The sequence below is a fragment of the Oncorhynchus gorbuscha genome, linkage group LG07 (genome assembly GCF_021184085.1).
Source record: "Oncorhynchus gorbuscha isolate QuinsamMale2020 ecotype Even-year linkage group LG07, OgorEven_v1.0, whole genome shotgun sequence".
Taxonomy (NCBI): Eukaryota; Metazoa; Chordata; class Actinopteri; order Salmoniformes; family Salmonidae; genus Oncorhynchus; species Oncorhynchus gorbuscha.
The window spans coordinates 60031952-60176130 of NC_060179.1; the positions used below are offsets into that span (position 1 = coordinate 60031952).

The 144179-nt window shown below is 42.9% G+C and overlaps 2 protein-coding genes and 1 long non-coding RNA gene across 9 annotated transcripts; all 3 read left to right on the forward strand.

Moving 5' to 3' along the window:
• The first annotated feature begins 848 nt into the window (after positions 1-848).
• On the forward strand, positions 849-3071 carry LOC124039296. Its single transcript, XR_006839541.1, has 2 exons — positions 849-950; positions 2046-3071. It is a non-coding gene; the product is annotated as an uncharacterized LOC124039296 (long non-coding RNA).
• A 7324-nt stretch (positions 3072-10395) lies between these two features.
• On the forward strand, positions 10396-55804 carry LOC124040131 (ras-associating and dilute domain-containing protein-like). The gene is given in 18 exon segments (XM_046357007.1): positions 10396-11143; positions 22280-22485; positions 22691-22865; positions 25670-25902; positions 26560-27152; positions 32862-33176; positions 34864-34985; positions 35645-35894; positions 36058-36095; positions 41689-41900; positions 42027-42139; positions 49782-49813; positions 49816-50045; positions 50156-50328; positions 50444-50588; positions 50798-50985; positions 51131-53851; positions 55444-55804. Coding segments are annotated over 17 exon segments (3651 nt in total). The 5' UTR covers positions 10396-11003; the 3' UTR covers positions 51617-53851; positions 55444-55804.
• Positions 55805-76014: 20210 nt separating this feature from the next.
• On the forward strand, positions 76015-138451 carry abcc3 (ATP-binding cassette, sub-family C (CFTR/MRP), member 3). 7 transcript variants are annotated; one of them, XM_046357009.1, is made up of 31 exons: positions 76018-76274; positions 101959-102135; positions 102458-102583; positions 104181-104318; positions 104944-105069; positions 105160-105221; positions 105481-105612; positions 109927-110166; positions 112703-112880; positions 112988-113149; positions 115173-115265; positions 116302-116505; positions 116722-116868; positions 117073-117160; positions 117668-117734; positions 117823-117949; positions 118753-118929; positions 119283-119450; positions 122281-122464; positions 123133-123241; positions 124388-124544; positions 126728-126935; positions 127326-127636; positions 130942-131141; positions 132607-132733; positions 133028-133129; positions 133742-133888; positions 136811-136969; positions 137037-137203; positions 137460-137654; positions 137923-138451. In XM_046357009.1, the coding sequence occupies exons 1-31, from the start codon at positions 76239-76241 to the stop codon at positions 138032-138034; spliced, it is 4626 nt and encodes a 1541-aa protein (XP_046212965.1). In that variant the 5' UTR covers positions 76018-76238; the 3' UTR covers positions 138035-138451. The 7 variants fall into 7 exon arrangements, 6 of the variants coding, with proteins under 6 accessions (XP_046212968.1, XP_046212967.1, XP_046212965.1 ...); XM_046357008.1 differs by lacking the exon at positions 127326-127636 and adding an exon at positions 128583-128896; XR_006839687.1 differs by lacking the exons at positions 132607-132733; positions 133028-133129; positions 133742-133888; ... (2 more) ...; positions 137460-137654; positions 137923-138451 and adding an exon at positions 128583-128802 and having other exon boundaries at positions 76015-76274; positions 130942-131079.
• The last annotated feature ends 5728 nt before the right edge of the window (positions 138452-144179 follow it).

Below are 144179 nucleotides of genomic sequence, written 5' to 3' on the forward strand. Positions count from 1 at the left end.
TACATTGCTACATCAAACCAAACACAGGTATTAACAATGCTCAAACATACAAAAAATATAAATAAAATACAAAAAAGAAACAATTTAAGTACAATTATATTCACTCTGAAAATATCTTATTATAATGAGTCATGAAGATGTTATTCTTTTTGTTATTCACTAGGGTTAGTGTTTTAATAAGATAATTAAATTCAATCAGAAAAATAGGTAATTTTGCTATAGAATTTTGGAATTTTTGTTTGTGTATAAAGTATTTGGCAACAAGAATTTTAAAAAATTCAAAATAATTTCAGAGGTTTTGTGATCATTGCAATAGTAACATATTATATATTTTATGTTAAAATTATAGGTAGTGTTCATAATGGTAAATAAGTACTTTGCAAGGTTTTCTCAAAATTCGGACACAAATTTACATTCAAAGAACAAGTGAGACAGATTCTCACCTTTTTCACAGAAAACGCAGATATCATCAATAGCCACACATTTGGACATCATAGAATTACATGGATATATCTTGTGTAAAATGTTGAAGTGCACTTCCATAACTTTGTTTGTTATACAGTATCTGTAAGACAATGTCAGGAATAAGCATGTTCCAGAAAAACTTTCCTCTCGGTGTAAGTTGGTTTTGTGAATGAAGAATTGGAAACGTTATAAATTGTTCATATGTGAGAATATTACCCTTGTTGTCGAAAATATCAAGGACAAAGTCAATATTCCTCTCATGCCAGCTGGGGTAGAACAATGACTTATTCCTTAAAGTTATGTCTGAATTATTCCACAAAAGAGCTTTATGAGGGGGAAAATTGTGCAGGAAACATATTTTCCAGGCCAGTAAAGCTTTTTATATTGGCTACATATCCAGATGGTCTGACGTCACCACCACGCTAAATCTTTCCCAGTGTTATAAATATGGCGAAGCAGTTAACAAAACCTGCACCAAACTTTGGGTAAGTAGTTAGATTTTGCGTCATTAAATGTATTAGATAGACACGTTACTAATATCCGTACATTACCTGTGACTAACATTTGTGAATTACGTTAATGTAGTTGGCTGGCTTTGGTGTCGGATTAGCTAGCCAAATCGACATGGAATTAAAGACAAGACCTCATTGCATGCTTGTAACGTTACAGCAGGCCAATGTCAGCAATATATATGTGGATGTGTGAGAAACCCTAAATCGCTTTTCTTATAACAATACGTGAAGCCTAGACTTAATCTTGCCTAAAATGTATTTTAAAGATACGCTTAATATAGTGTAACGACCCTAGGTTTATAAGCGCGGAAATCGACACTGCCGCACGAGCATGCGGCAGCGGCACATTCGATAGCGCGCCGGACCTCGGGTTCGAGATCTACTCCCTGCTGTTTCTTTACAATTTCGAAGTACGATACTTAACTAAATTAGTCGACTGTCTTAAAGTTGTCTGACTAGCTAGACAACTTGAATGAATCGCAAGACACTGCATGCCTGTAGCTAGCCACTGCCAGCCGTAAGGTTGTCCATATATTTTTATTAAACCAAATCCGGTCGAAATAAGCCATTGATTTTAGACCCATCACGAATGGATCCAGTTATTCTAGCTAGGTAACGTTATATGTGTCCACCATGACGACTCTCTTACGTCATGAGATTTAAATCACATTTCGCCCTTTATGGACAACTACTTGGATTACAGAAAGCATACTTTCAAACTAGTCATCTGATTTGTATCTGAATTAGCCTTAACAAAATGTTCTGGACTAGCTGGCTATTTAAACTAGAGACATTCAAATGTGATCAAGTCGGTTAATGCATTTCCCCATATATCCAGCTGATGTTCACTTTGTGTTCAGCAGAGAGTATTCAGAGGTGGTTTTGGCTGCACACACATTAATAGACATGCTCTCTTATGCATAGTGAAACACTTAAATCTATTTCTGATAGTTGTCACTATCTTGTATACCTCTTCCACTTCCCTACACTGTTTCTCATTACAATTTTGAGAGTAAATATAATCAAACGTAGACTTATCAATGTGAATTTTCTCCATTTTACTTGCAGGTCCTTTCTGAACCTCTTCCCGGAGGCAGGCTGCGTCTGGAAAAAAGAGCAATGAACCCTTCTTCCAGAACACCAGGCAATAATACAAAGGCCTGGAGACCTTTTATTCAGTGTACACCTAAATAAGTTGTAGGGCTTCCTGGACATCCTTCAGAAGCAGCCAAATCTCTACAAGAGTCTCTCAGTGCACAGTGCACAGTGAACTTGGAGGAGAGGAAGAAGATGGACAAGTGGAGCTATCCAGTCGAACAGTTTTCACTGTCCCTAAAGTTATGCTATGGGTCAGGGACAAGTATTTATACAAATCATTTTTAAATGTTGGCCTTAGACACTCACTGTAAATAAGACAAATAAAACCCAATAGTTTACCCTTTTGACCTCCATACAGCAAAGCGGCACATCCCAAATTATGCTGAGCTGCAGGTCACCAGTCTATGGTCCATGAAGTGTCAGTCATGATGCAGCATGGTGCATTGTCCAGAAAATGTTCGAATTTTCAAACTAGTTTTCATTGGGACGGCAGATAAAGCAATCGCTTACATGTGAACAAAGAATCCTACTCATTACTCCACCTGCTTAATTGCATCACTTGTTTTTGTTACATATTGTATCACATGACATTCTGTTGATTTGTATCTATTTGAATGTTTATTTTCTGTCAAAAGGATTACCTTTTCCCATAGTTAAAGAATTGGCTTAATGACTGCAGCTCTTTGTATTCAAACACTTCCATTTTAGTCATTTAAATAAATGTTGTCCATAGTGTGGTGGTAGAATGTGGTGAGCTGGTCTGTAGCCTATTCTGTGTTGGACTGTGATTTGCCTCTCAGACTCCTGGTATGTCTGCACCCTAACACAATGCAATTGTGTTCTGGAACTGTTGCTTGTATAAATAACTTGTGTAGCAATAGGATTGTATCATCTCATTATATAAGGGACATGTAACCATTTACTCTTTGAGTTTTTCCCAGTGAAATCAGAGATATACCCTGCAGCTCATTGATTAAAGATTTTTCTATTATACAATTAAATTGTCTGCATGAATCTTTGGTTATTAATGTTGTGGAAAATTTGATTCAGACAATTGGTCTCATTTTGCTGTGACCACATTTCATAACACTGCAGCAATTTAGAATGACTAGAGAGTTATTCCTTGCAACAGTATCAAGCAGAGGTATAAGGATAATTCAGCCATAAGTAGCAACACTTAGTTCAAAACATAAATATTGTGAGGTTGGGTCGATGGCTGCTCTGAGCAGTGGGCATTCCACTGGTGGGACAACAATTCCCTGGACATGCTCTGCGGGGGAGGCATCGACCCTGTCCAAGTTGTTTAAATCACGTAAATGTAATAACTTTTTGTTGATAATACTTAATTACATTACCAGGGAAGGTGACAGGATTATGTGCTTGTTCCATAGCTGGTTGGGAGTCTGATTTTGTCTAGGTGTCTAGGTCTGCTTGGAGGCACAGGAGGAATACAGTGCACACAGAATAGGCGAAGGCTTTTTGATGGGTCGAGTGAGCCCTCATCTTCCAAACTGTGTAGGACACTGTAAAATATGTTTGACATGGCGACCCACACATCCCGTCATAACTGTTCAAACCTGAAAGCATATGAGAGATCATTTAATGAAACATTCAACTTCATACCCAGTCCTCTGTCCTACACAACTCACTATTATTTGAACCTTTCTGAGCTGTGCCGTGGCGGAGATCTTTGTGGGCTATACTCGGCCTTGTCTCAGGATGGTAAGTTGGTGGTTGAAGATATCCCTCTAGTGGTGTGGGGGCTGTGCTTTGGCAAAGTGGGTGGGGTTATATCCTTCCTGTTTGGCCCTGTCCGGGGGTGTCATCGGATGGGGCCACAGTGTCTCCTGACCCCTCCTGTCTCAGCCTCCAGTATTTATGCTGCAGTAGTTTGTGTCTGGGGGCTAGGGTCAGTTTGTTATATCTGGAGTACTTCTCCTGTCCTATCCGGTGTCCTGTGTGAATTTAAGTATGCTCTCTCTATTTCTCTCTTTCTTTCTCTCTCTCGGAGGACCAGAGCCCTAGGACCATGCCTCAGGACTACCTGACATGATGACTCCTTGCTGTCCCCAGTCCACCTGGCCGTGCTGCTACTCCAGTTTCAACTGTTCTGCCTATTCTAAAACATTTTGCATTTCTACTTCACCATCTCCAGTTGAATTTACCTGTTTCAACCCCATCACTGCACTTCCACCACAATTTATTTAGTCTAATAAACTGCATGGTTTCCAGTGGCATAGTGGGAGGACCACACAGCACTGTATCATCACGTGACTCAAAGTTTACTTCGATATGGTTATTATATAAATATTTACCCATAAAGGCGTTTCCATCGCCAGTTCTCGCACAATACATTTTACCGGCAAGAAGATCGCACCATGTCCAACAAACAAATGATCGGTCAGCATTTATCAGCATTTATCACATTTCTATCACAGCTGTCATAATTTTATACGGTACTTGCCTAAGGCAATTAAGGTCACAGTTATGAAAACTTAGGACACTAAAGAGACCTTTCTACTGACTCTGAAAAACAACAAAAGAAAGATGCCCAGGGTTCCTGCTCATCTACGTGAATGTGCCGTTGGCATGCTGCAAGGAGGCATGAGGACTGCAGATGTGGCCAGGGCAATAAATTCCATTGTCCGTACTGTGAGACGCCTAGGACAGCGCTACAGGGAGATAGGACGGACAGCTGATCGTCCTCGCAGTGGCAGACCACGTGTAACAACACCTGCACAGGATCGGTACCTCCGAACATCACACCTGCGGGACAGGTACAGGATGGCAACATCAACTGCCCGAGTTACACCAGGAAAGCACAATCCCTCCATCAGTGCTCAGACTGTCCGCAATAGGCTGAGAGAGGCTGGACTGAGGGCTTGTAGGCCTGTTGTAAGGCTGGTCCTCACCAGACATCCCGGCAACAACGTCGCCTGTGTCACGAATCCCTTTTCCTGAGTCTGTTTTTTTGCCTGTGTTCTGTCCTGGAGTGTTTTTTCCGGCGTCCTGGAACGCACCCTGTCTGGTTGCCGGGCAATGTAGCCAGTTGGGAGTTCTGATTACCCGCACCTGTATCCCATCAGCTATCTGCACACCTGGTCCTGATCATCATCTCTCCTCTTCATAAGCCCGGGCCTGACATCCATTCCCTGCCGGATCGTTAGCCATGAACAGTATGTTGTGCCATAGTATCAGCTTCAAGTTGGATATAATTTGTTTTGTTGTTTTTTTACGTATTGCTTGCCTTAAACTTACCTTTGTTCTGTCTTCAGTTACTCACCCGGATCATTTACCCCATTTACCCCAGTCATGGTCTGGGGCGGTGTATCACAGCATCATCGGACTGAGCTTGTCATTGCTGATAATCTCAACGCTGTGCGTTAAAGGAAGACATCCTCCTCCCTCATGTGGTACCCTTCCTGCAGGCTCATCCTGACATGACCCTCCAGCATGACAATACCATCACACTGTATAGGACCGTGTTGAACAAGCTACTCTGAAAATATATGTTACCAAGCTACCAATTACTTCACACTGAAAGACGTTAAGGTACACTAAAGTTAAAATATAGTTTTCCTAACTAAAGTTACTTTGAAAAAGGAGTTCACTACATCCAAACTACTTTGTGAAAATGATCATATGTAAATCTGAAATGTCCCTAATGGAAAAATCACATTTCACGTGGTCATGTGTTTCAGGTGAACATGTGATCTCATGTAATCAAATTTGATCTCATGTGATCACTTGATTCTATGTGAAGTTAATGTAATAACATGTGCAACATGTGATAACATGAAACCACACATGACAACATGATCTCATGTGAAATAAATGTGACAACATGGGGATGCAACATTTTTACATGTGATACCATGAAACTGTCTTGTTCTCAGTTTGTTCCAGAGACTTCCCCAATAAAGTTATGACATCTTAGAACCTTGTCATGGTACCGTAGAGGTTGTCTAGTTGTGGAAAAATACAGTAAATCTACAAGTCACTGTATTTTTACAGGTAAATTAAGGTGTTAATGTCAGTATTAATTTTTTAACAGCCAATCAGTGTTTCCGTAAACTGAATGAGTCTAGCTGTGAATAGTCCTGGCACACCATTTGCTCTCACCACTGGTGTCCCCCAGGGCTCTGTTCTAGGCCCTCTCCTATTCTCGCTATACACCAAGTCACTTGGCTCTGTCATAACCTCACATGGTCTCTCCTATCATTGCTATGCAGACGACACACAATTAATCTTCTCCTTTCCCCCTTCTGATGACCAGGTGGCGAATCGCATCTCTGCATGTCTGGCAGACATATCAGTGTGGATGACGGATCACCACCTCAAGCTGAACCTCGGCAAGACGGAGCTGCTCTTCCTCCCGGGGAAGGACTGCCCGTTCCATGATCTCGCCATCACGGTTGACAACTCCATTGTGTCCTCCTCCCAGAGCGCTAAGAACCTTGGCGTGATCCTGGACAACACCCTGTCGTTCTCAACCAACATCAAGGCGGTGGCCCGTTCCTGTAGGTTCATGCTCTACAACATCCGCAGAGTACGACCCTGCCTCACACAGGAAGCGGCGCAGGTCCTAATCCAGGCACTTGTCATCTCCCGTCTGGATTACTGCAACTCGCTGTTGGCTGGGCTCCCTGCCTGTGCCATTAAACCCCTTCAACTCATCCAGAACACCGCAGCCCGTCTGGTGTTCAACCTTCCCAAGTTCTCTCACGTCACCCCGCTCCTCCGTTCTCTCCACTGGCTTCCAGTTGAAGCTCGCATCCGCTACAAGACCATGGTGCTTGCCTACGGAGCTGTGAGGGGAACGGCACCTCAGTACCTCAGGCTCTGATCAGGCCCTACACCCAAACAAGGGCACTGCGTTCATCCACCTCTGGCCTGCTCGCCTCCCTACCACTGAGGAAGTACAGCTCCCGCTCAGCCCAGTCAAAACTGTTCGCTGCTCTGGCCCCCAATGGTGGAACAAACTCCCTCACGACACCAGGACAGCGGAGTCAATCACCACCTTCCGGAGACACCTGAAACCCCACCTCTTTAAGGAATACCTAGGATAGGATAAGTAATCCCTCTCACCCCCCCCCTTTAAGATTTAGATGCACTATTGTAAAGTGACTGTTCCACTGGATGTCATAAGGTGAATGCACCAATTTGTAAGTCGCTCTGGATAAGAGCGTCTGCTAAATGACTTAAATGTTAAATGTAAATGTAAAAAAAGGTGTCAAGGGAAGCCAGTTTGGATTTGGCTTTAGACCAATCACATCAGAAGCCAAATGTCATCCTTGTCCAGGATGCTGGCCTTCTAGGCAGTTCCTCTTTCCAGTATCGGTGTTCTTATTCCTATCTTAATCTTTTCTTTTTATTTGCCAGTCTGAGAAATGGCTTTTTCTTTGCAACTCTGCCTAGAAGGCCAGCATCCCAGAGTCGCCTCTTCACTGTTGACGTTGAGACTGGTGTTTTGTGGGTACTATTTAATGAAGCTGCCAGTTGAGGACTTGTGAGGCGTCTGCTTCTCAAACTAGACACACTAATGTACTTGTCCTCTTGCTCAGTTGTGCACCGGGGCCTCTCACTCTTTCTATTCTGGTTGAAGCCTTTTGAGCTGTTCTGTGAAGGGTGTAGTACACAGCGTTGTACGAGATCTTCAGTTTCTTGGCAATTTCTTGCATGGAATAGCTTTCATTACTCAGAACAAGAATAGACTGACGAGTTTCAGAAGAAATGATTTCTGGCCATTTTGAGCCTGTAATCAAACCCACAAATGCTGATGCTCCAGTTACTCAACAAGTCTAAAGAAGGCCAGTTTTATTGCTTCTTTAGTCAGGACAACAGTTTTCAGCTGTGATAACATAATTGCAAAAGGGTTTTCTTGTCATGGTTGTAGTAAGAACTGGACCAAGGGGCAGCGTACGTAGAGTTCCACATCTTTATTATAAAGTGAATCTTAAGCAAAGCAAAACAAAACAATATCCTAACAATATACTAACAACAAAAACGTGACTAAGTGGTACATCCACATACACACAAATAATATCCCACAAACACAGGTGGGAAAATTAGCTACTTAAATATGATCCCAAATTAGAGACAACGATTACCAGCTGCCTCTAATTGGGAATCATACAAAACACCAACATAAAAAATAAACTAGAACACAACATAGAAATAATAAACTAGAATACCCCCTAGTCACGCAGTGACCTACTACACCATAGAGAAACATTGGCTCTCTATGGTTAGGGCATGACATTTCTAATGATCAATTAGCCTTTTAAAATGATTAACTTGGATTAGCTAACCCAACGTGCAATTGGAACACAGGAGTGTGTCACGTTCGTCATACGAAGGAGACCAAGGTGCAGCGTGGTGTGCGTACATTCTTCTTTTAATAAAGAAAGAACACAGAACAAACTAACAAAACAAACTAACCGTGAAGCTAATACGAATAGTGCAGACAGGCAACTAAACATAGAATAAGAACCCACAAACACAAAAGGGAAAATGGCTACCTAAATATGATCCCCAATCAGAGACAATGATAAACAGCTGCCTCTGATTGGGAACCATATCAGGCCACTATAGACATACATACTACCTAGACCTACACAACACCTAGACATACAAAACCCATTGACAATACAAAAACTAGCATACCCACCCTAGTCACACCCTGACCTAACCAAAATAATAAAGAAAACAAAGATAACTAAGGTCAGGGTGTGACAGAGTGATGGCTGCTGATAATGGGCCTCCATTCGTCTATGTAGATATTCCATTAAAAAATCTGCCATTTCCAGCTACAATAGTCATTTACAACATTAACAATGTCAACACTGTATTTTTGATCAATTTGATGTTATTTTAATGGACAACAAAAAACCTGCTTTTCTTTAAAAAAACATGGACATTTTTAAGTGACCCGAAACTTTTGAACGGTAGTATATGGTACTGTGTATATATGTAGTTGCTACATCCATTTTTGGACTTATAAATTATATATACAGTACCAGTCAGTTCCAGTCAGTACCAGTTTGGACACACCTACTAATTCAAGAGTTTCTTTATTTTTACTATTTTGATTGTAGAATAATAGTGAAGAAATCGAAACTATGAAATAACACATATGGAATCATGTAGTAACAAAAGAAATGTTAAACAAATCTAAATATTTTTTATTTGAGATTCTTCAAAGTAGCCACCCTTTGCCTTGATAAAAGCTTTGCACACTCTTGGCATTCTCTCAACCAGCTTCACAAGGAATGCTTTTCCAACTGTCTTGAAGGAGTTCCCACATATGCTGAGCACTTTCCCACATATGCTGAGCATTTTTTTAAAATTCAGCATAAATTACATTGAACAATAAAAGACAGAGTTGTATTCTTTTGGCTGGGATCCGCACAATGCAGCTGTTGCAAGAGCGCATATTTCACTGGCTGTCCACTGGTTTCAAAAACAATTATTTATAGGCAGCTTAAACTTCTTGAATTCAACCATTATTGGTTTCAAATACACATTTAGATTTATGAACAGCCATCCACAACAACCACAATCCCTAAGGCAGAAATAGCTAAATGAGAGAGCAGCAGTGTGATTCACATCATTGCGCTATGTAGATATCAATAATACGTGATATCCGTATCGCTGTAGACTACACCCCCTGCAGTCATCCTTACCTCCAAGCGTTAATTCAGTGCTGATTTAAATGTCATTGCTAAACCAGAGAAGTGTCAAATATTTTTTTTCGCAAAAATCCATTCTGAATTGAAAAGTAATCCTCGAAGTAATCATCTAGTTTTTCAAAAGTATCTAATCTGATTACAATACTTTTTCTGGTAATGTAACAGATTACAGTTACAGTTTTTTGTAATTATTTACATGGAACAGATTACATGAAATCTGTTACTTCCCAACCCTGGCTAAGAGCGAATGATGATGTCCATTGTCCACAGTGCTCAAACATTGTCATCTAGAATATCTTACACTACTTCACAACTGAAGTGTATCCATTGTCCAAGTGCTCAAACATTGTCATCTAGAATATCTTACACTACTTCACAACTGAAGTGTATCTAAATTACTATGATCTCACCTAACAAAACGACACTATACAGATGAAATACTATGTGATAAGTGATGAGAAAGAGGCAGGCATTTGGATCTGAAGTTATCTATGATGTGAAGCGTGTTCGCCACCAGGTGGAGTTCTCAGCGCAAAAAAAATGAAAACAAATTGGAAGAGTATCTTAAATTCCACAACACCCAAAGTGCCATGACGAACTGGGGAATACCTATTAAATTTCACTGTCAAATTCAACCCATTTTCTGAAGATGGTTAGCCTATAGGGCTGTAGGGGAGCGTGTAAAGAGAACAAAAGAGAAGAACTGAACTACTACGATACTTAACTTTAGTTGGCAGTTGTGGGCTGACGACCACTTAGCACGTGCGCTCCCACGCAGTTGCACTCTGAAGTTCATTCTATCAGCGCGCACCATCCAACGTCGCCTTCCCGCTTGTCGCTTTCTTGGCACTGAGACCTCAAATTGAATGGCGACAGAGATGTAGCGATCTCGTACATTTGGAGCAGCTCTTGCGTTGCGTGCGGTAAAATGCGTAAATGACTTAACTGTAAAATACAGATGTTCCGTTTTTTTGGACTGTGATGATTCTGAATTTCCACTTTCTGATTAATGTTACAAGTCATTCGGTGTTCTCCTGAAACGGGTGTTGGCAATTGCTCGATCATTTCTACCAAGAGCAATTCCTCAACTCTGCACATTTGTTTGATTTCAAAAGTGTTTGTTACTTATTTATTATATTATTATATATATATATATATTTTTTTTTTTAAAGAATACGAATATTATTTTTTAGACCAACGCGTTTAACGCTCTTGGAGCCTTGATCTGGAGCTTGGAATGGACTCCACAAAGATGACTTTGGACCGGAACCCTCTGCCTCCCAAGACAAACTCACTCCATTCCGTGGGTTTACCTGCCTGCTCACCCAAACGGCGCTTCATTAAGCTGGGGAGAAAACCAAGTGATGGCTCTTCACAGTAAGTAATGCATGTAGGCCCACTGTACTACAATGCTTTAATTTTTTTTAAAGCATTGTATTTGGGACAAATCATTAACTAAACCCTAAACCTCAACTAAATATTGAAATTAATCATGTGGAAATTGAGCACGAAACTGCTTAGAGTAACTCTGAATTGTAAACTGCCATGGTCAAAACATATTGATACAACAGTAGCTAGGATAGGGAGAAGTCTGTCCATAATAAAGCGCTACTCTTCCTTCTTAACAGCACTATCAACAAGGCAGGTCCTGCAGGCCCTAGTTTTGTCGCACCTGGACTACTGTTCAGTCATGTAGTCAACTGCCACAAAGAGGGACTTAGGGAATTTGCAGTTGACTCAGAACAGGGCAGCACGGCTGGCCATTAGATTTTCACAAAGAGCTAACATTAATAACATGCTTGTTTATCTCTCCTGGCTCAAAGTGGAGGAGAGATTGACTTCATCACTACTTGTATTTGTGAGCTGTATTGACATGATGAAAGCACTGAGCTGTCTGTCTAAACTACTGGCACACAGCTCAGACACCCATGCATACCCCACAAGACATGCCACCAGAGGTCTCGTCACAGTCCCCAAGTACAGAACAGACTATGGGAGGCACACAGTACTACATAGAGCCATGACTACACGGAACTCTATTCCACATCAAGTAACTGGTGCAAGCAGTAAAATACGATTTAAAAACAGATCAAAATACACCTTAAGGAACAGTGGGGACTGTGAAGAACACAAATATAGTCACAGACACATGCATACCAGACACATACATCCAAACACACGATAACATACGCACTATACAAACATAGATGGATTTTGTGTTGTAGGTATGTGGTAGTAGAGTAGGGGCCTGATGACACACACTTAATGTGTTGTGAAATCTGTTGTGAATGAATTGTAAAGTTTTAGAAATTGTAGAAATTGATTTTGCTGGACCCCAGGAAGAGTAGCTGCTGCCTTTGCATTAGGCGGATCCATAATAAATACAAAATACTTGGACGTACATTTTCAAGGTTGTAGGTGCATGTCGCTCATGGTACCCTGGAGTTTGCTATATCATCCACTGGGTTAAAGGTTATGGAAGTTTTAGAACTTTTCCAATAGAGCACCACAGTATGAGTTATAATACCAGGGCTGTCAACTTTTGAAAAAAGCTTGGGAGTTAGATTTGCTATTTGAATTTCCATTACCCCCGGCACAACCGACTATAATGAAATGAAATGGGTAGACAGGCAAATGGGAGACACAGTAGGAAGGTTGGAAGTTCTATGTTCTCAGGTGGAAAGTTGTATGTGACACGTGTCAGGAGTGTCACCACTACACCAAGGCTTTACCGAGGAAATACTCATATTAATGGTTGATGGCAGTGGGGAACCAAATCATAGATTGCAGTCTCCTTGTCCATAGACAGCTTTCAAGGTAAGAACACAAACATTTTGTATTTTGTCATTTGGGTGAATGATCTCTCTAAAATAGGACTGGAATAAAATCCTGCTTTCTGTCCAGAAGGGCTGGCCACCCCTGATCTATGTTCCCAAGTGCTGGGTGTTGTTATAACAATTCATTTCTCAAAATCACCCAACCTTTAAGAAAAATCGAATGAATATCAATATTCAGGTGATTTACACATACTAGTTTAAGATCCTTGCCATTATCTTACTCTACACAGACAGAAGTTGTGAGTCCCCTTAACATCTCTGCCTAGCATGTGCACAATTCTAAAATGTCCAAAATTATATTTGATTCCTGGAGCATTTAATATCCAATGCGTATTTGTATGACTTATTCAAAACTGCCCATGAATGGCTGCAAAAATACATAGCCTCATGTAATTAATTTTCAAAGACACAAGTAGGCATATCAAATTTCAAATATGTGAATACCGTAGACTGGCAAAATTGTGAAGAAGTGGAATAATAAAATAAGTGTGGGGATTAATAAAGGTTTAAAAAAATATTTTAGGCCTTTGTTAACAATGAGAATTGTTCCACTGATCAGACTAAATTAGGTAAATATATAATAACATCTTCTGAAGACAAGGTTACATAAATCTGACTGTACATTTTATTTTACCTTTATTTAACTAGGCAAGTCAGTTAAGAACAAATTCTTATTTTCAATGACAGCCTAGGAACAGTGGGTTAACTGCCTGTTCAGGCGCAGAACGACAGATTGGTACCTTGTCAGCTCAGGGGTTTGAACTTGCAACCTTCCAGTTACAAGTCCACCGCTCTAACCACAAGGCTACCCTGCTGCCCCAAACCATGTATTGTTCCCGCTATAGATTCAAACTTGAACTTTTGGGTTCACAATCTATTTGACAAAATTATTTTCATAGTTACAAAATCATGTCACCCAGTGGCGATTTTAGCATGTAAGTCTTGGTGGGGCAAAAAAAAAAAATGGGGAATGCATGCCAGCAAAGCCACTACACAACACTAAACAATACATTAACTGCAATATAATGGTGGCAAACGGTGCCCACAAACTGTTAGGACTTACATAAAGCTGTCCCAACAGCAGAGTCCTAACAGAAGTCCCCAACGCCTTACCACTGCTACACCTGGCTACACCTGGCTATCAGTGGAGCCTTGTCTGGCAGCGAAACAGTTCATTCAGCCTCATGTACTGCCTTTAAAAAAAACATATCTGATATGGCTGACTTGCTTAAACAACTGTGGTTTCTACTGACAATTGAGATGTACAAACTATGCAATAAGGGAACGACAAGCGGATAAGAGGCAATCCTTAATTTTGATTAAGACATTCATGAGCGAGCTAGGATGGACGTAGTCAATATAACTATTTGTTCAGCACTTTTGAAATGTACAGCAACAGAATTCAGAACATGGGCCATTCTTACAGTGTTCTCCCTGTACACCAAGTCAGAACCATAGGATAAATTAAAGGTGCATATAAGCAGACAATGAAAGCTCTTACAATATTTGATGATTATATTTCTCAAAAACAGGTTATAGGCTAGATGTGCACCACCAAGTCAGAACAGTAAGTGCAATAAATAGGTGAAAATGTACCAAATTAAAGTAGAATCATGATGAAGTCAGTGATCTTCAGGTCGTAGCTCTAGAAAGTTGCCTGAGTTCCGAATTTATAATTCCGAGAAAGTTGGATGAAAGTTCAAATCACATTTTCCCAGTCGTAGCTAGTTTTCCCGAGTTCCCAGTTGCTTGAACTCACTAAAGTCAGATTTTGCAAAGTTCCAAGTTAACAGTTGTTTTGAGCGAGGCACCAATCATGCTTCATTGACAGCATGGCCAATGTTGAATGTTTATCATTTTAAACTAGGAAAAGAGACCCTTAATTTTTATTGACTTGGCCAAAGCTTTTGATACGGTAGACCATTCCAGGAGTATTGGTGTCTCTGAGTGGTCTTTGTCCTGGTTTGCTAACTACCTCTCTCAAAGAGTACAGTGTATAAAGTCAGAACATCTGCTTCTTCCTACAGCTCAGGCAGTAGGAAGCTCTCTCATCCACTTATATGCAGGTGATACAGTCTTATACTCAGCTGGCCCCTCCCCGGATTTTGTGTTAAACGCTCTACAACAAAGCTTTCTTAGTGTCCAACAAGCTTTCTCTACCCTTAACCTTGTTCTGAACACCTCCAAAACAAAGGTCATGTGATTTGGTAAGAATAATACCCCTCTTCCCACAGGTGTTATTACTACCTCTGAGGGTTTAGAGCTTATGGTACACACCTCTACACGTACTTGGGAGTATGGCTAGACAGTGCACTGTCCTTCTCTCAGCACATATCAAAGTTGGAGGCTAAAGTTAAATCTAGACTTGGTTTCCTCTATCGTAATCGCTCCTCTTTCACCCCAGCTGCCAAACTAACCCTGATTCAGATGACCATCCTACCCATGCTAGATTACGGAGACATAATTTATAGATTGGCAGGTAAGGGTGCTCTCGAGCAGCTAGATGTTCTTTACCATTCGACCATCAGATTTGCCACCAATGCTCCTTATAGGACACATCACTGCACTCTATACTCCTCTGTAAACTGGTCATCTCTGTGTACCCGTAGCAAGACCCACTGGTTGATGCTTATTTATAAAACCCTCTTTGGCCTCACTCCCACCTATCGGAGATATCTACTGCAGCCCTCATCCTCCATATACAACACCCGTTCTGCCAGTCACATTCTGTTAAAGGTCCCCAAAGCACACACATCCCTGGGTCGCTGCTCTTTTCAGTTCACTGCAACTGGCGACTGGAACGAGCTGCAGCAAACACTCAAACTGGACAGTTTTATCTCAATCTCTTCATTCAAATCCTCAATCATGGACACTTACTGACAGTTGCTTTGTGTGATGTATTATTGTCTTGACCTTTGTGCTGTGCCCAATAAGGTTTGTACCATTTTTTTTTTGTGCTGCTACCATGTTGTGTTGCTACCATGTTGTTGTTATGTTGTGTTACTACCATGCTGTGTTGTCATGTGTTGCTGCCTTGCTGTGTTGTTGTCTAAGGTCTCTCTTTATGTAGTGTTGTGATGTGTGTTTTGTCCTATATTTATATTGTATTTATTTATTTTAATCCCAGGTCCCCTTCCCCGCAGGAGGCCTTTTGGTAGGCCGTCATTGTTAATAAAAATTTGTTCTTAACTGAATTGTTTAGTGAAATAAAGGTTAAATATAATAATAAAACAAATGTTTAAAAAATCTTAGATTTGGGACCACACTGCCACTACACTGAATAGCAGGCTAATGATTGCTTTGAGATGCTTGCAGTCAGCCACTGATTCCTTCCTAACCACTCATTGTTGAATTTGTTATTTCCAACTTGTTGTGTAATGTTTGTCTAATGGCCGATGAACACCGGTAAGTTTTATCTATAATTTCTCTTCACGTGACAAGGATTAAAAAGGATTTGCCAGTAGATTGTCGACTTGATTCATGATTATGACTGCTAGCTAAGATTTTGAAGGTATGTTGACATGATCAGTCCAATCAAAGCATTTTACATTACATTTAAGTCATTTAGCAGACGCTCTTATCCAGAGCGACTTACAAATTGGTGCATTCACCTTATGACATCCAGTAGAACAGTCACTTTACAATAGTGCATCTAAATCTTAAAGGGGGTGGGGGGTGGGGGGGGGTGAGAAGGATTACTTATCCTATCCTAGGTATTCCTTACAGAGGTGGGGTTTCAGGTGTCTCCGGAAGGTGGTGATTGACTCCGCTGTCCTGGCGTCGTGAGGGAGTTTGTTCCACCATTGGGGGGCCAGAGCAGCGAACAGTTTTGACTAGGCTGAGCGGGAACTGTACTTCTCAGTGGTAGGGAGGCGAGCAGGCCAGAGGTGGATGAACGCAGTGCCCTTGTTTGGGTGTAGGGCCTGATCAGAGCCTGGAGGTACTGAGGTGCCGTTCCCCTCACAGCTCCGTAGGCAAGCACCATGGTCTTGTAGCGGATGCGAGCTTCAACTGGAAGCCAGAGAGAGCGGAGGAGTGGGGTGACGTGAGAGAACTTGGGAAGGTTGAACACCAGATGGGCTGCGGCGTTCTGGATGAGTTGTAGGGGTTTAATGGCACAGGCAGGGAGCCCAGCCAACAGCGAGTTGCAGTAATCCAGACGGGAGCCACTGTAGATACTGTATAATGTGATTTTGACGTCATGTTATCTGTGGCCAATGACCTTGAGCCTTCTTGTACGGGCACTCTTTAATATTACTCTATGGCAACACCCAAGGGGCTTGAATTTTCTAGCTCTACCCAGTGACCGAACACTGAGCCAATCACGGTGCAATGCTCCGTATTTTCTGCTGGCTTGCCCCACCATCACAGAAAGCACTAAGCTTGGCTGAAACACCTGCATTTTGGAACTGCCTTCACAAAAAAAAGAGATCATGTTTGTATACTGCTTTATTAACTCAATTTTATATATATATACAATTTTGACATTGTTTACAAACTGATATGTGACACGTATTAATACCAAAATAACGTGCAAAACAGGAAAGCCCCACCTGCCCTGAATGAGAGGTCGTCTCTGATGTCACCCTACCAAACGTCCCCGCTAAAACATACTTTAGGTCTCTGCTGCCCTTTCGTTGTGACAGCGTACATTCCAATCACCAAACGAGCCTGCCATAGACTAATGCAGGCGTGGATTCATTTGACTTTAGTACATGCTCTCAAATGGCTGCATTCTGCAATAGGGACGGGATTAACAGAAACCTAATTTAGTTGGCAACATTGTACATACAATATAGTGCTACTGTGCTGCTAATTTTACAGTTTTACAATCTCAGTGGAGATTGCTCTAATCTTGAGGGGCGTTTCTAAAAATAAATAAAAATATCCAATCCCCTTGACCCTTTCATAAGTACACAAATCAAATGTTTTAATGTGCTGCGGCTCATTGTGCTGTGGCAAGACAGTACAATGTTAGAGGTTCCGCTCGTAATACACGTAATGCTCGTAATACACATAATACCTAGCAGTCAAACATGGAAATGATTCCAATGGTTTTCCACCTTTCATTTTTCCCATAGGGGATTTCTTAAACACTTCAAATAAGGACTGTGTTTCATGTAGACATTTTGACCATAACCATGTAAATCTCTCTCGGACAAGGTGACTTTTATCAACATATTCGCCAGTATTTACCCCCTTAAAAAATGAAATGCTAATTTGCTGCTGATGTGGCAATCATACAGAACTACAAATGCCTGTCTCTATCAAGTTTAGGTAAGACCCAGATGCAGACAGTGTAGAAGTAACAAGAGTTTATTACAACCACAGGGGCAGGCAAATGACAGGTGAAGGCACTCAGGGGTCAGTCATCCAGAAAGGGTGGAAACGGTCCAGAACGGCAGGCAGTCTCAGGGTCAGGGCAGGTAGGGGCCAATAATCCAAAACGGTGGGGGTAAGGTACAAACGGCAGGCAGTCTCAGGGTCAGGACATGCAGAACGGTCAAAACCGGGAAGGACTAGAAAACAGGAGCAGGAAAACAGGCAGGAGCAGGGAAACAAACGCTGGTAGGTTTTCTGAACAAAAAAACCCCCCAAAAACAGGCAATAGACAAACAGAGAACACAGGTATAAATACACAGGGGATAATGGGGAAGATGGGCAACACCTGGAGGAGGGGTGGAGACAATCACAAAGACAGGTGAAACAGATCAGGGTGTGACAGTCTCAAGCTTTACATCACTCACCAGGGCCATGATAATCTGGATGAGATTGCCGAATCAAGGCAAAGTTAAGAATCTCTGGATTAACTATCTAATGTTTGCAACATTTAATAATGAATACATTGGCTACATTTTATAAATTGACAAATATGTAAGCTATCTTGAGCAAGTTTTAAATTGACACAATACATGTTATCTAGCATGGTTAGCTAGTTAGTGAGACTAGCCTGACTAGATGGCTACATTAGCCATCAATTTGTCTATCCATTTACATGCATGAGAAATGTATAGTTTTCTTTGGCCTTTATAAACCAACAGTCTCGCTTGCTAGTTAACTAGCTAGTTAGCGTAGATGGTGAAGCTAGGCATTCTTGATAATGTTTGTTTGTGTCTGTGGGTGAGGGGTAGGTATCTCTCTCTCCACTGGCTTCCAGTTGAAGCTCGCATCCGCTACAAGACCATGGTGCTTGCCTACGGAGCTGTGAGGGGAACGGCACCTCAGTACCTCCAGGCTCTGATCAGGCCCTACACCCAAACAAGGGCACTGCGTTCATCCACCTCTGGCCTGCTCGCCTCCCTACCACTGAGGAAGTACAGTTCCCGCTCAGCCCAGTCAAAACTGTTCGCTGCTCTGGCCCCCCAATGGTGGAACAAACTCCCTCACGACGCCAGGACAGCGGAGTCAATCACCACCTTCCGGAGACACCTGAAACCCCACCTCTGTAAGGAATACCTAGGATAGGATAAGTAATCCTTCTCACCCCCCCCTTTAAGATTTAGATGCACTATTGTAAAGTGACTGTTCCACTGGATGTCATAAGGTGAATGCAACAATTTGTAAGTCGCTCTGGATAAGAGCGTCTGCTAAATGACTTAAATGTAAATGTATCCTACTTCAAGTACTACTTGATTTGAAGCTACCCTAGCAAACTGGAACTATATTTGGAAATCTCTATTTTATTTTCTCTCCATTTTACCTATGCTCCTTCCTTCACTTGTTCTTCTCCTGATTTGATAACATTTAGACTCAGTAACACATTTAATGGCACTTACACACTGGCCGTGATAAATGCCAATTGAACCTCTAAAATATGGGTACCGTGGGTAGAGCCCAGTGGTCCCAGTTGTTGTCAGCTTGGATGTTGTCATTAAAACATTGTTTGATTGGTTGACAAGATGAACTCTGCTCCTTGGACAATATGCTGTTTTACATTTTGTGTTATTTATGCTGGTCTAATTCCTAAAATGGAAAAGCAGAAGGGATGTCCCCAATTAGTCGACTGGTTGATTGTTTGGGCGGTAGGCTGTTGGTCGACCAAGTAATTTTTTGTAGAGTCATAGCAAATCTATATATTTTTCATAGCACACGAGACATCTGTCTTATTCGTGCTCAGTGAATTAACCCATTGCGGAGGCCAAGACTAAAAGCCCATTTATACTTGATCCATTAATGTGGTCGGAGGCTTCGTATGGTGGGTGTGACGCAATTGCAGAGCCTCCGGACGCAAGATGAGGCCAAATCTAGCTCCTTACCGCATCACCGTCCGACTCCGGAAACCGGAGAGCAACATCTGTCCGGTGGAGTCCACAAAGCATAATACAGGTAACAAACAGTTACATGACCTACAGCATTTTCAAGCAAGTTAATGTTTCCACCATTTTCGGACCACTAAACCATGGAGAGTTACCGCAAGTCACAAAGGAAGCAGGAACTGTCTCAACTGGGCTCCCGAGCGCAGCGGTCCAAGGCACTGCATCTCAGTGCTAGAGGCATCACTGCAGACCCAGGTTCAATTTCAGGCCGTGATTGGGAGTCCCATAGGGCAGCGAACAATTGGCCCAGTGTCGTCTGGGTTAGGGTTTGGCCGGGATAGGCCGTCATTGTAGATAAGAATTTGTTCTTAACTGACTTGCCTAGTTAAAAAATGTCAAATTAAAACTATTCCAGCACCATTTCAACTTCAACATTTCAACATCATAAAATCACATGTGCTTGGTCTAATACAGTGACAACTAAAAGACACCAAAAACAATTTAGTCCAATCAACGTAAGCTAAATATGATGTGGCTGTCCATGGTTCTGATTTCTCTGTGTGTGTGTGTGTGTGTGTGTGTGTGTGTGTCATGTTGATGAAACAGTCTATCACTTTGTCATACTGTACACGCTTTTATTTTTTGTTGTCCTCTGCTACCTGGCTAAAATGCTTGCTCGCTAGACTAACTTCCACTTATGGGTAACGTTCGGTAGTTAACATGATCCTTTTACATCTCGCTACATATTGAACTTCCATCCTCTCAGAACAGGGGCACAATAATGCGGGGCGGCAATAATGTCAGGGGCGGCAATAATGTCATACTCGTTTGGTCCAGACAGAAACAGATAGATGGCCTACAAATGTAAATTCATAAATGTATGGAACGCAGAGTCATAACATCAATTATTTTATAGATTTTTTTTTTTTCTTGCTGATTTTTTTGGGGGAAGCCTGGCTTCCCTTGGCATCCATGAATACACGCCACCAGTTGTTTGCAGAGCTCACAACCTATGCTAGACTTGTGAGAAACAAGTTCTGGTTTAAATTGGCATTCCACATGAGAACGGTTGCCGACTTCTCATGTAGCCTATTACCGCCAACTTCAGGAGAGTAATGGCAGAATCTGCGAAAGCCAGGTAGGTGTGGGAGGAGGATGGTTGATCTCTGCGTCTTATTTCATCAAACAGTGCGCTTAAAGCATCAGACCAGCTCAATGCATATATATATAGTTGATTTTATTAAAACACAGTCTATATATATGGAAAATATACGTTTTAAAATGTTTACCAATCAATTGGTCGAAAAAACAGACAACTTTCGTCTATTTTGCTTTAATACACCAGTGCATTCTGACACAGTGAATTGTAATTGTTCATATTGAACGATTCTGACACAGTGAATTGACCTCGTTCATATTGTTGGCAGACATAAGGGATTAAATATGGATCTTCACTGGCTAAAGGAGAAGAGGATCTGGTAAAATAAGGGTATGTTGCTATTGTCATCTCGGTTGCTTGCAAGCTAGCTTTTTGGCAAGAAACTAGCCTAGTATTCATGGCACATTGTAAATATCTGACTTCTACTAGGATAGTATTCTGTACAAGATACAAGACCAAATGCATAAATAAGCCAACAAATATGAGTTAAATCAAATGTGGAAGAGTAAATGAAAATGTAAAATATATATTTAGTTTTTGATCAAGGTAGGTAGTAGCTGGCAGCAAAGGTGCCGGAGCTTGCAGGGATTTGTAGTTTTGCATGATGTCTATTTTGATGCTAATTAGCTTTTTTCGAATCTGAGAGTAAATAGAGACGAATATATTGATAAAAGTCACCTTGTCCGAGAGAGATTTACACGGTTATTAAAATGTCAAGCCAGGAAATACCTACATGAAACAGAGACCTTGTTTGAAGTGGTTCTAAATTCCCCTATGGGAGAAATGAATGGTTAGAAAATGGTTGGAACCATTTCTGGTTTTAATCACTAGGTTTTATGGGTATTATGACCCATACACTGTGGGGCTCTATAAACGTTAATCTGAAAGAAACAACTCCACTTCCCTTAACAATGAAGCATTGAGCAATTACAATAAGAAGCTTACATGGATTGTTGCAGAAATAGGTCTAACAACACCATTTTATCTCATTAACAGACTGAGCACAGCACAGTAAAGTAAGATTGGGGACTGTTGATGGATGGATGGTATTGTCTAGTTGAGACTCAATGTTGATACCTTTCTCAAAGAGGGTAGAGATATGAGGAAGTGACACAGTGGATTTAGATTACTATTCTATTAGAGTTCTACAGTATGGTGGGACAACATTGCTTACTGACAGAGCGACTTCTCTCTATATTTCTCTCTCCCTTTATCTCTCTTTCTCATTATCTCGATCTGTGTCCCCCACCCTCCCCCTCAGGTCAGGCTCCTCTGGTTCCAGTACCAGGTCAGCTGACAGTGTGGGCGTGGACGTCATCCGACAGCCATCCAGGAGTCGTATCCGCCGTCATACCAACCGCTTGTCTGCTGTGTTCCAGCGAGGCTCCGCCCATAACGCCACCGCTATGGCCTTACCCGGGTTACCTGGCTTCCCTAGCCATGCTTGGAAGGAGTCGAATGACAGAAGTATGCCGTTTTCTAATCAAAATTGTATTTTTATAAACATTAACCCTAACCTTGACAATGACAAACGAGTTGGCTTAAGCAGAAAGCATCTGACTGGCAAGCAGTCTAAACCTTAACCCCGACCCCAGCCTAAAATAAATTAAGACACTTGCTTACCAGTTCTGATGATGTAGTCACTACTTTTCTTCGTGACGTTTCCATCTAGTTTCTCCCGGGGATGCATCAATGACAGACGACCCTGCTGAACTGTCCAATCAGATAACGGCACCAGGCATTCTGAAGATCTTTGGCAGTGAGATCTGCCAGGGGGCAAACTACAAGAGCGTCCTGGCAACAACACACTCCAGTGCTAAGGAGCTGGTCAAAGAGGCACTGGAGAGGTACAGGAGTGTGTGTGTGCGCATGTGTGTATGCATGTTGTCTTAGATTTCTTAGAATTTGGGTAGATTTAAAGATTTATTCGGGCTGCAATTTCTGAGGCTGTTAAAACCTGTTAAGCCTACCCCTGTTTACTGCCCCTTCTGGAGGAATTGGGTACCCATATAAAACAGGATAAATTTTTGTCAAAAGTTGCTAATATATGCATATAAAAAACATTATCGAATAGAAAACACTCTAAAGCTTCTAAAACCGTTTAAATTTTGTCTCTATGTAAAGCAGAAGTCTCAGGGCATGCATTCTCCCAAAGTCTCTCTTGTCATGGAAAAAGTTGGCCCAACTTTGACGTCATCGTATACGCCTTCCCAAACAACTACCGCTCTGGGAACAGTCTGTACGTGTTCAGCGCGAAGCCTGCTTTCAATGGGGCTTCTCATTGTGAGAATCGCGTGCTCACGAGACGTTGAGCGTGCCGAAAGGTCTCGATCACGCAAAAAAAAGTGTACGATTATGCGCGCTCTGCTCCGGTGAAGTCTTTTCTTCAGGATCGATTAAAAGACGTGTGTGTTTCGCTTCGTCCTCACAATTGCTGTACACCTTTATAACATGTTAAAGCTTAATTATGAACATAGTTTGACAAGTTTACTCGACATATAATATATATTTTCGACGTTTTGGTGCGCATCCACTTGAATTTTGCCTACATTTCGACCGAAATGTGGCTATTTTGAGAACCGAAAGACGCAGACTTGAAAACTAAACGCTGTTTTGGTAAGTATAATCCCTTCCAGGTCTTTTGATGGAAGAACAGCAAAGGTAAGGGAATATTTATGTGTTAATTTTGGGTTTCTGTCGACTCCAAGATAGAGGATGCATAATGATACATTTGGAGCGCCGACTCCTAGTATAGCCTAGTGAACTCAACCTGTAACGTTAAAAATAAATGTAACACAGCGATTGCATTTAGAAGAAGTGTATCTTCCTATACATATGTAAAACATGCATATTTAGTCAAAGTTTATGATGTGTATTCCTTGTTAGCTGACGTTATCTGCCGGAGCTATTTCATTTCTCCTGACATTTTAGTAGCATTTTTTGAACGATGCGTCATTGTAAACAGAGATTTATGGATATATATTGCAGATTATTGAAAAAAAAATGAATGTACTGTGTAACATGTTATATTACTGTCATCTGATGAAGATTTCAAAAGGTTAGTGAAATGATCTTTTTTTAAATCCTGCGTTTGTTGATTGCATATTTTTTCCTACTTGGCTATGCTAATGAGCTATGTCTGCGGTGGTGGTTTGACATAAATATGTGCTATGTTTTTGCCGTAAAACATTTTAGAAATCTGACTTGTTGCCTGGATTCACAACGAGTGTAGCTTTAATTCAATACCCTGCATGTGTATTTTAATGAACGTTTGAGTTTTAACTAATACTATTAGCATTTAGCGTAGCGCATTTGCATTTCCAGAGCTCTAGACGCCTGCGTGCCAGGTAGGAGCAAGAGGTTAACTCGAATGAACTTATCCTCTGCAGTAGAGGTAACTCTGGGTCTTCCTTTCCTGTTGCAATCCTCATGAGAGCCAGTTTCCTCATAGCGCTTGATGGTTTTTGCAACTGCACTTGAAGTTTTACGCATTGACTGATCTTCATGTCTTCAAGTAATGATGGACTGTCATTTCTCTTTGCTTATTTGAGTTGTTCTTGCCGTAATATGGACTTGCTCTTTTACCAAATAGGGCTAATGTCTGTATACCACCCCTACCTTGTCACTACAACACTGATTGGTTCAAATGCATTAAGGAGGAAAGAAATTCCACAAATTAACTTTTAACAAGGCACACCTGTTAATTTAAATGCATTCCAAGTGACTAACTCATGAAGTTGGTTGAGAGAATGCCAAGTGTGAGCAAAGCTGTCATCAAGACAAAGGGTGGCTACTTTGAAGAGTCTCAAATGTACAATGTATTTGATTTATTTAAGACTTTTTTGTTTTCTGAATGAGTCCATATGTGTTATTTCACTGTTTGGATGTCTTCACTATTATTCTACAATGTAGAAAATAGTCAAAATAAAGAAAAACCCTTGAACAAGTAGGTGTGTCCAAACTTTTGACTAGTACTGTACTTGGAGAATCATAAATATACTGTATAATGACATACGGAGTCTTTGATCATATATGAAACTTGTTTGGCAATTGTTTTAGCGATGTGACATGTGCAGCTTGTTATCCAGTGTCAGGGGCCTGTGAGCTGTAAGTACTATGCCAGAGCGCACACTGTGAAGTAGATGACTACTGCACATCCTTCACGCTGGTGTTGAGCCTATGCTATGCAAGGAATAGAATTTAGACAAATGTATATATTGTTCTCAAGGGTAGTTGTTTAGTATAACTGCAGTATAGTGCATTGATTGTACATGTCCGGTGTGTGTGGTGTGTCATGTTTTGTTTTGGCTATATTTTCAGTATAATGCATTGAGTGTGTGTGTGCCAGATCTAGCGTTTACATGGGCGTTTTGGAACATTCTAGAGAGAACCACAAACCGTGAAGGCTGACCAATTTAACCATGCTGTTGAGAGCCTCTCTCACTCTCACTCTCTCACCTTACTTAATATACTGTATTATAACTAGAAACAGAATGGAGATACTCAGGGTGTGTTTCTGAGCTTGGCGTGCAGAGACGGTTTACCAGACATACACTAAGCCTACTGAAGTCCGTTCCCATTGTCCTCCAAGAGTTGTTAGTTGTAAATACTATCCTTGTTATAAACAGCTTCACTTCCCTTAATTTCCCAGGTACGGTCTGAACAAGGAAGAGGCGGAGTCGTATGTTCTCTGCGACTCCATTGGCTACGTGGGTGACCACCAGTGGAAGACGGAATGCTTCCGGGTCGTCGGTGACAATGAGAAGCCCCTCCTCCTGCAGTCACTATGGAAACCCAGGGAGGGTTTGGCGAGGCGGTTTGAGATCCAGAGGAGAGCCAGTGTGGAGGAAAAGAGATCAAGAGACAAGGACACGGTCACTGCTGGTAGGACTGATAGGGAGACTGCAAGGTCCGCAGTACTCAAATCAAATCAAATGTATTTATATAGCCCTTCGTACATCAGCTGATATCTCAAAGTGCTGTACAGAAACCCAGCCTAAAACCCCAAACAGCAAGCAATGCAGGTGTAGTACTAGTGTAGTACTAGTGGTTTTCTTTATTCCCTGGTAGTTAATTGATTGATTAATGTGGGATATGATACCAGGGTAGTGTCTTTGCTAGGGGGAAGGGACAGCAAAATGACATAGAGGTGCATCCTGTTATGTGTTTGTCTTATGAATGGTTAAACCAACTCTTATGATAGCCCCCTGCCTGTGTTTTACTGTTTTACCATTTTAATGTTGAACGTTTCTCTCTCCCAACCATCATATCCACCACTGCAGTCTGTTTCCTGCACGTTAGCTTCTGCATGTTGATTTTGGCAGCCACACACACACACACACACACACACACACACACACACACACACACACACACACACACACACACACACACACACACACACACACACACACACACACACACACACACACACACACACACACACACACACACACACACACACACACACACACACACACACACACACACACACACACACACACACACACACACATAACCAAACTCTCTCCTGTCTCTCAGGCATCAACGCCCAGGCTCGTAAACTCCAGAAGAGCCGCTCTCGAGTCTCCTCTGCCCTGATCGAGAGGAGGAGTGTGTATGTGACCTCTACCCTAGAGAGGGGTGTGTGTGGGGCTTGGAACCAAAAGGACAGGGGCGGGAGGGTATGTGGGGGCCAGAATAAGTCTGAACGGGGGCCGGGTCTGTGGAGGAGCCAGAGTGAAGCAGACCTCTCACCCCAGTCCACAGAAACACAACAGAGACACCAACAGAACCCCACTGAGCCCCTTAGTCAGAACCCCAATGGGTTCCACACTCCCAGTCAAGACGAGAACCACAATCAGTGTCACAGTCAGGACCATGAACAGAATCACAAATTGAACCCCGATAAGAACCTCAAACAGAGAGATGAAGAGAGCTATGTTGACGCCAATGTTCCCCCTCTGGAGGACCCTGGATCAGAGACTTACACAGAGCCCCTCTGTCCTTCCCCTGAGATGGAGAGAGAGAGGGAGGAGACGGAGAGCAGTGACGATAACGTAACACTTTACTCCATTCACCCTCCCCAAGACTGCCCCTACCTACTGCTGCTACAGGGCTACAGCAACAGACAGGTAGGACACACAGTACTCCATTCACTCACCCCACGAGTACCCCACACAGATTGAGTCTCATCAATCCCCCTCTTTAACACCTCTCTCCCCTGTCTCTCTCCCCTTTCTTTCCTCTCCTCTCTCCCTCACCCTTCTCTCCCTCCCTCTCTTTCTGAGGTTGCTGTTCCTTATGGAAACAGATAACTATGTTCTCATTCTCTCAAGGTGTCTGTAGACAATGGACAGAGAATCTATCACAGTATTCTCTCCCTCGTGGCTCCACTTTGTCCTCAAACTCTCTGCCTGCTCTTACTCACCGCATTGGGCACACACACACACACACACACACACACACACACACACACACACACACACACACACACACACACACACACACACACACACACACACACACACACACACACACACACACACACACACACACACACACACACACACACACACACACACACACACACATTGGTGATGCTCCATCACATGCTGCAGTGGCGGACAGGCCATCTGGAATTTCAGGCAAATGCCAGATGGGCTGGTCAATTTTTTTTAGCCCAGTTGGCCTTTTTATCATTATTTGGCTAATAATGGGGGCATCAAGGAAAAAAATGGACTGGTGTGTTAGAAATTCCAAGGCCAAGTTCTGGTCCCAGTCCGCCCCTGACATGCTATCTCTGGCTCACAGTAAACATTACAGTTGGAACATCTGAGATTCCAGGCAAGCGATCCCATTTTCCCACTGGAAAAATTCACAGAGACAGTTAGGGACAAACAGCGGAGAGAATCCTTTGTGGAAATGCCAGCGTGAGCAGAAACGTGTGTAAAAACACAGATCCGGATACAGAGTAGTGCAACAGTGGCACTGCTTCCTGACTGATTACAGTGGGCTATAACGGATTCAGGGTGGTGATACATACACACACACGCAACACAAGTAATCTTACGTCAGCACCTAGGATTTTGAATGTATTTGTTTATTGTTCCCATAGTAATCCATTTGTTATCTCACCATTTCTTATCTCGTTCAAATATAATAGTTTCAAACTCACTCATGTGTAACACACATTTAATATTGATAGAGGCTGAATAAAGAGTTGAATGCGAGGTGTTTTGGTATTGACCTCATCTCATACTGTATGCTCTGCCAGGTATTCTAAAACTAATTTCTCTCTCTTCCTCTCTCTCTCTCTGGTCATTTCTATGTAATAGGACCCATGAGCACCAACATGTGAACTTCATAGGAGCATGTCAAATTGGGTGTCAAATAAAAGCTAAGAGTCAATATTTCTGAGAAATTAAGGCATATATACATTTTCAACCATTTTCCCTCCTAAAAATGTGCAATAAGCAAAGGCTTTGATTTCTGGTCAAACAGATGGAAAAGGGGTCTTAAATTGTTTTTATATATTCTAGATTTTTTTCTAAGTATTAGAAATACATCAAAACACAACCTTGTTGAAGTAAAGAACCCTGCCAACTAATACAAACATTTATATTTTGTTTTGGAGAAATAATGTGACTTCTGTGAGTTAAGAAACATTGCCTTATGCCTTGTAATTACATGACCAAAAACCCACCTATCTTTAAGATATTTCTCTGCAATTAAATTGGCTACAATGGGAAACCATAGTAGTCACATACAACTGTTGGATCACTTGCTACTGTTCTCCCTTCCACTGGCATACTGTTATGTTCAGCTCATACAGTGCCTTCAGAAAATATTCATACCCCTTGACTTATTCCACATTTTGTTGTTACAGCCTGAATTTGAAATGGATTAATAAATTATTTATTTTTCTCTCTCACCAATTTACACACAATAACCTAAAATGATCAAGGGAAACCCTGTTTTTAGAACTTATTTCAAATGTATTGTAAATGAAATACAGATATATTCAATTTACATAAGTAGTCACACCCCTGAGTCAATGCTTTGTAGAAGCACCTTTGGTGGTGATTACAGCTTTGAGTCGTCTTGTGTATGTCTGGATCAGCTTTGCACATCTGGATTTGGGGATTTTCTACCATTCTTCCTTGTAGATTTTCTAAAGCTCTGTTAAGTTAGATGGGGAGTGGCGGTGAACAGAAATCTTCAAGTCTTTCCACAGATTTTCAATTGGATTCAAGTCTGGGCTTTGGCTGGGCCACTCAAGGACTTTCACATTCTTGTTCTGAAGCCATTCCAGCATTGCTTTGGCTTGGCTATATGCTTGAGGTCATTATCCTGTTGGACTGTAAATCTTCCAACAGGACAATGATGTTTGTGCAGTCTGGACAAGGGTTGTTTGCACTCTGAAGCAGGTTCTCATCAACGATTTGCCTGTAGTTGGCTCCATTCATTGTTCCCTCTTATCCTTAAAATTCTCCCAGTCCTTACCGCTGAAAAGCATCCCCAGAGCATGATGCTGCCACCACCATGCTTCACGGTAGGGATGGTGTTAGACAGGTGATGAGCTGTGCCTGGTTTCTCCATGCATTCAGGCCAAAGAGTTAAATTTATCTCATCAGACCACAGATTATTTTGCTTTATGCTCTGAGTCTTTCATGTGCCTTTTTGACAACTCCAGGTGTGATGTCATGTTCCTTTTTCTCAGAAGTGGCTTTCATCGGGCCACTCTCCCATAAAGCCCAGATTGGTAGAGTGCTGTAGAAACTGTTGTTCTTCTGTCAGGTTCTCCCATCTCAGCCAAGGAACTCTGTACTTCTGTCAGAGTGGTCATTGGGGTTCTTGGTCACATCCTTGACCATGGTCTTCATGCCCGGTTGCTCAGTTTGGTCGGATGGCCAGCTATAGGCAGAGTCAAAAATGTCAAACATGTTTTAACACTGTCATTGTCGGGTATTGTACCAGTCAAAAGATGAACACACATACTAATTCAAGGGTTTTTCTTTATTTTTACTATTTTCTACATCGTAGAATAATAGTGAAGACATCAACTATGTAGTCTGGCTCTAACCAGAATAGAGAGGAGTGGGAGGCCCCGGTGCACAACTGAGCAAGAGGACAATTACATTAGTGTCTAGTTTGAGAAACAGACACCTCACACGTCCTCAACTGGCAGCTTCATTAAATAATACCCACAAAACACCAGTCTCAACGTCAACAGTGAAGAGGCGACTCCGGTATGCTGGCCTTCTAGGCAGAGTTCCTCTGTCCAGTGTCTGTGTTCTTTTGCCCATCTTAATTTACATTTACATTTAAGTCATTTAGCAGACGCTCTTATCCAGAGCGACTTACAAATTGGTGCATTCACCTTATGACATCCAGTGGAACAGTCACTTTACAATAGTGCATCTAAATCTTAAAGGGGGGGGGGGGGTGAGAAGGATTACTTATCCTATCCTAGGTATTCCTTAAAGAGGTGGGGTTTCAGGTGTCTCCGGAAGGTGGTGATTGACTCCGCTGTCTTTTTTTTTATTGGCCAGTCTGAGATATGGATTTTTCTTTGCAACTCTGCCAGCTCAATAAGTTTAAACAGGAAAATGGCAAGATGACAAGAACTGTTTGTTGGAGCTTCATGAAATGAGTTTCCATGGCCGAGCAGCCGCACACAAACCTAAGACCATGCGCAATGCCAAGCATCAGCTGGAGTGGTGTAAAGCTTGCCACAATTGGACTCTTGAAATGCACATTGTATTTGGTACAAATCATTCCCTAAAGCTCTAGACTTGAGCTGAATCTGGTAATGAATGGTGTGGCTGTTGAATAAGTTGGGGAGACTAAATTACTTGGTGTTACCTTAGACTGTAAACAGTCATGTCAAAACATATAGATTCAATGGTTGTAAAGATGGGGGAAAATTCTGTCACCACACTCAACACAGCAAGTCCTGCACAGGGCTCTGGTTTTGTGTTATCTTGATTACTGTCCAGCCATGTGGTCAAGTGACACTAAGACCTAGTTAAGCTGCAGCGGGCCCAGAACAGAGCGGCGCATCTTGCTCTTTATTGTAGTCAAAGGGCTAATATAAATACTATGCTGCCAGTCTCTCTTGGCTGAGGAGAGTTGAGGAGAGACTGACTGCATCACTTCTTTTTTAACATTAATGTGCTGAAAAATCCAAATAGTTTGCATAGTCAACTTACGCGCAGCTCTGCCGTTTCCAGCTACAATAGTCAGTTACAACATTAACAATGTCCACACTGTATTTCTGATCAATTTGATGTTGTTTTAATGGGAGAAAAAAATGCTTTTCTTTAAAAAACAAGGACATGTCTCAGTGACCCCAACATTTTGAACGGTAGTGTAGGTCACCAGACTTTTCCAATAGAACACTTTTTTCAGACACTTTCAAAACTTTCCAAACCAACAAACCGTTTGCTCATTAGGCATTCAACAGGAAGTAAAGAAAGTAAAGAAAAGTACTGTACAGTAGTGTCGATTTCAGTACTGTACAGTAGAGCACATTAGATTAGAGTACCGTATGTGCTGAATTATACTGTACTTTATTGTACTGTGCTGAACATATCTACTTTCCTGGAGCTCTACTGTATGGTACTGAACTCTACTCTGCTGTGCTGAGCTCTACTGTATGGTACTGAACTCTACTCTGCTGTGCTGAGCTCTACTGTATGGTACTGAACTCTACTCTGCTGTGCTGAGCTCTACTGTATGGTACTGAACTCTACTCTGCTGTGCTGAGCTCTACTGTATGGTACTGAACTCTACTCTGCTGTGCTGAGCTCTACTGTATGGTACTGAACTCTACTCTGCTGTGCTGAGCTCTACTGTATGGTACTGAACTCTACTCTGCTGTGCTGAGCTCTACTGTATGGTACTGAACTCTACTCTGCTGTGCTGAGCTGTGATGTCCAAACTTGTGAAGCAAAGACGTGTATGATTGGTTCAGACATGGTCTGTTCCGGACCAAATGTGGTCTTGTTTGGGGATGGTGCTCACTAGAATAATAGCCAGTGTGTAGAATAGATCCGAAATGTGCTAAATAAGGATATCGCATATTTCTACCTTTGTGTACCTATTCAGGATACATCACCATGAAGAGAATCATATTCATAATTACGAATTTCTGTATTGTACAGATCAGGGCCCCATGATGTAATCCATTATCATAATTCTGTTACCAGATGTAAATCCATTTCACCTACTGTAGTTCAATAACCCCCAAAAAAATGTTTAACTCAAGATGTCATGTCAAAGCCGACACCCCATTCTTTCTGCAGACATCTTTGAATCTTAATTTGGATTAGATGTTTCAGAGATTTGAAAAATGTGAAATACTGAGGGAGATTTTACCCAAATTCTATTACCAAAATTTGCATCTGCACAGTTCTTTCAGTAAGTGTTGTTTTGTGAAATCTGCTGTGTAAATTGTTCAAAGTAGACATTGTGCATAGAGTTGTATGGTTAGCAAAATGTTGATAAATGGTTTTTGTTTGGCATACATTTTAAAGTGAAAATTCTGAGTCAAAGTGTAATTCCGTTACTGTGGAATTGCCATTCTACAGATTGGTGGGGAACATTAGGCTCTTCATCCATACATGGGTTCTTCAAGGGGTGTTGGGCTCCGTTGATGATCAGGGGGATCTGGAGTTCTTTTAAACCCTTTTTAAACTTCTATTTTTCTTACAGGCTGGAACACACAAGGGCCGTGTTGCATGATGTCTGATGGTTGACTGTTGATATACTGTAGGGTCTTGACCCAATAAAGTAAATGGGATTTTACAATTCAAATTATCTCTCTTTTTTCTCCTCAGGACTTCGTCATCTACCTGCTGAACAGTTCAAGCACTTTGATTGGTCGATGTGGTGGCGGAGACAAGGAGAGGTCAAAGGTTGACTTCCCGCTCTCTGCCCCCGACATCCTGCCTCTTCACTGCTGCCTATGTCGCCATGAGCACAACGATAAAGGTTCCACCATCCGCCTCCGTCCCTTCCACGGTGCTATGGTAACACGGAACGGGGAGACGTTGTCCAAAGAGGCAGAGCTTAGTCCAGGTGATGTCATCGGGATGGGACGTCACTACCTATTCTTGTTCAAGGACCCCACTGCCTGGGTTGTTATGCAGAAGGTGAATATGTTTAGTCACTATAACCATGTTTCCATCCACAGTTTTCATGCGAGTAAAGTCATACCGTATAAGAAAAATCACTACTGCTGTGACGGAAACAGGGAGTTTTGGTACAATTTTATAAATGGCAACAAATCATTTGTTTGTTTGACATCGTGGGTTCTAAAATTAATTATGCGAGAAATGGCAGTGGAAAGTATTTATGCGCAAATATTGATATAATAACCATAATATCGAAGTAAACTTAGTCACGGATGATATGTTGTGTGGTCCTCCCTCTACGATTAAGTTAGGAACTTCACAGGGTGATGAGAGTGCACTGTGATCTTGATGCTCCTTTCCAATAAATACCGAGGGTCTTAATGTGGTGACATGATGATCGATGCTTGACTTCCGTTTGACAAATACAAATATTTGAGCTCTTATCCATAATATTTCATCATGTAGACGAGCCTACCTGCACTGTATTTGTGAACTGTTGGCTAGAGTACACATGCTAATACCACAGTTTTGCTATAACACAGTTTTTGTGATAAAAAAAAATTGGTAGAGTTGAAAATGTGGCCTCGTAAGAGTGGCGACCCTCGCCGCCGACTTCTGACTGGGGACCCTCCCCACGGGTCCCGGGTGGACGGGAGATTCCGGCAGCGCCGGACAGGCGGGAGACTCCGGCAGCGCTGGAGAGGAGGAAGGCTCTGGCAGCGCTGGACAGGCGGGAGCACCTGTAAGGAGATAGAGAGACAGCCTGGTGTGGGCGGCTGCCACCGAAGGGCTGGTACGTAGAGATGGCACCGGATAGACCGGACCGTGAAGGCGCACTGTAGCTCTTGAGCACCGAGCCTGCCCAACCTTACCTGGTTGAATGCTCCCCGTAGCCAGGCCAGTGCGGCGAGGTGGAATAGCCCGCACTGGGCTGTGCTGGCGAACCGGGGACACCATGCGTAAGGCTGGTGCCATGTACACCGGCCCGAGGAGACGCACTGGAGACCAGATGCGCTGAGCCTGCTTCATGGCACCTGGCTCGATGCCCACTCTAGCCCGGCCGATACGAGGCGCTGCAATGTACCGCACCGGGCTATGCACATGCACCGAGGACACCGTGCGCTCCACCGCATAACACGGTGCCTGCCCGTTCCCTCTCGCTCTCCGGTCAGCACGGGAAGTTGGCACAGGTCCTGCGATTCCGGCCGCTGCTGCCCGTTACCACGCTGCTTGGTCCTTTGGTGGTGGGTGTTTCTGTAATGGATCTCGTCCTCCTCTTCCGTAGAGGAGTAGCGAAAAGGATCAGAGGACCAATTTTGTGGGACAACGATTGACAGCTGCCTCTGATTGAGGACCATACTAGGCCGAACACAGAAATCCCAAATATTAGAAAAAGGAACATAGACAACCCACCCAACTCACGCCCTGACCATACTAAAACAAAGATATAATAACAGAACTGAGGTCAGAATGTGACAGATCTGCAACAAGTCCATTTGTTGGAAACACACCACTGGTTAGAAAATTACATTTTATTTATGCCGATTCGAGAATATTTGCATAAATCAGTCTCTAATTGTATGGAAACCTAGCTTATGAAAACATTTAGAACTAACAATTTTGTTCTAGCTCTGTGTTTACAAAACAGATATTTACTGCGCAGGTTTTAAGGTTAAACTTGACTTCTGACGCATTTTGTTTTTAGGTGAAGGACCCCACTTCTTCTCCCGATCCTACAGAGGTTCTGCCCCAGGCCACTACACTCGCTACTAGTGAACCAGCACTCTGCAACACCTGTATCTCAGCTAGTGGGACCAGAGAAATAAGGTAACATCTGCTCACTGGATGACATTTTTTTTTTTAACTATTCACAAGTTTAAGGACCAGACATTGAAATGGGTTTAGAATATTTATTGAGGAAATGAGAATGAGGATTCAGGAGGGGAATGAGAATGAGGATTCAGGAGGGGAATGAGAATGAGGATTCAGGAGGGGAATGAGAATGGACTGGATGATGCCGGGAGCTACAGATGAAGGATCCAGGGGGGTAAAGTTTGGCTTGGAGTCTCAGGTAGACATCATCATCAGGCAGTGGTAGTAGGCTGCTATGGTGATGGAAATCTCCCCATGAGATCCTTAGAAGAACATAAGAGACACTAGATAGAAGGCGGGATGCTAAACTTGATAAAGCTCGTAAACACACAGCATCATGCCACGTGATACGCTGCAGAACAAACAAGAAGAACGTTAGTTTGGTCAGTTTTAAGTAGGGTGGTAGTGGTGACTAAGGAGAGTGAGGACAGGTCGGGAGGCTGATTAGGAATGAGTTGCAGCTAATGCTTGTTGAGTTGTTAGGGAGCTGCGCTCAATGCAACTCATTAAAGTGTTGCATTCAAGTCTGGTCCTCTCCTGAATTTTTGTTCATTCTTAACACCATTAAAACATTTTTTAACTAGACACGTTTCCACTGACATGGTCTTCGTCAGGTCTAGAAGGGCCACAGCTTGCCTAAACAACCCTGAGGGTCGCGGCCTGAACCTACTCTACGTTGTGGAGCACGAGGATGCCGTCGTCAAGGAAATCGTTGCCATGGGGAGTGTCCATAGAGACAAGCCGCCGTTGACTGTAGCATTCCTGCTGAGTGTGTGTGTCGAACATTCCGCCACACACCTCCAAACCTCAGACCTCCGCAGACTACTGCTGCTCATAGCCAGCCAGGTCCAGAATGCCATGTGGGTAAGTGACGTTACTGTATGTTACTTTATAGTCAATATGGCTGTATGAATGATCATCTCTTATTTTCTCTTAAAGTGTATGTAATAAATTATATAACTACGTTTGGATCAGAAAAGTTTGTAGGCCTAATATTTGTTCATTTTGTCCCCATGCTTTGTAACAGGAACACACCAAGGAGCTTGCTGCTAATCAACCAGAAGTGTGAGTGCCTGCACAAAGCCAAATATTTCCATCTCTGCAGGAGTTATTCAGTACCAATCAAATGTTTGGACACACCTACTCATTCCAGGGTTTTTCTTTATTTTTACTGTTTCCTACGTTGTAGAATAATAGTGAAGACATCAAAACTATGAAATAACACACATGGAATCATGTAGTAACCAAAAAAGTGTTAAACAAATCAAAATATATTTTATATTTGAGATTCTTATTTTGGTAAAAGACCAAGTCAATATTATGTGAAGTACAGCAAAAATAAGTAAAGAGAAATGACAGTCCATGAATTTCATGACATGAATTTCAGTCTTTGCTGAAAATGTCAAGAACTTTGAACGTTTCTTCAAGTGCAGTCGCAAAAAACATAAAGCGCTATGATGAAACTGGCTCTCATGAGGAACGCCACAGGAAAGGAAGACCCAAAGTTACCTCTGCTGCAGAGGATAAGTTAGAGTTAACTGCACCTCAGATTGCAGCCCAAATAAATGCTTCACTGAGTTCAAGTAACAGACACATCTCACAATCAGCTGTTCAGAGGAGACTGCGTGAATCAGGACTTCATGGTTGAATTTCCACAGAGAAACCACTACTAAAGGACACCAATAAGAATAAGAGACTTTCTTGGGCCAAGAAACACAAGCAATGGACATTAGACCGGTGGAAATCTGTCCTTTGATCTGATGAGTCCAAATTTGACATTTAGGGTTCCAACCGCTGTGTCTTTGTGAGACGCAGAGTAGGTGAACGGATAATCTCAGCATGCGTGGTTTCCACCATTTACATTTAAGTCATTTAGCAGACGCTCTTATCCAGAGCGACTTACAAATTGGTGCATTCACCTTATGACATCCAGTGGAACAGTCACTTTACAATAGTGCATCTAAATCTTAAAGGGGGGGGGGGTGAGAAGGATTATCCGTTATCCGTTATCCTATCCTAGGTATTCCTTAAAGAGGTGGGGTTTCAGGTTTCTCCGGAAGGTGGTGATTGACTCCGCTGTCCTGGCGTCGTGAGGGAGTTTGTTCCACCATTGGGGGGCCAGAGCAGCGAACAGTTTTGACTGGGCTGAGCGGGAACTGTACATAATATATGCCATTTAGCAGACGCTTTTATCCAAAGCGACTTACAGTCATGTGTGCATACATTCTACGTATGGTTGGTCCCGGGGATCGAACCCACTACCCTGGCGTTACAAGCGCCATGCTCTACCAACTGAGCTACAGGACATCCTCAGTGGTAGGGAGGCGAGCAGGCCAGAGGTGGATGAACGCAGTGCCCTTGTTTGGGTGTAGGGCCTGATCAGAGCCTGGAGGTACTGAGGTGCCGTTCCCCTCACAGCTCCGTAGGCAAGCACCATGGTCTTGTAGCGGATGCGAGCTTCAACTGGAAGCCAGTGGAGAGAGCGGAGGAGCGGGGTGACGTGAGAGAACTTGGGAAGGTTGAACACCAGACGGGCTGCGGCGTTCTGGATGAGTTGTAGGGGTTTAATGGCACAGGCAGGGAGCCCAGCCAACAGCGAGTTGCAGTAATCCAGACGGGAGATGACAAGTGCCTGGATTAGGACCTGCGCCGCTTCCTGTGTGAGGCAGGGTCGTACTCTGCGGATGTTGTAGAGCATGAACCTACAGGAACGGGCCACCGCCTTGATGTTAGTTGAGAACGACAGGGTGTTGTCCAGGATCACGCCAAGGTTCTTAGCGCTCTGGGAGGAGGACACAATGGAGTTGTCAACCGTGATGGCGAGATCATGGAACGGGCAGTCCTTCCCCGGGAGGAAGAGCAGCTCCGTCTTGCCGAGGTTCAGCTTGAGGTGGTGATCAGTCATCCACACTGATATGTCTGCCAGACATGCAGAGATGCGATTCACCACCTGGTCATCAGAAGGGGGAAAGGAGAAGATGAATTGTGTGTCGTCTGCATAGCAATGATAGGCGAGACCATGTGAGGTTATGACAGAGCCAAGTGACTTGGTGTATAGCGAGAATAGGAGAGGGCCTAGAACAGAGCCCTGGGGGACACCAGTGGTGAGAGCGCGTGGTGAGGAGACAGATTCTCGACACGCCACCTGGTAGGAGCGACCTGTCAGGTAGGACACAATCCAAGCCTGGGCCGCGCCGGAGATGCCCAACTCTGAGAGGGTGGAGAGGAGGATCTGATGGTTCACAGTATCGAAGGCAGCCGATAGGTCTAGAAGGAGGAGAGCAGAGGAGAGAGAGTTAGCTTTAGCAGTGCGGAGCGCCTCCGTGATACAGAGAAGAGCAGTCTCAGTTGAATGACTAGTCTTGAAACCTGACTGATTTGGATCAAGAAGGTCATTCAGAGAGAGATAGCGGGAGAGCTGGCCAAGGACGGCACGTTCAAGAGTTTTGGAGAGAAAAGAAGGAAGGGATACTGGTCTGTAGTTGTTGACATCGGAGGGATCGAGTGTAGGTTTTTTCAGAAGGGGTGCAACTCTCGCTCTCTTGAAGACGGAAGGGACGTAGCCAGCGGTCAGGGATGAGTTGATGAGCGAGGTGAGGTAAGGGAGAAGGTCTCCGGAAATGGTCTGGAGAATAGAGGAGGGGATAGGGTCAAGCGGGCAGGTTGTTGGGCGGCCGGCCGTCACAAGACGCGAGATTTCATCTGGAGAGAGAGGGGAGAAAGAGGTCAGAGCACAGGGTAGGGCAGTGTGAGCACAACCAGCGGTGTCGTTTGACTTAGCAAACGAGGATCGGATGTCGTCGACCTTCTTTTCAAAATGGTTGACGAAGTCATCTGCAGAGAGGGAGGAGGGGGGGATTCAGGAGGGAGGAGAAGGTGGCAAAGAGCTTCCTAGGGTTAGAGGCAGATGCTTGGAATTTAGAGTGGTAGAAAGTGGCTTTAGCAGAGACAGAGGAGGAAAATGTAGAGAGGAGGGAGTGAAAGGATGCCAGGTCCGCAGGGAGGCGAGTTTTCCTCCATTTCCGCTCGGCTGCCCGGAGCCCTGTTCTGTGAGCTCGCAATGAGTCGTCGAGCCACGGAGCGGGAGGGGAGGACCGAGCCGGCCTGGAGGATAGGGGACATAGAGAGTCAAAGGATGCAGAAAGGGAGGAGAGGAGGGTTGAGGAGGCAGAATCAGGAGATAGGTTGGAGAAGGTTTGAGCGGAGGGAAGAGATGATAGGATGGAAGAGGAGAGGGTAGCGGGGGAGAGAGAGCGAAGGTTGGGACGGCGCGATACCATCCGAGTAGGGGCAGTGTGGGAGGTGTTGGATGAGAGCGAGAGGGAAAAGGATACAAGGTAGTGGTCGGAGACTTGGAGGGGAGTTGCAATGAGGTTAGTGGTAGAACAGCATCTAGTAAAGATGAGGTCGAGCGTATTGCTTGCCTTGTGAGTAGGGGGGGAAGGTGAGAGGGTGAGGTCAAAAGAGGAGAGGAGTGGAAAGAAGGAGGCAGAGAGGAATGAGTCAAAGGTAGACGTGGGGAGGTTAAAGTCGCCCAGAACTGTGAGAGGTGAGCCGTCCTCAGGAAAGGAGCTTATCAAGGCATCAAGCTCATTGATGAACTCTCAGAGGGAACCTGGAGGGCGATAAATGATAAGGATGTTAAGTTTGAAAGGGCTGGTAACTGTGACAGCATGGAATTCAAAGGAGGCGATAGACAGATGGGTAAGGGGAGAAAGAGAGAATGACCACTTGGGAGAGATGAGGATCCCGGTGCCACCACCCCGCTGACCAGAAGCTCTCGGGGTGTGCGAGAACACGTGGGCAGATGAAGAGAGAGCAGTAGGAGTAGCAGTGTTGTCTGTGGTGATCCATGTTTCCGTCAGTGCCAAGAAGTCGAGGGACTGGAGGGAGGCATAGGCTGAGATGAACTCTGCCTTGTTGGCCGCAGATCGGCAGTTCCAGAGGCTACCGGAGACCTGGAACTCCACGTGGGTCGTGCGCGCTGGGACCACCAGATTAGGGTGGCCGCGGCCACGCGGTGTGGAGCGTTTGTATGGTCTGTGCAGAGAGGAGAGAACAGGGATAGACAGACACATAGTTGACAGGCTACAGAAGAGGCTACGCTAATGCAAAGGAGATTGGAATGACAAGTGGACTACATGTCTCGAATGTTCAGAAAGTTAAGCTTACGTAGCAAGAATCTTATTGACTAAAATGATTAAAATGATACAGTACTGCTGAAGTAGGCTAGCTGGCAGTGGCTGCGTTGTTGACTTTGTAGGCTAGCTGGCAGTGGCTGCGTTGTTGACACTACACTAATCAAGTCGTTCCATTGAGTGTAATAGTTTCTACAGTGCTGCTATTCGGGGGCTAGCTGGCTAGCTAGCAGTGTTGATTACATTACGTTGCGTTAAAAGAACGACAATAGCTGGCTAGCTAACCTAGAAAATCGCTCTAGACTACACAATTATCTTTGATACAAAGACGGCTATGTAGCTAGCTATGTAGCTAGCTACGATCAAACAAATCAAACCGTTGTACTGTAATGAACTGAAATGAAAATGTGATACTACCTGTGAATGCGACCGGGTAAATGTATTCGGAAGACGTTGGCTAGCTGTTGGCTAGCTAGCAGAGTCTCCTACGTTAAGGACGACAAATAGCTGGCTAGCTAACCTCGGTAAATTAAGATAATCACTCTAAGACTACACACTCTAAACTACACAATTATCTTGGATACGAAGACAGCAAAGACAGCTATGTAGCTAGCTAACACTACACTAATCAAGTCGTTCAGTTGAGTGTAATAGTTTCTACAGTGCTGCTAATCGGTGGACGTTAGCTAGCTGGCTAGCTGGCTAGCTGCTGGGCAGAGCAGTGAAGACTACGTTAGGACGACGAAATACGATAATTACGCAATTATCTTTGATACAAAGACAGCTATGTAGCTAGCTAAGAAGAAATTGCTAAGATTAGACAAATCAAACCGTTGTACTATAATGAAATGTAATGACAAAGTTATACTACCTGCGGAGCGAAGTGCCGATGCGACCGCTCGCTCCAACCGGAAGGTAATGACCCAAAACACTTGTGAACTGGCCTCCACAATCACCTGACCTCAAACCAATTGAGATGGTTTGGGGTGAGTTGGACCGCAGAGTGAAGGAAAAGCAGCCAACAAGTGGTCATGTGGGAACTCCTTCAAGACTGTTGGAAAAGCATTCCACATGAAGCTGGTTGAGGGAATACCAAGTGTGTAAAGCGCTCATCAAGGTAACGGGTGGCTACTTTGAAGAATCTCAAATATAAAATATATTTTGATTTGCTTAACAGTTTTAATGATTCCATATGTGTTATTTCATAATAATATATGCTATTTAGCAGACGCTTTTATCCAAAGCGACTTAGAGTCATGTGTGCATACATTCTACGTATGGGTGGTCCCGGGAATCGAACCCACTACCCTGGCGTTACAAGCGCCATGCTCTACCAACTGAGCTACAGAAGGACCATAGTTTTAATGCCTTCACTATTATTCTACAATGTAGAAAATAGTACAAATAAAGAAAACCCCTTGAATGAGTAGGTGTGTCCAGCCTTTTGACTGGTACTGTACTTGCCACTGTATGGTTATAGGCATAGGATCTGATTCTAGATCTTTTCCTTGGTATCCCAGTCTCTGTAGTGACCCAGAGGAGCAGCAGCCTCTCAACCTGGCAGAACTGGTCTCAGGCCTGCGTACCCTGGTGGTCTGGATGTCCAACGCCCTGGAGCTGCTGTATTACATCCAACAACAGATGCCCCAAACACTGGCCTGGAGGTCACACAGAGAACAAGGGGTGGAGGCAGAGGGAGAGGAACACAATGACAAGGAGGAGGAGAGCATGGGTTAGTTTTGGGCTTTTCTAGCCTAGCCAGGGGACTAAAATAGTCTAAAGAAAGCCTACTAAGAACTTTACGTAGGATCCATAACATCTATTAAGACATTTACCTATATTTTCTGTTTGTTGCCAGCCCTGTTGGAGATGAGGCTGTCGTGTGTGAGGTTGGCCAGTGAAGAAGCCATGACGGTTCTGGAGGAAGTTATCATGTTGACCTTTCAGCAGTGTGTCTACTACCTCACCAAGGTCAGTATCCCACACACCTGAACTTTAAACTCCATCAGTTGCATTTTAGTGAGTTCAGCACCAGAGACTAGACCAGGGGTACACAACTCTGGCCTACAACTGCAGAACTTTAAAGGACTAAGCTCCTCAGCAACACTCTACATATTCCCCGATGTACTAGTTAGCTCACCTTGCTTTAGCTTTTCCCTTCAGGGCCTGATGGGTTTGTTGTGTCTTAGTCTGAGAAAGAGTCCAGTTAGTTAACCTCTCTCATGGCTCTACTCTAGAGAGGACTTTCTGGTAGAGCAGCCTTATTGGACTACTACACTGGGGGCTTTATTGCTGGCCACAGACAGACAGCAGGGGTAGTGTGTGTGTGTGTGTGTGTGTGTGTGTGTGTGTGTGTGTGTGTGTGTGTGTGTGTGTGTGTGTGTGTGTGTGTGTGTGTGTGTGTGTGTGTGTGTGTGTGTGTGTGTGTGTGTGTGTGTGTGTGTGTGTGTGTGTGTGTGTGTGTGTGTGTGTGTGTGTGTACATCAGGCCTCTTGTCATTAAGGAGTTTAGAAGTGTTGCCAGGTGTGTGTGTATACTGTTTGAGAGGACCTATTGGCAGCTGGGGTACAGCTGGTTGCCCTATATCAGTCAGCACACCATCAGTCAGTGTGTAGTCTGACAAAGAATTCCACAATGGAAGTTAGCTTTGTCATCTTTTGATCACTCCTTGGAGAGGGTCAGGGATAGTTGTTATCATAAACAGACGTCATAGATACAGTCCTCACCCCCCCTCGACCACCCTCTGCCTAACCCTGCCTGTGACTTGTGACTGCACACTACAGTACCACCCAAACCAAGAGAACATGACTTAGTCATGTACAGGTTGCCACGTCAAGCGTTAGCCATGTTAGCATTAGCCAAGGTAAATTAACTCAAGCCAAGCGTTAGGTGCAGCCTATGATAAATGCTACACTAACTGGAAGTCAGTTGTATGCTTACTGAGGCAGACGAGGCCATGGCACCGTTCCGTATCTGTTTCCTGTCCAGGAAGGAAGTGGGAGGGAAAGAGCATCATCACCATGATTTATCCAAAGAGGAAACAGAATAGATTCCTGGAGAGGGTTTGGGGATAGGCAGGCTAGCAGGTTAGCAGCGGTGGTTTATTGAACTGTACAGGTCTTCAACTGAAACTCCCAACCGCATGACAGTATTGGTGCATTGGCATTTCAACTGACTCAGTCTACAGATAATGACAAGTGATTCATCCAACAGACAGAACCTTCTCTGTTATGTCCTCTCTGTTTCATAACCACGTCTTTTTAACAATTCAATTATGATGAGACAGGAGACTGGAAACACTTCAACCATTTATCTGGGACATGGTCATCTTAACACACATAACTCCCATGGTGCTCTGCAGAACAACCCCAATACACAACATCTCCCCACCTAGTTAAATTGTCCCCATTGTGAACAACACTAATTGTTCTACAAGTCCAAGCATCTAGTTTCCAGCCTAACACTTGAGTTGAGTAGCCTCACAGTCTCCTCACACACTTGTGTTGTTGCGGCTGAGTCAGTGTCGTGAGAACATGACTGAGCCCCTAGGTGATGACGGGTGGGTCAGGGTGTCACCCAGTAACAGTTCTGGACCCATCATGACTGGTGGTTCTGTCAGTGTTGCTTTACTCAACCCGTAACTGCCCACTGGGCACACTTCGTAATTTTAACTTAATTGGGTAACATTTGGTTGAGACGTTGGTCAACAAGATTACAACTTAAAGAGACGGCCAACAGTTATTTTAAAATTTTGGTAAGATCGAGTTTGAAAACTATACTCGACTAATAATTACCTCAGTGCATTACCTCAGTGCATTCATAAAGTATTCAGACCCCTTGAATTTTTGCACATTTTATTACGTTACAGCCTTATTCTAAAATGTATTACCTAATGTTTTCCCCCTCATCAATCTACACACAATATCCCATAATGACCAAGCGAAAACAGGCTTTTAGAAATGTTTGCAAAAAAACAACAACTGATACCTTATTTACATAAGTATTCAGACCTTTTGCTATGAGACTCGAAATTGAGCTCAGGTGCATACAGTTTCCACTGATCATCATTGAGATGTTTCTACAGCTTGATTGGAGTCCACCTGTGGTAAATTCAATTGATAGGACATGATTTGAAAAGGCACACACCAGTCTATATAAGGTCCCACAGTTGACAGTGCATGTCAGAGCAAAAACCAATCCATGAGGTCGAAGGAATTGTCCAGAGAGCTCTGAGACAGGATTGTGTTGAGGCACAGATCTGAGGAAGGGTACCAAAACATTTCTGCAGCTTTGAAGGTCCCCAAGAACACAGTGGCCTACTCATTCTTAAATGGAAGAAGTTTGGAACCACCAAGACTCTTCCTAGAGCTGTCCGCCTGGCCAAACTTAGCAATTGGGTTAGAAGGGCCTTGGTCAGAGAGGTGACCAAGACGCCGATGGGCACTCTGACAGAACTCTAGAATTCCTCTGTGGAGATGGGAAAACCTTCCAGAAGGACAACCATCTGCAGCACTCCACCAAACAGGCCTTTAGGGTAGAGTGGCCAAAAGGCACATGACAGCCCACTTGGAGTTTGCCAAAAGGCACCTAAAGACTCTCAGAGTGTGAGAAACAAGATTCTCTGGTCTGATGAAACCAAGATTGAACTCTTTGGCCTGAATGCCAAGCGTCACATCTGGAGGAAACCTGGCACCATCCCTACGGTGAAGCATTGTGGTGGCAGCATCATGCTGTGGAGATGTTTTTCAGCGGCAGGGACTGGGAGACTAGTCAGGATCGAAGGAAAGATGAATGGCGTAAAGTACAGAGATCCTTGCTGTAAAACTGATCCTTAGCACTCAAGACCTCAGACTGGGGCAAATATTCAGCTTCCAACAGGACAATGACCCTAAGCGAACAGCCAAGACAATGCAGGAGTGGCTTCGGGACAAGTCTCTGAATGTCCTTGAGTGGCCCAGCCAGAGGCCGGACTTGAACCAGAGCAGTGCATCAACACTCCCCATCCAACCTGACAGAGCTTGAGAGGATCTGCAGAGAAGAATGGGAGAAACTCACCAAATATAAGTCTGCCAAGCTTGTAGCGTCATACTCAAGAAGAATCAAGGCTGTAATCGCTGCCAAAGGTGCTTCAAAGTACTATAAGTAAAGGGTCTGAATACCTACGTAAATGTGATTCGTCAGTTTTTTACATTTTTAATACATTTGTAGATTGATGAGAAAAAAATATATATATATATATAAAATATTCAGTATTCTTTTTCCAAATTTTGTTACATTACAACCTTATTCTAAAATTAATTAAATATATATTTAGGGGTGTCAAACATACTGCCCGTGGTGAGGTTTGAGTAAAAAAAAAAATATATATATATATATATATATATATAAAGAAAGTATTCAGTATTCTTATATATTTTTTTTATTTTTTTATTTTACTCAAACCTCACCACGGGCAGTATGTTTGACACCCCTGCTGTAATGTATTTTATGCTACCCAGCTCTCCATTAAAGATTTTTACATGTTTATTTAAGATGGACGGTAGGCTTGGGTCTCCATGTGTCATTGCAATCCAGTGTGATTCATGAACTGCCCAGCAGTGGTGAAAAGTCCCCTTTCACGACGTAGTGTGGGAACTTTTCAGTTTGTCCGTTTAACTAAACAGTGACCTCAGTGATGCCTCTCACGGCGACAGATTCACCCGTGTAAGTCTTTTACGCGATGTGTACTGGCTGAAGTGGAAAGTGTTTCCGTGTCTTTTGGTAGACTATCTGACACGTGATACATCTAGCCTTGTGTCAATCTCCATACACACTGGTTGCCTCTCTAGCAACTGAGAGACATAGTAGCCGTGCCACAGTCAGTATATTCAGTTCAACTTCGTTGGATGAGTCATTCATCTCAGTGGTTTCTTGCTCAAATGCCTGAACATCTCTTTTTCCTTTTGTTGGAATGATTCCTTCTTCTTTTCAGTCTTTGACATTTTCTCTTTTTATTTCTGCACGCTCGCTCAGTGTGGCCCTTTTTAACACAGGCTCGGTAATCCATGTCCTTACACCAGCATACAGGCGCCTGATGTCCCCCCGTGCCACAGTGGAAGCATGTGCCTTCATTTCTCTATCTGTGATTTTCAGTTCCAACTCTGTGCACTTTTAATGATGAACTAAACTGCTGAGCCTCTTTAGCAGCTAGTTCCATGAACACTTCAATGGCTCTTGACAAGGTCAGATTACTTTCAGTCAATAGTCTCTTTTTGTGTAGCTTCACTCTGTAGCCCACATACTAGTCTGTCTCTAATGTTGTCATCATTCAACTCTGATAGTTTATTTAACACAGCAGCAAAGCATTGTCACTGATTCTCCATCTTCCGGATTTCTTCTGTGGTAGAAACCTTTAAGCAACTAGTAGTTTTGGTGAAAAGTGTCCTTTCAGTATTTCCACAATATACCCATACGTCTTATTACCTGGCCTGACTGGCTGTAGGGGCAGCAGGTAACCTAGTGGTTAGAGCTGACAAGGTAAGAATCTGTTGTTCTGCCCCTGAGCAAGGCAGTTAACCCACTGTTCCCCGGGCGCCGAAGACGTGGATGTCGATTAAATGTGGAAGACACATTTCAGTTGAAGGCATTCAGAGAAATGAAAGCACGTGCTTCCCCTTTCCCCTGTAGCAGGCTGCATAGTAAACTAATGTCTTTGGCCCCGTAACACAAAAAAAATTAGGCACAATTCTGTCCTCATCAATGTCATTTGCGATAACAAAATATTCAAACCATTTGTTATGAGCTCCACTGCTCAGCACTTTCATCAAGCTGTCAAACAATTCCAGACATTTTTCATTTCTCAATAGGCTCCTGATTATCACTCACTTAAATATTGTCCTCAGCCACATTTTCCTCAGTCACGTGATCTTCATTCACTTCACTCACTGACTTTCCATCCTCTAGTTAGCTCATTTAGCAGTTTTTAATTCCCAGAGTTTGTCTTCACAGTTGAAGAAATGTTCTTTCCTTTACTGTATAGCCCTCCCATTTTAATCTTTCTTTTCCTTCTACGACGTCCATCTTGAATCCTTTTCTGCTGTTCATGACGACACTAACTCTCTCTCTTAGCTAGCTCGACTATTCCCTCGCCTCTGCTAGCAATACACTGTGGTAACGTAGAGCCAGTACCACAGAAAATACGTTTTCAACTTGTAAACACCAACATCTTCTGGACAGAATAGTTGCTGTATGTTCAGACTTACTCGTCGTCAATCTTTTGTTATGTCACCTGGGTTTCATAACCATATCTTTATAACAATTCAATAATGATGAGACGGGAGACAGGAATACAGGTCAACCATTTATCTGAAACGTGGTCGTCTCAACACACACACAACTTCCATGATGCTCTGCAACCCAATCCCAACAGCCTAGATAAGTTTGTGGTTTACATATTTCTGCACAATGCAGAAGGAAATGTCTGTCCAGTCTGTGAACTACCTGGCCTCAGTATCCATTTCTGCTGTGCTGGGATGCATTTGAGTCACACGACCCTGAGGGTCTCCAGATGTTTAGGTCATGTATGTTCATTCATGGATGACAATGTAATACTTATTGCTATATCTAAATTCATGTAACTCTAGTGGTTTATTGGTGTGTCTGATGATTCCTTTTTCCAAATATATCCTTGAAATTTCTGTTTTGAGCTCATGATCCTACTCAAGCTGTATAGTCCTAGTGATTGTGTGGTTCTAAGCTTGTGTTGCTCCTAGAGCTGTGCAGAGCTCTGTAGTCCTGGTGATTGTGTGGTTCTAAGCTTGTTGCTCCTAGAGCTGTGCAGAGCTCTGTTGTCCTGGTGATTGTGTGGTTCTAAGCTTGTGTTGATCCTAGAGTTGTGCAGGGCTCTGTAGTCCTGGTGATTGTGTTGCTCCTAGAGCTGTGCAGAGCTCTGTAGTCCTGGTGATTGTGTTGCTCCTAGAGCTGTGCAGAGCTCTGTAGTCCTGGTGATTGTGTTGCTCCTAGAGCTGTGCAGAGCCCTGTAGTCCTGGTGATTGTGTTGCTCCTAGAGCTGTGCAGAGCCCTGTAGTCCTGGTGATTGTGTTGCTCCTAGAGCTGTGCAGAGCTCTGTAGTCCTGGTGATTGTGTGGTTGGTGGGTTTCTCTGGATGTAGATCTCCTCATCGATCATATATGTCAGGACTATAGCTCCAGTTAGTTCTGACAGCTAGACTGGACCAAACAATGCTAGGAATGTGTTAGCAGCAGGGGCGAGCTGTGTGTGTGTTTGTGTGTGCCAGGCTAACATTCATGGGGAAAGCTTCTCAAAGCCCCACTTCTTCACAGATCTCTATTCATCCTTGTATGGCAGCCAGGGTTATTTTTGATAGGAAAAGGGTGTTTATCGAGGGCTGCCTATATGTGTGACTGTGTGTGTGGGGGGGGGGGGGCAGGAGCTCAGGAGCTCAAGAGACAGGAGCTCAGAATGTATATTCTCCCTCTCAATACTTTCCTTTGTCACACCGCTCTCAGACTACTGGTCTGGGTGGGTGGGTAGGTGTGTGGGTGTGTTGCATGTGGGCTTGTACTGTGCATGTGCTACCGTTTTCTGAGCAAATTCAAATGTAAACCAAACAGAGCTGAATGGTCTATCTAAAGCTATAATAACAAATGAAAGTGTGTGTGCTTATGTTGGGATCATGTCGTGCCATTCCATCTGGTGTAGGGGAAACAGATGCTGGTGTGGGCTGGAAAACAAAAGACTCTTCTGGTGATCGGCCGGTCCCAGAGGAGGACCTGGCATGAACGAATACACACACACACACACACTTTCAACCTTCAGGGCACGATAAGTGCCATGGCTACATGTGGCATTACAGTGAAACATTGGAACATGTTGAGGGTGGGGTCAATGTTTTGTTGGGCATCTGGTGATGAGCTACATTTTCCAACTGAAAACATGGACACATAGTTTGGGTCTATTTCTCCTAATTTCCTGTGTCTCCTGTTTAGATGTCATGGGAAATGTTACGCTGAAATGTGCAATGGCTTAGGACTCATGAATGTACAGTATATAGGCTAATAAACCAGAGCAATAAGCATGGAGATATATAGTCACTATACTGCTGTACTATACTGTAAAGGGATGTGAAGGAGAGGAAGTCACTCAGAGATTCTGTACTGTACCACTCAGCAGTTTATCATGCCATGCCCACACAAGCCAGATTCACAGGCTTTTTTCACAATGCATATTCAGCTCTGTAGGAATGTCAATCCACGGAGCTCACTGGCTGGTGCCCCAGTGCCAAGTGAGATTGGGAAGAGGGGTGGGGTAGAGGAGAGTCCTGAGGGACAGGGGGGGGGGCTTGTTCTGTCTGACTACAATTAGCCAGAACAAAGCCATCATTGTCATAGCTAGCCTGCCCTGTTGAGCAGAAGAAAGAGGGCTTTTGGCTGAGAAGAAATAAGAGAGAGAGTGGCTGCAGACATTAACTGTAGTTTAGTCTCCCACTACTCTCTCTGTCAGACCTCATCTCTGGTCAAACACCGACATTCACAGCGAAATCATTCTGCTGCAGGGGGAGAGGTATAATTTGTTATATTGTATATACAGTATCTTATATTTGTATCCCCTCTAGACTCTGTACCCAATCTGCCTAGTTTGCTGGACAGTGACCCATTCAGGGGGAGCAGTGGGCTGCTTCTCCGCGAGCAAAATGAGCCGTTCCTGGATTGCGGTGGTGTGCAGGTCCCTGGAGAGACAGACCAGGTCCTGGAGGTCCTGACAGAGACCAGCAGACTGCTACAGGACTGTCAGCTCCACCATGAGATCTCCTCTCAGCTCCTGGCCTATCTCTTCTACTTCATCAATGCTTCACTGTTCAACACACTCATGGAGAGAGGTGAGGACACACACACACACACACACACACACACACACACACACACACACACACACACACACACACGTTCTCTTTCTACGTCATTAACACGGATCATTTTGTGAGTGAAGGTTCAGAGGATGAATTCTACCAGTGGTCCAGAGGGGTCCATATCAGCGCTAACCTAGACCTGCTACTGGACTGGGCCCAAGGGTCTGGACTGGGTGACTTGGTTGTGGAACATCTCCACACACTCTCCTCTGCTGTCAACCTACTGGCCACTCCAAGGGAACAACTAATGCAGGTCAGAGACTCTCATACACACCTGCATGTGCACACACACACACACACACACTCACGGGAGAGGGAAGAGGTGACACACACAAGCTCAGCCCTCCACACACACATTTTCCCTGTAGTCCTCCTGGGAGTCCCTGCGGTGTGCGTTCCCCAGTCTGAGTCCAGCCCAGCTCCACCACCTGCTGAGAGGCTACAGCCCAGCCACACCCTGGCCCCCACACTGGGCCCCTTCTGATGAGGATCAACTAGCTACACAGAACACTGGTCAGTTGGTTGATTGTCTGCTGTTAATCCACTATAGTAAACATCTGGCTTGTTTTGTGGCTTTGTTTTTTCACTGTTGCCATTTCAAACTGAGACAAGCAAACCAGCAACATAGACACAGTATTAAACCTATGATGACGACATGATATTTGCGCTACACTATCGTTTGATTTACTTTCTCCTAACCCCTCTTGCCCTCCTCTCACTAGCTGATATCCTGGAGAGTTTTGACAGCCACCCTCCCCTGGTGCTGCCCAGCTCTGGTTTCAGCCTGAGGCTTGGGGGAGAGGTGACAGACTCAGGCCTGGCTGGACAGCTCAGGAGTTTGCAGAAGTTTATCAGCAACCTGTCTGTCAAAGAGTCACCAGAGAACTTTAGTCATATGCACACGCAACAGGTAACACATTTGATTCACAACTGTTGCTTGAATTAATTAGACATGGGTTTATATCTGTATGATACTGGTTTACTACTTTTTCGTGGAACTATTTTGTTCTAGAACTCTTTTAGAACTCATATGCTTAGTTCTGGAACTCCCACAGGATTATGCTGTTCCCACGGAAGCCAAGCTGACAAAAATGGCAACTCTCCCAAAGGCCTCCCTGGAGTCTCTTGAATCCCCCCCCTTAGAGAAGGTCCTAACTCTAGACTCTCCCCCATCACCCCCCTCTCAATTATCTATGCCCTCTCCCCTTCACCGTCCCCCCTTTCCCCCCCAGCAAAGCCCTTCTCCCCCAAGTGATTTGAACTCTTGTGGGGCCCTACTGACCCAAAAGCTGAAGAGCCTGGAGCTCCAGTTCAGAGAGACAGACCTAAGCCCCCTCACCCAGAGGAGGTCTGCCCTGGACCCCTCCTGTCTCCTCACCCCTCCTAACACCCCCCACAGCCTGGATATGGTTGAACCAGAGACTGAGCATCAGGAGGATGAAGAGGTGTTTACTCTAGAGCTACAGAGAAGAGATAGAGGACTGGGATTGGCTCTGGTGGATGCAAGGGTGAGTGACAGAGACAAGGATATGCATTTTTAAAAAAGTACTATTTGGATCAACCCCCCCCAAACATAGTCCAACTGATTACAAGTAAATTAGTTAGGTTCTCATTTGAAAAAAAAAATACATTTGTTGAAACCAAATATATAATTCGATGCCAACAGTTATATTTGATTATTACCAAACTTATACTTCAAGTTGCGAACTATTTCTTTCAACACTGAACCTACTTTTCCCCTTTCGTTAAACGTAATAAATAACAAATAGAACCTAATGTCAACCTACTGGCCATGCCAAGGGAACAACTAATGGGTTAAGTGCCTTGCACAAGGGAACATAAAGAGATTTTTCTGACCTAGTTGGCTCGGGGATTCAAATCAGCACTCAGTTTCTGTCCCAACAATTTTAACCACTAGGCTACATTTACTTTATCATGTGCTCTTATGGCAGTATCTTTACAGAAGATGGCAGTATTCAGGTTTAAATTGGAAAAACAAATACAATAGACCAGATTAACTGGAATGACAACAAACAAAAAAACACTGAAAGCCACGACCCCAATAAACCACACCCCCAACTCTTCTGATTGGCTGCTGCCGCTACATTCCCCCCATCGCTTTTAAATGCACATGAGGTGTTGAAAGCAATTAAGAAGCTTTCATTCAATTCCAAAAATCACATTGATCTGACAAATTCTTTATTTGATTTCAGACAAACTGAATAGAATAGGTTGAACAAAACAAAGCGTAATTCTAGATCATTCCAAAAGTGTACTCTATTCTGACCCATCTGAAACATCCTGCAGCTTTCCAGGACCAGTGGTGTTTGTGCTGTCTGAGTGACTGGTCTTAACCTTGGTAAGGTTCATCTTTAGGTAATAACTCATTCTGAAAACATTCAATTTAGACCTCCCTGGTAGCCCTGATGGCCCTGATGGCTATCTGAGATAACTCACTCAGAGAAAAAACAACACGGTCCAAGGTCAAATCCAAGGTCAAATCAATGAAGCTCAGGAGTAGCATACAAGAGTAGCCATTTTTAAAATATCTATCTGCCCTAAAAAACAGGTTTTGACATAAAAATGGTATGATGATTTATACTGTCTCCTCCACACCTGAGTCCAATAGTCCAGCATGGTGGTATGAGAACTGTTTGTTTTCTTGCTTTTCAGGACTGGGTTTGCATTTTTTTAGGTAATTAGTAGACATGAGAGGATGCAAATGAACTGCTTTTGGTATGCATTATTTGGTCACTCTGTCTCCGGAAGTGTATTTTGTGTCAGACATTGCCTCCTGGTGGTCTGGGAGTGCAATTTCCGTGTTCATGAAACTCATGAACATGAGTAAATAACCTCATGTCACAGTGAGTCATGTTTACGTGCATCTGGGCCGTAATTATAATATATATGGGGTGGCCCCCAATATATATTAGAATTGCACGTAAACCTTACTCACTGTGACATGAGGTTATTTACTCATTAAAATATGCTCAAAATGCCCCCCCCCCACATATTGATATAAAAATATATAAACTTTTTTTTTTGCCATGCTACGACAGGCAACCACGCATTGCATTCTGAAATAATCATTAGCAAATGTAATCATAATTATAACTTAACAAATTGCCATTATTATTACTACCGGTTCTAGTAATACGGTGTACTGCAATTCTGCGTGTGGCTTGTCCAAGTGGTTTTGCCGTACTCCAGCAGAAGCCGTTGCTCGACTGCCGTGGGTAGATATAATCAATGTTAAACACTGTACTGTCTTTATATTTCATCACTTTCAAATGTATTTACAAGTGGAAAACTATAATGTAATATGAGTGTTACGTAGGCTATTTCACTGTCGATTCTGAGTGTTGACGTCAACACGTCATTTTGAGCGGGACTGTAATTGTGGAAATAAATATTTGCAAAAAAGTGTCAGTAATTGCATGGAGTGGAAACAAACGTTTTTGGTAAAAACGGGCGATTTTCGAGTGCTAATCAATCAACCATCACTAACGTTAGCTATCATACTAACTCACCTGGAAAGTTCATTAGCCAAACATTCACCCAGCGATCAACAATGGTACTCACGCGGGCTTATTGGTTAGTAATCCATTCCTGAACATCATGGCAAGAGTGAACATGAAATAAATATTATCAGTAAACAAGTGGTGTACTTGTTTACTGATAATATTTATTTCATGTTCACGCTGGTGCGTTCTGAATAGGGAGAGAGAGAGACCAATGAGGATGCCAACAGGGCAGGGAGAGCAGGTGACATGGAGGTGAGTGAGAAAAGGAGCAAATACTGATGACTGAACTGATATCGCCATGTTGGTGTTCTTACCACATCATAATTAATGTTGGCACAGCTGGGTTTAGGTTTAGGCACAGGCCTCCGGCAGGGGAATATTCTGTCTTTGGACTGGGGTAACTAACTAACTACAGGTCAGTTGCAATGATGGTCCTGGAGAAACTTTAATTATGATGTTTTAGGAACAACACCAACACGGAGATATCAGATTGTACAAAAATATTGGTGGTTAAAGAGTAAACCACCAATATTTGCACGATCTGATATCGCAGAGTTGGTGTTGTTCCTAAAACATCATAATTAATGTTGCTCCAGGACCATCATTGCAACTGACCTGTAGTTAATTGGTTACGAATAATGACATCACAACAGTCTAATCCTAATGTACAGATGACTCCTGTTGGCCTCCATATGTGTATCAACATTCTTTCTAATCATTAGTTTACAGATAATATTTCTTTCATGTTCACTCTGGTGCCTTTAGTGTAGAGAGAGAGAGAGAGAGAGAGAGAGAGAGAGGGGGAGGAGGGAGATAGGAAGGAGGGAAGGAGAGAGGGAGCACGAGGATGCCGACAGGGCAGGGAGAGCAGGTGACATGGAGGCGAGTGTCAGCACTTAGTACACTAACCATCACTAAATGCTAAGTGGGCTTCATCAAGTTCACTTCCAGGACAAGCGATGAAGTGTACTTTGAGGACCAGTGTACTTTAGAGATGAGCAATGAAGTGCACTTTCAGGACAGGCTGTGCTTTTAACACAAGCAAAGGACAGGCTGTGCTTTTGACACAAGCAATGAAGTGCACTTTCAGGACAGGCTGTGCTTTTGACACAATAGGTTTTTTTAAATAAGCAAGTGCACTATGGTCATATTTTGCACATTGTGATTTCATGGCATGCATCCAGCTCTTCAATCTCTAATATGGAGATACTTATCCAGCTCTTCAATACAGAGAAAATGAATCATTAAACATTTTATGAATCATTAATTGATGTGGTTATAATATTCCCAGAGGGCACAGGAGTATTCTGCCCTACCAAACAAAAAGGCAATAACTGCTCAGTGTATAACTGAGAAAAAGGGCTTTTATTTACCTTTGTTTCACAGTAACTTCATGCAGAGGCTGTGGTATGCTCTCAAGCTTTTTATCTCTTACTAATTACCTTAATCCGTCATTGAAACTCAACCTGTATTTTATTACATTTCATAGAACTGTAACTGTATTTGTGACAATGGCTATGCAACAATGAAGTGTTGGAATAGACTGTGTGTATATATATATTTTTTTTTTTAGGAGGTAGATCAGCTGTAATATTGCAGATTGTGGATTCCATCAATGTAATTACATAATTTCTAATCCCCTATATATATATACCCAGTGCATTCGCAAAGTATTCAGACCTCTTGACTATTCCACATGTTATGTTACAACCTTATTCTAAAATTGATTTTTTTTTTATTCCCCCTTATTAATCTACATACAATACCCCATAATGACAAAACAAAAACCCACCACAGTAAACACTATGCATATGAGCCAGCAATGAATGAATCTTGTCTTGCAGGACCAATGGAAGGCAAACAACAATATGAGCAAGTAACCATCCCATCTGTCATGCAGGGTTAAGTGGCCAAGCCCATGTGCCCTTATGACCAAGAGAAAGGGATTTTATCATCAACGTCCTCTTTGGTCATGAGTGTCTTGTTTGGTCATGACTGTCTTGTGTGCAACCCTAGTAACAGTTTTTTTTTTCTACAGTAAGTGTTTCCTTCAAAAACTGACATGTTACCATCTGCACACATGAGAACCTATGAGGAATGTAAGCATGTTTTCACACAGGCAATTTGCTATGGTGGCCCAGGGTTTCCACAATGTTTCAAATGGCAAATTGAATCCAGTAGGTTACTGTGAAATTGTTTGAGGCATTAAAATGTTTCATTTGTTATTTGCTGCCATCTTATCTGTCCACCGTTTATCATTCATTGTTCCTATGCTAGGTAACTTTAGCATAGTACGTTTTACTATCAGTAAAATAAGCCCTCATGCGGTTTGTTAGTACAGACTGCAAATCTTACCCTTACGCCGGCTGTTGTTTTTTGAAATTGCAGTTCCATTCTATCTGAAACGTGTACCTTGAATGGGCAAGTCAAGGAAAGTTAAGTTGGGGTATGGCTGGATTTAGAATTCAAAGGGAATGCTATCTATACATAAGCATAAAAAAAATACATTTTTCTAATTAATAGTCTGTATGGGCTATCAGACCCTAGATGCTATGTATTAGTACATTTAATGCTGACTTGAGTTTAACATTTTAAACGAGTGCATCCTGTGAGAATCCAGCGCTCTGCATATTTAGCCCAGAAATGTGTATGTTTAATACAAGATCTCATTTCACCTCTAGACTGCTGATGTCTATACAATGGATTGGGGCCAGACTACAGAAAAGGGCCACTATCTTTATGCAATAATATTCAACAAACTGGACAAGTTATGCAAGTTTGGGCTGCTACGTAAAGGGAAAGGGGGATACTAGTCAGTTGTGGTCCTTCTGTAGCTCAGTTGGTAGAGCATGGCGCTTGTAACGCCAGGGTAGTGGGTTCGATCCCCGGGACCACCCATATGTAGAATGTATGCACACATGACTGTAAGTCGCTCTGGATAAAAGCGTCTGCTAAATGGCATATATTATTATATTATATTATTATATAGTTGTAGAACTGAATGCAATTCAACCGAAATGTGTCTTCCGCATTTAACCTAAACCCTCTGAATCAGAGAGGTGCGGAGGGATGCCTTAATTGACATCCACCTCTTCGAGAACAGTGTACAAGTACATATAAAGTTTACTCAAGTTTAAAATGTTAAAGCATCGTATGTGGGAATTCAGTGCACTGCATATTAAGCCTCAGAAGTACTTATGTTAAATACAATATATCATTACACTTGTCTACTGATGATCTGAGCCAATGTAGACTTGTATAATGTGTCATTATTACTATTAGAAATCAATTTGGAAAGGAAAGAAACAAATCCATACTAAAGGGCCACTACCTTGATGCAATAACACTTTCAACAAACTGGGCAGATGCTACGTAAATATCAGCTGCTAAGTATAAGCACATTGACTTGACTCATTTAAAATGTTAAACAACAAAGCATGAGAGAATTCAGTATACTGCATATTCAGCTTCAGAATTTCACGTGTTTAGGTACAAGATATGACACTTGTCTACTGGTGACTTGTATTTTTCATGCCAAATCAATCTTCAATAGTAAGGACTTCTAAAAGTCTACATTGGATTGGGTCTAATAAAACGTCTGAATCTTTAAATGAAGGACTTTTATGCACCAACACAATATCCCTTAATTCTAAAAACATTTGGTTCATTTAAAACAAAGACACACATTCATGTGTTAGATTTGTTTGTAAAACATGCCTAATCAGTTTGTGGTTGGTGTCTATATGCATAACTTCCTGGGGCCCAGCCACCGAATATGTTAGTCGGACAACACAACCCATCCTGGTCATCCAAAGGATAACCCATGCTGTGACGATTCGATGCATTGATGCCTTTACCCTTGCCCACTGTGCACATTGGCCCTGGGCGAGCAAGCTCCCTTCACAACTCTCTAGCCTGCATGGGGCATGTTGGATTTGATAGCCGACACTACAGTCCATTGTCTAGCTCCTCGTCGGCCATTGAGAGGATGATCCCTGGACTGATCGATCGTTCTTTCTCATACATCTGGCAACAGTGCGTTCTGACACACCAAGGACTTGTGCAATGCTTTCTACTGGCAAAAACTGAGCAAACAGTTCCTGGAGCTGGCTCTAAGGTAGTGTGTCTGGGCCTACCGGTTCGTCCTTGCACCAGGTATAGTGGTACATCAACTACTCAACCTCTGACACGGTTCAGCAGTTCCATCAAAGGTCCTAAAACATATTCAGGGATGTGACTGACGTTAGCCACAACACTGATGAAAGTGAGCTCTTGATTGCAGGTGAATTCCAAAAAGTCTAAATCAATTGGTGGGTAATTGACCACCCGCAAGTGGCTGGTCTGAAGCCTCCATTATGTCATTTATTTGTAGAACCCGAATACAGTGTGACAAGGTTATTATTGATGTCAGTTAAACTTGTGTTAGGCTACTTAGCTAGCTAACGTAGTTACTTTTTGACAACTCATTAGAAAAACTAATAACGGCAATCAATAACTTATATACCTAGGTACTGCATGGGGGTCCTTGACTAGGGCGACCTTGTGGACAGTAAACTTTCTCCTTTGCGATATTTAATCCTCCTTGCTAGCTAACCTTTACCATGACTGTAATTGGTACTTCAAACAGTGGCTAGCTAGACAAGCTTACTCCTTACACAACAATGTGTCATTTTGTCAGTGACGTGAGCTAACTAACTAGGTAACACTAGCTAGCTATCATATGCCACGAGCCGAGATCGACTGTCTGTAAGCTAGTTAGTTAGCTAGCTACATGTCATTTGCTGATGAAATTTCACATTTACCTTTCACACATGGCTTTTCTTACGATCCTAATAATTTACGTATGGATTTTCTTTACATATGGATCCTAATGAAATGTACGTTCAACCTTTTGGCACCTATTTGGCTCCATTACAACCCTCCAGTGCTCCAATGTGCATGCTTGGAACAAGGTAATACTGTGTGTATTTTTATAAACTGGGATGTTGGAGCCCTGAATGCTGTTTGGCTGAAAGCCTTGGTATATAATTTCAGTTGAATGCATTCAGTATAACAACTGACTAGGTATCCCCTTCCCCTTCCCTCGTGCCTTATTTGTGGGGTCAATTTCACGAGATATGTATTGAATTCAAAATAAAAAATAAATTGTGAACATGAAAAATGAAGTTGAGAATGTAAACATTATAGTTTTGAGGACGGTTGAAATAATGGATGTTGAAAGCAAAATGTATAGAATTGTAAACAAAAATAATAAATCAAAATCCCAAAACTTGTAAGCAAATAATTTTAAAGCGAGAGCAAAACTCTTATGACAAATGATTAAAACAAATATTTGAAAATGAATGCAAAAAATCGTTTTCGGTGTAACTTCTTAATCCTATTGAATACATTTAGCCTACGCTCTTGCCTGCATGGGCTACCTTTTGGTTACGCTACTCGGATCTTCGCTTTCGATGTCTGTTTCTTTGCTTTCACTGACAGTCTTTTCGATTGCGAGTTTTGGCATTATTTTTTCCTTGAAGGGCGGGGTTTAGAGGGAGGCGTAGACAATGAGTCGCCATTGGTCCACTATTTTTGGAGTGACGATTCGTCTTAACCCAATCAATGAACATGATAGACAGGTTTAGGAGGGGACTTTAACATAACTATAGATAATTCATCAGCTAGACGGTCCCCAGGTAGGCCATCCAATCAGAATTAGGGTTTAATACCTTTTATGGAAAAGTTTGATCTTTCTGATTGATATATGGAGAGAGAGAGGTTTCCGGCCGACAGATTGTTCACTTGGAGTAACAAAACAGGCTCCAGACAGTCCAGAATAGATTTTTGGTTTATATTCAAATGTATTGATAGTGAGTTTGTTACTACAAATATTTGTACTACTCCCCTCACAGACCATAGGGCCATTTACATTGATATCTAAATATTTACCCCTGATACTAACCTTGGTAGAGCATCCTACTGGAAGCTAAATAGCTCATTATTAAATAATGATATACTTACATTTGAAGTTCAGATCTGCTCTTTAAATTTGAGGTGTCCAAATACCTTTGAAAGTATGGTAGTAATCCTGCTAAAACTAGAAGAGCTGAGGAGGAAATTGTGATCATTAAGATAACTTCCCTTTCACGTTACAAAATAAAGTGGATAATATGTAGAGATGAAATAAAATGGATAATATATAGAGATGAAATAAACTGGATATTACATATGTATAGAGATTAAATAAACTGGATAATATATAGAGATTAAATCAACTGGATATTACATATGTATAGAGATTAAATAAACTGGATAATATATAGAGATTAAATCAACTGGATAATATATAGAGATTAAATCAACTGGATAATATATAGAGTTGAAATAAACTGGATAATGTACAAAGATTAAATAAACTGGATAATATATATAGATTAAAAGCAGAAGGAGCCTTTATTAGATCTAGGAAAAAATGGATTGAGGGAGAACAGAATTCATCCTTTCTCTTTAGACTAGAGAAAATTCCCACCACAAATAACACTATCCATACGTTAAAATTTGATGGTGTTATTACGGATAACCAAAAATGAATTGCTAAATACTGTAGCAATTTTTACAGGAAATTGTATAGCTCTACGTAATGTCAGGAATACACAGATGTTTTTTGACTCACTGAATAATGTTCATTCTATCAGTGTTACAGAATCTAAACAGTGTGATGAACCCATCAAAGGTGAAGAGATTATAGAGTCTATCAAACATCTAAAGAACAATAAATACCAGGTGTTGATGGAATTACTTCAGAATTTTACAAATTATTTTCTGACCAATTAGCTCCCTTGCTATTTGAAGTCTTTTTTAGAGAGTATTAAAAACAATGTTCCCCCTCCTACAATGAGTCAGGGGCTAATAACACTGATACCTAAGCCTAAAAAAAAACGTGCTGCTCATTGATAACTGGTCTCCAATTTGTCTTCTTAATTATGACTATATGAAATTTGCCTTACTACTTGCAAAAATAATTGAATGCAATAATTGATGAAACACAGTCTGGCTTTATGAGGAACATACAGTTGAAGTCGGAAGTTTGCATACACCTTAGCCAGATGCATTTAAATTCAGTTTTTCACAATTCCTGACATGTAATCCTAGCAACAATTCCCTGTCTTAGGTCAGTTAGGATCACCACTTTATTTTAAGAATGTGAAATGTCATAATAATAGAAGAGTGATTTATTTCAGCTTTTATTTCTTTCACATTCCCAGTGGGTCAGAAGTTTACATACACTCAATTAGTATTTGGTAGCATTGCCTTTAAATGGTTTAACTTGTGTTAAACATTTCGGGTAGCCTTCCACAAGCTTCCCACAATAAGTTGGGTGAATTTTGGCCCATTCCTCCTGACAGAGCTGGTGTAACTGAGTCAGGTTTGTTGGCCTCCTTGCTCACACACACTCTTTTTCAGTTCTGCCCACAAATGCTCTATAGGATTGAGGTCCAGGCTTTGTGATGGCCACTCCAATACCTTGACTTTGTTGTCCTTAAGCCATTTTGCCACAACTTTGGAAGTATGCTTGGGGTCAATGAAAGACCCATTTGCGACCAAGCTTTAATCTTGAGATATTACTTCAATATATCCACATAATTTCCCTTCCTCATGATGCCTTCTATTTTGTGAAGTGCACCAGTCGGTCCTGCAGCAAAGCACCCCCACAACATGATGCTGCCACCGCCGTGCTTCACGGATGGTGTTCTTCGGCTTGCAAGCCTCCCTCTATTTCCTTCAAACATAACGATGGTCATTATGGCCAAACAGTTCTATTTTTTTTTCATCAGACCAGAGGACATTTCTCCAAAAAGTACAATCTTTGTCCCCATGTGCAGTTGCAAACCGTAGTCTGGCTTTTTTATGGCGGTTTTGGAGCAGTTGCGTCTACCTTGCGGAGCGGCCTTTTAAGTTATGTCGATATAGGACTAGTTTTACTGTGGATATAGATACCTTTACCTGTTTCCTCCAGCATCTTCACAAGGTCCTTTGCTGTTGTTCTGAGATTGATTTGCACTTTTCGCACCAAAGTACGTTCGTCTCTAGGAGACAGAATGCGTCACCTTTCTGAGCGGTATGATGGCTGCTTCGTGCCATGGTGTTTTATACTTGCGTACTATTGTTTGTACAGATTAACATGGTACCTTCAGGCGTTTGGAAATTGTTTCCAAGGATGAACCAGACATGTGAAGGTCTACAATTTTTTTCCTGAGGTCTTCGCTGATTTCTTTTGATTTTCCCATGATGTCAAGCAACGAGGCACTGAGTTTGAAGGAAGGCCTTGAAATACATCCACAGGTACACCTCCAATTGACTCAAATGATGTCAATTAGCCTATCAGAAGTTTCTAAAGCCATGACATCAAAGCCATGACATCATGCACTAAGTAGATGTCCTAACTGACTTGCCAAAACTATAGTTTGTTAACAAGAAATTTGTGGAGTGGTTGAAAACAAGTTAATGACTCCAACCTAAGTGTATGTAAATTTCCGACTTCAACTGTACATATGTCTAATAATATCAGACATACTTGACCACTCAGACCTAATAACAGAATATAGCCTCATATTAATTTTAGATTTTTATAAAGCATTTGACACAGTAGATCATCAGTTCCTCTTCCACTCCCTTGAGACATTTTGGGAATGTTTTCTGTAAGGGTATTAAGACTCTATACAAATGGTAACAGCTCTATCAAATTGAAGTATGGCACCTCACCTAGATTTGAGTTAAAGAGAGGAATTAGGCAAGGTTGTCCTATCTCTCAGTATCTGTTTTTATTAATCACCCAACTTCTTACAAATTATTTAAATAATAGTCCCGTACAAGGTATTTCCATAGCTGGTAAAGAAATATGTATAAGCCAGCTGGCTGATGATACTGCACTTTTTCTGAAAGATGCTAACCAAATTCCCATTTCAATCAATGTTATACAATCCCTTCCAAAGTGTCTGGCCTATATCTTAACATTAATAAATGTGAACTCATGGCTGTCAAAGATTGTGTGACACCTTCATATTATGGTATTCCAGTGAAAGAATAACTTACAGATTTAGGCATAACCATTACTAAGGATCAGTCTAGAGGCTTACTACATTTGAACCCTCTTATTAAAAAACCCAGAAGAAGCTAAAGCAATGGTTACAGAGGGACTTATCTTTAAAAGGAAGAGTCCTAATAACCAAGCCTGAAGGTATCTCTTGTCACAATCGTCATATGGAGTGGACCTAAGCGCAGTGTGGTTAGAATACATTCTTCTTTATTTAACAAAGAACACTTAAACAAAAAACGATAAGACGAACGTGACCACTATATAAATAACGTGCAACTAGACAAACAATAACCCACGAAATACCCAAAGAAGATGGCTGCCTAAATATGGTTCCCAATCAGAGACAACGATAAACACCTGCCTCTAATTGAGAACCAATCTAGGCAACCATGGTCCTATATAAACACCTAGATGGAAACAACCCCATAAATCTACAAAACCCATACAGTACAAACACCCTAGATGAAACAAACACACATACCACCCTCGTCACACCCTGACCTATCCAAAATATATAAAGAAAACAAAGAATACTCAGGTCAGGGAGTGACAGTACCCCCCCCCCCCCCCCCCCCCCACAAAGGTGCGGACTCCGGCCGCAAAAACCTAATCTAAAGGGGAGGGTCCGGGTGGGCCTCTTTCATGGCGGCGGCTCGGGTGCGGGACGTAGACCCCACTTTACCATATTCATTGCCCTCCTCAAGGGCCTCTTCAGAGGGACGACCCTCGCCTCCGACCTAGGGTCTAAGATCCTAATTAAAGGCCCCACTGGACTGAGGGGCGGCGGCTCCGGACTGGCGGGGGCGGCTCCTGGCTGGCTGGACAGGCTCTGGCGGCTCCAGACGGGAGACTGGCTGGACAGACGGGAGACCGGCGGGACAGACGGGAGACTCTGGCGGCTCAGGACAGACGGGAGACTCTGGCGGCTCAGGACAGACGGGAGACTCTGGCGGCTCAGGACAGACGGGAGACTCTGGCGGCTCAGGACAGACGGGAGACTCTGGCGGCTCAGGACAGACGGGAGACTCTGGCGGCTCAGGACAGACGGGAGACTCTGGCGGCTCAGGACAGACGGGAGACTCTGGCGGCTCAGGACAGACGGGAGACTCTGGCGGCTCAGGACAGACGGGAGACTCTGGCGGCTCAGGACAGACGGGAGACTCTGGCGGCTCAGGACAGACGGGAGACTCTGGCGGCTCAGGACAGACGGGAGACTCTGGCGGCTCAGGACAGACGGGAGACTCTGGCGGCTCAGGACAGACTCTGGCGGGAGACTCTGGCGGCTCAGGACAGACGGGAGACTCTGGCGGCTCAGGACAGACGGGAGACTCTGGCGGCTCAGGACAGACGGGAGACTCTGGCGGCTCAGGACAGACGGGAGACTCTGGCGGCTCAGGACAGACGGGAGACTCTGGCGGCTCAGGACAGACGGGAGACTCTGGCGGCTCAGGACAGACGGGAGACTCTGGCGGCTCAGGACAGACGGGAGACTCTGGCGGCTCAGGACAGACGGGGAGACTCTGGCGGCTCAGGACAGACGGGAGACTCTGGCGGCTCAGGACAGACGGGAGACTCTGGCGGCTCAGGACAGACGGGAGACTCTGGCGGCTCAGGACAGACGGGAGACTCTGGCGGCTCAGGACAGACGGGAGACTCTGGCGGCTCAGGACAGACGGGAGACTCTGGCGGCTCAGGACAGACGGGAGACTCTGGCGGCTCAGGACAGACGGGGGAGACTCTGGCGGCTCAGGACAGACGGGAGACTCTGGCGGCTCAGGACAGACGGGAGACTCTGGCGGCTCAGGACAGACGGGAGACTCTGGCGGCTCAGGACAGACGGGAGACTCTGGGACAGGCTCAGGACAGACGGGAGACTCTGGCGGCTCAGGACAGACGGGAGACTCTGGCGGCTCAGGACAGACGGGAGACTCTGGCGGCTCAGGACAGACGGGAGACTCTGGCGGCTCAGGACAGACGGGAGACTCTGGCGGCTCAGGACAGACGGGAGACTCTGGCGGCTCAGGACAGACGGGAGACTCTGGCGGCTCAGGACAGACGGGAGACTCTGGCGGCTCAGGACAGACGGGAGACTCTGGCGGCTCAGGACAGACGGGAGACTCTGGCGGCTCTCAGGACAGACGGGAGACTCTGGCGGCTCAGGACAGACGGGAGACTCTGGCGGCTCAGGACAGACGGGAGAGACTCTGGCGGCTCAGGACAGACGGGAGACTCTGGCGGCTCAGGACAGACGGGAGACTCTGGCGGCTCAGGACAGACGGGAGACTCTGGCGGCTCAGGACAGACGGGAGACTCTGGCGGCTCAGGACAGACGGGAGACTCTGGCGGCTCAGGACAGACGGGAGACTCTGGCGGCTCAGGACAGACGGGAGACTCTGGCGGCTCAGGACAGACGGGAGACTCTGGCGGCTCAGGACAGACGGGAGACTCTGGCGGCTCAGGACAGACGGGAGACTCTGGCGGCTCAGGACAGACGGGAGACTCTGGCGGCTCAGGACAGACGGGAGACTCTGGCGGCTCAGGACAGACGGGAGACTCTGGCGGCTCAGGACAGACGGGAGACTCTGGCGGCTCAGGACAGACGGGAGACTCTGGCGGCTCAGGACAGACGGGAGACTCTGGCGGCTCAGGACAGACGGGAGACTCTGGCGGCTCAGGACAGACGGGAGACTCTGTAGGGATGAAACGGAAAGACAGCCTAGTGCGGGTGGCTGCCACCGGAGGGCTGGAACATGGAGGTGGCACCGGACAGACCGGACCGTGCAGGCGTACTGGAGCTCTTGAGCACCGAGCCTGCCCAACCTTATCTGGTTGTATGCTCCCCGTAGCCAGGCCAGTGCAGCGAGGTGGAATAGCCCGCACTGGGCTGTGCTGGCGAACCGGGGACACCATGCGTAGAGCCGGCTTCATGGCACCTTGTTCAATGCCCACTCTAGCCCTGCCGATACCTGGAGCTGGAATATACCTAACCGGGCTATGCACACGCAACAGGGACACAGTGCGCTCCACTGCATAACACGGTGCTTGCCCAGTTCCTCCCTCTCTCCGGTAAGCACAGAAAGTTGGCGCAGGTCTCCTACCTGGCTTCGCCACACTCCCTGTGTGCTCCCGCCCAATACATTTTTGGGGCTGCCTCTCGGGCTTCCAGCTGCGCTGCTGTGCTGCCTCCTCATACCAGCGCCTCTCTGCCTTCGCTGCCTCCAGCTCTGCCTTGGGACGGCGATATTCACCCGGCTGTTCCCATGGTCCCTTGCCGTCTAATATCTCCTCCCAAGTCCAGGAGTCTTCTGTTCGCTGCTGCTGCTGCCCGTTACCACGCCGCTTGGTCCTTGGTTGGTGGGTTATTCTGTCACGATCGCCGTATGGAGTGGACCAAAGCGCAGCGTGATTAGAATACATTCTTCTTTATTTAATGAAGGACACTTAAACAAAAAACAACCAAAAACGATAAGACGACCGTGACCGCTATATAAACAATGTGCTAACGTGCAACTAGACATAGACAATAACCCACGAAATACCCAAAGAAGATGGCTGCCTAAATATGTTTCCCAATCAGAGACAACGATAAACACCTGCCTCTAATTGAGAACCAATCTAGGCAACCATAGACCTACATAAACACCTAGATGGAAACAACCCCATAAATCTACAAAACCCCTAGACAGTACAAACACCCTAGATGAGACAAAAACACACATACCACCCTCGTCACACCCTGACCTAACCAAAATATACAGTATAAAGAAAACAAAGAATACTCAGGTCAGGGCGTGACATCTCTAGGCTAACATATGGAGCTCTATCGTTATATCTTTATGGTAAAATAAGCAAGGAGATAGACCAGATGCTTTTCAACTTTCTGTGGAGAAACCATTCCCATTACTTTAGGAAACTGTTGTAATGAACACTTATGAGTATGGTGGGCTGAATTTTCTGGATTTTACTACCTTAAATAACACTTTTAAAATCAGTTGGATAAAACAATTCCTAAATAGACCCACTTCTATGTGGAATTATATTCCTCATCATGTCTTCTCTACTTTTGGTGGCCTTAACTTCATGTTGATTTGCAATTATAATTATAATATTGACAAAATTCCAGTGAAACCTTATTCTTCTCCACACAGATATTATATATGGAATAATCGGGAAATATTGTATAAAAATACTTTTGTTTTTAGAAAATTGGTTCCGAAATAATATCCTATTGGTGAGCCAACTTGTAAATGCAGAGGGTTTTTTACTTACTTACAAGGAATTGCTTTTCAAGGTCCCTGTAACAACTAAATATTTTGCAATTGTTTTAGATGCCATTCCCTCAGGTGTTTATTTATTATTCAGGAGCCTGTCAAGACCTGACCCTCAGAGCCTACCTTCCATTAACCCTGTTGACTCATCAGTAGGAAAGATTTGTTTCTCTTTTGTTCCATTCAACAACAGAGCGATACGAACCTTGTTTCACCAGGCTGTTATGTCATGCCTTATTGGAATGGTTTGATTAATAATATATTTTGGAAGTTGCCACTGTTGGGTTCACCTTGGGGTCATGATAGGGGCTGTACCAAATGTTTGATGTATTATAATAATTGATTATGCTTATGTTGTATTAATAGAAGGGGAGGGGTTACAAGACCCCTACCTCCTTACATTTACGGGGTACTAGACTACAGATTAACAATATATATTGAAAGATTAGTGGAATCTGTGTGGGTTGCTGGACAGGTAGGATGACTGACAGTGAAGGTGAACAGGTGGTCACGTGTCAGGTGACAGAGGAATGTATGAAACTGAGGCAGGAATTCCTTTAACCATAAAGTGGTATATTTACTGAGTAGTCTGTGCTGAATCACAAAGGAAACAAATAACATGTATACAATCAAATTCATAATCAAAGATCAAATCATATCAGTCATTATTAACATAAGTTAAGGAATTCAACAGTCCAGTTCATTAAGAAGTCAATAGTAATCATCCGCGAGGCATTTAGGCTCATAACTAATTATCATAAATCATGAAAGAATACAAACAGTGAATGGTTATACAATCTATAATCCCCATGATCAAAGTCAATCAGTTAGCAAACAATGACATTACTCATTTCACGCTTTCAATTGTCTTCATGTGTACATATAATTAATTCCAATACACATGAACCATATTGATTGCATAATTGGCCTATGAGGATCCGTAGGGCCGTGATAATTGACAATTCACATTACACAATATGTTTGAAGCTGCGCTCCATGCCGCGCTCTGCGGTAATAACTATTAACAGTAACTGAATGGCCCACTCTCCCGATCGCCACTGATAATTCAGAAAGGTAACATGAAAGGTAACAGAGTCGGTGGACTTACGTGGATTCATGGACGCACAGAACTTCTGGATGAGATGGAGTTAAGGAAGAGAAAGCAGCGAGATCAGGCGATGGCAACTTCCTCCTTTTATGGAGTTGAGATCTGTCGGACATTTCCACCTGACCTAATTAAAGCGCCCCTGGCCCAGCTGAGTAAATGGCAATGAATTAAAGGAGTATTCCACCAACTCCATGGGCCTTTTCTACAATATATTCATTATAAAGGTTTAATATTGTTCCACAGTCCTTTCTAATCTCTGCCTCTAATAAAGAAACTGTCTGAGAAATGTGTGACTGTGAGACAGAACCATGCAGGGGAGTGTGAGAGATAAGAGACTAGTCAGACATTCCTCTATAAATCAACTGGGGGAGTGGACATTTACTGCTGAGCTTTTCGATAACACTAAAACTCTTCTTTTTATAGCTGTGTAGGCATGGTTTTGGTCTCAGGAGTAGAAGGTAATGACGTAGGCAGTGACATCACTAAGATATATGACTGTAGGAATAATAAAACAACTCTGACCCTTTTCTATTTTGCAGAACTTACTCGGAAACATGTGCTATGTTCCCGTTGTCAACTTCTGTCTGCAATTGCATTAATAAAGGTTTTTGAATGATTTAATTAAAGATATTGTCTGAATGCTAATTTCACCAATGAGCCAATGATTGATAAGGAACAAACCCCAACACCACACACACCCATTTATTAACAAAATTAAGGAAGTTTGCTTTTAAAATTGTTCATAAATATTATCCTGACAACCACTATATGAAGAAGTTTAAGGAAAATTGTATTCATGTAAGGAAACTTTGGCAAAAGACATCAGTAGATTTATAATTTAACACATTTATTAAGATTTTACACTATTGTGGAGATATGTATTGCTTGGATTCTTTACCTACGATAGAAATAAGCTGAAACAATTTTATGTAATTCATTTCATTATTCTTTTGGCCAAATGTCATATTCACAAATGTATTTACAAACAAAACACCACATCTTCTTACCTTACAAAAATAAATTGAACTATATTTTAAGACAATTAAATACTTTAATTAATTAATTACTTAAAAATCATACAATGTGATTTTCTGGATTTTTGTTTTAGATTCAGTCTCTCACAGTTGAAGTGTACCTATGATAAAAATTACAGACCTCTACATGCTTTGTAAGTAGGTCAACCTGCAAAATCGGCAGTGTGTCAAATACTTGTTCTCCCCACTGTAACATGACTTTGTTGGGTAAAGGGTTAGGGTTAGGGTTGTGTTGCAGGTTGTGGGTTAGGGTTGTGTTGTGTTGTGTTGCACGGAGCGCCTGCACCCTCTGGGCAGAATGTAAACAACAAACATCACAAGTCCACTAGTCCACCTTCACCGGCTCAACAGCACTCATCTTTTCCATCCAACCTGATACCACAGATGGATCAGCCAAAATGCTTGGATCCATTTTCACCAAGAAACTCACTCCCACTGTCAATCTTAATCTTAACCACATCCATTGATGCAAGGCTCTGGCTCCAAGCTCCTCACCACAAATTACACCTCACTTAATTAAAATCTCCTTCATGCACTTCCATTTCACCTTCAGAACTCAGTCTGGCAGACATCTCAATCTGTTTTTACTTGACCACCGTCTTCTTCAACACACCATCTCCCTTTTTATCAAAATCTTCATCAAATTCAAACTCTTCTTTCCTCCTCTTCGACCTCTTCTTCCTCCTCCATTCCTCCCCCGTAATCCACCTTTCCGTGTCCCTGGCCAATATTCCTCTTCTCCCAGCTTTGCTAGCGGCCCGGTGGCATCCTGACGTAACTCCATCTCATAATAATTTTTCCATCTTCTTGGGGAAGTTCCATGTCAGAAATGCAATATTCATTCACCTCCAGATCTAGAACATCCTTCTTCTTCTGTGATTTTTTAAATAATTATACCATCTTACTGAAAATAAATTTAATTGAATGCCATGGAGAGAGCCTTCTCCAATTGTAGTCCTATATTACTCATCTCTCGTACATAACGTGTGTCATAATGAAGAATCGCCCTGGGGCGAAGGCCTATGTATAAAACAAATTCACCTAGGTGGGGTTTTCATGGCCTGGATATAGTGTGTTTACAATGTGAATGAGCGAGACAGAGCCATTTTGGGATTCGATTTATTTGGATTCCCATTAGCTGACTCCATGGTGACATTTAGTACGTAACATTTCGCTTTTAGCTGTGGCAGGAAGCCTAGCAGTTAAGACCATTGGGCCAGTAACCGACAGGTTGCTGGTTTGAATCCCTGAGCCGACTAGGCGAAAAATCTGTCTGTGCCCTTAAGCAACCTAATTGCTCTGGATAAGAGCATGACTTAAATGTATTTGTGGCATCCAACACACAAGTGTTCTGAGAAACTTTTCCTTTGATGTCAATAGCCTACTGTAGTTATTTCCTGGAATACAAGCCTCTACAAACAACAGTAATGGAGAGGACATAGCTACTGTACAATAATATAGGACAATGAAGAACATTACACAACATTTTCAAAGAGACATAATAAGAGAAGTTCACCTCTTTCATAGCCTATGGATGTACAGTTGAAGTCCAGTCACGGACTAGGATATCTTGCTCCCAGGCAGACAAAATCACTTTTTTGCCCGCTTTGAGGACAATACAGTGCCACTGACACGGCCTGCAACCAAGACATGCGGTCTGTCCTTCACTGCAGCCGAGGTGAGTAAAACATTTAAACGTGTTAACCCTCGCAAGGCTGCAGGCCCAGACGGCATCCCCAGCCACGCCCTCAGAGCATGCGCAGACCAGCTGGCTGGTGTGTTTACGGACATATTCAATCAATCCTTATCCCAGTCTGCTGTTCCCACATGCTTCAAGAGGGCCACCATTGTTCCTGTTCCCAAGAAAGCTAAGGTAACTGAGCTAAACGACTCACTTCCGTCATCATGAAGTGCTTTGAGAGACTAGTCAAGGACCATATCACCTCCACCCTACCTGACACCCTGGGTCTCGACCACGCCCTGTGCAACTGGGTACTGGACTTCCTGACGGGCCGCCCCCAGGTGGTGAGGTTAGGTAACAACATCTCCACCCCGCTGATCCTCAACACTGGGGCCCCCAAGGGTGCGTACTGAGCCATCTCCTGTACTCCCTGTTCACCCACGACTGCGTGGCCAGGCACGCCTCCAACTCAATCATCAAGTTTGCGGACGACACAACAGTGGTAGGCTTGATTACCAACAACGACGAGACGGCCTACAGGGAGGAGGTGAGGGCCCTCGGAGTGTGGTGTCAGGAAAATAACCTCACACTTAACGTCAACAAAACAAAGGAGATGATTGTGGACTTCAGGAAACAGCAGAGGGAACACCCCCCTATCCACATCGATGGGACAGTAGTGGAGAGGGTAGTAAGTTTTAAGTTCCTCGGCATACACATCACAGACAAACTAAATTGGTCCACCCACACAGACAGCATCGTGAAGAAGGCGCAGCAGCGCCTCTTCATCCTCAGGAGGCTGAAGAAATTCGGCTTGTCACCAAAAGCACTCACAAACTTCTACAGACACACAATCGAGAGCATCCTGTCGGGCTGTATCACCACCTGGTACGGCAACTGCTCCGCCCACAACCGTAAGGCTCTCCAGAGGGTAGTGAGGTCTGCACAACGCATCACCGGGGGCAAACTACCTGCCCTCCAGGACACCTACACCACCCGATGTCACAGGAAGGCCATAAAGATCATCAAGGACAACAACCACCCGAGCCACTGCCTGTTGACCCCGCTATCATCCAGAAGGCGAGGTCAGTACAGGTGCATCAACGCTGGGACCTAGAGACTGAAAAACAGCTTCTATTTCAAGGCCATCAGACTGTTAAACAGCCACCACTAACATTGAGTGGCTGCTGCCAACACACTGACTCAACTCCAGCCACTTTAATAATGGGAATTGATGGGAATTGATGTAAAATATATCACTAGCCACTTTAAACAATGCTACTTAATATAATATTTACATACCCTACATTATTAATCTCATATGTATACGTATATACTCTACTCTATGTCATCTACTGCATCTTTATGTAATACATGTATCACTAGCCACTTTAAACTATGCCACTTTGTTTACATACTCATCTCATATGTATATACTGTACTCAATAACATCTACTGCATCTTGCCTATGCCGCTCTGTACCATCACTCATTCATATATCTTTATGTACATATTCTTTATCCCTTTACACTTGTGTCTATAAGGTAGTAGTTTTGGAATTGTTAGTTAGATTACTCGTTGGTTATTACTGCATTGTCGGAACTAGAAGCACAAGCATTTCGCTACAATTGCATTAACATCTGCTAACCATGTGTATGTGACAAATACATTTGATTTGAAGTCAGAAGTTTACATACACTTAGGTTGGAGTCATTGAAACTCGTTTTTCAACCACTCCACAAATTTCTTGTTAACAAACTATAGTTTTGGCAAGTCAGTTGGGACATCTACTTTGAGCATGACACAAGTCATTTTTCCAACAATTGTTTACAGACAGATTATTTCACTTATAGTACACTGTATCACAATTCCAGTGGGTCAGAGGTTTAAATTAAGTTGACTGTGCCTTTAAACAGAGTGGAAAATTCCCGAAAATGATGTCATGGCATTAGAAGCTTCTGATAGGCTAATTGACATAATTTGAGTTAATTGGAGGTGTACTTGTGGATGTATTTCAAGGCCTACCGTCAAACTCCGTGCCTCTTTGCTTGACATCATGAGAAAATCAAAAGAAATCAGCCAAGTCCTCAGAAAAACAATTGTAGACCTCCACAAATCTGGTTCATCCTTGGGAGCAATTTCCAAACGCCTGAAGGTACCACGTTCATCTGTACAAACAATAAACACCATGGGACCACGCAGCCGTCATACCACTTAGGAAGGAGACGTATTCTGTCTCCTAGATGTGAACGTACTTTACTGAGAAAATATTGCAAATCAATCCCAGAACAACAGCAAAAGACCTTGTGAAGATGCTGGCGGAAACAGGTACAAAGGTATCTATATCCACAGTAAAACGAGTCCTATATCGACATAACCTGAAAGGCACCACAGCAAAGAAGAAGCCACTGATCCAAAACCGCCATAAAAAAGCCAGACTACGGTTTTGCAAATGCACATGGGGACAAAGATCATACTTTTTGGAGAAACGTCCTTTGGTCTGATGAAAGAAAAATGGAACTGTTTGGCCATAATGACCATCGTTATGTTTGGAGGAAAAAGGGGGAGGCTTGCAAGGCGAAGAACACCATCCCAACCGTGAAGCACGGGGGTGGCAGCATCATGTTGTGGGGGTGCTTTGCTGCAGGAGGGACTGGTGCACTTCACAAAATAGATGGCACCATGAGGAGGAAAACTACGTGGATATATTGAAGCAATATCTCAAGACATCAGTCAGGAAGTTAAAGCTTGGTCGCAAATGGGTCTTCCAAATGGACATTGACCCCAAGCATACTTCCAAAGTTGTGGCAAAATGGCTTAAGGACAAAAAAATCAAGGTATTGGAGTGGCCATCACAAAGCCCTGACCTCAATCCTTTTGAAAATATGTGGGCAGAACTGAAAAAGCATGTGCGAGCAAGGAGGCCTACAAACCTGACTCAGTTACACCAGCTCTGTCACGAGGAATGGGCCAAAACACATCAGCCAGCTGGTCTGCGCATGCTTTGAGGACGCGGCTAGGGATGCCGTCTCGGCCGGCAGCCTTGCGAGGCCACGGAGAAGGAGAGCCCTCAGGCTTTGGTAGTGGGCCGTGTCAGTGGCACTGTATTGTCCTCAAAGCGAGCAAAGAAGTTGTTTTATTTGTCTGTTAGCAAGATGTCGATGTCCGCGACTGGGCTGGTTTTCTTTTTGTAATCTGTGATTGACTGTAGACCCTGCCACAGTGATTGACTGTAGACCCTGTAGACCCTGCCACATTAGTTTGAGCCGTTGAATTGCGACTCTGCTTTGTCTCTATACTGACGCTTTGCTTGTTTGATTGCCTTGCGGAGGGAATAGCTGCACTGTTTGTATTTGGTCATGTTTCCAGTCGCCTTGCCATGATTCAAAGTGGTGGTTCGCGCTTTCAGTTTTGCATATACACACACATTCATTCATATAAACACATACAAGAACACACACATACATGTAATAGTGCCAGACATGCACACAAACATATACAGTTGGCATTGCTGTTATGATTTTAATTGTCCTTGATGTCCTTTGTTTTAAATGTATTATTTTGTTTTATAATTTTTTTGCATTGTTGTTTACCCCTGTCTTCCTTTCTTCTCTTTAGTTCATTCTCTTGGATGTTGGTGCATTGGGGGGTTCTTGGGGGCGAGGAATTGAATTATTTGTGTTTTTAAATGTATTTTTTCTTGGGGGGGCTGTGGGAGGGGTCTCGAATGGTTGAGGGACAGCTATTGGGGAACTGTGTGTGTGTGGTGGGGGGGGGGGTGTAGTTATTGAGCAGCTTCACTGCAAGTATATTTTATGTTTCGGATATATTAATTGAATAACAACAATTATAAACTCGCTCACAGAGTCAGCGCATACATCAACGTTGTGGTCTGAGGCTATCCGGAACACATCCCAGTCCACGTGATCGAAGCAATCCTAAAGCGTGGAATCTGATTGATCAGACCAGCGTTGGACGGACCTGAGCACGGGCGTTTCTGGTTTTAGTTTTTGTCTATAGGCTGGGAGCAACAAAATTGAGTCATGGTCAGATTTGCTAAAGGCAGGGCGGGGAAGGGCTTTCTATGCAGTGGTTAGAGTAGCAATGATCCAGAATGCTAGCAGCCCGTGTCGCGCATTCGATATGCTGATAGAATTTAGGAAGTCTCGTTCTCAGGTTAGCTTTGTTAAAATACACGGGATATACACGAGTGTGACTATAATCGAAGAGAATTCTCTTGGAAGATAATGCGATCGGCATTTGATTGTAAGGAATTCTAGGTCAGGTGAACAAAAGGATTTAAGTTCCTGTATGTTGTTGTGATTACACCATGAGTCGTTAATCATAAGTCATACATCCCCACCCTTCTTCTTACCAGAGAGATGGTTGTTTCTGTCGGCTCGATACATGAAGAAACCGGGTGGCTGTACCGACTCTGACAACATATCCCGAGTGAGCCATGTTTCCGTAAAACAGAGAATGTTACAATCTCTGATGACTCTCTGGAAGGCAACTAAGATCCCATGTCCAGGGTGGAGGTCCGAACAAAGGATCCGCTTCTGGAAAGACGTATTCCTGGTCGTAATGTTGGTAAGTTCTCATCGCTTTTATATCCAATAGTTCTTCCATCAAGAAGAGTGCATGCATGCGTGTGTATGTGCAGTGGTGTAAAGTAAAAATACTTTCAAGTACTACTTAAGTAGTTGTTTGGGGTGTGTGTACTTCACTATTTATATTTTTGCCAAATTGTACTTTTACTGCACTACATTCCTGAATACAATAATGTACTTTTTACTTCATACATTTTCCACGGCACCCATAGGTACTCATTACATTTTGACAGGAAAATTGTCCAATTCACACACTTGTCAAGAGAACACCCCTGGTCTGCCTTTGATCTGGTGGACTCACTAAACACAAATGCTTTGTTTGTAAATGAGTGTTGGTGTGTGCGTGCCCCTGGCTATCCATCAATAAAATACATTTTAAAATGGTGCCGTCTGGTTTGCTTAATATAAGGAATTTGTCATGGTTTATACTTAAGTATATTTAAAAACAAATACTTTAAGACTTTTACTCAAGTAAGATTTTACTGGGTGACTTTTACTTGAGTCATTTTCTATTAAAGTGACAATTACCTTTTCCACAACCGCGTGCGCGTGCGCGTGTGTGTGTGTGATGGGAGGGACCAAGGCTACAGCCAGGGAGAGGGCGGACTCGTCATATCATCATAACAACCTCCTTATAATTTTTCCTCTCTCTTACAACTCTCTGGGGGCAGAAGAGGAGAGAGAGGAGGGTTCTTCGAAAGCAGGGACAAACTACTAATCCAGATTAAATAAACTACGAGCTCCACTAGTGTGTTTGTTGAAAGTCTCTGTATGTGCAATAACAAAAGAAGGTAAAAGAGAGGGAGCGACCTGTTAACGCCGGGAAAAGATCATTCGCTCGTTGTACCGAAGCCCCGTGGACATGGAGCGTTTATGCGGACCAAAGCTCCCGTTCTGGGTAAGTAGGGCTTGTCCGTGGCAGTCAGTAGAGTTCGCGGATGTGATCACCTCGTGCATATCACAAGGATCTGAAATAAGGCCATTGCCTTGGCCTCGGTGTTTTCTCTGTGTTCCTCACATTAGATATAATCATATTTGTTTCACTTTGTATAGCTGACTATTCTAGCAACGTTTCATGGTTCTTGGGTTTTTAGCCCCATGTTGGCGATTTAAACATGACAACGAGCGCAGCTGAAAAATATATATATTATAAAACAAGGAAATAAATATTCGGTCCTGGAGGCTTTCATCAACTCAACCTGGAGCATACCCAGTAAGCAAAAGTATTTTGAAAATAGGTATTTTGCAGAGATTTGCTTTGGTCTTTGTTTCTAGGGCCAAATGTCAACAGTTTTTTTTTAATGTCCTATTTAAATAGCAGAATTTAGTTAATATTCCAAGTTTGCTGACACAAACAGAACACTTTAACTACAACATGTTCAGTAATGGTTACAGAAATGTTTTACTTCCTATGTAGTTGTTGGTCTACCAGAGTTAAATCCATTGACTGTAAATCAGCCTGAATAAAAACATCTGTTAAATGACCAAAAATGTACAAATGAACACTTGCAAAGCACAGGGGTATTATTTAAATTGGATCCGCCCCCAAACAAGACCAAATTTGAACCAAACATATTTGGACCAATTATAGATGTCTGTTAGGTCCATATCAAGGCATGTCCAGAGCGGACCAAAAAGCGGAATATCAACATGTAATTGTTACAATGTTGATGAACATGTAACCTACCCTTTTAAATTCATTAATCTCTGTGTGAAACCACACAGTGACCTCAGACAACCTGACCTTTTTAAAGTTCACAGCGCATGAGCACATTATAGGTCAACTGTGCTTTCCTGTTTTGGTATTATACTAGGCACCTGATTTCCCTCACTCTGGTGCGTATTCCACAAAAATGCTTTGTTTACGAGGTCACGAGAGGTGAAGACCTCAAGTATTTGTGCTGCCTGACTTTGCTTGGTCTAGGTTACTTAAAAATGTTTGGTAATCCCCCTGAACTCAGGGTCTTAGCTCTCATGGTATGAGAGCAACACATCACTAACAGATCTTCACATTCAAGGACACATCCATCTTACATTTGGTTCCTTAAAATGTTTTGGGTCTTGGCAGTTGGTTGCCAGTGTTCTGCTCCCCAAAGTCAACAGGAGAACAGGCCAACACATTTCTGGTCCAGAGATTGTGGACTTTAGGTCTCAGTCGAGGTTAGGACTCTAATACTGTACCTTACAAGTTCAACTAGTTCAACCTAAATACATACCCCCCAGCCTATTTAGACTCTTTATTGGTCTGTGTGTGTCTGACAGGCAGTGGCATTGACGTTTCTTGGACTACTGTGCTGAGGGACAGTTTTTTGCATATGTTGGTAATGCTCCAAAAGGCCATTTTGAAATACCTTGATTGCCTCTTTCACACAACTCAATTCATTATACCCATCAGCTGGGTTATGCTTTATAGGACTAAGAGAGAGAGAGGCAGACTTTTGTTTATTAGCTCAGGCGCATCCTGTTCCCATTGATCATCCTTGCGATGTCTCGACAACTTGATGGAATTTACCACAGGTGATCTCCAATTAATTGGACATGACTTGGAAAGGCACACACCTGAAAGTGCAAGTCAGAGCAAAAACCAAGCCACGAGGTCTAAGAAAATCCTGTCTCTGAGCTCTACGGACAATTATGTCAAGGCACAGATCTGGGTAAGTGAACCAAAAAATGTCTGCAGCATTGAATGTCCCCAAGAACACAGTGGCCTCCATCATTCTTAAATGGAATGAAGTTTGGAACCACCAAGACTCGGGCAGGAGCTGGCCGCCCAGTCAAACTGAGCAATCGGGGGAGAGGGGCCTTCGTTAGCCACTCAGTAAAAGGCACATGAAAGCCCGCTTTTTTGCACACACATCCAGATGATGCTGTGTAACGTTTTGCCCGATAACCCTGTAGGTGTGTTTTGAGGCGTTAGATTAACACAGAAGCACACAGGGCATATAACGTTCCCCCTGTCCCGCGCCCCTCCCCTTAGCTTCCTTCTCCCGGCTTTCTCTGCTCTCACTCTCTATCGAGCTCAGATCTTAGATGGAGTCCTACAGAGTGTGTAGCATGTGGCATGTGCTCATCATATCAATGATGTTGTCAGCAAACAAACAAGTATGATGGCTGACCAGAGCATCTGTCTCTCTCTCTGTCTCTGTCTCTCTGTCTGTGTGTGTAAAGTCAATATACAGTATGTTAACTCCTTTTTTTCAGTAGACTAACCTAGTTCTTAAGAAACCGTATGCTGTGAGAATAGACAGATGGAGAGGAAAGAAAGAGAAATAGAGTGCATGTGTGTGAGAGGGAGATCTGAAGGGCTTTAGTGCAGTAGTGGCTAAGGCCTAATTTGAAATGAGTTCAAGGTGGTTTTAGGCTCGTAGGCTAGGAAGGATTACAGTAATGTCTTTGACACAGGAGGACAGCGTGTAACTCCACCCCTAAAGCTTTATTTTACAGATGCGTAGTCTGGTTTCAGTTTTTCACCACTTCAATTCCCTATATGCTGCAACAGGTGTACTGTTGACATGCAGTAAAGCTAATCCTTTGGTTCACTCCTGTCACAAATCGTAAAATTGTGAGCGCTAAAGTAACTGTCCAGTGAAAATCTCACTTTTAAAAGTTCATATTTTGTTAATTCATACACAGATCATTTGTTGACTCATCCTATACTTGTATTTGAGGTAAAACTTTTTTAAACCCATCTCAAACATACTGTTAAAAAAGTTTGCCATTTCCTCAGAAAGATGATGTCATCCTCCTGAGGAGGATGAGCTGGCAGATCAGCTGTATACTCACATTAATATTTTTAATGACCGGTATACGCCCACACCATTCCAACCAGACTGGCAACATTTTAATTTACCGGAAATTTGAGAAATTTACCGAACCGATATGCATTGGGTATGTAACCTGATCAAATCCAATTTCACATACACAGCAGATGTTAACATGAGTGTAGCGAAATGCTTGATGCAAGTGTTCATTCCATAATGCAGTTAGCGAGTGGTTTCATGTGACAGAGATTAAAATATCCGTTAGATCTCCTCTTTCTAAATTTCTATTAGGCAACTTTGAAGCAAGGTAAGGCCTCGTATGTATTAAAACGTCCAGGTTTCAAACAATTAATTATGCGTTTCAAAATGCATACTTCCTCCAGCTCATTGGGGCAGCAGGTAGCCAAGTGTTTAGAGCGTTAGACTTGTAACCGAAAGATTGCAAGATCGAATCCCTGAGCTGACAAGGTAAAAATCTGTCATTCTGCCCCTGAACAAGGCAGTTAACCCACTGTTCCTAGGCCTAAAATAAGGTTCTTAACGTCATTGAAAATTTAAAAAATGTCATTAAATTTGTTCTTAACTGACTTGCCTAGTTAAATAAAGGTAAAACTTTAAAAAATGTCATTAAATTGCAAAGTGTTCTTTTCTGAAAATATAGTTTACGTGTTCACAAATAAGTTAAGCATCCAAGAAAAATACGTTTTAAAGTAACTTTGAAAAAGAAGGATAACAATTTCACTCGTATTGTAATTAAAGGCCCAATGCTGTCACATTTTATATACACTGCTCAAAAAAATAAAGGGAACACTAGAATAACACATCCTAGATCTGAATGAATGAAATATTCTTATTAAACACTTTTTTCTTTACGTAGTTGAATGCGCTGACAACAAAATCACACAAATTATCAATGGAAATCAAATTTATCAACCCATGGAGGTCTGGGTTTGGAGTCACACTCAAAATTAAAGTGGAAAACCACACTACAGGCTGATCCAACTTTGATGTAATGTCCTTAAAACAAGTCAAAATGAGGCTCAGTAGTGTGTGTGGCCTCCACGTGCGTGTATGACCTCCCTACAAAGCCTGGGTATACTCCTGATGAGGTGGCGGATGGTCTCCTGAGGGATCTCCTCCCAGACCCGGACTAAAGCATCTGCCAACTCCTGGACAGTCTGTGGTGCAACATGGCGTTGGTGGATGGAGCGAGACATGATGTCCCAGATGTGCTCGTTTGGATTCAGGTCTGGGGAACGGGTGGGCCAGTCCATAGCATCAATGCCTTCCTCTTGCAGGAACTGCTGACACACTCCAGCCACATGAGGTCAAGCATTGTCTTGCATTAGGAGGAACCCAGGGTAAACCGCACCAGCATATGGTCTCACAAGGGGTCTGAGGATCTCATCTCGGTACCTAATGGCAGTCAGGCTACCTCTGGCTGTGCGGCCCCTCAAAGAAATGTCACCCCACACAATGACTGACCCACCGCCAAACCGGTCATGCTGGAGGATGTTGCAGGCAGCAGAACGTTCTCCACGGCTTCTCCAGACTCTGTCACGTCTGTCACATGTGCTCAGTGTGAACTTGCTTTCATCTGTGAAGAGCACAGGGCGCCAGTGGCGAATTTGCCAATCTTTGTGTTCTCTGGCAAACGTCCTGCACGGTGTTGGGCTGTAAGCACAACCCCCACCTGTGGACGTCGGGCCCTCATACCACCCTCATGGAGTCTGTTTCTGACCATTTGAGCAGACACATGCACATTTGTGGCCTGCTGGAGGTCATTTTGCAGGGCTCTGGCAGTGCTCCTCCTGCTGCTGGGTTGTTGCCCTCCTACGGCCTCCTCCATGTCTCCTGATGTACTGGCCTGTCTCCTGGTAGCGCCTCCATGCTGAGAGGCCTGTAATTTTCATCATAGGTACACTTCAACTATGACAAAAAACGAGACAAAAATCCAGAAAATCACATTGTAGGATTTTTCATGAATTTATTTGCAAATTATGGTGGAAAATAAGTGTATGTATGTAATGTATGTAATGTATGTAATGTAATGTAATGTAATGTAATGTCTCCACACTGAGGTTGGAATCATACTTTGAAATTGTGAAAATAATGATAGTGCTCTTTTAGTGTATGAGCTGTTTGAATAGACTGATTTTTCTTTCTCATTTTGTCTGTCATAGTTTAAGTGTACCTATGATGAAAATTACAGGCCTCTCATCTTTTTAAGTGGGAGAATGTTTGAATATCTGTTTGAATAGACTGCCCGAAATTTCAGTCTGTTTTTGGTGGGATGGAGTTTTGGCTTGCCTGGTGACATCACCAGGGGGTAAATTAGTTAAAAGACCAATAAGAAGGAGAATTCCAAACCTCTCTGACAATAACAGCTAATTTTCAGTTTTCCCCTACCCGCTCAGACCACTCCGACAGTCCAAGCAAAATTCATGATTGAGAAATTGCTTTTTGCTAAGAAGCTATTTCTGTTTGACCATTTTAATTTATGAAAAATCACAGTAAGGCATCTAATTGTTACCCAGAAACTCTTTAATTTTGAGATAAAAACGGTTGCATTGGACCTTAAATTATAGGTCATATTTAATAGAAATCAGGAAACACGGGAGACTTTAAGGCCATACAGTTTCAGCTCCATTGAGGGAAATGGTTTTCTGAGCAGCAACTAATATTACATTTACCTTCTCTCTACGACACTCATCCATTTCATCAGGTATAGCAAGACTGCTGGTCTATTGAGATTATGTATAACCGCAATCTTACTGTAATCTTTTGTAATTCTACAGTGACCCAATTATTCAGTCCTGACTGGCAATTTGTAGTTGTTGAGTTATTAAATAAATATTGTGTCATGAAGGGCCAGTTTCTGGTTTTTAGTCAATAAATAGAGGCTTAATCTGTGTACAGGAAACCGTCCCGAAGAGTACACCACGGATGTTTTAATTTGTCATTTGTTGAGATCTTTTGCAAATGTTCACCTTACTTTGATAAAAATATTTTGTCAAGGATGCATCTTGTCATGTAGACACAGTCTTTGGTTAATTAATGACCAGTGAAACATCCATGGTTGTGTCCAGTAAACCTGGCCTTTATTACACAATGGGGACCAAGAGGTAACATTTCTATCGCTAGGACCCTGTTAATGTTGCTCACATCTATATTTTATTTGTGTTATTTTCATTAATTAATCCATCCATCGTTTCTGTCTTGTGAGGGAGTCAAAGCACTGATAATAAACTAACAAAGGATGTTTTCTAGAAAGGAAATCAGCCCTGTGCTGGATTAGCTCAATGACTCATCTAATAACTGCCAGCTCCATGCTCCTAACCTTTCCCTTACGTACGGATCTTATTATCATTCAGTCACTGTATGTAATGTAAGTGTGCTATTTTTCCTTTGTCATCTATTGATGTCCAAACGCTAATGTTGTCTATAATTATATTTTCACATTTATTTCCTATTGTTGAGAAATGTCAGCTTTTCAGTCTTGATGTTTCTGAAATGTAACTTTTTAACCCCCTCAGTTTACACTTCCTCACCGTGGCTTATTTTCTTTCCTCAATAGCAATGTTTTCTGAACTCTTGAGATTCTGCTGATCTGGAAAAACCTCAGGAAATGAGATTCGCTGACTGTACGGTCATGGGGCATCTTCTCATGAAAATCAATATGAAACACACTTACATATGTTTTACTATCCTTGTGGGGACCAAACAGTTGCTCTCTATTCAAAATTCTATTTTCTCTAACCCGAAGTCTAACCCGAAGTCTAACCCGAAGTCTAACCCGAAGTCTAACCCGTCTAACCCTAAGTCTAACCCTAAGTCTAAGTCTAACCCTAAGTCTAACCCTAAGTCTAACCCTAATTGCCCTTCTAGCAGTTGTGCCTCTTCTCCACGAGCCCTACTGCATGCCTGCAGCCAGCTCTCAGACCCAAAACATACAAACAGGCAGCATGGCGACAGGCACTTCCTCTTTTATCAGGGCCCATGTATAGTGGTCCTCCTTAGACATACAGTTGAAGTCGGAAGTTTACTTACACCTTAGCCAAATACATTTAAACTCAGTTTTTCACAATTCCTGACATTTAATCAGAGTAAAAATTCCCTGTCTCAGGTCAGTTAGGATCACCACTTTATTTTAAGAGTGTGAAATTTCAGAATAACAGTAGAGTGATTTATTTCAGTTTTTTTTTTTTGTCACATTCCCAGTGGGTCCGAAGTTTTCATAAACTCAATTAATATTTGGTAGCATTGCCTTTAAATTGTTTAACTTGGGTCAAACGTTTTGGGTAGCCTTCCACAAGCTTCCCACAATAAGTTGGGTGAATTTTGGCCCATTCCTCCTGACAGAGCTGTCAGGTTTGTAGGCCTCCTTGTTCGCATATTCTTTTTCGGTTCTGCCCACAAATTTTCTATAGGATTTAGGTCAGGACTTTACGATGACCACTCCAATACCTTGACTTTGTTGTCCTTAAGCCATTTTGCCACAACCTTGGAAGTATGCTTGGGGTCAATGTCCATTTGGAAGAACCATTTGCGACCAAGCTTTAACTTCCTGACATTTTTTTAAATGGTCGAATTTATAAACTAAACTAAAGATGTCTTGAGATGTTGCTTCAATATATCCACATAATTTTCCTCCCTCATGATGCCATCTGTTTTGTGAAGTGCACCACAACATGATGCTGCCACCCCCGTGCTTCACGGTTGGGATGGTGTTCTTCGTCATGCAAGCATCCCCCTTTTTCCTCCAAACATAACGATGGTCATTAAAACAAAAAAGTACAATCTTTGTCCCCATGTGCAGTTGCAAACCGTAGTCTGGCTTTTTTATGGAGGTTTTGGAGCAGTTGCTTCTTCCTTGCTGAGCGGCCTTTCAGGTTATGTCGATATAGGACTCGTTTTACTGTGGATATAAATACTTTTGTACCCGTTTCCTCCAGCATCTTCACAAGTTCCTTTGCTATTGTTCTCTAGGAGACAGAACGTGTCTCCTTCCTGAGTGGTATGACTGCTGCATGGTCCCATGGTGTTTACCGTGCTTCACGGTTGGGTGGTGTTCTTCGCCTTGCAAGCCTCCCCCTTTTTCCTCCAAACATAACGATGGTCATTATGGCCAAACAGTTCCATTTTTGTTTCATCAGACCAAAGGACGTTTCTCCAAAAAGTATGATCTTTGTCCCCGTGTGCATTTGCAAAACCGTAGTCTGGCTTTTTTATGGCGGTTTTGGATCAGTGGCTTCTTCCTTGCTGTGGTGCCTTTCAGGTTATGTCGATATAGGACTCGTTTTACTGTGGATATAGATACCTTTGTACCTGTTTCCGCCAGCATCTTCACAAGGTCTTTTGCTGTTGTTCTGGGATTGATTTGCACTTTTCTCAGTAAAGTACGTTCACATCTAGGAGACAGAATACGTCTCCTTCCTAAGTGGTATGACGGCTGCGTGGTCCCATGGTGTTTATTGTTTGTACAGATGAACGTGGTACCTTCAGGCGTTTGGAAATTGCTCCCAAGGATGAACCAGATTTGTGGAGGTCTACAATTGTTTTTCTGAGGACTTGGCTGATTTCTTTTGATTTTCTCATGATGTCAAGCAAAGAGGCACGGAGTTTGACGGTAGGCCTTGAAATACATCCACAAGTACACCTCCAATTAACTCAAATTATGTCAATTAGCCTATCCGAAGCTTCTAATGCCATGACATCATTTTCTGGAATTTTCCAAGCTGTTTTAAAGGCATAGTCAACTTAGTGTATGTGAACTTCTGTCCCACTGGAATTGTGATACAGTGAATGAATTATAAGTGAAATATTCTGTATGTAAACAATTATTTGAGTATTACTTGTGTCATGCACAAAGTAGATGTCCTAACCGACTTGCCAAAACTATAGTTTGTTAACAAGAAATTTGTGGAGTGGTTGAAAAACGAGTTTCAATATCTCCAACCTAAGTGTAAACTTCCGAATTCAACTGTAGATCTAGGATCAATTTACCCTAGCCAAGTCTTACCCTTAACCATTAAGGGATGGAATGTAAAACTGACCTTAGGTCAGTGTCTACGGGCAACTCCCTGTACAGTAGTTAATAGCCCATTTCCCCAGCAGAGAGCTCTCTGGTCTAACACGGAACAGATGGTGCCATTAACATTTTTTTACAACCTCAGACGATTTCATAACATCCAGCTTCCACTTTTTCAGATGAATGACTTCAGACGAATTCTGTAAGGAACCAGAGTACCACATCCATTGGCGTGTTCTACTTTAAGTAGAAAAGTGAGCTTTAAATACACAATTCAACATTCTTTGATTCTAAACTCTGAAAAACATCATCTGTGAACTCTACCTGACCGTGGTTGTCAGTGTTTACGGTGTAGTGCTAACCATCTGGTAGGGCTTACAGAACCCCCCCACACAACACATCTGATTAACAAAACGTCTCCGATTTACTTACTATCTGGTTATAATGTATGGAGGGGGAGAGTGAGTATAGTCTTTACAGACATGCTGGCTCCTTTTAATAACTTTTATGCCAATATTAAGTTCATACACCAATCATTATGTTCATGCAACATCATACAAAGTAATTAGATGCCTATTGTTCATAACGTATGTTGAATGCTCATTAGATGCTGTAGAGACAATCCCTCTGATTGACAGAACTCATAAGGGGCACATTTAACTTGAGTCGAGACCGAGATGCCGATAACAAGGCAGCGTTTCGCTGTTCTTCACGTCAGATTCCAATCACACACATATCAGACAAATCAATGCTTTCTTCCAATGCCAACAAAACAAATACACTGAGTGTACAAAACATGGTATTTGCACGAGACTGACCAGGTGAATCCAGGTGAAAGCTTATTGATTTCACTTGTTAAATCCACTTCAATCAGTGTAGATGAAGGGGAGGAGACGGGTTAAAGAAGGGTTTTTAAGCCTTGACACAATTGAGACATGGATTGTGTATGTGTGAAATCCAGGGGGTGAATGGGCAAGACAAGATATTTAAGTGCCTTTGAACAGGGTGGTGTTGTTCTGAGGGCAAAAAAGGAGAGCAACTCAATATTAGGAATGTGTTCCTAATGTTTTTTTGTACACTCTGTGTAAATAGCTCATTACTTTTCGAAGCATCATGGGGAAATTGCACACTTACCATAACCACGGATTAAACTTGACACCCAGAACCAAATCAGCTACTGTTAAAGGAACATTTCTAAATTGTTCAACTTCATATTTATCCTCTCCAACTCCACTCCAACATTGACATGTGTGAAAATGGATTTGTTTCTATATTTTGTAGTAAAAAAGATAGAGGAAGATAAGTGTTTCCATTCCAATGACCTCATCAACCAATTAGTTGGCAGTTAGTGGGCAATGCCTACTCATAATTGGTTGGCAGGTAGTGGGCAATGCCTACTCATAATTGGTTGGCAGTTAGTGGGCAATGCCTACTCATAATTGGTTGGCAGTTAGTGGGCAATGCCTACTCATAATTGGTTGGCAGTTAGTGGGCAATGCCTACTCATAATTGGTAGAAGAAATCGGCACGATTTGCACCGATGTCATTAGAAACACAGTATCTCCCTCTTTTTTTTAATACAAAACATAAACGCGCAATTTTCACAATGTTGATGTTTGGGTTGTGGACATGAATATGTATGTGAAATTGAAGACTTTCTTGACAGATTGGCTATTGAGTAACAGTAGGGAACTTGCCACAACTTGACTGCAGGAATTGCCAGGCATTTCACAATATGATATTATCAAAATACTTAAGTGCCTGTACCATATGTATTGCAATTCGGTACTGTGATTTTATTGTGATTCGATGTTCCAAAAATATTGCTCACCATATGTCTGGGGCAGAGGGATAAGAGATAGCTATGAGAAAAATCATTTTGATCAGTAGCTAGGTTTCCATCCAATTGGTGACCAGATCTTCATTAGGGCTGGACGATAGATCAAATTCATTTGATATATTTGAATGGATGTTTTTGTGCGATATTCCAAATACCTGTATCGTAAGAATCATGTTTTTGTTACTTTTTCTTTTTATGGGCGTTTATGCCCGCTTGTTCTCATGTTCTATTTGTGGTCTCGTCTCCTTCACTCGTCTGCTATGTGCACCTTCCCATTTTACAGCAGAGATCTGTATATATTGAGAGATGCACGTCTCCTCCCTAATAATGGGAGTCCTTGTCCCAAAGGCGGGAAGACGGGCAATGAGTTTACGTCCAAAATTAGCCCATAGAAACGCATTGGCCTTATATCTTGGACAGATTTGAGCTCTTTTAGATCTTTTGTCTCTTCCTCTATGGTTTACACACACACCAGGCCCCTGCCTCTCGCCAACAAAGATCACATCTTCCTCTCTGGTTTACACACACACCAGGCCCCTGCCTCTCGCCAACAAAGATCACATCTTCCTCTCTGGTTTACACACACACCAGGCCCCTGCCTCTCGCCAACAAAGATCACATCTTCCTCTATGGTTTACACACACACCAGGCCCCTGCCTCTCGCCAACAAAGTTGAGAGAGATCACATCTTCCTCTCTGACGAGTGGTTTCAACTCGCTGTTTGCATTTGAGGTTTGAGCCAACAGAATCGGTCAAATGGACACCAAAACACATTGAGACATTATTTTACTGTAATGGAGGAGAAGTTAACCTTTCCAACGATACCCTTTTATGTGTCAACTACTCAAATTGCACACAGAGCAGACACTACTAAAACAAGAGTATCAATGAAGATTGATTCTGGAAAATGGATGATCAGTTTATCGCTCAGGGCATTGGGATACCACGTACTGCTAGCAGCATTTTAACCAAATACTGTTATACTAGCTGTCTAGTTTGTGTTTTATATGTGCAATAAGCATAAAACACAATTATATAAGGAATTGGCAACTGATTTCAACATCTGAACAAAGTGGACAGGCTAACATGCTTTTCAAACAGTCGCAGACAGACAGAAGGGTGTGTTCATAACAATTCAACTGTTCAACCTTGTTAGCTAGAAAATACTGTAGATCCAAGTTGGCTAAACTTGAAATATAAAGATTAACTGGCTAATCACTAGCACATGGGCTTGAGAGATTGTTGATGAAACCTGTGTTAATTTTCTATAGCCTATTGCCTGCTACAAGAAGTTATCATTAGTGAATGTGCATTATGCATGGTTCTAGTTAAATTTATAAGACAAAAGGGCATTTTCATAGACAGAATGCCAGATCAGCGATTATTGCAACAAAAGAAATGCAGGTTAAACCTATTTGGATAAAATCATTGAATTATTAGTGGGTCTTATGGTTGTGGGATGCTTAATATTAAGCCTAGGTGTAACTTCACAAGCCCTGAATTCATTAGATTATTGCTGGCTGTTTGAAATGCAGTGTATGTGACCTTTAATTGTACAACAATGCTTATTTAGAGAGAACATGAAAAAAAAGAGATATACACTACATGGCCAAATGAATGTGGACACCTGCTCGTCGAACATCTCATTCCAAAATCATGGGCATGAATATGGAGTTGGTCCCCCCTTTGCTGCTATATCAGCCTCAACTCTTCTGGGAAGGCTGTCCATTAGATGTTAGAACATTGCTGAGGAGACTTGCTTCTATTCAGACACGCGCATTAGTGAGGTCGGGCACTGAAGGTTGAGGGATTAGCCCTGGCTTGCATTCGGCGGTCCAATCCCAAAGGTGTTTGATTGGGTTGAGGTCAAGCCTCTGTGCAGGCCTGTCAAGTTCTTCCACACTGATCTCAACAAACCCTTTCTGTATAGATCTCGCTTTGCTCACGGGGGCATTGTCATGCTGAAACAGGAAAGAGCCTTCCCCAAACTGTTGCCACAAAGTTGGAAGCACACAATCGTTTAGAATGTCATTGTATGCTGTAGAGTTAATATTTCCCTTCACTGGAACAAAGGGGCCTAGCCCGAACCATGAAAAACAGGCCCAGACCATTATTCCTCCTCCACCAAACTTTATAGTTGCCATTATGTATTGGGTCAGGTAGCGTTCTCCTGGCATCTGCCAAAACCAGATTTGTCCATCGAACTGCCAGATGGTAAAGGGGGATTCAATGCTCCAGAGTCCAATGATGGCAAGCTTTACACCACTCCAGCCAACGCTTGGCATTGCGCATGGTGATCTTAGGTTTGTGTGCGGCTGCTCGGCCATGTAAACCCATTTCATGAAGCTCCGAACGATCAGTTCTTGTGCTGATGTCGCTTTCAGAGGCAGTTTAGAACTCTGTAGCGAGTGTTGTTACTGAGGACAGACTATTTGTTACCCGCTTCAGCACTCGCGGTCTCGTTCTGTGAGCTTGTGTGACCTTCTACTTCGCGGCTGAGCTGTTGTTGCTCCTAGACGTTTCCACTTCACAATAACAGCACTTACAGTTGACAGGGCAGAAATTTGAACTGACTTGTTGGAAAAGTACCATCCTATGATGGTGCCATGATGAAAGTCACTGATCTCTTCATTAAGGCCATTCTACTGCCAATGTTTGTCTATGGTGATTGCATAGCTGTGTGCTCGATTTGATACACCTGTCAGCAACGGGTGTGGCTGAAATAGCTGAATCCACTAAATTGTCTCCACATACTTTTGTGTGTGTATATCCTGAATCGCACATTTCACATTTTTTAAAAGATATTTAGTCCATGTCGCTCAGCCCTAATCTTAATGCGGATTTTAGAATATGCGCATGAAGAAAATATGCACATTTTTGCTTAAGTTTTCATGTACTGAATAAAAATCTAAAGTTCAATGTTTTTCCATCACATTTTCAAATATACTAATACTTTTGTCACAACTGTTGAATTAAATATAGCATGTGCCTACTCAGGTTTTGGCACGTACACTCCCAAAGTTGGTCCTAGGGCCCCCAATGGAGCACGTTTTGGTTTTTGCCCTAACGCTACACAGAGGATTCAAATAGTCAAAGCTTGAGGATGAGTTGGATATTTGAATCAGCTATCAATTTTGAGCTCTTTTCAAATAACTGTGGTTGTGTCCTGAATGTATTTTCCACTTCATAGATGTGAAAAAGCTACCCATGATAAGTGGTCTCATTCAGGATGTTCACATGAGAAGCACACTGCTCAGTGATCATAGCTATTTCTTCCGGGCTTATATAGTATGCTTAACTTATTTTGTCATGTTTTGAAGATTGTGGTGTCATTGTGAGGTTCAAATACATTTTATCTCCCCATGAAACACCTTTAGTGTACTTATCAAAGGCCCATTATCAGTGTACAGAGGCCCATTATCAGCAACCATCACTTCTGTGTTCCGATGGTGCGTTGAGTTAGCTAATCCAAGTTGATCATTTAAAAAAAGGCTAACTCAACGTGCCATTGGAACACAGTTGGTTGATAATGGGCCTCTGTACGCCATTAAAAATTAAAAATTAAATATTCCATTAAAAATCTGCCGTTTCCAGCTACAATAGTAATTTACAACATTAACCATGTCTACCCTGTATTTCTGATCAATTTGATGTTATTTTAATGGACAAAAAATGAGAGTTTCTTTAAAAAACAAGGACATTTCTAAGTGACACCCAAACTTTGTGTGTGTGTGTGTGTGTGTGTGTGTGTGTGTGTGTGTGTGTGTGTGTGTGTGTGTGTGTGTGTGTGTGTGTGTGTGTGTGTGTGTGTGTGTGTGTGTGTGTGTGTGTGTTACTCCGCAAGCATTTCACAACAAACTCAACACCTGTTGTATTTGGCAATATTTTTTTAACCTTTTATTTTACTAGGCAAGTCGGTTAAGAACAAATTCTCATATACAATGACGGCCTAGCCCCGGCCAAATCCTTACCCGGACAACGCTGGGACAATTGTGCACCGCCCTATGTGGGGTTTTGATTTGGTGTTGAAACCACACAGTGAATATCGGAGATAAAAGCTTTGGGAGAGTGAAGTTTCACATTCCACTGGCTTGTGTGTTTAGATTTTAAAGTTGAAATCCATTAGTTCTGGAATGCCCTGTACTTTCCAGTCATGGGCCCAAGAGAGAACAGAATACTCATTCATATATTCCTTCCTTTCTAGTACTAGTCTACTGTATCTCTATTCATCATCCCATGACACGATTAACCTGTTGGGGACAAATTAACTACAAATATAACATCTTAATTTGATCACTGTTGTCACAGAGAATTTTCCTGCACAGCATTAAATACAAATTGTAGTGTATTTGAGGTTCAAAGTCTTCTAAAGTTTTAAAATTAACTGTCCAGTCAAAATCTCACTTCAAAAGTTCTTATTTGGTTAATTCATACCAAAATAATGCTGTTGACTCATTCTATACTCATATTTGTGGCCAAAACATAAATAGAACCCCCCCTCCCCCCTCCCACGGTATACGCCCACACCATTCTGTTGTTGGGGTACGCCAACACCATTCCACACAGAAGAGGGGATGGGGGGGGGGCAAATCTGTCATCAGCATCTAGGAGACGAGGCCTTCCCCAAACTATTCAGTAAAATTGCATTCTGTCTGTCATTCAGTTAAGCCTGTTCTTGATTGAACTTTTTTTTTTTATTCAATGGAAAGAAAACTATTACACTCATGGGTAAATTATAGGTCATATTTCATAGAAATCTGGACAGTTACTTAACAATGTTAGACTTGATTTGCACTAATAAAACATTAATTGATCCTTACAATGCAAATGTATTTTATACAACGAGTGGGTCTAATCCTGAATGCTGATTGGTTAAAACCACATTCCAGCCGGTGTCTATGACGAATGACTGGGTCGCGTCCATAGATACAGAACAAAAAGACTGAACAACTCGGTCATGTCTCTGGCAACAGATCGCATGAACGACCAGCCAGCTTGGCTACCAAACCTAGATTTGTGTCGGGACTATATCTTTTGGAAGGAAGAAATGGTATGAATAAATTCATCAAAATAATGTTTTTAATGAAAATATGTCAACCATTATTTGAATATGTTGGTGACCCGTTGTATATAAGTGATAATGCCCTGAAAGCCGGTGTTTGGAGGATATATTGGCATGGTTTACTGGCCCTTGACTTCAGCTCGGGCCTAATAACACCTGTGCCAATATCCTCCAAACAGCGGCTTCTCAGGCATTATCACTTAAATAATCCACATAATCTTTCACATTTGCTGTTGCTGCAGGATTATTTTCCCCATCTCTCTCACATTTGAGATATTTAGCAGATTCTCTCGTCCAGAGTGACTTACAATAGTGAGTGCATACTACTCTTATCTGTTTCCACCCATTCTAGCCATTTGGGAGATGAGACTCGTGCTCTGTAAAAAGCAATGCTAACCGCTACCCTTTTTTCCTCCCTATCTCCTTTGCTTTACTTGTCAGCCCATGATTTATTTGCATACACTGCCTTTGCAATGCAAAGTTATCAATCATGCTCACAGAGGGTGTTCCATACATTAATTTCACTGGAGGGGGATGGGAGAAAAGAAGCTAGCTTATAGACTCACCATGACACTGCCAAGCTATAACTCTTTACATTGTGATGTGTTGATGTCAAAGGACTATTAATGTTAATTACTACACAAAAATGTAAAGAGTTTGATTCCAGAAATGGTCCCAATGATAAAGTGAGTAATAATGACCGGCCAAACATTTGCATTCATTCTCAAACCAGCCTCGTCACTGGCATCAAAGAAAGGTGACCTTCCTTGGACAAACAGCTATTTATTTACATAATTCAGTATCACCCCCATAATGTAATATTTGTTCTCCTGGACAGGGACGCTAAAGTCATTAGCAGAGCGATGGCTGCTAGCTACCTCCCTCAAACTGGTTAACACAACCCAGCAGGCCTGATTTTAGATGCAAAACATACAGTAAATACTGACTAGTGCTGCTAACCATCCGCCATCTGTACTGAAGTTTGATGAGACAGGCAGACTCTACAGAAAGGAATGGCTGGTGTGTATCACACACGGACCAGCCAGTTACACACCGCAAACCTACCATCCAATCATAGCTTCTACTCTACACACCACAATCTACCATCCAATCATAGATTGTGGTGTGTAGAGTAGAAGCTATCATCTAATCATAGCTTCTACTCTACACACCACAATCTACCATCCAATCATAGCTTCTACTCTACACACCACAATCTACCATCCAATCATAGCTTCTACTCTACACACCACAACCTACCATCCAATCATAGCTTCTACTCTACACACCACAACCTACCATCCAATCATAGCTTCTACTCTACTCTACACACCACAACCTACCATCCAATCATAGCTTCTACTCTACTCTACACACCAGAACCTACCATCCAATCGTAGCTTCTACTCTACTCTACACACCACAACCTACCATCCAATCGTAGCTTCTACTCTACTCTACACACCAGAACCTACCATCCAATCGTAGCTTCTACTCTACACACCACAACCTACCATCCAGTCGTAGCTTCTACTCTACACACCACAACCTACCATCCAGTCGTAGCTTCTACTCTACACACCACAACCTACCATCCAGTCGTAGCTTCTACTCTACACACCACAACCTACCATCCAGTCGTAGCTTCTACTCTACACACCACAACCTACCATCCAGTCGTAGCTTCTACTCTACACACCACAATCTATCATCCAATCATAGCTTCTACTCTACACACCACAACCTACCATCCAATCGTAGCTTCTACTCTACTCTACACACCACAACCTACCATCCAATCGTAGCTTCTACTCTACTCTACACACCACAACCTACCATCCAATCGTAGCTTCTACTCTACTCTACACACCACAACCTACCATCCAATCGTAGCTTCTACTCTACTCTACACACCACAACCTACCATCCAATCGTAGCTTCTACTCTACTCTACACACCACAACCTACCATCCAATCGTAGCTTCTACTCTACTCTACACACCACAACCTACCATCCAATCGTAGCTTCTACTCTACTCTACACACCACAACCTACCATCCAATCGTAGCTTCTACTCTACTCTACACACCACAACCTACCATCCAATCGTAGCTTCTACTCTACTCTACACACCACAACCTACCATCCAATCGTAGCTTCTACTCTACTCTACACACCACAACCTACCCTCCAATCGTAGCTTCTACTCTACACACCACAACCTACCATCCAACCGTAGCTTCTACTCTACACACCACAACCTACCATCCAATTGTAGCTTCTACTCTACACACCACAACCTAACATCCAATCATAGCTTCTACTCCACCCACCACAACCTACCCACAGACCTGGGCATTGTTCTCATCACGTAGAGTGGAAAGGCGAAGGCCATGCTTTGTGACTCGCTGAGAGCAAAGTCGATGCGTTTTTTGTTTTCTAATGCTCAGGGTGTGTGACTGTTCCCTAGTGTCATATTTATTTGAGCCACTGTAGTGATGCAGCTAAATAATGACCACACTGGGGAGGCGCCTAGCCTGATGCAACATACCACGTGGTACAATGGAAAACTAGTAACCTGGTTATACAGAGTTTGGGTTGTTAGCCAGGCTAGGGGCAAACCTTCACTTTATTTAGTCACACTTCATTCAGTTCAGTCCCTTTTTGATTTATACTGTTTATTCCTGTGTCCTGTCACACTAATATGATTCAGTCATGATGCTCTGCTCTTTCAGTCAGGGTCTGCTCTTTCATCCTGGCCATTAAGCAGATGGGCCAAATGTAAAGGCCAGTCATTCTATGTATAACTATAGGCCTACTGAAGACCAAAGTGCCACCTCTGTTGTTGTCAACTGATTTATACTTGTTTAATTGGAAGGAATGGTATGGTTCATGTGTCTAACTGTATGTGAGTTCTTTGGCTTTAAAAGGGCATCTGAACAAATTAACCTTAATCAAGTTTGGCAATGTGAATATGTACAAATAAATTGTGTCTTGCTTATCATATTCACACATTTTTACAAATGTAGCTGTGTAGCTGTGGTCTCACATTCTCCATGTTGTTCTGAAGACTATTAGGAGGACACCTGGGATGTTTTTGCACGTACATTACAGACATGGAAACTGACAGATGGGATGGATCAGCCCCCCCCCCCACATCATACAGACACACGGCATGCACACACGTCCACACATACTCCCCTGATGGGTGCCGACAGGCAGAAACATGGGCAGCTGTGTTTATCTAGCCAAGTATCTGGGGTTGGGCCTCTTCTATTCTGTTCCACCATTGCGTGGTCCGGTCCTTAAAAGCACATTCACTACTGGCTGCCTGCCACACTGCCGATATGACGTTTGATACGGTATGCTTTCCCCTCATGCTGTTGAGATATGGCTGCATCCTTTAGCTATTCATGGTAAATACTTACATAGATACTCTCACTGGCTTTTGGGATTGTTATCGGGCCTCGGAAAACTGGTAGCACTTTAGTTGTGTTAGTGCTATAATGCCTACATGGCACTGTCATAAGACTGTCATAGCAGCTGTCATTAGGAGTTATAACAGCTAATGTCTGTTTATGAGTATGATGACTCACCGGGTCCGGTAACTTTACTGGGAAATAACCTTATTTGCGTACTGTACATATGCTAACCTGGAATATTATATATTCTCTTTTGATCCCTAAAATAATTTCAAAGAAGTATGCCCTAACATAAATGTAACTAGCAGTCATTTCTCTTCATTAGGAGTCCCTGCCTTGCTGTCCAGTCTCACTGGCTGGCTAAATGAAAGCTCCAGTGCAGTCATAAATGAGATGGTCCTGTGTTTTGTATATATTTCCACACTACTGTACGAGGTTGGAATTATATTGTTAAAATGACTGCCATTTTAGTGTAAGAGCTGTTTGTAATTTCAGCCAGTCTTTTCAGTCTGTTTTGGTGGGATGGTGTTTTGGCCTGCCTGATAACATCAGGCGGTAAATTAGTTAATACACCAATAAGAAATAGTTCCAAACCTCTCTGCCAATAATAGCTAGTTTTCAGTTCTCCCCTCCTACTCAGACCACTCCGACCAGTCCTATCAAATTCTTGCTTGAGAAATGGCTCTTCGCTCAGAAGCTATTTTGATATTGAGCCGCATTGGACCTTTAACTTAGCTTTATTGATGTAGAATGGAGAAAACTATGACCATAAGCTGTAAATATATGCTAAATGGCATATACACGGAGTATACCAAACATTAGGAACACCTTCCTAATAATGAGTTGCACCCCCCTTTTCCCCCCTCCGAACAGCCTCAATTCATTGGGGTATGGACTCTATAAGGTGTTGAATGCGTTCCACAGGGATGCTGGTCCATGTTGATTCCAATGCTTCCCACCGTTGTCAAGTTGGCTGGATGGCCTTTTGGGTGGTGGACCATTCTTGATACACACAAACTCTTGACACAGACCGGTGCGCCTGGCACCTACTACCATACCCCATTCTAAGGCACTTAAATATTTTGTCTTGCCCATTCAGCCTCTGAATGGCACACATACACTATCCATGTCTCAATTGTGTCATTGTTTAAAAATCATTCTTTAACCTGTCTCATCCCCTTAATCTACATTGACTGAAGTGGATTTAACAAGTGACATCAATAAGGGATCAGACTGACCAGGTGAAAGCGATGTCATGGAAAGATCAAATAACATGTATTAGTCACATGCACCGAATATAACAGGTGTAGACCTTAGTGAAATGCTTACGTACGAGCCCCAAACCAACAATGCAGTTTTTAAAAAATATGGGAAAGAAAAAAAAGTAACACTTAGTTAAAGAGCAGCAGTAAAATAACAATAGCGAGACTATATACAGAGGGGTACTGGTACAGAGTCTATGTGCAGGGGCACCGGTTAGTTGAGATAATATGTACATGTAGGTAGAGTTATTAAAGTGACGATGCATAGATGATAACAACAGAGAGTAGCAGTGGTGTAAAATGGGAGGCAATGCAAATAGTCTGGGTAGCCATTTGATTAGGTGTTCAGAAGTCTTATGGCTTGGGGGTAGAAGCTGTTTATAATCCTCATGGACCTAGACTTGTCGCTCCGGTACTGCTTGCCGTGCGGTAGCAGAGAGAACAATCTATGACTAGGGTGGATGGAGTCTGACCATTTTTAGGGCCTTCATCGGACACCGCCTGGTATAGAGGTCCTGGATTGCAGGAGGCTTGGCCCCTGTGATGTACTGGGCCGTACGCACTCCCCTCTGTAGCGCCTTGCGGTCGGAGGCTGAGCAGTTGCCATACCAGGCAGTGATACAACCAGTCAGGATGCTCTCAATGGGGCAGCTGTAGAACCTTTTGAGGATCTGAGGACCCATGCTAAATCTTTTCAGTTTCCTTAGGGGGAATAGGTTTTGTCATGCCCTCTTCACAACTGTCTTGGTGTGCTTGGACCATGTTGGTGATGTGGACACCAAGGAACTTGAAGCTCTCAACCTGCTCCACTGTATCCCCGTCGATGAGAATAGGGGTGTGCTCGGTCCTCTTTTTCCTTTAGTCCACAGTCATCTCCTTTTGTCTTGATCATTTTGAGGAAGAGGTTGTTATCTGACCTCCTCTCTAATAGGCTGTCTTGTCATCGTTGTCATCGGCAACTTAATGGAGTTGGACTTGTGCCTGGCCTTGTAGTCATGAGTGAACAGGGAGTACAGGAGGGGACTGAGTTGATCCTGTGTTGAGGATCAGCATGGTGGATGTGTTGTTCCCTACCCTTACCACCTGGGGATGGCCCATTAGGAAGTCCAGGATCCTGTTGCAGAGGGAAGTGTTTAGTCCCAGGGTCCTTAACTTATTGATGGGCTTTGAGGGCACTATGGTGTTGAACGCTGAGTTGTAGTCAATGAATAGCATTCTCACATAGGTGCTCCTTTTGTCCAGGTGGGAAAGGGCAGTGTGGCGTGTAATAGAGATTGCGTCATCTGTGGATCTGTTTGGGCGGTATGCAAATTTGAGTGGGTCTAGGGTTTCTGGGATAATGGTGTTAATGTGAGCCATGGCCAGCCTTTCAAAGTCTTACTCACATCGGCTGCGGAGAGCATGATCACACAGTCTTCCAGAACAGCTGGTGCTCTCATGCATGTTTCGGTGTTATTTGCCTCGAAGCGAGCATAGAAGTAGTTTAGCTCGTCTGGCAGGCTCGTGTCACTGGGCAGCTCTCGGCTGTGCTTCCCTTTTGTAGTCTGTAATGGTTTGCAAGCACTGCCACATCTGACGAGCGTCAGAGCCTGCGTAGTACGATTCGATTTTAGTCCTGTAGTGATGCTTTGCCTATTTCATGGTTCGTCAGCTGGCATAGCAGGATTTCTTATAAGCTTCTGAGTTTCGCTCCTTGAAAGCGGCAGCTCTAGCCTTTAGCTCAGGGCAGATGTTGCCTGTAATCCATGGCTTCTGGTTGGGGTATGTATGTACTGTTATTGTGGGGACGATGTTATCAATGCACTTATGAATGAAGCCAATGACTGATGTGTACTTCAATGGTTTCGGAGGAATCGGTGATAGCAAAACAGTCCTGTAGCGTAGCATCTGCTTCATCTGATAATTTTTTATTGATCTAGTCACTGGTGCCTCCTGCTTTAATTTTTGCTTGTAAGCAGGAATCAGGAGGATAGAATGATGGTCATAGTTGCCAAATAGAGGGCAAGGGAGAGCTGTGTGTGGAGTAAATGTGATCCAGAGTTTTCTCTCTCTGGTTGCACATTTAACATGTTGATAGAAATGTGGATTTAAGTTTCCCTGCATTACAGTCCCCATCTACTAGGAGCGCTGCCTCTAGGTGAGCATTTTCTTGTTTGCTTATGGCAAAATACAGCTCATTCAATGCTGTCTTAATGCCAGCCTCTGACTGTGGTGGTACGTAAAACAGCTATGAAAAAAAATACTGAAACTCTATAGGTACAGTGCCTTGCGAAAGTATTCGGCCCCCTTGAACTTTGCGACCTTTTGCCACATTTCAGACTTCAAACATAAAGATATAAAACTGTATTTTTTTGTGAAGAATCAACAACAAGTGGGACACAATCATGAAGTGGAACGACATTTATTGGATATTTCAAACTTTTTTTAAACAAATCAAAAACTGAAAAATTGGGCGTGCAAAATTATTCAGCCCCTTTACTTTCAGTGCAGCAAACTCTCTCCAGAAGTTCAGTGAGGATCTCTGAATGATCCAATATTGACCTAAATGACTAATGATGATAAATACAATCCACCTGTGTGTAATCAAGTCTCCGTATAAATGCACCTGCACTGTGATTGTCTCAGAGGTCCGTTAAAAGCGCAGAGAGCATCATGAAGAACAAGGAACACACCAGGCAGGTCCGAGATACTGTTGTGAAGAAGTTTAAAGCCGGATTTGGATACAAAAATATTTCCCAAGCTTTAAACATCCCAAGGAGCACTGTGCAAGCAATAATATTGAAATGGAAGGAGTATCAGACCACTGCAAATCTACCAAGACCTGGCCGTCCCTCTAAACTTTCAGCTCATAAAAGGAGAAGACTGATCAGAGATGCAGCCAAGAGGCCCATGATCACTCTGGATGAACTGCAGAGATCTACAGCTGAGGTGGGAGACTCTGTCCATAGGACAACAATCAGTCGTATATTGCACAAATCTGGCCTTTATGGAAGAGTGGCAAGAAGAAAGCCATTTCTTAAAGATATCCATAAAAAGTGTTGTTTAAAGTTTGCCACAGCCACCTGGGAGACACACCAAACATGTGGAAGAAGGTGCTCTGGTCAGATGAAACCAAAATTGAACTTTTTGGCAACAATGCAAAACGTTATGTTTGGCGTAAAAGCAACACAGCTCATCACCCTGAACACACCATCCCCACTGTCAAACATGGTGGTGGCAGCATCATGGTTTGGGCCTGCTTTTCTTCAGCAGGGACAGGGAAGATGGTTAAAATTGATGGGAAGATGGATGGAGCCAAATACAGGACCATTCTGGAAGAACCTGATGGAGTCTGCAAAAGACCTGAGACTGGGACGGAGATTTGTCTTCCAACAAGACAATGATCCAAAACATAAAGCAAAATCTACAATGGAATGGTTCAAAAATAAACATATCCAGGTGTTAGAATGTCAAAGTCCAGACCTGAATCCAATCGAGAATCTGTGGAAAGAACTGAAAACTGCTGTTCACAAATGCTCTCCATCCAACCTCACTGAGCTCGAGCTGTTTTGCAAGGAGGAATGGGAAAAGATTTCAGTCTCTCGATGTGCAAAACTGATAGACATACCCAAGCGACTTACAGCTGTAATCGCAGCAAAAGGTGGCGCTACAAAGTATTAACTTAAGGGGGCTGAATAATTTTGCACGCCCAATTTTTCAGTTTTTGATTTGTTAAAAAAAAGTTTGAAATATCCAATAAATGTCATTCCACTTCATGATTGTGTCCCACTTGTTGTTGATTCTTCACAAAAAATACAGTTTTATATCTTTATGTTTGAAGCCTGAAATGTGGCAAAAGGTCGCAAAGTTCAAGGGGGCCGAATACTTTCGCAAGGCACTGTAGATTGTGTGGTCTACATTTTATCATGAGGTACTCTATACGCTGTTATTTATAAAAATACTTAGTCCACCGCCCCTTGTCTTACCAGACGCCGCTGTTCTATCCTGCCGGTGCAGCGTATAACCAGCCAGCTGTATGTTGACGGTGTCGTCATTCAGCCACGACTCTGTGAAGGATAAGATATTACAGTTTTGAATGTCCCGTTAGTATTTAATCTTCCGCGTAGGTCATCGATTTATTCTCCAAAGATTGCACGTTTGCTACCAGAATGGAAGGAAGTGGGGGTTAATTCGATCGCATACGAATTCTCAGAATGCAGCCTGCCCTCTGGCCCCTTTTTCTCCACCTCCTCTTCACGCAAATCACAGAGATCTGGGCCTGTTCCCGATAGGCAATATATCGTTCGCGTCGGGCTCGTCAGACTCGTTAAAGGGGGAAAAAGAGGATTCTGCCAGTCCGTGGTGAGTAATCTCAGTCCTGATGTCTAGAAGTTATTTTTGGTCATAACAGACGGTAGCGGCAACATTATGTACAAAATAAGTGAAAAAAAAGTTAAACAATGCAAATAAACAAACAAAAAACACGATCAGTTGGGGACACGTAACACATCTGCCGCCCTGTCCGGCGCAGGTGTTCTTAATATTTTGTATACTCAGTGTATTTGTTTTTTGAACAATTTCTATTTGATCTTTAATGCACTTTGAGATTATTCTTGTATAATGAAGTGCTTTAAAAATGTAATTATTCTTATGATGAAATATGATGTTTGAGAGTAGTGCAGTTTGTTTTTGTATCACAAGATGCTTCCCACTCTCTCGAGTGTCACTACTCTGTTCTTAGTGTCTGTGATTCAACTCATCCCGAAGCTGTGGTTTTCTCCTCTACATTTTCATTGGAAGTTTACAGTATGAACACTGTCCCTTCTACGTAACAGCAACAACCTATGCTGTGCGTGTCTCCCTCTCGGCCCCTAAGCCAGCTGATGTCATGCGACATTCCACACAGCTAGACAGCCCCAAATGACCTGGGGTCAGAAAGGAGCAAGTGGCTTGACTACTGATAATGTTCAGTACTAATTTATATACACTACTGGTGTTCTGTGAGAACAAACACTAGACCTGAGTATGTTCATAATGACACACTATTCCCTAGGCCTATATAGGACACCACTTCGGGCCATATTGATGTCATGGGTTCTGTCCAAAAGTAAAGCACTGCACAGGGACTATAATTTCAGATAGGCCCCACTGGATATGTTTGATGATTTGACATTTAAAGTGTATTGGTCTCAACCCATTGGTCTCCATCTTTATTTGATTCTAGGTAGCCAATCAGACGCTCCACACGGACAGTCCAGACCTGCCGGAATGTTTCCAGCTGTCAGTGCTGTCATGGCTGCCTTGTGTGTACCTGTGGCTTGCTTGCCCTCTCTACCTCTTCTACCTCCAGAGGAACAACAAGGGTTATATCATGATGTCCGTCCTTAACAGAGTGAAAACGGTGAGGGACCACACCACGCACTGGTCTACTGTATGCGGCCGTCTGTCCAGTTGTCTCTCTGTCTCCGTCTCTCTCTCGATGCAATACTGTTTGTTGCCTGAGATTCATACCCTGTTTCGTGGCCCTTATTAGATTAGTTAATTGATGCACGATAGGGGAATAGTGGAAATGTTTATCAGACAGGCTAATGACCAGTACTGGGAAACGTACCAGACATTCAAGCTGGTTCAGACGGTTTAGATGGGTTTTGATCAAATTACTCCTGCTCAGTTTTGGGTTTATTTCTTTCTCTCTTTCTCGCCCCTCCCCGTTCCTCCTCTAGGTCTTTGGGTTGGTGTTGTGGATTGTGTGTTGGACAGATCTTTTCGGCACCTTCCATGAGCTGCAGCAGGGGGACTCAAAGCCACCCATCTACTTTGTCACTCCGCTGGTGGTCGGCATGACGATGGTACTTGTACACAACCAACAGGGCGTGGCGTTGTAAACATGCAGTACAGTCATACAGTACAGTGTTCAACTCACTTCCTGAAAAATATTTCTTATTTTTGGGGTCTTGTTGCTTAGTGACCAGTATTTTGAATCCATAACTTGTCAATCAATCATGTATGTATTGTTGCAACCTGAACTCAGGGGTAGACGTAACATAGTAACCGGAAATCTAGGACACTCAAATTAGTAAAGTATGTATTAATTTGTGGATGTCCATCATCCATTTTGTATGATAAGTTACGATTTACAATTCAAGTTTTATTAGTCATGCGGGATACACATGGTATACATTGTCCAATGAAATGCTTACTTGCAGGTTCCTTCCCGACAATGCAACAACCATAATAAATAGTTAAAAACAAGAATATGAACATGAAGTGAATGGCAGTAGAATAGATTAACAATTTTAGTATAAATGTAATACAGGAAGGCACAATTTATAGTAAAATATTTACATGTGTTTGGGTGAAGGGGGGATGGAGAGCAAGTGTTTAACTTGAGCAGTATAGTAAGAGTCTGGTAGTTGTAATGTGTGCTAAGGTGAAGAGAATCAGAGCAGGTGGTCAGTCCAGTTCAACTCTGATGGCTTGTAGATACCAAAAAGTTCAGAGACAGTTTCTATCAGACCTCATGCTCTGATACCGTCTGCTAGACGGTAAGGGAGAGAACAGCTTGTGGCTGGGTTGTGTGGGGTCCTTGATGATGCTGCGTGCCTTCCTCAGGCACCATTTTGTATAATGTTCTGGATGGATGGAAGCATAGCCTCCGTGACGACCACGTTTCGAGTAGATGTACTGGATGGGTGGAAGCACGATCCCAATTCGTATGACATGTTACGAATTGCAATTAAGACAATATGTTACAAATTTGCAATGTATGTTATGTTACAAATTCTAATTTGTTGTAGCTAGCTAGCATTAGCTAGGTTGCTAGGTGGCGAACGCTAATGTTAGCTAGGTGGCTAACATTAGCTAAGTTGGGGTTAAGGTTAGGAGTTATGTTAAAGGGTTATTGTGAAGGGGAAGCTAAAATGCTAAGTAGTTGTAAAGTAGATAAAAAAAGTAAGTAGTATTTTCTAATCAGCTAAAGCTGTCCGTGATGAGATTCGAACATGTAACCTTTGGGTTGAGAGACATTTGCGTTATACGCTCATCCATCCATAACGACCAACCACCGTTTTTGCCTTAAGTAACCTTCCCTGTTATGTAACCATACCAAAGGTAACATATACTTGATTTTTGTTTACTATGTTACGTCTAGTCTATGAGACCAGGCTGATTGTTGTGTTTGTAGATGATTAGATTGTCATTGTATTCCATTAACCTTTACTGTATGTTGCACGCTCTGAGGTGCAACATGCTGTTGCAAAGCTGGTTCACAAGTTGTTGTTTTTTCTTCTCACATTTCTCTCTCTCTCGTGCCCTATGCATGAGTGAGAGAGTAGAGCTGAGATGCATGTTCACCTTTACATGCCCTATGTGTTTCTGTGCTTATCTAAATCGTGATCACTTTAACGCCTCGCTCCCTCACCCTCCCTTTTTCCCTCTCTTTCTCAGCTGCTAGCTTTGTTTCTGATACAGTTTGAGAGGTTGAGGGGGGTCCAGTCTTCAGGGATTCTATTTATATTCTGGTTCCTGTCAGTGCTGTGTGCCATAGTGCCTTTCCGCTCCAAGATCCTACAGGCCAAATATCAGGTGAGATCAGGGTTTCCCCTAATGTGTACTGTATAAGCGGAGGTGAAGGAGATGTTTAAAATGTATAGATGTCTCCATCCCCCTCTTCCTCCTCCTTCCCTCCCTCTCCTTCCCTGGCTAAAGAACTTACGGCTGGTTGTTTTGGGGGTTAGGCAGGGCCAAGGTTTGGTGAAGAGAGTGAGAGAGAGGAGAAATAGTAGGTCTGTTGTCCTAGCGACCTGCAGGGCCTTAGCCGTCTTATCTAACCTATCCTACTGAGGGCTGTCTAATACTCTTAACATAATAAAATGCCCTAACAGCTAGCCAGAGCTACACTGGGGCCAAGCCAGGTCAAACCATGCCAACATCAGTCCTGTGGTCTGCTCTGGTTATTTACAATCCCATTGATCCTAACAATTAGCCCCTAGTTGTGTTTTATATATTTTATTTCAAATGGCTTGTGGTCAGGGAGACAAAGGAATGATTTTGGATGACTTAGTTGTTTTTAGCTCAGCAGGGTTTGGGGGGACTGATCATCGATATGTAAGAGCATTTTAGGAGACTAGGACAGTCAGTGCATTGTCTGTCAGCCTCCTTAAGAAATGGCTTTCATAACAAAATGTCTTTCTCTGTTCTTGTGTTTCAGAGTGAGATTTCAGACAAGTTGCGTTTCACCACATTCTATTTCTACTTCAGCCTGATCGTAGCCGAGCTTATCCTCTCTTGCTTCAATGAGAAACCTCCACTTTTCTCCAACATAGACACAGACCCCGTGAGTCAACCAGACACACAGACACACAGACCCTGTGAGTCAACCAGACACACAGACAGACGGTGACCTCTTCTTACTCTTTCTCCTCAGAATCCTTGTCCTCAATCAACTGCTGGCTTCCTCTCCACTATGACCTTCTGGTGGTTCACTAGGTAACATGATTTCTCCCATACAACACATACTGTTTAACAATTATACCTTGGTGCAGGATTGCCTTATCATGTACATTTGTATGGCTTGTAGCTATTTCATGTTCAAGTATGTTATTCCCACAAGTAATCAGTACATTTGATCAATAATCAATGGAACCGCAAACAAGTCTTCTCTCTGTGCCCTGGTTTCCTGGACACGGATCAATTATTTTCCAGGATCTTTCACTCCAATAATGTGTTGTGTCCCTCTCTGTCCCAGCATGGCCATCAAGGGCTATAAGAACCCTCTGGAAGCCAAAGACCTGTGGTCACTGAACAAGAGGGACAGCTCAGAGGTGGTCGTCCCCAAGCTACTGCGGGAGTGGGAGGTGGAGCAGGCCAAGGTTCACAGGTAGGGAGGGACGGAGATGGAGAGAGGGAGCAAAAGAGGGTGGGGGCGGGCGGGGGGGTTAGAATAGGAACCTGAAAAACTATTATTATACTGAACACAAATATAAACGCAACATGCAAAGTTACAGTTCATATAAGGAAATCTGTCAATTGAAATAAATCAATTAAGCCCTAATCTATGGATTTTACATGACTGGGAATACAGATATGCATCTATTGGTCATAGATACCTTTTTTTTATTTTTAAGGTAGGGGCGTGGATCAAAAAACCAGTCAGTATCTTGTGTGACCACAATTTGCCTCGTGCAGATCGACACATCACCTTGGCATAGAGTTTATCAGGCTGTTGGTTGTGGAATGTTGTCCAGTCCACTTCAATGGCTCTGCGAATCTGATGGATTTTGGCGGAACTGGAACACGCTGCCAGGACACGTCGATTCAGAGCATCCCAAATATGCTCGATGGGTGACATGTCTGGTGGGAATGCAGGCCATGGAAGAACTGGCACATTTTCAGCTTCTAGGAATTGTGTACAGATCCTTGCAACATGGGGCCGTGCATTATCATGCTGAAACCGGTGATGGCGGCGGAGAAAGGGCACAACAAACAGGATCTTGTCACGGTATCACCGTGCATTCAAATTGCCATTGATAAAATACAGTTGTGTTCGTTGTCCGTAGCTTATACCTGCCCATACCATAGCCCCACCGCCATCAAAGGGCACTCTGTTTACAACGTTGACATCAGCAAACCGTTCGCCTACACAATGCCATCTACCTGGTACAGTTGAAACCGGGATTCATCTGTAAAGAGCACACTTCTCCAGTGTGCCAGTGGCCATTGAAGGTGAGCATTTGCCCACTGAAGTCTGTTACGACGCTGGACTGAGGTCAGGTCAAGACTCTGGTGAGGATGACGAGCACGCAGATGAGCTTCCCTGAAACGTTTTCTGACAGTTTGTGCAGAAATTCTTCGGTTGTGCAACCTCTGTGTCATCAGCTGTTCGGGTGGCTGGTCTAAAACTGCACATTTTAGAGTGGCTTTGTATTATCCCCAGCACAAGGTGCACCTGTGTAATGATCATGCCGTCACCTGTCAGGTGGATGGATTATCTTGGAAAATGAGAAATGCTCACTAACACAGATGTAAACAAATTTGTTTACAACATTTTAGCGAAAGCATTTCTGGGGATCTTTTATTTCAGCTCATTAACACTTTACATCCACATTTCCTTTAATCTTTCCTGTAATGGACATATTCTATTTGGTGCTTCTTATCTCAAAGGCTTCCAATGTTTTCCCAACTTTTTTGTTAAAATACATTTTTTCACAGTTTGAAAATCAGTACCCTTATTTCCTTATTTTACTTGTTACAACAACATTTACCCAGCAGTACGACTGTGTAGAGAATGGTTTCCCTTGTTTAAGGTTACACAGCCAAATGACACCGCCTAAGTCAACAGTAGTTTGCCCTTTCACATCTTTCCCAGGACTGTGGAGAGCTGAGGGGGGGGTTGTCTTTATGGGATCTGAGTGTGCACGCTTGTGTTTGTACATGTGCATGTATGTGTGAGAAAGATAGTGTTTTTCATGTGGCGCCAGCCAGTATCACTCATATCTGTTTAAAAAAAAAAAATGTGTTCGCATAGTAACCACTGGATTGTGCAGCACCTTTTTGATCATTTAATATGTTGAGTCAGTGTCTCTGCATCTCTGGTCTTGGGTGGAAAAACACAGTAGTAAAGCAAGCATCAAAGACAGAAATAGCACCACAGATCAGTAAGATGAGTTGGCGAGAAATTGTTACAAAACACACAGATGAAACATTGTGTGTTTTGATGTGTTTACATAATACATGTGTTTATTACATCATACAGAGAATTCCAACAGGCTGCTGCAGTGAATTTTAAAAAACTGGAATGTGACTGGAAAGCAGTAGAGTGAAAATCTGGCTGGCATAGCCTTGCTGATAGCCATATTAAGCCTGCTTTCTGCCTTGAACACAGAGTACCACAACAATTTTTATAATTCATCCCAATCCTACGATATTAATAATTGATAGGATTTATATAATGTTTCTCTTTGAAAATGTCTGCTTTAACTTATCAAAGCAGGTGGCTACCACAAAAAAACCTTCTGCTTAAACTTGTCAAACAAGCTTTCGTGAGCAAAAAACTATTAGCTGAAACTGCTTTCTTGCTTCAGCTTATTTTAAACTGGACATACACTACTGTTCAAAAGTTTGGGGTCACTAGTAATTTCCTTGTTTTTGAAGGAAAAGTTTTTTTAAATTGTCGATTTTTAAATAACATCAAATTGATCAGAAATACAGTATAGACATTGTTAATGTTGTAAATGACTATTGTAGCTGGAAACGGCAAAATATTTATTCTCTGTTGGGCTCGTAACTGGAAAGTACAGGGCACTCCAAAACTCAAATCTAAACACACAAGCCATCTAAATGGAATGTGAAACTTCACTCTCCCAAAGCTTTTATCTCCGATATTTACTGTGTGGTTTCAATACCAAATCAAAAACCCACATAGGGCGGTGCACAATTGTCCCAGCGTCATCCGGGTTAGGCCGGGGCTAGGCCGTCATTGAATATGAGAATTTGTTCTTAACTGACTTGCCTATTAAATTAAAAGGTAAAAATAAAATAAAAAAGTGAAATACAACCGGTGTAGAGTTTATTGTGAAATGCTTGCTTGCAAGCAACGATGCTGAGTTATATATAACTAACTAACACACACACACACACACACACACACACACACACACACACACACACACACACACACACACACACACACACACACACACACACACACACACACACACACACACACACTACTGTTCAAAGGTTTGGGGGTCACCTAGAAATGTCCATGTTTTTTAAAGAAAAGCTCATTTTTTGTCCATTTAAAATAACATCAAATTGATCAGAAGTACAGGGTAGACATTGTTAATGTTGTAAATGACTATTGTAGCTGGAAACAGCAGATTTTTAATGGAATATCTACATAGGCGTACAGAAGCCCATTATCAGCAACCATCACTCCTGTGTTTCAATGGCACGTTGTGTTAGCTAATCCAAGTTGATCATTTTAAAAAGCTAATTGATCATTAGAAAAACATTTTGCAATTATGTTAGCACAGCTGAAAACTGTTGTGCTGATTAAAGAAGCAATAAAACTGGTTATAAAATAGTTGAGTATCTGGAACATCAGCATTTGTGGGTTCGATTACAGGCTCAAAATGGCCAGAAATAAAGACCTTTCTTCTATTCATGTTCTGAGAAATGAAGGCTGTTCCATGTGAGAAATTGCCAAGAACCTGAAGATCGGGTACAACGCTGTGTTCTACTCCCTTCACAGAACAGCGCAAACTGGCTCTAACCAGAATAGAGAGGAGTGGGAGGCCACGGTGCACAACTGAGCAAGAGGACAAGTACATTAGTGTCTAGTTTGAGAAACAGGCGCCTCACAGGCGCCTCCTCAACTGGCAGCTTCATTAAATAGTACCTGCAAAACATCAGTCTCAACATCAACAGTGAAGAGGCGACTCCGGGATTCTGGCCTTCCAGCTACAGTAGTCATTTACAATATTAACAATGTCTACACTGTATTTCTGAACAATTGTATGTTATTTTAATGGACAAAAAATGAGCTTTTCTTTCAAAAACAAGGACATTTTTCTCAGTGACCCCAAACGGTTGAACGGTAGTGTATATCTTCCAGGCTACATAGCCATGGGACCCACAGTACCGTTGTAATAGTTGTTTCTTACCTGCACTGACTTTGCAGAAGGCTGCTTTATTGAGGAAAGTTTTGAAAACTGTGAGATGTGGTTGTTGAATGTACACTAACTGTAAGAGTGTCTGGGAAATGACCAAAATGTCAAAATAAATCTTGTCCAAACACACTTGACACCAGCTTGGGAGTGTCTGCTGAATGCTGATCTCTAACCTCTTGTCATTGTTCCAAGCGTTCTCTTTGACTCTCATGTGCGCTCGCTCTTTCGCTACTCTTCAGGTCTCTGCCAAGTTCTGTCTGGTTTTCCTTCAGTGAACAAAAGAACCAGTAAAATGATATGAAAGAGAGACCTAAGCCTGTAATTGCTCAAACCTGTTTATAGGTGTGAGGGAGAGTTGCGTTTCATTGACTTTTGGAATCCAACCCCTCCACATTCCGATTGTGTGAGAAAATCATGCGTTAATATACAGTATATCGGTTAACTTCATGTTCAAGGGTAGAAACTGGATGTGATGAATGCTTCTTCTACTTGGAACCTATTTCTACCCCTTCTCTCCACAGTGCTGTGGACCAGTCCACCCAGGCTCATTTCTCCAAACCTCCGCCAGCGGGAGAGTCCAACCATGTAGGGGGGGAGAGCAGTCCTGAGGAGGTGGAGGTGTTGCTGTCCAAACAAAAAGACCCCAAAAAGCCCTCCTTCCTCCGTTCCCTCATCAAGGCCTTTGGACCCTACTTCCTCATCGGATCTGCATTTAAACTCCTACAGGACCTCATCACCTTCGTCAACCCACAGCTCCTCAAGTAAATAGAGCACTACGCAGCATTATATACCCTTATGAAGCCTTACCAAGTCTATATGTCAAATGCAGATGAACATGCTGAATCTGGTCTGAATAAAGATAACGTTCTGAGTAAAGATAAAGATCAGAATATAAAGCTAATTTAGGACAGCAGCAGTATTTCCTGTATCAGACCCATCATAGGGGTGGGGTGTTTGTTTCCTTGTAGCATTACAGAGTGACAGGACAATATTGTTCTTGTTTGTGGTGTGTCTTTGAGCAGCTAGCAAAGCCCCTTTTTAATGAGTGTTAAAATACAGTATTTTAAAAGGAAAAGCTGCACACTCTAGTAGCTCCGATGTAATATATTATTTTTACCAACATGGGCTGGGTAGTAGTCTAGTGATGAAGCTGTTGGGCCAGTATCCCAGAGCTGTCTAGTTGAAATCTGTTGATGTGCCCTTGAGCAAGGCACTTAACCCTAATTGCTTCTGTAAGTTGCTCTGTATAAGAGTGTCTGCTGAATGACTCAAATGTTTAAACAAATACCACAGTGTTTCCACTGGACAGGATTCACCTGGACACCTATGTGGTTTATGGAAGGACAACATTTACCTACATGAACATGTGTCATGGTCTCTTATTTCCAGGAAGAATATTATTTACATGTCGATTGGTCTGCGTCCTTGGTCCTCCTCGGCTGTCGAGTTGTTTTATTTGTTTGTGATGTAAAGCCGACATGCAAGTTGTTTCCTCTGTAGGTTGTTATGAAAGTGTGTTTGAATGATGGGTGGCGTTCTGTGAAGCATAAACCCATCTACAGTACCAGCCAAAGTTTGGGCATGCCTACTCATTCAAGGGTTTTTCTTTATTTTTACCATTTTCTACATTGTAGAATAATAGTGAAGACATCAAAACTATGAAATAACACACATGGAATGTAGTGACCCAAAAAGTGTTAATATTTTAGAATATTCTAAGTAGCCACCCTTTGCCTTGATGACAGCTTTGCATACTCTTGGCATTCTCTCAACCAGCTTCATGAGGTAGTCACCTGGAATGCATTTCAATTAACAGGTGTGCCTTGATAAAAGTACATTTGTGAAATGTCTTTCCTTAATGTATTTGAGCCAATCAGTTGTGTTGTGACATGGTAGGGGTGGTATACAAACTCTTCCTGTCCCGCCCCCTATCTATTTGGTAAAAGACCAAGTCCATATTATGGCAAGAACAGCGCAAATAAGCAAAGTGAAATGACAATCCATCATTATTTTAAAACATGAAGATCAGTCAATCTGGAAGATTTCCAGAACTTAAAGTTTCTTCAAGTGCAGTCGCAAAAACCATCAAGCGCTACGATGAAACTATCTCTCATGATGACCGCCACAGGAAAGGAAGACTCTGGTACCTCTACTGTAGAGGATAAATGCATTAGGGTTAACAGCCTCAGAAATTGCAGCCCAAATAAATGCTTCACAGAGTTCAAGAAACAGACGCATCTCAACATCAACTGTTCAGAAGAGACTGTGTGAATCAGGCCTTCATGGTCAAATTGCTGCAAAGAAAACACTACTAAAGTACACCAATAAGAAGAGACTTGCTTGGGCCAAGAAACACAAGCAATGGACATTAGACCGGTGGTCATCTGTCCTTTGGTCTGTTGAGTCCAAATGTTTAATTTTTGGTTCCAACTGGCGTGTCTTTGTGAGACGCAGAGCAGGTGAACGGATGATATCTGCATGTGTGGTTCCCACCGTGAAGCATGGAGGAGGAGGTGTGATGGTGTGGGGGTGACACTGTCTGTAATTTATTTAGAATTCAATGCACACTTAACCAGCATGGCTTCCACCTCATTCTGCAGCGATACGGCATCCCATCTGGTTTGCGCTTAGTCCCACTATCATTTTGTTTTTCAATAGGACAATGACCCAACACACCTCCAGGCTGTGTAAGGGCTATTTGACCAAGAAGGAGAGTGATGGGAGTGCTGCATCAGATGACCTGGCTTCCACCATCACCTGACCTCAACCCAATTGAGATGGTTTGGAATGAGTTGGACTGCAGGGTGAAGTGAAGGAAAAGCAGCCAACAAGTACTCTGCATATGTGGGAACTCCTTCAAGACTATTGGAAAAGCATTCCAGGTGAAGCTGGTTGGGACAATGCCAAGAGTGTGCAACTCTCTCAAGGCAAATGGTGCATACTTTGAAGAATATCAAATATAACATACAGTTTGATTTGTTTAACACTTTTTTGGTTACTACATGATTCCATATGTGTTATTTAATTTGTTTTTATTTCTTCATTATTCTACAATGGTAAAGATAAAGAAAAACCCTTGAATGAGTAGGTGTGTGTGCACATTTTTGACTGGTACTGTATGTCATGTTTAATGTGCTTGTTTTACTCATCAGTCTACAGAATCTATGTATTTTATATATACAGTACCAGTCAAAGGTTTGGACACACCTACTCCTTCAAGGTTTTTTCTTTGTTTTTACTACCCCATCTTTTTCTCTCCTCCTGTCCCCCCCCCATCTTCCTCTCTTCTCCCTCCAGGTTATTGATCTCATTCACAAAGCAGAAGGGAGCTCCCGCCTGGTGGGGATACGCCCTGGCCTTCCTCATGTTCTTCGCAGCCTTCCTCCAGACTCTCATTCTGCACCAACACTTCCAGTACTGCTTCGTCACTGGGATGAGGCTCCGCACCTCCATCATAGGAGCCATCTACAGGAAGGTACACACAAGCAGAAGCACGCACGCGCGCACACACACACACACACACACACAGTGGGGAAAATTGTATTTTTGTCTTTCTCTTCTGTCCTTTCTTTCTCTCCCTAGTCTCTGATTATCACTAACGCGGCCAAGCGTACATCTACAGTGGGAGAGATAGTCAACCTGATGTCAGTGGACGCTCAGCGCTTCATGGATCTCACCACCTTTCTCAACATGCTGTGGTCCGCCCCACTTCAGATCATACTGGCACTATACTTCCTGTGGCAGGTGGGTGGGTTCTTTCCATGGAGGTGGGTTTATTAGTCCACCATAGCCAAAGTAGTGCACTGTATGGGGAATAGATCTAAAGAGATGAGATCCAGAATGATTGTGCCTGGAGTGTATTCATTAGTGGGATTCTGTTTGCAACAGAAAATGTTTTGCAAGGGAAACCGTTTCCTTCAAAAGGGAAAACATTTAGCAACAAAAACGAGTTTCTAGGTCCCTCCCTGTTTCATTTAATTCCGTTTGCTTCCGTTTGGCTCCTAAACTTAACGGTAAATGTTTTTCTGATGCAAAACATTTTGCAACTTTATCCGACTAATGATTACACCCCTGCTCTCTGCGTTGATTAGTCTTACGTGGTCTTTCTAGGGTCCATCTATGTTGTGTTGATTAGTCTTACGTGGTCTTTCTAGGGTCCATCTCTGTTGTGTTGATTAGTCTTACGTGGTCTTTCTAGGGTCCATCTCTGTTGTGTTGATTAGTCTTACGTGGTCTTTCTAGGGTCCATCTCTGTTGTCTTGATTAGTCTTACGTGGTCTTTCTAGGGTCCATCTCTGTTGTGTTGATTAGTCTTACGTGGTCTTTCTAGGGTCCATCTCTGTTGTGTTGATTCGTCTTACGTGGTCTTTCTGGGGTCCATCTCTGTTGTGTTGATTCGTCTTACGTGGTCTTTCTAGGGTCCATCTCTGTTGTGTTGATTAGTCTTACGTGGTCTTTCTAGGGTCCATCTCTGTTGTGTTGATTAGTCTTACGTGGTCTTTCTGGGGTCCATCTTTGTGTTGATTAGTCTTACATGGTCTTTCTAGGGTCCATCTCTGTTGTGTTGATTAGTCTTACGTGGTCTTTCTGGGGTCCATCTTTGTGTTGATTAGTCTTACGTGGTCTTTCTAGGGTCCATCTCTGTTGTGTTGATTAGTCTTACGTGGTCTTTCTGGGGTCCATCTCTGTTGTGTTGATTAGTCTTACGTGGTCTTTCTAGGGTCCATCTCTGTGTTGATTAGTCTTACGTGGTGTTACGTGGTCTTTCTGGGGTCCATCTCTGTGTTGATTAGTCTTACGTGGTCTTTCTAGGGTCCATCTCTGTTGTCTTGATTAGTCTTACGTGGTCTTTCTAGGGTCCATCTCTGTTGTCTTGATTAGTCTTACGTGGTCTTTCTGGGGTCCATCTCTGTTGTGTTGATTAGTCTTACGTGGTCTTTCTAGGGTCCATCTCTGTTGTGTTGATTAGTCTTACGTGGTCTTTCTAGGGTCCATCTCTGTTGTGTTGATTAGTCTTACGTGGTCTTTCTAGGGTCCATCTCTGTTGTGTTGATTAGTCTTACGTGGTCTTTCTAGGGTCCATCTCTGTTGTGTTGATTAGTCTTACGTGGTCTTTCTGGGGTCCATCTCTGTTGTGTTGATTAGTCTTACGTGGTCTTTCTAGGGTCCATCTCTGTGTTGATTAGTCTTACGTGGTCTTTCTAGGGTCCATCTCTGTGTTGATTAGTCTTACGTGGTCTTTCTAGGGTCCATCTCTGTTGTGTTGATTAGTCTTACGTGGTCTTTCTGGGGTCCATCTCTGTTGTGTTGATTAGTCTTACGTGGTCTTTCTAGGGTCCATCTCTGTTGTGTTGATTTGATCCTGCCTTGTTTTTTATTTTGATTGCTAATACATTGTCTCTCTCTTCTAGAACCTTGGTCGGTGTCTGTTGATTGGTCGTGCCTTGTCTCTGTGTTGTAGAACCTGGGTCGGTGTCTGTGTTGATTAGCCGTGCCTTGTCTCTGTGTTGTAGAACCTGGGTCGGTATCTGTGTTGATTGGTCGTGCCTTGTCTCTGTGTTGTAGAACCTGGGTCAGTCGGTGTTGATTGGTCGTGCCTTGTCTGTGTTGTAGAACCTGGGTCAGTCGGTGCTGATTGGTCGTGCCTTGTCTCTGTGTTGTAGAACCTGGGTCAGTGTCTGTGTTGATTGGTTGTGCCTTGTCTCTGTGTTGTAGAACCTGGGTCAGTGTCTGTGTTGATTAGCCGTGTCTTGTCTCTGTGTTGTAGAACCTGGGTCCGTCGGTGCTGGCTGGTGTTGCTGTGATGATCCTCCTGATCCCCTTAAATGCTGCCATCGCCGTGAGGACACGAGCCTACCAGGTATGCACACCTCCCTCTGCTTTTCTACAACGGCTTAATATCTGTGGTATGGAGCTTTGAAGTTGTGGTGATGGTGATGATCGCGATTAGAAGGATGGTGTCGATGATGATTGTAATTACCACCGAGAAGTCTCGTCGATTTGAACAAGCGGCTTCTCGTTCAAGTGTGTCAAGGTAGAAACGTGTGCAACTCTTTACCACAACAAAACAATGCTCATGATCAAACACCAGAGCACTGTAAAGATCTCATGTGAGTTTATACTATAGCAGGCTGCTCTTTAAACTAGTTGTCTTGTGGGTGGAAAGATGAGTGAAATGTTCTGTACCTTTTTTTTGCGCCTCTGTACTTCAAAAACTCTGTTTGTGGTGTGTCCGTTTGCTCGGAAATGTCTGTGCTTTTTTTGTCTTTGAGCAGCTATCAAAGCCTCTTTTTTAATGAGTGTTAAAATACAGTATTTTAAAAGGAAAGGAAAAGCCGCACACTCTTAGATCCGACGCATTCATTTATCTACCAACGTTTCGACAGCCAAGCTGTCTACATCTCTAAAGTAGCATTGTTTTGACATGGACAGAGGATATCTTCCACCCCCTTCCCCCCTCCCTCTCTCCCACCTCGCTCTCTCCACCCACCTCCCTCTCTCCCCCCTCGCTCTCTCTCCTCCCCCCTCGCTCTCTCCACCCCCCTCGCTCTCTCCACCCCCTCGCTCTCTCCACCCCCTCGCTCTCTCCACCCCCTCGCTCTCCACCCCCTCGCTCTCCCACCCCCTCCCTCTCTCCACCCCCTCCCTCTCTCCACCCCCTCCCTCTCTCCCACCTCCCTCTCTCCACCCACCTCCCTCTCTCCCACCTCCCTCTCTCCACCCCCTCCCTCTCTCCCACCTCCCTCTCTCCACCCCCTCCCCCCACCCCCTCCCTCTCTCCCACCTCGCTCTCTCCACCCCCTCCCCCTCCCTCTCTCCCACCTCGCTCTCTCCACCCCCTCCCCCTCCCTCTCTCCCACCTCCCTCTCTCCACCCCCTCCTGTTGTCTCTTAAAGGTGGAGCAGATGCAGTACAAGGATGCTCGCATCAAACTGATGAACGAGATTCTGAACGGGATCAAAGTGTTGAAGCTGTACGCCTGGGAGAACTCCTTTAAAGAGAAGGTTCTGGAGATCAGACAGAAAGAGCTCAATGTGCTCCGCAAGACGGCCTACCTCGGTGCTCTGTCTACCATGGCCTGGACCAGTGCACCATTCCTAGTACGGGACACACTCCGGCACGCACACACACACACACACACCTATATTATCCTTGTTGTATACGCTATATCACTTTGCATGGAGGAAGGAAGGTTAACTCTGACTATTAGCTAGCTATTTTAGATGGACAGAGTACAACTTAAAGCTGCAAATCAATGAGCTGTCCAGAGGATCTTTTTCCAAGCTTTTTTACAATTATTTTTTATGTCTCCTCAGGTTGCCTTGACAACGTTTGCAGTGTATGTGACTGTGGATAAAAATAACATTTTAGACGCGGAGAAAGCCTTTGTATCTTTGTCTCTGTTCAACATCTTACGGTTCCCTCTCAATATGTTGCCCCAAGTCATCAGCAGTATCATACAGGTAGGGTCTTCTCCTCCTCTGTCATTCTCTTACTCCATCTTGTCTCACTCCTCTCAATTTTTTCACCCTGTCACTCTTTCTTTTCCCCCTCCTTCTCTCATTCCTCTTTCTCTCACTCCTCCTCTTATTCCGTCTGTCATTCCTTCTGTGGATGTTGTGCATGCTTTTGCGCTGTGTGTGTGTTGACTCTGTTGCCACTCCAAGGCCAGCGTGTCCCTGAAGCGTATCCAGGACTTCCTGAGTCATGATGAGCTGGACCCAGAGTCTGTGGACCGGACCCACACTGCCACAGGTGAACATTGAACCAAACTTGGCTGGGCTGGTTTCATTTCACCCCCTAAGGCCCTTCCGATACCCCTTAGGTTTTCACTGACATGAAGGATGGTAGAGAATAAAGCTAATGGGACGTGGCCTCTGAGGCATTCTAATTGTCTTATGTTTCTGCCACAGAGATCCTATTAAATTACTATTCTAATTCCTAGTTCTATGGTTACTGCTGAGTCAGGCTTACATGGGCCTGTTGCCATGGCACCACTGCCTGCCATTTACTGTAGGCGGTTAGGTTTTATATAGAAACTATGAGGGATTATGTAATCAATTTCACTTTTGCATCGTCATTACTCTTGGCTTTTGTAATAATAACGTTTTAGACTCTTAAGTTGAGGTGACTTAAGGTATTTAGATGGACTGATTCCCACAGTCATTGCTTTCTCTTCTGGAACTCCCTCTGTTTTTGCCAGTTTAGTAATGCTGTGTCATGGTTCCTGTTTTTGTAACTGCAATGCATTCTCCCCTTCAGATAGCTCAGTGACTGTTGTCAACGGGAAGTTCACCTGGGCAAAACAAGATCCTCCTGCTCTACACAAGTATGTTGGCAAGTTGCATCATGCAAAGGACAATAACTATTCAAGGGAAAGAATGCACTGACTGTGTGTGTGTGTGTGTCCGTCCCAGTATAAACCTGATGGTACCCCAGGGCTCACTGCTAGCGGTGGTAGGACATGTCGGCTGTGGAAAGTCTTCTCTGGTGTCAGCTCTATTGGGAGAGATGGAGAAAATGGAGGGAGACATCTCTATACAGGTATGTCCACTAAATTCAATTATGCTAACTGAAGGTTGATTTGATTTTATTGGGGCATTTGCTCGATTGAGCAATTGATTAGTGGGTCAATTGCTTTATTGATTGATTGAACGATTGATAGACTGATTGTTTGTGTCCAGTTGTAGTTTTCAGCTCCCTCTTCTCCTAGTTGTACTGAGTTTTCTCCCTCTTCTCCTAGCTGTACTGAGTTTTATCCCTCTTCTCCTAGCTGTACTGAGTTTTCTCCCTCTTCTCCTAGCTGTACTGAGTTTTCTCCCTCTTCTCCTAGCTGTACTGAGTTTTTCTCCCTCTTCTCCTAGTTGTACTGAGTTTTCTCCCTCTTCTGCTAGCTGTACTGAGTTTTCTCCCTCTTCTCCTAGCTGTACTGAGTTTTATCCCTCTTCTCCTAGCTGTACTGAGTTTTCTCCCTCTTCTCCTAGCTGTACTGAGTTTTCTCCCTCTTCTCCTAGCTGTACTGAGTTTTCTCCCTCTTCTCCTAGCTGTACTGAGTTTTCTCCCTCTTCTCCTAGCTGTACTGAGTTTTCTCCCTCTTCTCCTAGCTGTACTGAGTTTTCTCCCTCTTCTCCTAGCTGTACTGAGTTTTATCCCTCTTCTCCTAGCTGTACTGAGTTTTCTCCCTCTTCTCCTAGCTGTACTGAGTTTTCTCCCTCTTCTCCTAGCTGTACTGAGTTTTCTCCCTCTTCTCCTAGCTGTACTGAGTTTTATCCCTCTTCTCCTAGCTGTACTGAGTTTTATCCCTCTTCTCCTAGCTGTACTGAGTTTTCTCCCTCCTCTCCTTTCAGGGTTCGGTGGCCTACGTCCCGCAGCAAGCCTGGATCCAGAACGCCACTCTGAGAGACAACATCCTATTTGGCAAGGCCTACAACGAGCACAAGTACCGCTGTTGTCTGGATGCCTGCGCTCTGACCCAGGACCTGGAAGTACTACCTGGAGGAGACCTGACTGAGATCGGAGAGAAGGTAGGGAGATGGAATAGAATCTAACCTGGTTTGTTTTTAGGGGCTAAAGGTCACGTTAGCCCACAACTAAAGGCATCAGTTCTGGGAGCTAAGATGTGTCTGAGTCTCAAACAAAGCAACTTATTTTGAGATCAGTGATTTGCTTGTGTTTGTCTCTCTCTCTCCTCTCTTTCTCTCCCTCCTCTCTTTCTCTCTCTTCTTTCTTCTTTGTCTCTCTTTCTCTCCACTCTTTCTCTCTATTTCTCTCCTCTCTCTGGCTTTCTCTCCTCTCTATTTCTCCTTTCTTTCTCCTGACTTTCTCTCTTCTCTTCTCTCCTCTTTCTCTTGCTCCTTTCTCTCTCTTTCTCTCTCAGGGAATCAACCTCTCAGGTGGTCAGAGACAGAGGGTGAGTCTGGCCAGAGCTCTGTACAATGAGGCAGACGTCTACCTGCTGGACGACCCTCTCTCTGCCGTGGACGCCCACGTGGCCAAACACATCTTCGACCAGGTCATTGGCCCAGAGGGGGCGCTGCAGGGCAAGGTGAGTAGAAGAGTCACTCTGCTCTGTTCTCCATACACTACAGAAGAAGAGAGACTCATTCTGAGTGGTATCAGAGAGACATTAACTGGTTAGATATCTTGTCCATTATCAACCATATTTGGTGGTATGGCACTACATGGCCATGTTAAAAAGGACAACAGTGGGAATCTCCTCATAACTGACAAGTACATGAGCTATATTCTGCCTAGTTCACATAGTAAAACCCCATTTTAAAGAGTCCTCGCCTACAATAGAGGAAATGGTAGCTCTTATCTGTGGTTTATAGTTTTCAATCCTCTACTTGTTGGTTTCGTATCAAATGTACGACTTTAATGCTCTGATAAGAAACTTATGTACAGACTTGGGTGTGTAGTGTGTTTGGTTGTTTCATTATTATAGTGAGTGTCACTTCCTATATTTAATGTTCACTGTCCTGCTGCATATGCAACACTAAGAATAATTTAATTAACATGACCGTATCACTATTTATTTTTGAAGATGTTGTATAGATTCTACGACTGCAAATGTAAATTCTCTAGCTCAGGTATTTCTCCTTCTATAGTTTGTTCTCCATCTTTTTAAATGGTGAGTCAACCTGTTTTAAGCAGATTTATTAGAACATTGAATTGCAATACAATCTCAGTATCGAATCTCAATAACAATATAGAATAGTGAAGCATATAGAATCGCAACACACATAGAATAGTGAAACGCATAGAATCGCAACAGGTATAGAATAGTGAATAAGAGCGTCTGCTAAATGACTTAAATGTAAATGTAATGTGAAACGCATAGAATCGCAACAGGTATAGAATAGTGAAACGCATAGAATCGCAACAGGTATAGAATAGTGAAACGTATAGAATCGCAACACATATAGAATAGTGAAGCATATAGAATCGCAACAGATATAGAATAGTGAAAAGCATAGAATCGCAACAGATATAGAATAGTGAAACGCATAGAATCGCAACACGTATTGAATAGTGAAGCATATAGAATCGCAACAGATATAGAATAGTGAAACGCATAGAATCGCAACACATATAGAATAGTGAAGCATATAGAATCGCAACAGATATAGAATAGTGAAACGCATAGAATCGCAACACATATAGAATAGTGAAACGCATAGAATCGCAACACATATAGAATAGTGAAGCATATAGAATCGCAACACATATAGAATAGTGAAACGCATAGAATCGCAACACATATAGAATAGTGAAACGTATAGAATCGCAACACATATAGAATAGTGAAGCGTATAGAATCGCAACACGTATAGAATAGTGAAGCGTACAGAATCGCAAACACGTATAGAATCGCAACACATAGAATAGTGAAGCGTATAGAATCGCAACACATAGAATAGTGAAGCATTTAGAATCGGAACAGATATAGAATAGTGAAGCTTATAGAATCGCAACAGATATAGAATAGTGAAGCTTATAGAATCGCAACAGATATAGAATAGTGAAGCTTATAGAATCGCAACAGATATAGAATAGTGAAGCGTATAGAATCGCAACAGATATAGAATCGCAACAGATATAGAATAGTGAAGCGTATAGAATCGCAACAGATATAGAATAGTGAAGCGTATAGAATCGCAACAGATATAGAATAGTGAAGCGTATAGAATCGCAACAGATATAGAATAGTGAAGCGTATAGAATCGCAACAGATATAGAATAGTGAAGCGTATAGAATCGCAACAGATATAGAATAGTGAAGCGTATAGAATCGCAACACATAGAATAGTGAAGCGTATAGAATCGCAACACAGAATAGTGAAGCGTATAGAATCGCAACACAGAATAGTGAAGCGTATAGAATCGCAACACAGAATAGTGAAGCGTATAGAATCGCAACACAGAACAGTGAAGCGTATAGAATCGCAACACAGAACAGTGAAGCGTATAGAATCGCAACACAGAATAGTGAAGCGTATAGAATCGCAACACAGAATAGTGAAGCGTATAGAATCGCAACACAGAATAGTGAAGCGTATAGAATCGCAACACAGAATAGTGAAGCGTATAGAATCGCAACACAGAATAGTGAAGCGTATAGAATCGCAACACAGAATAGTGAAGCGTATAGAATCGCAACACAGAATAGTGAAGCGTATAGAATCGCAACACAGAATAGTGAAGCGTATAGAATCGCAACACAGAATAGTGAAGCGTATAGAATCGCAACACAGAATAGTGAAGCGTATAGAATCGCAACACAGAATAGTGAAGCGTATAGAATCGCAACACAGAATAGTGAAGCGTATAGAATCGCAACACAGAATAGTGAAGCGTATAGAATCGCAACACAGAATAGTGAAGCGTATAGAATCGCAACACAGAATAGTGAAGCGTATAGAATCGCAACACAGAATAGTGAAGCGTATAGAATAGCAACACAGAATAGTGAAGCGTATAGAATCGCAACACAGAATAGTGAAGCGTATAGAATCGCAACACAGAATAGTGAAGCGTATAGAATCGCAACACAGAATAGTGAAGCGTATAGAATCGCAACACGTATAGAATAGTGAAGCGTATAGAATCGCAACACGTATAGAATAGTGAAGCGTATAGAATCGCAACACGTATAGAATAGTGAAGCGTATAGAATCGCAACACGTATTGAATAGTGAAGCGTATAGAATCGCAACACGTATTGAATAGTGAAGCGTATAGAATCGCAACACAGAATAGTGAAGCGTATGGAATCGCAACAGATATTGGCATCTAAGTATCGCGTTAATAAAGTATCGTGAGGTCCCTGGCAATTGCCAGCCTTAATGACAGATCCTCTTTTCTTTTCTCTCAAGACGCGTATCCTGGTGACGCACGGCATCAGCTTCCTGCCGCAGGTGGATAACATAGTGGTGATGGTGGAGGGCAGGGTGTCGGAGATGGGCTCGTACCAAGAGCTGCTCAAACAGAATGGGGCATTCGCTGAGTTCCTCAGGAACTATTCCCTGGAGGACATCATCGAGGAGGACGAGGCAACAGGTAGAACTACCTGTTACTATAGCACAGGGGTATTTGAATCTTACCCCACGATGTCTGTAGCACTGCTGGTTTTCTGTTCTACTGCCACCTGGTAATTAATTGGTCACCCACTTAGTGTCCCTTAAAGGAAAACCACATACATTTTTGGTCACTTGAAATCGTGTGAGAACATGTCTTTGGAATACTTCAAATGTTTTCTTATGTGTCGTTATATGTTATCATATTAACCCAATGGACATTTTTACCCTGCCCCCACCCCAATGGACATGTATCATGCTGAATTGCCACCACTAGTCAGCGACCTGTCCCCCGGTCCCAGGTTTAAATTGGTCTCTGATTCGAGGGGAAGAATGAAGAAAAGCAGTGAAACTGGTTTCAAGGTCCAGATTTGAATTTGAGGGCTAAAGCAGAAGGGCGGATTCTATTGATGTTAATCCCCTTGGGGTTCCACTGTTCCCCTTACACCAGTACGTGCCAACATGTGTCCTTGAAGGCTACTGGGTGTGCAAGCTACTAGCTGTTTCAGATTTGTTAGTTGGGTTGGAACAAAACCCTAAATACCCAGTAGCTCTCTAGGAGGAGAGTTAGCTGTCCCTGCCTTACACCTATAGGAGTGTGTACACCTGCTACATAATTACCACGGTAACGCTGTAACTCAACACCCACAGAGGCTTTGATTGACGAAGAAGAAAACTTCCCTGACGACGCCCTTAGCAACCATACAGACATGGTGGACAACGAACCAGTGGTCAATGAGGCAAAGAGACAGTTCATAAGGTACTTATAAGTCTCTGTAACCGTTCATAAGGCAGTCCCTCCAGGATTCTTCTGTTTTTTTCAGTTGCAGGCCAAAATGTCTGATTTTGCTCTGGCAATTCTGACATTTTGCATGCCAATTTGCAATGTTTTTATTAAATGTGTCAGTAGGGTCATTTAAAAAAATGCGGGTCAACGGGGGCACCTCCCCGGACAAAAATCCCCCTCCCCGCTGCAGTAAGCGAATGAATTAAAGCATACCTTTTTTGCCTCATGTAAAATGTGGTGATGCAGAAATGAGAGTCCACGTGTGGTTGTTATGAAAATCTAGGAATATTTGTCCAAGGAAATGTTTCTGGTTGGTCTCAGGGAATGTACAACAATTAGGAAGGGAGACTTTTAAAACGGGATTGAGTGAAGTAGCAGCAAATATGTTGAATGAGCAACTAATGAGCATGGAGACTCTCACAAGTTGACTTACTTTTTTAGCTCTTTTATTAGAGGCACACTTTTTGTAAGTAGTTATAACTGTCCGCTGGAATTTAGCCTGAAAAGATTTGACAAATGTTGACGATATCACATTGGCGTCTCATCTTGCACTGCGCAGAATATCAGATCTCAACACAGATCGGAGATGTGTTTAACATCATCAGTACCACATCCTTATGGCATATATCTTTTCATAAGTGCAATGTGACTGCAAAAGAGACTGGTTGGAATGTCAATTCTTATCAAATGAATGGGAAGTCTGACAGAAATATGGGCCAAATCAACTTTTTTTGTTGTAAATTAGTGGCGTTTTAATTTGTTTGATAAAATGCAGGACATGATTGTTTGGTTGCGGGACAAAGGGCCAAAATGCAGGACTGTCCTGTACAATCCTGAACATGTGGTCACCCTAGCTGACCGGGGGAAAAGTTTGTTGAAGTATTTGATTGAACCATTTTATCTGGTAAAAATGCAGTGTTTCAAATTGCAAGCCCTCGCTTAATATGCAGGGGATTGTTTATTTAGCTAAAAGTTCTATGGTATGTTTTACCTCTTTTTAATAGATAAATGTCATATTTTATGGGGCTTTGGACTTGAGTTGCTGTCAAGCACTTTTTTCAAATGTATGATATACACAACGATTGATTGAGCGATCAATCACTTCCTCTCTCCCTGCAGGCAGATCAGCATCATCTCAGGGGACCTGGAAAACCCAAAGAGCAGGTCTGTCCGGAAGCGTCTGTGCAGCGAGAGGAAGCATGCCGAATCTGACTCCGAGAAGAAACTACCCAAGGTGGAGAAACTCATCCAAGCAGAGACCGCTGAGACAGGCAGGGTGAGTAGAGCTATGGGGATACATAGTTTAGACTTCTACTCTCTCCTACCCCCAGACATAGTGTAGACTTCTACTCTCTCCTACCCCCAGACATAGTTTAGACTTCTACTCTCTCCTACCCCCAGACATAGTGTAGACTTCTACTCTCTCCTACCCCCAGACATAGTGTAGACTTCTACTCTCTCCTACCCCCAGACATAGTGTAGACTTCTACTCTCTCCTACCCCCAGACATAGTTTAGACTTCTACTCTCTCCTACCCCCAGACATAGTGTAGACTTCTACTCTCTCCTACCCCCAGACATAGTGTAGACTTCTACTCTCTCCTACCCCCAGACATAGTGTAGACTTCTACTCGCTCCTACCCCCAGACATAGTTTAGACTTCTACTCGCTCCTACCCCAGACATAGTTTAGACTTCTACTCTCTCCTACCCCCAGACATAGTTTAGACTTCTACTCTCTCCTACCCCCAGACATAGTTTAGACTTCTACTCTCTCCTACCCCCAGACATAGTTTAGACTTCTACTCTCTCCTACCCCCAGACATAGTTTAGACTTCTACTCTCTCCTACCCCCAGACATAGTTTAGACTTCTACTCTCTCCTACCCCCAGACATAGTTTAGACATCTACTCTCTCCTACCCCCAGACATAGTTTAGACTTCTACTCTCTCCTACCCCCAGACATAGTTTAGACATCTACTCTCTCCTACCCCCAGACATAGTTTAGACTTCTACTCTCTCCTACCCCCAGACATAGTTTAGACTTCTACTCTCTCCTACCCCCAGACATAGTTTAGACTTCTACTCTCTCCTACCCCCAGACATAGTGTAGACTTCTACTCTCTCCTACCCCCAGACATAGTGTAGACTTCTACTCTCTCCTACCCCCAGACATAGTGTAGACTTCTACTCTCTCCTACCCCCAGACATAGTGTAGACTTCTACTCTCTCCTACCCCCAGACATAGTGTAGACTTCTACTCTCTCCTACCCCCAGACATAGTGTAGACTTCTACTCTCTCCTACCCCCAGACATAGTGTAGACTTCTACTCTCTCCTACCCCCAGACATAGTGTAGACTTCTACTCTCTCCTACCCCCAGACATAGTGTAGACTTCTACTCTCTCCTACCCCCAGACATTGTGTAGACTTCTACTCTCTCCTACCCCCAGACATAGTGTAGACTTCTACTCTCTCCTCCCCCAGACATACCCCCAGACATAGTGTAGACTTCTACTCTCTCCTACCCCCAGACATAGTGTACATTGACATAGTGTAGACTTCTACTCTCTCCTACCCCCAGACATAGTGTAGACTTCTACTCTCTCCTACCCCCAGACATAGTGTAGACTTCTACTCTCTCCTACCCCCAGACATAGTGTGACTTCTACTCTCTCCTACCCCCAGACATAGTGTAGACTTACTCTCTCCTACCCCCAGACATAGTGTAGACTTCTACTCGCTCCTACCCCCAGACATAGTTTAGACTTCTACTCTCTCCTACCCCCAGACATAGTTTAGACTTCTACTCTCTCCTACCCCCAGACATAGTTTAGACATCTACTCTCTCCTACCCCCAGACATAGTTTAGACTTCTACTCTCTCCTACCCCCAGACATAGTTTAGACTTCTACTCTCTCCTACCCCCAGACATAGTTTAGACTTCTACTCTCTCCTACCCCCAGACATAGTTTAGACTTCTACTCTCTCCTACCCCCAGACATAGTTTAGACTTCTACTCTCTCCTACCCCCAGACATAGTTTAGACTTCTACTCTCTCCTACCCCCAGACATAGTGTAGACTTCTACTCTCTCCTACCCCCAGACATAGTGTAGACTTCTACTCTCTCCTACCCCCAGACATAGTGTAGACTTCTACTCTCTCCTACCCCCAGACATAGTGTAGACTTCTACTCTCTCCTACCCCCAGACATAGTGTAGACTTCTACTCTCTCCTACCCCCAGACATAGTGTAGACTTCTACTCTCTCCTACCCCCAGACATAGTGTAGACTTCTACTCTCTCCTACCCCCAGGTGATGTCTAACCTCTTACCCCTGACCTTTAACCTCTCCTCCCTGTCCTCAGGTGAAGATTAAGGTTTTATGGGAGTATTCCAAAGCTTTAGAGCCATTGATCTCTAACCCCTGACCTCTAACTGCCCTTTCCTCCCTGTCCTCAGGTGAAGAGCAAGGTGTTCTGGGAGTATGCCAAGGCAGTAGGGCCTCTGCTGTCCCTCTTCATCTGTTTCCTGTACGGCTGCCAGAGTGCTGCCTCCATCGGAGCCAACGTCTGGCTGAGCCAGTGGACCAATGACGCAGCTCAGAACATGACCCAGGAGAATGTCAGCATGAGGGTGGGGGTGTATGCTGCTTTGGGCATGGCACAAGGTGAGGAGACCTGCTGTCCAGTACCTTTAGGATAACAATACCTATCCACCTTAAGATGACTGAAAGTACTCAATATTCAATAATACAATTTGTCTGTGGTGTTTGGGTCATTTGTGCCGAAGAGGTTTTGTTGTTGTAGATTTTGCTGTGTATATGACAATTGTATGTTTTTTACTTTATTACTGTATGATGCTAACTATGAGTGGTTGGTCTTGTGTAAGGACCTTGGCCTCAACACCTCAGGTCCTTTTCCAGTAACACTGTGAGCTTGATTTGAATGAAATTGAAAAGGGTCTCTGCATTCATGAGAGCGGACACGTACAGAACCCACTGCCTCCTCCTCCCTCATCTCCCCACTCCCTCCCTCTCTTCCTCCTCCCTCCATCTCAGGGCTGCTGGTCATGGTCTCCTCCTTCACCCTGGCCATGGGGAACATCGGAGCAGCCAGGAAGCTCCACTATGCCCTCCTGGACAACAAGTTTCACACCCCCCAGTCTTTCTTTGACACCACCCCCATAGGCAGGGTCATCAACCGCTTCTCTAAGGACATCTACGTCATCGACGAGGCACTGCCCTCCACCGTTCTCATGTTCCTCGGGACCTTCTTCTCCTCTCTCTCCACCATGATAGTCATAGTGGCCAGCACCCCCATCTTCGCCGTGGTCATAGCCCCGCTGGCTTTCATATACATCTTTGTCCAGGTATTGGTTCTGTTCTGAAGAGCTAATGGTTGGTTGCTCTACTCTCCAGGTCAGGAGTTTATGGTGTCAAGTAATACTTACCCCTCCCCCCTCCTTTTCATTTCAATTTCTGCCAAAGTGGGTTGTTTACCTTCCTGAATGCAGCATGCAGCACCCTGATTGTTGGAGCAGTTTCTGTGACCTTTTGGCTTTTTGTTTCTCTGCAGCTTTTTGTGTTCCTGTTATCTGTTGAGCATTTGCTCTCCTCCGTCTCCTCTCCCCTAACTATGCATTCACATCCTCTCTCTCCCTCTCAGCGGCCCTATAGCACATCCTGCCCTGCCTGCAGCCTGTTTACCCACACGCGCAGACACACACAGCAGGGTTGGTTCACCCACAGCCGGTGCTGTGTACACACAGTAGTGAAGGAGGCTTCAGTTCAGCTGATCTTGTTTGTTTGTTTACTCGTCCTCTTGAGGCGATCAAGCTGAGAGCTCGGAACACTACTGTGCTTTCTTTACCACCCAACGTCCTTCTCAGGGACACAGTGGATAATGTATTGTAGCTGGAGAACATAGATTTAGACTAGAGTGGCATAGGATGAAGTTGCCCCTAGACCTGATCTAAAGGTGAGGGTTTTAGGTTTGTGCTTACAGGAAAGATGAGAACTCTGGTGTGCTGCTGCCCTCTGGCGGTGAATGAATGGAAAGGCAAGTAGTAGTCTGATGCAACAGGTGTCCATCTGCACATTAGAGAGTTTGAGGTTCTTGTCTTTCTTGTCTTTCTTGTCTGACTCTATAGGGTATTGGTATGCAGTGTTTCCATGCAATGCCTTTAGTTTTTGACCCAGGAAGTTAATATTTGGGTCATTACTCTATACTGCCAAAGGCTTCTATACCAGTGGGAGGGAGAGAGATCCAATTAACAGTATTGTGGTTGTCACCTGTGCCCCTCCCCCCTCTCCCAGGTGTGCTGTTGCTGGCCAACTGTCTGCTGTCCAAGGCCTACAGCATGCTGCGGGCAGCTGAACTCATGCACCTCCACATGCTCCAGAGGTTGCTGAGGGCACCCCAGGGCTTCTTCGAGAGCACCCCCACAGGGCGCGTACTCAACCGCTTCAGCAAAGACGTGGACATTATAGACTCGCACATCCCAGACAATATTGATATATGGATGCGCACTTTCTGGTACACAGTGAATGTGCTGATCGTATGCTCTGCCCTCACCCCTCTGTTCCTACTAGTCGTAGTGCCGTTAATGGTGTTCTATTGGTGGGTCCAGGTAAATAGGAAACAACTCATTAATAACTCTAATACAGCGTGTGTGTGTGTGTGTGTGTGTGTGGGCTGGTAGATTGCTGCTGTTGTGTGTACAGTTTGCTGTGGTAGATGTGACCATCATTCTTGTTGTCTTAGTGTTGCAGTGGGGTTTGCTTGGTGGGAAGACACAGTAGCAGACTAGCGAGTGGAGGTTTAGTGTGTAGCCTAAGGCTCCAGTCTCTAGTTGTTTGGTTTGTGTGGAACGGCTGTTCTTCTAGATCACACCACCCCAAGGTATATGGATGTGGAACCTCAGCATATGGCATTATGACCAAGATTGTTGATATTCCATTGACTTGGCTTCACTATGATAATTCGATGCACTGAATTTTGAATTGGACTGGGGTTAGATGGTGAGCAGCCGTTCGGTATCTGTATTGAATACTGGTGTGTGCGTGCGTGCGTGTGTGTGTGTGTGTGTGTGGGGGGGGGGGGGGATAGGCATTATCGTGTCATCGTTCATTCCGACGTTTATAACTCATCCTAATCAGTTAAACTTCAAATCATCCAACATCCATTTAGCATCCATTTGTTGTGAATAACTGTTTGGCTATCCACTACTAACGCACTAAGACGATTAGATATATTATTATTATTATTATCTTTTTTTTTTGGTGTCTGGAGATTTGACCCACAAAATGACGACACTTGATAGGAGCCACAAGGCTTCTTCAAATTGCTGGTCACTGATAGAATGTGTTGAGCATCAATTGATCTGATTTTCATCCGTTTGAAATGTCCACGCACCTGCAGCACACTGATTTCATTTCAAGAAATCGACAAGCAATCACCTCCTTTCTACCTTCCAATCAGTCTGATTGAGAAGGTCTAAAGAGAGTACGTGATCCCGAGCGAAAAATAGTTTCGTTTGTAGTATCTGCATTTGGATGTTTCGCTGAGGGCCATTGGGGCTTGTGCTTTCCAGAAGTTTGCAGAAGTTGGAAAACTGATATATATCTGGAGCCCGACCGATATATAATTCAACCAATACTATCGGCCGATATTGGCCTTTTACCACTATATCGTTATCAGATGATAATTCAACCGTTAACCGATATTCAGTAAAAAGGATTTTTAAATCTCATGCTTTTCTGAACAAATGCGGCCATTCTCAGAACGAGGCGACATATTTGTGTACATTCTTGTCACGATGTGTGAAATCAACATTTGAAGCATAGTTATTGGACAATTGCACTTTTGAATGGTAATTTATGCAAATTCAGTGAGTAAGACATATCGGTATGTTTTGTCCCCTAATAAATCAGAATCTGACCCCCAAAGAAAACATTGATCGGGCTGGGCTCTATATAGTGAATGTAAGCAGGGTTCTGTGTGTTCACATGTGCCTCTGTGAGATGCCTGCTAACTGGAGCTGCAGCGCTGTTAACTGGGTCGCCATGATCTAACATCCCCATATATTCCTTCTCCTTTTTGATTTATCTGCATTGTCTTTTATTTACCTTCTCCATGTGTCTCTCAATCATTGAAAAAAGGGCTATTTCTTACTCACTGGGACTTTTAATTATTCTATATGTATGAATTTGACCTTTAATAATGTGTTAGTGTTTAAAAGCCAACCCGTACACTGCAATATTATGATGGCATTTAAGCACTAATGGACATTGAAGTGTTGATTTGATCAAAGTGTAATCAAATGTGTTTAGTACTGGATGATTTATGCATTGATTTGATAATCAAATTAAATATACCTTATTTCGTAGACTGGGCCGGGTGGAAAGAGTATCCGCAGAGTTCAAGAACTGGCATTATCATAATTAATGTAAACGCTAGCTAAATATGACTATAAATATATCTATCACTATGAAATGAATCTATTACTCTATTAGTCTGTCAAAGGAACTCTGCAGATGTTTTGTGAACCCTGACCTTACTACATATAGTGTGTTACTGCAGTGTGCTCTTCCTAGTTGCTTACTGTCACAGCTTGTATCCCCGTGTTCAGTTACTATATAATGTGTTGTTCGTCTCTCTTCCCCACGGCTGTAGAGATTTTATGTGGCCACATCTCGGCAGTTAAAGCGCCTGGAGTCGGTCAGCAGGTCTCCTATATACTCCCATTTCTCTGAGACCGTCACTGGCGCTAGTGTCATCAGAGCCTACTGCAGACACGATGCCTTTGTACTAATGAGTGACATGAAGGTGGATGACAACCAGAAGAGTTACTACCCTGGTATAGTATCCAACAGGTAGGTGGTGTCTATATCTCACTGTACATTCACTATGGACTCTGGAGGACAGTGCCTGTGTTCCAATTGTCTTTGGGGCGGCAGGTTGCCTTGCCTTAAGAGTGTTGGGTCAGTAACCGAAAGGGCGCTGGTTTGAATCCCTGAGCTGACTAGGTGGAAAATATGTTGATGTGCCCTTGAGCAAGGGACTTAACCCTAATTGCTCCTGTAAGTCTCTCTGGATAAGAGCGTCTGCTAAATGGCTCCAATGTAAAATTCTTAATTTGCTCCCTTTTTTGGCTACTGCTCTGAAGGGTCTTGGTAATAATCCCAAGTGGGCTAGGATTCTCTCTTCAAAATGACGGTACAGTATTTGACTGTCCATTGCATTATGAGAATTTGAACATAGCAACTGACTGGTGCTCATGTTGAAAGCATGCTCAACAGGCACACGTTCCAACGCAAAGTACATAAAACATGAGTGTCCCGCATTTACAATAAGTGCTCCTAATACTGTATCTAATCAATGTATTTGCATGGTAATGTATATTGAACAAAAATATGAGCGCAACAGTTTCAACAATTTCACTGAGTTACAGTTCATAGAAGGAAATCAGTCAATTGGAATAAATTCATTAGGCCCTAATCTATGGAAGCAATGGGTGGGCCTGGGAGTGCATAGGCCCATCCACTGGGGAGCCAGGCCCAGCCAATCAGAATGAGTTTTTCTCCACTAAAGGGCTTTATTACAGACCAAAATATGTTTTAGTTTCATCAGCTGTCCAAGTGGCTGGTCTCGGACGATCCCGCAGGTGAAGAAGCCGGATGTGGGGGTCCCGGGCTGGTGTGGTTACACATGGTCTGTGGTTGTGAGGCTGGTTGGACACGTACTGCCAAATACTCAAAAGACATTGGAGGCGGCTTATAGTAGAGACATGAACATTCAATTCTCTGGAAACAGCTTTGTTGGACATTCCTGCACTCAGCATGCCAATTGCACGCATGTGTGGTGTTTTGTGACAAAACTGCACATTTTAGTGGCTTTTTATTGTCCCAAGCACAAGGTACACCTGGCAAAGGAGAAATGCTAACAGGGATGTAAACAATTTGAGAGATAAGATTTTTGTGCATATGGAAAATTCTATTTAATTTCAGCTCATAAATATGGGACCAACAATTTACATTAGTGGAGGCTGCTGAGTGGAGGACGGCTCATAATAATATCTGGAACGAATGGATTGGCACCAATCACATGGAAACCATGTTTGATGTATTTGATACCATTCCACTGATTCCTCTCCAGCCATTACCATGAGCCCGTCCTCCCCAATTAAGGTTCCACCAACCTCCTGAGCTTTACATGTTGCGTTTCACTTTTTTTTTTCCTTCGGTATATTTACATAGGCAGGTTCAGTGTAACTACTGTGTAGAAAAACACTGCGTCAGCGCTGCTCTAACTGTCGTGTGTGTGTGTGTGTGTGTGTAGGTGGTTAGGGGTGCGTATAGAGTTCATTGGGAACTGCATCGTACTGTTTGCTGCTCTGTTTGCTGTGATCGGGAAAGACAAGCTCAACCCTGGACTGGTGGGACTCTCTGTGTCCTACGCTCTACTGGTACAGTACAACATATCTACTGTCCGTTTAGCTGTCTGCTGCAAATGGTGCCCATTGCTTGCCACTGTGATTCTGTAGTGCTCGTGTTAAGGACGTCACACTGCTTGCTTGGCGACTACCGTTTCTTCCTAATTGAGCTCATACCGAGGCTCGAACCCACCGAAAGCTACTTATTCAGCAACGCAAGTGGGGGCACTTCAGACTGATGGCTTAATGGCGTGTGTGTGTCCACCCCCCCCCCCCCCCCCCCCCCCCATAAGCATCTCTCATGCTACTGTGCTTTCCTTGTAACAGGTGACCATGTCACTGAACTGGATGGTGAGGATGACGTCAGATCTGGAGAGCAACATCGTAGCTGTGGAGAGAGTCAAGGAGTACTCTGAGACCAAGACTGAGGTACAAAAAAAAATACATCCACACGGTGCTTACTAGAACGGTACATTACATATGGAAATAAACCAGGTCTAATCGCTCATAAAGTACAAGGCAAAGCGACAGTGGAAATGTTGTGGCCTGCTGTCTGTTATTTACTGACCATCAGTAAATGGTTGTCTCTCATAAATTGGCACTTGAAGTGTGTTTTATTTGCTCTTAATAGAGAAACATTGTTCATGCTGTTTTCCAGGAAAATAATCCATTAAAAAAAAATCAGGAATTTACACATTCCTTTGACTGTTTGGCTGCCAAATCAAACTCACAATCACAACCATAAAAGACTAAAAGTAGCTACATCTCTATCTTGGATATTATGTGCCGTATAAGGCCTACCTTTGATGTTGGGCGGCTGGGCACTAGTATACTGTACATTTCAGACCACTTTGTTTATTACACCCAACAAATATGCCACCCTCTTTACTGATCATGTGATTGAGTTTATAGTCTTACACTGTGCTACAGTAGGTGCATGTGTGTTTGTTTGTGGCTGTCCTTCCTCAACCTCTGCAGATGTGGACAGAATTTCAAGTGTGCATCAAGCTTATTGTTTTGTATAATTGTGTATGTTGCTAGGCCCCATGGGAGGTGGAGGACAAGAAGCCTTCGCCTGATTGGCCGTCCCAGGGGAACGTAGAGTTCAGTGACTACAGTGTGAGGTACAGAGAGGGACTGGAGCTGGTCCTTAAGAACCTCACCCTCAGTGTCAAAGGAGGAGAGAAGGTGAGCACAACAGACATACAGGCCTTGATTCTGTAGACTGATGAGGGAAAACAAGCACATTAAACATGACATACAGCACCAGTCAAAAGTTTGGACACACCTACTCGTTCAAGGGTTTTTCTTTATTTTTACTATTTTCTACATTGTAGAATAATAGTGAAGACATCAAACCTATGAAATAACACATATGGGATCATTTAGTAACCAAAAACGTGTTAAACAAATCCAAATATTTTTTTTGATTTGAGATTCGTAGCCCCCCAGTGCCTTGATGTCAGCTTTGCACACTCTTGGCATTCTCTCAACCAGCTTCATGAGGAATGCTTTTCCAATAGTCTTGAAGGAGAGCCCACATATGCTGAGCACTTGTTGGCTGTTTTTCCTTCACTCTGCGGTCCAACTCATCCCAAACCATCTCAATTGGGTTGAGGTCGGGTTATTGTGGAGGCCAGGTTATCTGATGCAGCACTCCATCACTCTCCTCCTTGGTAAAATAGCCCTTTCACACTTTGGAGGTGTGTTGAAAAACTAAAGATAGTAGGACTAAGCACAAACCAGATGGGATGGCGTATCGCTGCAGAATGTTGTGATAGCCATGCTGGTTAAGTGTGCCTTGAATTGTAAATAAATCACTGACCGTGTCACCAAAGCACACCCACACTATCAAAGCACACTCACACCATCACACCTACATGCTTCACGGTGGGAACCACTCATGCGGATATCATCCATTCACCTACTCTGTGTCTCACAAAGACATAGCAGTTGAAACAACTAAAAATCTCAAATTTGGACTCATCAGACCAAAGGACAGATTTCCACCGGTCTATTGTCCATTGCTCGTGTTTCTTGGCCCAAGTCTCTTCTTCTAATGGGTGTCCTGTAGTAGTGGTTTCTTTGCAGAAATTTGACCATGAAGTGCCTGATTCATGCAGTCTTCTCTGAACAATTGATGTTGAGACGTGTCTTACGTGTTACTTGAACTCTGAAGCACTTTTTTGGGCTGCAATTTCTGAGGCTGGTAACTCTAACGAACTTACCCTCTGCAGCAGAGGTAACTCTGGGTCTTCCTTTCCTGTGACGGTCCTCCTGAGAGCCAGTTTCATCATAGTACTTTATGGTTTTTGCGACTGCACTTTCAAAAGCTCTTGAAATTTTCCAGAATGACCGACAGTCATGTCTTAAAGTATTGATGGACTGTCAGTTCTATTTGCTTATTTGAGCTGGTCTTGCCATAATATGGACTTGGTCTTTTACCAAATAGGGCTTCCTTCTCTATATCACCCCTACCTTGTCACAACACCACTGATTGGCTCAAACGCATTAAGGAGGACAGAAATTCCACAAATGGACTTTTAACAGGGCAAACCTGTTAATTGTAATGCATTCCAGGTAACTACCTCATGAAGCTGGTTGAGAGAATGCCAAGAGTGTGCAAAGCTGTCAAAGGCAAAGGGTGGTTACTTTGAAGAATCTCAAATGTAAAATATATTCTGATTTGTTTAACACTTTTTTTTTTTGGTTACTACATGATTCCATATTTACAATGTAGAAAATAGTAAAATAATAAAGAAAAGTCCTGAAATGAGTATGTGTGTCTAAATGCTTGACTGGTACAGCAGATACTGCAATAGGGCTTTCATTTCAGTCACAAATGAACAGAGAAACTTGACACCACGTAAACACCTGGCAGATGTTCATTTTGGGGTGAAAAACATTGCTTCATATGCCAATCAGAACAAGTTAAATGCTTGTTTAACACACTATTTTATAGAATGTACCCCCATGAAAACGCTGTACTCCTGCCATCACATTTCATACACAGATAAAGTTCTGTTTATAAGAGCTGGCACTGATGTGTGTGTCGAGCATGCAGATATCCAGAAAAGTATGGAACCTTTATTTATCTGGAAGAAGTATTTGAATTGAGACTGGTGAACTACGATGAACAACACTGAGTATGGAACCTTTATTTATCTGGAAGAAGTATTTGAATTGAGACTGGTGAACTACGATGAACAACACTTGAGTATGGGAGCATCTCCAGCGTACACTTTTTGTTGCAGGGTTTCATTCAAATCAAATGCATTTATACAGCCCTTTTTACATCAACAGATGTCACACAGGAAATGTTCAAGTTGTATTGTCACATGTACAGTGAGTGGCTTAACTTGTTAGCTCTACCCAACATTGCAGCAATACATATCAAAATAGTGTAAAAATATATATTTTTTACAAAATACATATAATAAAGAAAACGCTAGAAAAAGAGAGGAGGCTATATACATGTAGGCAGGGATTAGGAGAAAGTGACTGGTATCAGGATAAATAATAGTAAACAATATGGCTGCAACATAAGTGGTGGGTGGGTGAGTGTGTGTGCAAGAGTGACAGTGTAGATATGATAGATGGATATACTGCACAAAATAGCTGTGCAGCGACGCTCCCCGTCCAACCTGACAGAGCTTGAGAGGATCTGCAGAGAAGAATGGGAGAAACTCTCCGAATACAGGTGTGCCAAGCTTGTAGCGTCATAGCCAAGACTCCAGGCTGTAATCGCTGCCAAAGTGCTCAACAAAATACTGAATATAGGGACTGAATACTTATATAAATGTCATGTTTCCGTGTAGATTGTGTAGATTGATGAGGGGGGAAAAACAATTTAATCAATTTTAGAATAAGGCTGTAACGTAACAAAATGTGGAAAAAGTAAAGAGGTCTGATTCCTTTCTGAATGCACTGTATACATGTAAATGGGAGTAATAGTGACCAGTAGCAGGATAAATAGATACTGATGGGAAAAAGATGGACAGCAGCGTAGTGGTAGTAATACATCTCATCAATAATCATTATAGCAGCGTAGGTGTGAGGGGGGGCAGTAGTTATTAGCCATTTAACAGTTGCCTTGTGTATCCCTTACAGATAGGTATCGTGGGTCGTACTGGGGCTGGTAAGTCCTCTATGACACTGTGCCTGTTTCGGCTTCTGGAGGCGGCAGGGGGAGAGATCACCATCGACGGGGTCAAGATATCAGAGATAGGACTGCATGACCTGAGATCTAAACTCACCATTATACCACAGGTAAACACACACACCCTACACATCCTCACCTCCACCTCCACCTTCACTACCCTCTCTCCCTCCCCAGGAGCCAGTGCTGTTCTCTGGCAGCCTGAGGATGAACCTGGACCCCTTTGAGAGGTACAGTGACGTTGAGGTATGGAAAGCTCTGGAACTGTCCCACCTCAACAAGTTTGTCAGCAACCAGCCGGCTAAACTGGAGCTGGAGTGTTCAGAGGGAGGAGAGAACCTCAGGTAACCTAATCCTAACCACTCAACAACTGCATGCTTTGATATCCATTTGCATTCACACATGTTTGCACCTGTACAAGGCTTTTTACCTGTATATTCAGGTGGGAATTAAACACTGAAAACATGTGGAATACAAACATGTCTTTATTAGGATTTTCTCTTAAGAATGTATTCCTTCTCTGAATATTTCTTTTAGCTTTTTATATATTTCATGTTTTACTCTTCTGAAAAAGAATAATGCCTTTGTGTGTGTGTTCAGTGTGGGCCAGAGGCAGCTGGTATGTTTAGCCAGGGCTCTTCTGAGGAAGACGAGGATTCTGATTCTGGATGAAGCTACAGCTGCCATCGACCTAGAGACCGACGATCTCATCCAGTCAACCATCAGGACACAGTTTGAGGACTGCACTGTCTTCACCATCGCTCACAGACTCAACACCATCATGGACTATACTAGGTAATGTACAATACATAACACATGGACCACCCATACGTAGAATGTATGCACACATGACTGTAAGTCGCTTTGGATAAAAGCGTCTGCTAAATGGCATTTATTATTATTATTATTATATTACATGCACACACGCATAAACCGACAGACAGACATAGAAATACATATTTTGATCTAAGATGCCATGTTATTGTGTTGTTTGGTCTTATTCTCTCCAGAAACCTAATAAAGTTATGAGACATTCTACTAACCCCTCTTCACCTCTTTGCAGAGTGCTGGTCTTGGACAAGGGACAGATTGCTGAATTTGACACTCCTACAAACCTCTTATTCCAGAGAGGAATCTTCTATGGTATGGCTAAAGATGCAGGACTGGCACAATAGCACTGCCTCTCCTCTACACACACACACACAGTCCTGTACCTAGATAAAACCTACAGTGCCTTGTGTCAGATCACAGAGCGCCAGTGAATGTATCCTTTTATACTCTGCAGTCCGCTGCAAAACCAGGATAAAAACGTTACGTTTTTTTTGCAATGTTACTTTTTCTAAAAAAGAAAAGACAGAAAAACGGTGTCACTGTAATTTCCACAAGTGAGTTTCAGGATGAATCCAGCTATTTTTGTACTGTATCATTTTTATTATTTAAGCTATACTTTTTATTATTACGAGTTGTCTGATTGGGAAGTTTGCTCTGTTCAATGTGTGATTCCTTTGTGAACCAAATCTGTAAAAACTTGAATTCTGTACTACCAACATATGAGAGATGGTAATGCCTTTATTAAAAAAGTAAGACATTAAGACTGCCTTCTAGATGTTTCTGTGAAGCATTTTATTTTTATATACATTTATGATTAACTACTCTGGTATAGCCTACGCTACAACCGCAACATAGTTAGCAATGTAGGAGGTAAACAATATTAAGTATGTAGAACATTTAGCTGAATGATAGGAATTAACAGGATTTATGGTGTGGATTAAGGTTAGATAAATATGGCCTGTCAACACAACAGAGCATACATACATAGAACGTATGGCCTAGATCTATTCAACTATATTCTTACGTGGGCCAGAGATTATTATTATTTTGGAAGAGCTGTATAAAGAAGCAACACACCAATAAATCACTTTTCTACAAATTAAATGTTGCTGAATGTTTTTACGGAAATCATAATTTTATCATAATTGAAAATGGTGCAAAGCTTGCATTATTTATTATTTCAACAACTATTAAAGGTATCTTACGATATTAGGTAATTATAAAATCATCTGAAAACTAAGCATTTCAATAAATAACAAACAAAAATAACAAAAACAAAATAACAAACAAAAAATAACAAATGTCAAATCAGGTAATGCCAAAGTCCATTCTTAAGGAAGTATGCTTTGATTTCATTTCCCTCAGTCATTAGGTGCATTTGTTTTGTCAACCTCCCTTCTAAAGAGTCCGTGTGAGCATCAGAGAGGGAAACAGAAGGCAGGTCCATGTTCCTGATAGTCATAGCTTTCAGAATTGGGGTCATAATATTTTGTAACTTACACCGTTCAAACGTTAGAGCCAAATGTATATGAAGGAAAATAATCAACATGCCACATGTGAAAACGCAAAGCACAAAGCTACAGTATAGACAACCAAAGTGCTTATAATTTTGGCACTTAATTTAGAATTTTGGTTGGGATTTTTTTGCAGATATTTTATTAATGTGCAGAATTGATCAAAGGGCCAGTCTAAATGAAAAAACGGGGCTGATCTGGCCACGACTAGTACAATGGCTGCCAGTTGAATAGCCCTGGCCTAGATTAACATTGACATTTTAGCGAACCTATAAGCCTTCTGCATGGAATATCTCACTGACTAGTACAATGGACCCCTTGTTAAAAGCAAAGTGAGAGGCCGTTGTCACTCAAAGGTGAGGTAGTGGTGCCAAAACCACCATCCATAATTGATAGTTTGATTAATTTTCGCGTCAAAAGGTATTATCCAAGGCTTCTCACCTTGTAGCTCTCCGGAACCAGGGTTGGCGACCCCGGTGAGGTAAATACATTCATGCTAAAGTTACTGCATATAAGCACTAGAGGGGGATCTTAAATCACGCTGCATCATTCCTCAGACTCAGGCTTCAGTACTGATGGGAGCTGGTGTTATCTGAGTAAGGGAAAGGGGATACCTAGTCAGTTGTACAACTGAATACATTCAACTGAAATGTTCCCCTTTGGCATTGCTAGTGCCACGTGCTTACCAACTGAGCCACAAAGGACCACATTTACCCTTTAAAGACTCCGCAGCAGTATTGTTTTGAATGCAGAAAATACCCCAATAAACATTAGTAATTTGAAATGTCAAGCATTTCATTAAGTATATTTGCGCAATGAAAGTGAATCTGTTCCACAATCATCCTGAGAGCTTAGCTGCTATTTTTACTCTTTTATAATTAACCTTAGTCATGACTGCTGCAGTGTGATGGGTGGTTGATGTGGTCACTCAGGATGAAGTTGCTTCCAGAGCTTCCCCCCCTAATTGTTATGCTAAAGATTTGGGGAGAGTAAACTAATCCTAGATCTGTGCCTAAGGGCAGAATAGCTGCACCAAATGCTGACAGGTGATTGGTTTAGCTGACGATGGATGAGCTCAAGGTGCCAGGAATCAGGATGCTGAGTAACGTCTCAGCCTATAGGGCAAAACCACATGAGAGAGAAGCTGGTTTGGAGCTCCACTCCTCGCTACCCACCACAGAGATTACACCTCAGGCACTAGAGTCAGAAGTGAGATCAAGATTGAAAACAACTCAAGTGAAGTGGTGACAAAGCAAGAAGTTTATCTGGGATCGAACAAAGCCAACCTTGTTTTTCTAAGGCCTTGATTTCTCTGTTTTGTCAGTGTATTGCCAAATATAGGATGTCTGTGGTAGCAGAGAAATGCCAATATGTCAGTTTTGGCACAGTAGATATTTTCTGGGCTGCTTTTGGATCAAAGAGCTGCTTTCCGAAAGCCTCCCAGGTGGAGGTGGTGGTGTAAGGACACTGACAGTTGCAGACATATTTCTTTAGCAGGATCTGATATTGATAGGACTTACATTGCCACAGGGGAAGTTGATGGATTAAAGTATTTATCAGAAGCTTGACAATTGAGTGAATTGTGCACCATTGTCTGTGATAACTTAATCAGGTGTTCCAAGTATAGATCACACGTGTACTGTGTAGAACTCTCGCTGTCAAGGGATGCAGTCAGTGTCTGTATTTTGATATTTTATTTTATTGAGAGACTTAGTAAACCAGGTATATGCACGCTCTAGTCTAGGCAATCTGTCATTCATCGATCAATTTAGTTCAGGGAGAAACAAATTGTCAGGATTGCGTTTTAGATTTGAAATCAAATGTTTGATATGAGGCAACAGTACAGAATGTCCTATTGCTAAACATATCTGTTTTACCATTTAGAAATAAAAGCACTTTATGCATGTTCTCTCCCCATTTTTGAAAAAGTCCTAAGTATTTGGACAAGTTCACCTATGCCTATAATGTATTAAAGTAGGCAAAAGTTTAGTATTTGGTCCAATATTCCTAGAAATTACTTCATCAGGCTTGTGACTCTACAAACTTGTTGGATTGTTTTGGGTTATTTTTTGCCCAATAGGAACTGAATGGTGAATGATGACTGGAGTCATTCTCTTTGAGTGGATAAGATGTTTCTCAACACATTTAAATGAATCCTAATAATGCTGATTTTACTGGAATATAGAGCCACATTTTAAAGTATAGCCTCACTGTCCAAATGGAAGTGCATTCCGAAAGTATTCAGACCTCTTGACTTTTTCCACATTTTGTTACATTACAGCCTTATTCTAAAATTGATTAAATCATTTTTATTCTCTCATCAATCTCCACACAATACCCCATAATGACAAAGCAAAAACTTTTTGTTGTTGACATTTTTGCAAAAGTTATAAACATAACAAAAAACACTGAAATATCATATTTGCATAAGTATTCAGACCCTTTACTCAGTACTTTGGTGAAGCACATCTTGCAGTGATTACAGCCTTGAGTCTTATTGAGTATGACACTACAAGCTTGGCACAGCTGTATTTGGGGAATTTCCCCCATTCTTCTCTGCAGATCCTCTCAAGTCCTGTCAGGTTGGATGGGGAATGTCGCTGCACAGCTATTTTCAGGTCTCTCCAGAGATGTTCGATCGGGTTCAAGTCCAGGCTCTTGTTGGGCCACTCAAGGACATTCAGAGACTTGTCCCGAAGCCACTCCTGCATTGTCTTGGCTGTGTGCTTAGGGTCATTGTCCTGTTGGAAGGTGATCCTCAAATCAAATTGTATTTGTCACATTTACATGTTTAGCAAATGTTATTGCGTGTGTAGCGAAATGCTTCAAATAGGGATGGTGCAAGCATTCCTCCAAATGTGATGCCTGGCATTCAGGCCAAAGAGTTCAATCTTGGTTTCATCAGACCAGAGAATCTTGACCAGAGTCCTTTAGGTGCCTTTTGGAAAACTCCAAGCGGGCTGTCATGTGCCTTTTACTGAGGAGTGGCTTCCGTCTGGCCACTCTACCATAAAGGCCTGATTGGTGGAGTGCTGCAGAGATGGTTGTCCTTCTGGAAGATTCTCCCATCTCCATAGAGGAGCTCTGTCAGAGTGACCATCGGTTCTTGTTCACCTCCCTGACCAAATTCCTTCTCCTCTGATAGCTCAGTTTGGCTGGGCGGCCAGCTCTACGAAGAGTCTTGGTGGTTCCAAACTCTTTTAATTTAAGAATGATGGTGGCCACTTTGTTCTTGGGAACCTTCAATGCTGCAGAAATGTTTTGGTACCCTTCCCTGTGCCTTGACACAATCTTGTCTCTGAACTCTACAGACAATTCCTTCAACCTCATTGCTTGGTTTTTGCTCTGACATGCACTTTCAACTGTGGGACCAAAAATAGATAGGTGTGTGCCTTTCCAAATCATGTCCAATCAATTTAATTTACCACTGGTGGACTCCAATCAAGTTGCAGAAACATCTCAAGGATGATTAATGGAAACAGAAAGCACCTGAGCTCAATTTTGAGTCTCATAGCAAAGGGTCTGAATACTTATGTAACTAAGGTATCTGTTTTTTAGTTTGAATACATTTGCAGAAATGTCTAAACCTTATTTTGCTTTGCCGTTATGGGGTATTGTGTGTAGATTGATGCGACTTAAAAAAAAAAAAAAGATTTTAGAATAAGGTTTTAGCGTAACAAAATGTGAAAAGGTGAAGGGGTCTGAATACTTTCCGAACGCACAGTTCTGAGCACCTTAAATAACCTCTTCTAGCTGCTAGAGCGATGTCTAATGATTTTTATTCTATTTCGAGTTTCATTCCATTTTAAAGCTGCCTGTGTTGACTTTGTCATGTCTTATAAAGAATCACCCTATTATTATATACCTGTTTAAGCCTCAAGATCCATCCATCCTCACCTGTATGACAGGAGTTTATTAATTTCGGCTCCAAATGAAACATTGCATTTGTCAATGACAGATGGAGTGGAGGAGGGCATGTAAGGTAAGAGATCTTTCCTATGTGGGGTACGTGACAGATTGTACTATGTTGTTCCTTCCTCTCTATCCATCAATCACACTTTGAGTTGCTTTGACTGGTGAAAGTGGGTGTTTCAGCACATCTATCCCCCCATCCAAACACACACATACACACACACACACCCTTTTGCTTCAGAAATGTACCATATCACTGCTTTAGGCCATTCTGGCCTGAACTTGAACCTGCAGTGCTAGATGTTAGATTACCCAGTGACTAGACAGTACCTGTGGCCAAACTCATTGAAATGATGTGACCAACATCAGACTGTAGATTATAATTGTTAATTGCTGAATTGGGAAAAACAACATATGTTTGTTGGTTGAAAACATATTGTAAACACAACAATCCATCTGAGAGGATTAAAATGGTTAGACCTACTATAATTCTTCATACTGGCACGCAGCTAAGGCTTGATTAAATACACAGTAGGGCCGACTTTTGTTGCAGTAAAATGCACTCATGTGGCCCCTGTATCCTTATTAGCATGACTGTGTAGAAATTCAGCCTGAATAGTCGATTCTTCTAAGGGAATTGAATGTGCATTCCCTAGAACATTTATTTTACGTCAATGCCATTGTTGGTGACGAGCATTTGTTGGTTTGTGGGTCATCTATATCTGTGTTGTGACTTCCTCCACTGAGAGAGACCGAAACATTGTCCCCGTATCTTCCTGTTCGTAAATCAAGCTGTCCTGACGAAAGAGGTTCATCCAACTCAGCAAGTAGTCCATCGCGTTTCCAGCCTCACCTGATGGCAATCACATTACCAAAGTACTATTCTACCTGACTCCGACAGTAGGAATGATAATATGTATTATGCAGACACCAGACTGCCTGATAGGATTATAGTAACACCTCGGTTGTTGTTGGGCTGTCACCGTCCATGTGTCAACTCTGAGCATCACAGATCAGAAGTTTATATTTTCTCTCTGAGGTACAGTTAGCTGTTTTTCAGAAA

Excerpts from the sequence above, each read along its gene's own strand:
- abcc3 (XM_046357008.1), top strand. The coding sequence starts at position 76,239 with ATGGAGCGTTTATGCGGACCAAAGCTCCCGTTCTGG. Across the intron at positions 105,070-105,159 it reads CCAACATAGACACAGACCCC|AATCCTTGTCCTCAATCAAC; the intron begins GTGAGTCAACCA and ends CTTTCTCCTCAG. Across the intron at positions 110,167-112,702 it reads GTCAACCCACAGCTCCTCAA|GTTATTGATCTCATTCACAA; the intron begins GTAAATAGAGCA and ends TTCTCCCTCCAG.